This window comes from Muscardinus avellanarius (assembly GCF_963383645.1).
Source record: "Muscardinus avellanarius genome assembly, chromosome: 1".
NCBI lineage: Eukaryota > Metazoa > Chordata > Mammalia > Rodentia > Gliridae > Muscardinus > Muscardinus avellanarius.
Window position 1 is genome coordinate 210201791 of NC_137786.1, and position 144179 is coordinate 210345969.

General features: G+C 40.2%; 3 protein-coding genes across 3 annotated transcripts; 2 read left to right on the plus strand and 1 right to left on the minus strand.

Annotated features, from left to right (window-relative positions):
* Nucleotides 1-11008: 11008 nt before the first annotated feature.
* On the plus strand, nucleotides 11009-20553 carry RAG1 (recombination activating 1; the record flags this gene model as incomplete). Its single annotated transcript, XM_080690633.1, has 3 exons — nucleotides 11009-11155; nucleotides 11846-11903; nucleotides 17408-20553. The coding sequence occupies 3 exons, from the start codon at nucleotides 11009-11011 to the stop codon at nucleotides 20551-20553; spliced, it is 3351 nt and encodes a 1116-aa protein (XP_080546759.1).
* A 12179-nt stretch (nucleotides 20554-32732) lies between these two features.
* RAG2 (recombination activating 2) lies at nucleotides 32733-34316 on the minus strand (the record flags this gene model as incomplete). The annotated part of the gene is made up of 1 exon (XM_080719841.1): nucleotides 32733-34316. The coding sequence occupies one exon, from the start codon at nucleotides 34314-34316 to the stop codon at nucleotides 32733-32735; it is 1584 nt and encodes a 527-aa protein (XP_080575967.1).
* A 15861-nt stretch (nucleotides 34317-50177) lies between these two features.
* IFTAP (intraflagellar transport associated protein) lies at nucleotides 50178-99327 on the plus strand (the record flags this gene model as incomplete). The annotated part of the gene is made up of 6 exons (XM_080690657.1): nucleotides 50178-50310; nucleotides 79615-79772; nucleotides 81329-81400; nucleotides 83022-83088; nucleotides 91593-91732; nucleotides 99181-99327. The coding sequence occupies 6 exons, from the start codon at nucleotides 50178-50180 to the stop codon at nucleotides 99325-99327; spliced, it is 717 nt and encodes a 238-aa protein (XP_080546783.1).
* Between the last annotated feature and the right edge of the window lie 44852 nt (nucleotides 99328-144179).

The window sequence follows — 144179 nt, forward strand, 5'->3', positions numbered from 1 at the left end:
TACAGGTGTGCACCACCACACCCAGTTTGTTGCAATTATAACAAGCCCACTCTGATGATAAGAAACCCACCACCAAGATAATGATAGGGACTCCTTCACAAGGGCAGAGCCCTCCAAGCTAATCACCTGTTAAAGGCCCCACCCAGAAGTGGGGCAGGGGCACAGGGTCCCCTTATGCGGACGCTCAGCAGCATCTCTCTCTTGCTTGGTCTCTCAGTTTCCTTTCCAAGGTCCTTCTCCATCCCTAGTGATATTTATCACTACTAAAAATGGGGTGGCCTAATTTCATCTGAATTTATTATTTATGGCAGACACTATATTCAGAAAGCCCAGGCTAGGACAAATCAAAACCTGTTTTTTTTTTAAACTTATTTTCTGGGTAATGAGTTTCAATAGACTAATTAGAAGCTGCTTTAAACATTTGTGTACTAGTTTTTGTGAGAACACAGTTTTCATTTCCCTGTGATAAACACCCCCTGTGTACGATTCCTGGGTCATATAGTAGTTGCATGTTTTATGTCCTCTAATTTTATAGACTTCTTAAAAGTGTGGTTTCAAATTTACAGAGAAATTGAGAATATTGCACAGAGAATTCCAATACAGACCATACTTACTTTCTTCAATTATAATATCTTACATTTGTATGAAACATTTACCACAATTAGTATACCAGTGAACTCCCTTTAGATATTCTTTTAGGATAGATGTCATAGGCCAAATAATGAAAGCCAGAGATATCAAGCCCTAGTCTCTGGGACCTGTCATTATTTTTTTAAAAAATAGGACAGAGACTTTGTGGATGAAATGAAGTTTAGGTTTTTGTGATGGAGACATTGTCCTGGGTTTACCAGATGGGCCCTAAATGCAATAACAATGTTCTTCTAACAGAGAAGGAGGTATTTTTAGCACAGATAGAAGAAAACTATGTGACCACTGAGGCAGACATGGGAGGGAGATCACTGTGGTGGAACCCCAGGAATGCTGCTCTAGAGGCTGAAAGAAGTCAAGATCTAATGCTGATCTAGAAATGCAAAAGGTACTAGAAAAATCTGATTTTTTCTCCATCTGGCTTTTCTTTCTGAAGGCAGCCAGTGTCACTAGATTGCCACCTAATTAGACTTCATTTTTATATAGATTTTTGTCGTACTGTTACATCTGGAGGTGTTTGGTGTATATACAAACAAAACATGTATTTAGGCATTTTCCCTCCTTTTCACCTAAGTGATATCACACATTGTTCTGTAGCCTTTCTTCCCCCACAACTAATGATAATTCTAAAAGATTGTTCCATATAAATAATTTCTTTTTTCTTTTTTATGGCTGTATTATATTCAACAAAAGAAATAGATTGGAATTTGTTTATCCCCAAACAACACAAATTGTTCTCAATATTTTATTGCAAACCAAGATTCAACAAATATTTTTATACCATATTATTTTATTTGCTTTTTTGTGGCACTGGGGATTGAATCCAGGGACATTCTGCCTCCAAGCTATGCTCCCATCCCTTTTCGTTTTATGTTTTTTATTTTGGAACAGACTCTAGGTTGCTTAGAATCTTGCTAAATTGCTGGGGCTGGTCTCAAACCTGTAATCCCTCCTGTCTCAGCCTCCCAAGTACTGGGATTACCGGCACTGGCTACCAAACCTGACCTGTTTGCATTTTATTTGAATATCCTTAAGATAAACTAGTAGATTTGGAATTTCTAGATCAAATGGCAAAGGCATGGGCTGAATACTGTCTCCTTAAATTATGTACATTGCACTCTTTCAACTGGGTTTGAGGGTTGGGTCTTGAAAGAGGGAATTCATGTTAAACAATGTTAGAAGACATAAACGTTAACCCAATAGGATTAGTGGCCTTATAAATAGAGAAAGAGACCCCAGGAGAGGACGTGCACAAAGAAAAGACCATAGGAGGGAATAGCAAGCTGACGTCTATCTGCAATCCAGGGAGAGAGGTTTCACAAAAAAACTAATCTCCTGACACCTTGGGCTTGCACTTTCAGCCCTAAAACTGTGAGAAAATCAATTGTTGTTTGAGCCATTCAGACCATGTACTTTGTTATGGCAGACCCAGAAGACTAATATGGTGCATAAGTACCTCTGACAATTATTGACAAATGGCTATTCGGACAAGCTAGTCCAATTTGTACTTTCCCCAGCTTCTATCCTTCTGTTGATGGACATTTATTTTCAACTACTAAGAACAAACAGTGCTGCCATAAACTTTTCAAAATTAATATTTTCCCCCAAGTAATAGTTGTATACTTGATCAAAAGGTGACCAAATATTTGCTTTAATCAGAAACCCAAATTTTATCTACCTTAAGAAAATAAAGGAACTTATTTAGAGCATTGAGGGCCACTCTACAGTTCCAAATGTACTGGAGTTCGATGTTCCTTATGATGCTATAACAAATTTCCAGGATGAATAAATGATTTTTGCATGTTAATCAGGATAAAACTTTTTGACTATGTCAATCAGCACTTACTATGGTTTTGAGGGACTAGAAAACCAGATTCTACTAAGCAGTAAGTGAAATTTCTTGGCTTCTGTAACAGAGATGCTTGTGAGGGTGGAGCATATTTTGGGCATGGTAGGATCCAAGAGTTTGATGTTGTCATCAGTTTCTTCCCACTCTTTCTTCCCTTCTCTTGCCTAATTGAACTCCATTCTCCTGTAGATTGTTGTCATATACTGCTACCGGATGGCCTTTGTCAGCTCCAGGCTTCTGAGACCCTTTGGGAACACAATCTTAGGTGGGTTCCTGTCTCTCCATTGTTCCTAAAACTACTCCAGAAGAACTCTGCCTGCTTGGGTCACGTGACTCGTCCTGGGCCAGTCACTGCGTGTACAGGATTAGGAGACTGGTTGCCAGGTCGGACTCAGGGAGAGAGGCAGGGTCAGGGACTGAGAGAGATGTTAGGTCACGAAGAGAGGAGAGGAGAGGAGAGGAGAGGAGACTATTCATAGTTGGCAAAAGCATTGAACAGATGGATAAGTGACTGATATCAACTCTCTTATAGAAAATCAAATTATAATCAGAATGCTGTTTAGTGGGAATGCAACCAAAGCAAAAAGATTTAGTTGGATGATCCAGAAGTGTAAGGAATTCATACAATGAGAGCTTGAGCTTCTCTTTAAGTCATATGTTTCTTGGTGATGGAAAGTGGCCATTTGGAAGTTGGTGACTCTTTCTGAGATGTGTGGATATCCGGAGGTGTTTCTGATTTTAAGATTTTTTTTTTTGTATGGGGATTGAATATAGGAAGATTTTACCTTTGAGCTATACCCAGCCCCTTTTCATATTTATTAATTTGTGTTTTAATACTGGAATTGAACCCAGGGACAGTTTACCTCTGAACTACACTGCCAGGCCTTTTTATTTTTTATTTTGAAACAAGGTCTCATGAAGTTGATGAGGTAGCCACTTATTTGCTGAGGGTGGCCTTGAACCTGCACCCTTCTTGTCTCAGCCACTCAAGTACTGGGATTTACAGGTGTGTGCCATCACGCCCGGCTCGATTTTAGTTTTCTAAGTTTTCATGAATAATTATAGTAGTTTTGTAGAGCTGCCATACCCAAACACCATAGATTAGGTGCATTAAACAACAGAAACTTCTTTTTTTTTTTTTTTTTTTTTACAATTCTGGAGGCTAGTAGTCTGAGGTCAAAGGCAAGTAGGGCTGGTGTCTCCTGAAGCCTCTTTGTCATACAGATCGCTGCCTTTTTTCTTTGTCTTCAGTCTTCCTTCTCTCTGTGTTGTATTCTAACCACCTCTCAAGGATACTAGTTATGTTGGCTTAGGGATTACCTTAACATCATTTTAACCTAGTCACCTGTAAAGGACCATCGCTCCAAATACACTTGCATTCAGATGTACTGAGAATTAGAAATTCAGTGCAAAGATGCTGTAGAGGGAAACACAGCTCAGCCCACAATAATGGTTGCTCATCTCACTTTTAATAAATTCTTATTATAATATCTGTTCTTTATGAGTTCAGGTTAGCCTGACCTTTAATATCTTTGAGCTGATCTGTTATGGACTGACTTTATAGCATAATTCTCAGGAGACAAACTTACTTCTAACTTTCTTGGGGAGGGGGAGGGTATGTCTCCATTATCATTAAGTAATGCCTAGTATTTTTTAAATGCCTGCCAAGCATCAGATTGTTGGCCAGGCATTCCAATTGAATCCTCCTATGGACTTCAGAAAGTAGGCCTCCAAACTGTATGAGCTGATTCCTTAAAATGTCTATTCTGTGTGTGTGTGTGTGTGTGTGTGTGTGTGTGTGTGTGTGTTAGGGATCAAACTCAGGGCTATTCGACTTCTGAGCTAACCCCCCAGCCCTATTTATTTATTTTGTAATATTGGGGATTGAACCCTTGAGTAGTCTACCTCTGAGCTACAGCCCCAGCCCTACTTTTCATTTTTTATTTTGAAACAAGGTCTCACCAAGTTGCAGAGGGCCTCACTAAGTAGCTGAGGCTGGTTGTGAACCTGCGATCTGCCTGTCTTAGTCTCCCAAGTACTGGAATTACAAGCGTGCACACCACACTCAGCTTTATGTTTTATTTTGAAACAGGGTCTTGCTAACTTATGGACTGCTGGCCTCCTCCTGTCTCAGCCTTCCAAATACTATGATTACAGGTGTGCACCACCACACCTGGTTATTTTATTATATTCTAGTGGTTATGTTTCTCTGGAGAATCGTAACCAAGACCGCAATGTCTAATGCAGTATTTCAGGTGAGATACTAGCAAGGATAAGCACATTTGGATTTTTCTTTGTGGTATTGGGGTTCCTGGAAACCCTTCTACCTCCGGGCTACACTCCCAGACCTATTATATATATATATTTAAAATTTGGAAACAGGGTATTTTTAGCCAGGGAGGCTGACTTCAAACCTGCACGATCCTCTTGTCTCCACCTCCCAAGCGCGGGGCTTACAAGTGTGTGCCACCACGCCTGGCCACATTTGGATTTTTTTAGGGCTAGCAAGGATGCAGGCGTGGCTGCAGCTAGCGGAAGAAGAGATAGACGAGATAGTCAATGTAACGCGCCTTGTTGGCTCTTGTGAGGCCTTTGGCTTTTACTCTAACCTAGATGGAGAATCACAGGAGGCTTTTGAACAGAGTTAAAATGATCTGACATAATTTTAGCAAAATTAGAATTTGTAGATTCACTGGATGTGAATATTTAGAGAATAACACAGTAAAGTCGACTAAGTTTGCCTCAAAGTAGGGAGTTGCCATTAAACACAGTGAACAAGTTTGTAAAGAGGCTGGTTTTGGAAGTGGTCCAAGAGTTCATCAGGCAACATTGTGTTTAACAGCGTGCCAAGCGCCTCACCTGTGCAACTTCACTTAATTTGCCCAAGAACATTGCCAGGTGCATACAGTTAGTCCCATTTTCAAACAAAGAAATGAAATCAGAGAGGTTAAGAAATAAACCGAAGGCCACAGAGGATGCAAGGGGTAGGACTGAAATTTAAGCCAAGGTTTATGTCGCTCCAAAGCCTGGGTGTTGAATGAGTATCCTCTATTACAGCCCCAAATCACACAGATAATGACCATGAAAGCCATACTTGCTCATTAAGAGTGGGGCCCAAATAGTATTTTCAAACTTGACTTCTTTCTTCCTTGGGTGGGTGGATAAAGGAGAGACTTGATCCTCACTGTATTAGTTAGCTTAGGTTGCCATAACAAACTGTCACAGACACAGTGACTCAAATGACAGGAATTTATTTTCTTGTAATCTAGAAGCCAGAAGCACAGATGGAGGCGTTGGCAGGTTTGGCTTCTCCTGAGGTTTCTCTTCATGTGCAGAAGGTCGTCTTCTCACTGCAACTTCTGTCTGTACAGGTAAACCCCTGGTCTCTCTGTCCACAGTTTCTTTTCTTATAAGGTTGCCAGTTAGATAGGACTAGAACTCACATGAATGTCCTCCTTTTTATCTTAATCACTTGATGATTAATTTTATGTGTCAGCTTGACTGGGCTAAGGGATACCCAGGTAGCCAGCAAAACATTACTTCTTTTTTTTTTCTTTTTTTCTTTTTTTGGTGGTACTGGGGTTCCTGGAAGCCCTTCTTCCTCCGGGCTACACTCCCAGACCTATTTTATATTTTTTTTATTTAGAAACAGGGTCTCCTAAGCCAGCGCACGTGGCTGGCTTCAAACCTGCACGATCCTCCTGTCTCTGCCTCCCAAGCGCGGGGATTACAACTGTGCGCCACCACGCCTGGCGCAAAACATTACTTCTGAATATGTCTGTGAGGGTGTTTTTGGAAGAGGTTGAGTCAATAAACTCAGTAAAGAAGATAACCCTCAGCAATATAGTTGGGCATCCTCAAATATATTTAGGGCACAAATAGAACAAAAAAGAGGGTGAGGAACTAATTTTCTCTCTGAGCTGCTGTGATGTCTCTCCTCTTCTCTCTTGGTCTTTGGGACTCCTGGTCGTCAGGACCTGGGGCTTGTGCTACTTCACATCTCTCTCTTCCTGCTTCTCCAAATTGTCAATAGCAGATTGTGAGACTTATCAGCCTTCAAAATGATGTGAGCCAATTCCCACAATCTCTCTGTCATTTGACATCTGCAGCTCAATAGATTGAGGAGGCTAAGAAATGTCCTCTGTTGTCGGGCTCATAATAGAACACATGCCTCCAAATGAGAATTTATCTAGTAGAGACTCATATTCTAGGCATTGCTTCCCAGTTTCCCAAACCCCCTCAGGAAGACATGGTCCTTGAATCTTCACTTGCTTGAGAACCAAAGAGTGAGAAGAAGGCATCTGTTACCCACTTTCTAGGAACAGTCAGAAGTAGCAAGACAGAGAGGCTGAAGTTCCCTGGTAGACCCTTGGCTTCAGTGGAAGGCTGGAGTGAGCTAGGTGTGGGTGCTTGGGCTTGTTTACTTTGACCCTTGAAACTTTTGGTGCTGATTCCTAATCTATAGGAATCATGGAGGGTTCCTACAGAAACAGGTGATGGTGGAGAGGGTAGCAGAGAGGACAGAGGTTGAGATAAGGATAGGAAGGAAGAAAAGAAAGCAAATGCGTGATTCCTTTAGCTGGGCATGGTGGCACAGGCTTATAATCCCAGCACTTGGGAGGCTGAGACATGAGGATCGCGGTTCACAGACAGCCTCAGCTACTTAAACCCTTGGCAACTCGTAAGACCCTGTTTCAAAAACTAAAAAGACTAAAAAATAGGGCTGGGGGTGTAGTTTGGAGGTACAATGCCCCTGGGTTCCATCCCCAATAGAGAAAAAAAAAACCGTGCTGGGGGTGTAGCTCGGAGGTAGAATGCCCCTGGGGTCTATCCCTAGTACCACAAATAAAAAAAAAAGAATTTTATTGGTGCAATGTAATTATACACCATGCTGAGATTCACAGTAATACATTCATACCTGCACACATCTCTTGTTGTATTCCTTTTCGCACCTCACCCTGATACCCCATCTTCATTCAAGTGAGATTGATAATGAGTATAACTTTATTTGGTCTTCTTAATCAGCTCATGAGCAGGGTAACTTCTGGAGACTTGTTTTTTCTTCCTTGTGGCTTCTTGGGATCTTACAAGGATGTGGACCTTTCTGCCCACACGGTGGCGCTAGTTGTTTAGAAAACGGCCTTGTCAACTTCGGAGAACCCTCTGCGGCGCTGGCACTCCCCAAGTGCGCTGAGAATGAGCAGCAGCTGACGTTCAGAGTAATTAATAAGGCATTAGAAAATTTACTAACTGGGATAATCCACATTGAGTTAATTAGAAAGCAATTTTAAGGCTGGGAAAGTGGGGGAGAAACGCGTCAGTGAAGATAGTGTCTCTCCACCACCAGCCTGGCGGGACACATTTGCAAGATCACTCAAGGCTCCAATTCGACAGTGACCTGTTAAGGGCCTGCTCTGCTGCCAACGCGCGAGTGCCTTTCCAGGAGAAGCGAGGAAAGATAGCATCGGGTTGGGGAGAAAGGGCTGTCCGCTTTTCAGTGCAGTAGAAAGAATCTTATGCCCAGGACCCCGTTCGAAATTATGTTTCTGCTACTAATTCCCTCCTGAGGCATCGAAGGAGGCTTTTTCATTTAGGCACTGTTTCTTACCTGCAAAATGCATCCATGGCCCCAGATAACCTTCAAGTTCCCCTCCTTCCTCTGACTTTCAATTTGGTGATGCTAGAAGACAAGAGGGTTGCTAGTTGGAGATGTCTAGATACATGTTTATATGTGTAATCACGGTGTTGGCAAGCAGCATCTGCTGGATTATGATAAGGTTGCAAAATGCAGTGTTTGTACGCTCTGACCACGGCTGCAGGGGTAGGTTTTGATTGATATCAGCAGCTGGAGCTCATTGCTGTCTGGAAAGAAATTGAATTTGAAAAGGTCTTTTAAAACAGCCTTGGGGAGTCACAGGGAATAAGTGGAGGCAACTTGCTAAGGAGGGTTTGAAGCTGGTATGGAGGGGCAGGTCAAAGTAGGGACAGCAGGGAACATGTGCCTGGAGGACCCAGACAGCCAAGGGCCCGCCTGCACTTGTAGGATTAGCCAAAGCTAATCACTAGGCTGGAGGGCTTTGCCGAAGGCTGGAGCCTCCCCTCAAATTGTCCAGTCTCAGTTCACCCTTTCATTCTTTACCTCCTGCAAAATGCAGGCTATGGCCAACAGCTGTCAGCATTATTTTGTTTTTAATTTGCTTGGAACAAACCTAGGCATCTCTGATTTTGCTATTTTATGATGATAGCCAAGGATTGCTCCAGGTGTGGCCTGATGCATGGAAAAGATTTGAGAGTGGGTGGCATTGTAGTGCCCAGGCAAGGAGGCCAAGGTCCAGCTTGTTTTTCTAGTTGATCTGAAGGGGCAAGCGATAGTGACGTGCTTTCATCACGGAGAGAGAAAGAGGCCCCTGGGTGAAATGGGGATGAATGTGAAAATCCTGGTGATAACCACCTGTGAAGTATCTGGAGTGCACCAATCCAGATGTTCAGAAGCAAAGCAATTGTAAGGCTCTCTTCATATGTACCCGGTGTTTTCTTTTGTCTTAAGTTCTTCGTGAATAATCTTATTTGTAACCTTGTGTTTTTCCCATTTATGAAAGTAATATGTGACTGATTAAAAAATTAAGCCATACAGAGATCTGTGGTAAATATGGTTAAAAAAGAAAAGAGCTAGCCAGACGTGGTGGCACACAGGCTTGTAATCCCAGCATTCAGGAGGTGGAGACCGGAGGATCGTGGTTCACGGACAGCCTCAGCTACTTAGTGAGGCCCTTCACAACTCAGTGAGACCCTGTTTCAAAAAATAAAAGACTAAAAAAGAAATAGGGATGGGAGTGTGGCTTGGAGGTAGAATGTCTCTGGGTTCCTTCCCTAGTACTGTATAAGAAAGAAAAGAAAAGAACATTTCCAATCTTCTGGTCTGATCTTGGTGTTCCTGATCCCAGTGGCCTGGGGCATATTCTTTGATGAGTCTATTTGACCAGCTAACTCCCCCCCCCCCAAAAAAAAAACAACCTGAAAAGGATTTTATTTATGGATATTTGAATTTGGAGAAGTTTTCCAACTCTGGTTTGAAGCTGAAATGGTGACCAACAAACCCTGTTTGACTTAGGGTTTCAGGGCTAAACCCAGAAAAGTACAGGGCAAACAAGGATGGTTTAGTCTCCTTAGTTTTGCTAATTTCTTTTTCATTCTTTATCTTTTTTTTTTTTTTTTGTGGTGCTGGGAATGGAACCCAGGGGCATTCTACCTCCGAGCTCCATACCCCCAGTCTTATTTTTTATTCTTTATTTTGAAAGAGGGTCTCACTGAGTTGCAAAGGGCCTCACTAAGTAGCTGAGGCTGGTCGCGAACCGTGATCCTCCTATCTCAGCCTCCCAAATGCTGGAATTACAAGTGTGTGCCACCACGCCCAGCTAGTTTTGCTAATTTCTAAGAGAATATGTAGAACTGAAGCCTGATCTTTGAAAACTTGGACTTGCTTTGTTCCAGGTCTGTGAGTTAACATTGCTTTCTTCTTTCCTTCAAGTGGAACATGAACTGCAGGACTTTTCTTGTCTCCTGAGTCCAGTGGTGATGTAGGGTTTGGAGACTGGAAAGATGGGTGGGAAGGGCACCTTCCTCCTTGGAAGTCACATTGTGACTCTTCTTTCCTGACCCCACTAAACGAGGGTGACATCAAGGGTAGAATGCCTGCTTTCCGAGGTTCTTGTCCAGCATGAACATTACCTTCAGGAAATTCTCAGCTCTCTGCCTGATCTCACAGTGCCTCCTCAAATGTAAACTTTAGGTGAAGGCTCCATCCTTTTGGCATAAACTGAGGTTTCTTGAGACCACAGGCTAGTTTCCCCTTTCTCCCAGTATTACTGTACTGTATTGGTTTCTGCCGCATCTTTAACTTACCAAGCAGAAACACCATCCCAAGGACTGTGTGATGTGGTTGGACAGGTCCATTTGCAAAGAGTGAAGATATAAGAATAAGAGGTGGCACGTGCCTGAATCGCAGTACTTGAGAGGCTGAGACAGGAGGATCATGGGTTCAAGGTCAGCCTCAACAACTCTGTGAGATCTTGTTTTGAAATAAAAAAAATAAAATAAAATAGGGCTGAGGTTATGCCTCACAAGTAGAATGCTTAATCCCCAGTACCAAACCAAACAAAAGAGTAGTAGTGTTTAATGAGGGCAGTGCAGAATAAGGAAATTCTTGCACCTGTCTGCTTGACAGTTTGAGCTAAGAATCAAACAATAAAAACAATCTCTCACATACTAGCTGAACACAGAAGTCCTTGGGGGTGGGGGGAGGATACAGCTGGTCTAAGAATTTTAAAAGGAAAACATCTGACCTTTTCCTTTTTGTGCCTGATTAATCTCACTTAGCATAACACTCTCAAGTTCCATCCATTTTCCTGAAGATGACATAATTTTGTTCTTTATCCCTCAAATGTGGAAGCTAGGGAGGAATCAGGACAAAAAAGGGTCTTGTGATGAAGGAGGAGAAGCCCTAGTGGGGCGATGGAGGGGGCCTACAGGAGGGAAGCGGGGGGAGGGATACTCAGTGAAGGGAACACTTCAATGGCCATGATGGAAATACACAAAATTATCAATGCCAATCTCACTGTTGTGCCTGTGGAGGGTGAGGGAGCTGGGTGCCTTGAGCATGTATGTCTTTATCATTCTGAACTTCATCATGATGTATGGTTATAAAGCACCCATAAAAAAGAGAAAAACATAAAAAGTTATAAAAGGGATTTGAAACAGAGATGGTGCTAAGCATCCTCCTATTCATTCATTCATTGTTTTATTTTTTTGGTACTGGGGATGGAACCCAGGGTCATTCTACCTCTGAGAGACACCCCAGCTCTATTTTTTTATTCTTTCTTTCTTTCTTTCTTTCTCTCTTTATTTTTGGTGGCACTGGGGTTCCTGGAAGCCCTTCTACCTCCGGGCTACACTCCCAGACCTATTTTTACATTTTTATTTGGAAACAGGGTCTCCTAAGCCAGCGCGCGTGGCTGGCTTCGAACCCGCGTGATCCTCCTGTCTCTGCCTCCCAAGCGCGGGGATTACAAGCGTGTGCCACCACACCTGGCTATTCTTTATTTTTGAAACAGGGCCTCACTGAGTTGAGAAGGGCCTCGCTAAGTAGCTGTCCATGAACCGTGATCCTCCGGTCTCCACCTACCCAATGCTGGGATTAAAAGCGTGCACCACCACGCTCGGCCTCCGATTCATTCTTGAGCCATCCTCAAGGCTGTTACTGTGAAGTGGCTTTGGTTATTCCCTTTTCACACTATAGTGGAACAATTAAGAGCCCGAGCTCACAATCCCGCCCCACCTTTAACTCTCTAGCAGCTGCGGCTGTGGGAAAATTCCTCTACTACTCAGAACTTCTGGCTGCTCTTTGGCGGTAAGAGTATCAAGTGCATATGATTGCTTTGAGAATTAAGTGCTATATTAAGCACTTGGAAGCCTGGCCTGTTGCTCTCAATAATACAAGATAACGTCAGCAATGTTAGGTTACAGATGACAAAATTGAGCCTCAGAAAGCTTCTGGAATGAATCAAAGGCCCGAGCCAAGATTCAAATCCAGGTCTGTTGTCTTCAAAGCTCCAATTATCTTTAAACTTATTTTAGTTAAAGGCCCATTAGATTTCCTTGACCAAGAATTAACAGAAGGATTCTGGGACTATTTTTCTACCATATAATAATAATAACAACAACTGAATATTCACCAGCATTATTAATAGTTGATGAGCATTTGCTAAAAGCCAGCTACTATTTCAAGTAATTTTCTCTTATAATTCTCACTGTCTAACCTCATTGACCTTTTAAAATATATACTCCAAAACATTTCCAGCCTGGTGTGGTGATACACACTTGTAATCCCAATACTTGGCAGAATGATACAGGAGAATCTTGGATTTGAGACTAACCTCAGCCACTTTGTGAGGGCTTCAGCAACTCAGCAAGACCCTGTTTCAAAATAAAAAAATAAAAAAGGTCTAGGAGCTGTAGCTCAGAGATAAAATGCACCTGGGTTCAATTCCCAGTATCCCTTCCCCCAAAGCATTTCCATCTCATGGATGCAGAAATTGAGGCACACAGCTATAGACCCCAGGCAGAAGGTGGAGTTTCTCTGCAAGATCATTTCCAACCCAAACATTCTTGGGGAGTGAACTGGCAGCTAGCACTTCAGCACATACCACGCACTCTGGTCCCCCAGCTAAGCTTCCTGAAAAGCAGGTGGCAGCTGGAGTGGGGCTCCTGGCCTGTGATTGGCTGCCATCATTTGTGGTTAGCCCTTTGTGGCAGGGGAGGGGGACTGGGAAGGACAGTGGAGCCTGATAAATAACTCAGTGGTGTGCACCAAGGGACAAAAGAGCAAGGAGGGAGTAGAGGAGACTTTTGCCTTCTCCTTGGTATCCAGTAATATCACCCGACTTGCAGACATCCCAGCACTTGGCCAGGCAGCCTGCGGAGCAAGGTAATACTTGTACTTGTCACGCCTTGAGCCAAAATATTTATTACATTTTAATGGTTCTAATCAGAAGCACTTGAGATTTCTTTCTTTCAGGCGATGAGGAGAGAGAATGAGCATCAATTTTGTTTTTGCTAATGTATGAAAATAGAAAAGGCACAGGAGGCCAAGTTAGGAGAAACTAAGGGCTCATAAGAAAGATGCAATATATCTAAATTACTATCACCGAACGCTATTGTCAGAGGAAGGGTTTAAGGAGAACTTGAATGAAAGTGTCAATGAATCAGCAGAGGGAAAGATGTGAGGCTCCTGGGAAGACAGAGTGTTGGTCCAGGCAAGAAAAATAATCAGGAGCAAAGAAATTCTGGGATAGGAGGAAATGTGCCATCCTAAGTATTGCAAGAGAGTTCCTGATCTTGGCTGGACTAAGTAGAAGATGGGTGCTCTCAAGATGTGAAAACCATGTGCCACTCGTAGAAGGATCACTGGTTTAAATGCAATTTCAAAAAAGAAAAAAAGAGGTAAAAATGCTATTTCTTTGTTCCATCCCAGACAATTGATTCTCTGTGATGTGATGACTTGCCTTAAAAAACAATCTCCCTGGTGATTCTGACTCATATGAATTTCGAGTACTGCCGTGGTAGAGACCCTGCTTTGAGGCCATGTTCTTGTGTTGTGATTTTCTGAAGTGATTCAAGGAAGAAGTTGCCTAGAGGAAGGGCAAGAATCTGCAGGTTATTTCGTGGATGCCTGGGACTTTCAAAAGAACTTTGATGCAAGCCGGGCATGGTGGCGCACGCTTGTAATCCCCGCGCTTGGGAGGCAGAGACAGGAGGATCGCGCAGGTTCGAAGCTAGCCCTGCTCGCTGGCTTAGGAGACCCTGTTTCCAAATAAAAATGCAAAAATAGGTCTGGGAGTGTAGCCCGGAGGTAGAAGGGCTTCCAGGAACCCCAGTACCACCACCAAAAAAAAAAAAAAAAAGAACTTTGATGCTATCCATATTTTGGTATATGATGCATATCAAATAGTAATAATAGTATTTATGCAGTGAATGAACACATGAGTGGGACAGGTGTGACAATAAGAAATCACACTCAAGTATAATAGGTACTTGAAAATTGTACAGATGGCATTGAAGAAGTTAAGAGGGAAGATAGGGAGCCAGGTAGTAGATGTGTGTGGTATGGGGTCAGGGACCAGGGTGGAAATGGTTCTGCTGTTGTGGTCCAGCTTCCTAATGTAACTAATGATGGCACTTCTGCAAACTACAGCTTTTGCCTAGTTCAAATCACCTCATATTGGCTTGTCAACATAAGTCCCTGCCCTGTGGAGGGAGGGACTCCTGCAGCGGTGGTAAAAGACGACTGGCAATGTTGAGACAGATGGGGCCTGATGGAAACAGAGCTGGGCACCATAATCTCAGCCTTTTTGATCCTGGGGTTGGTCTCCTGCAGAGACTTTTTTTTTTTTTTTAAACAAGAGAGGAGAGCAACTGTTTGCAAGGTTTCTGAATGTTAAGACATTAGTACAAGATAAATCCTGCACCATTCTAACTTCTTACTGTCTACAGGTTCATATTTGAATCCTTTTTTAGCATGTTTAACAGAAAAGAAAGATAAGTATCATGCTCAGATTTGTAACTTATCCAGGTCTTAAATTTTTATGGGGGAAATTTCAAAAGAAATAACGAAGAAAAGATTATGGGATCTACTGTTGGTGGGATTACAAATTAGTTCAACCCCTATGGAGATCAGTGTGGAGATTCCTCAGAAAACTGGGACTGGATCGATTATATCATCTGGCTATACTGATCCTGGGTAGCTTTCCAAAGGAGTTGAAACCAGAGAATTGCAGTAATAAATATATGCATACCCACGTTCATGGCAGCACAATTCACAATAGCCAAATTATGGAGACAATCTAGGTGCCCATCAACAGATGAATAGATTACAAAATTATGGGATACCCATACAATGGAATTCTACTCAGCAATAAAGAAGAACAAAATTATGACATTTGCAAGAAAATGGGAGGACCTGAGAACATTATGTGAAGTAAGATTAGTCAGTCACAGAAAGTGAAGGCAGGGAATGGCCTAACTTATCTTAGAAGAATAAGGAACTTAATTAACTATAAACAACTTTGAGGTGTTTATGGTTCACTTGAAATACCTTAGAGGTCACTGAGAACTTTGAAATGGTTTGAAATTGTTTAACTCTCGCATATCTCTGCATGACGAGCAACCTAACAGGATTTCTCTTGGCCAAGTCTTAGGAATTTGGCTTTAATTTTTATGAAAATGGTCAACATCCAATGCAAATGCATGTAGGGTGGAAAAGCCTTGGTAGTTTAAAGGGAAAACTTATAAAGGAACTTGGGTGGCAGGATCAGGATTAGTCTTGGCCACTGTCATTTTTTTGTAGTCCCCCAAGTCCCATCGCTGCTCAAAGTGTACTTATCTGAGGATTTGTCTCTGTGACTACACGACTATAAAAAATATCTCCACAAACTGGGCATGGTGGAGCATGCCTGTAATCCCAGTACTTGGAGGAGGATTGCAGGTTTGAGGCCAACCTCAGAAAATTAGCTAAGCTTTCAGCAACCTAGTAAGATCCTGTTTTAAAGTAAAAACTAAAGAGGGCTGGGGGAGTAGCTCTGAGGTTCAATCCCTAGTACCTCCCTCTCAATCTCAACAGTTTGGCTAGTTAATTAAGGGAAACGCATATGTTGCTTGATAAAATTGGTAAAGTGTTAACCCAGGCAAATTTGAGAGATATGAATGGGATGTCAAAAATATAGTTGCTGTATTTCCAATCGTGTACTAAAGAATTTGGGGAAAATGCTAGGCATGTTGACATGCACCTGTAATCCAAGCTACTCAAGAGGCTGACACAGGAGAATCACAAGTTTAAGGGTCATCCTGGGAAACTTAGTGAGACCTTGTCTCAAAATAAAATCAAAAGGGATGGAGATGTAGCATAATGATAGTGCACTTGCCTAGCATGTGCAAAGCCTGAGATTTAATCCCTGGTACAAAAGGAAGGAAGGAAAAAGGAAGAAAGAGGAAGGGAAGAAGGAAGGAAGGAAGGAAGGTTGGTTGGATTTGGAGACTAGTCTACTTTGGCCTAGAGAATACTTCGATGGCATTGTTAGACTTTTTAATATATCCCTTCTGATGCCTATATAACAACCCAGATTGGTAGGATTTCCTGGCATATGTAATTTGTTCATGAGAAGAAAAACATTCCTCCCATTTCTCCTTATTACAAACTGTAGTGCTAATGACCATTGACCAGCAAAAACTTTTGGGATGACCTGTGTGGGTTTTAGCTGAAATTACTTGAATTTTTCATCTTAAAAGTCCTTCAGCATCTTAGTATGTGGACGCTATGGTTTGTTGCAGGTTTAAAGAACTCTGTGGTTTTTGTTTCTAATATACATGCAGCCTTATAATTTACAGAAACACTCACTAATTAAAATTGTAAGCATAATTAATATCCATGATACTTATTATTAGTTTGCATCCATAAAGCTTAAAATTCACTTCATCCTTTCAAGTAGTGAGTAATTAGTTGCTTTGGGTTTGTAGTTTTATCATCCCTTTATGACCCTTTTGGAAGAAATAAACAACCAATCTCCCAGAAGACTGCTTTAAAAAGCTAGAAATATATTGTCCAGCTAGTGCAATGAGGTTAATACAATGTGGAAAATATTGCTTTTCTTGGGTATTAGTAGCCAGTTTATCTTTGCATTCACTGACACATAACTATTGAACACCGAATGTTTACTAGGAACTTTTGGAAGGCAAAGATGAATCACTCAAAGATTTTATTGTCAAAGACCTTCAGGTTTTTGCAAAAAAGAAATTAAAATAGACATATATACAGCATTTAAAACCATACACACACACACACACACACACACACACACACAAAAACACGAACACACTCACATACACACAGTATAAATGTCCTTATGTACTTTGAGAACAGGGAATGATTCTTTGCTCTATGATCAGCATCTAACATAATATATAAAAATAGGACATGTAATAAAAAAAATTTGGGTTAGGCATGGTGGTGCATGCTTGTAATCCCAGTATGTGGGAGGCAAAACAGGAGGATCGCATGTTCGCATGTTCGTGGGCAGTCTCAGCTACTTAGTAAGGCCCTCTGCAACTTCGTGAGACCTTGTTTCAAAAATAAAAGTATAAGAAATAGAGCTGAGGGTGTAGCTCAGAGATAAAATGCCTCTGTGTTCAGTACAAGGACTGCAGAGAGAGAGAGAGAGAGAGAGAGAGAGAGAGAGAGAACACGAGAGCAGAAAGAAAGAATGAATGAATACTTGAATGTATTGATTTTTTTTCACTTCCAAGACACATCAGTGAAACATGGACATTTTTCCTAACCTGAATTGTTTTCACTGTCCCCAGGCACTTCCGCCAGCATGGCTGTCTCCTTGCCACCCACCCTGGGACTCAGTTCTGCTCCTGATGAAATTCAACACCCACACCGTAAGTTTTCGGAGTGGAAATTCAAGCTGTTCAGGGTGAGATCCTTTGAAAAGGCGCCTGAAGAAGCTCAAACGGAAAAGAAGGACTCCTCTGAGGAGAAGCCCTCTCTTGAGCAGTCTCCAGCAGTCCTGGACAAGCCTGGTGGTCAGAAGCCAGTCCCGATTCAACCAGCAGTGAGAGTCCATCCTAAGTTTTCAAAGAAATCCTGTGGTGATGGAAAAGCAAGGGAGAAAGCCATCCACCAAGCCAACCTTCGACGCTTCTGCCGTATCTGTGGGAGTTTTTTAAAAATGGATGAGCACAACAGGAGGTACCCAGTCCATGGGCCTGTGGATGCTAAAACCCAAGGCCTTTTACGGAAGAAGGAAAAGAGAGCCACTTCCTGGCCAGACCTCATTGCCAGGGTTTTCCGGATTGACGTGAGGGCAGATGTTGACTCTATCCACCCCACCGAGTTCTGCAGAAACTGCTGGAGCATCATGTACAGGAAGTTTAGCGGTGTCCCGTGTGAGGCTTACTTCCCAAGGAACGCAGTCATAGAGTGGCATCCACACACGCCATCCTGTGACATCTGCCACGCTGCCCGTCGAGGCCTCAAGAGGAAGAGACATCCATCCGATGTGCAGCTCAGCAGAAAACTCAAAACGGTGCTTGACCGATCAAGACAGGCCCGTCAGCGCAAGAGAAGAGTTCAGGCAAGGATCAGCAGTAAGGAAGTCATGGAGAAGATCACCAACTGCAGCATGATCCATCTCAGTACCAAGCTCCTGGCTGTGGACTTCCCGGCACATTTTGTAAAATCTATCTCCTGCCAGATTTGCAAGCACATTCTGGCTGATCCTGTGGAGACCAGCTGTAAGCATGTATTTTGCAGGATCTGCATTCTCAGATGCCTCAAAGTCATGGGCAGCTACTGCCCCTCTTGCCGATACCCATGCTTTCCAACAGACCTGGAGACTCCAGTCAAGTCCTTTCTGAGCATCTTAAATTCCCTGTTGGTGAAATGTCCGGCAAAAGAATGCAATGAAGAGGTCAGCCTGGAAAAATACAACCACCATGTCTCAAGCCACAAGGAAACAAAAGAGACTTTGGTGCATATTAATAAAGGGGGCCGGCCCCGCCAGCATCTTCTCTCACTCACCAGGAGAGCTCAGAAGCACCGGCTAAGGGAGCTCAAGCTACAGGTCAAGGCTTTTGCTGACAAAGAGGAAGGTGGAGACGTGAAGTCCGTGTGCCTGACTTTGTTCCTGCTGGCACTGAGGGCCAGGAATGAGCACCGGCAAGCCGACGAGCTGGAGGCCCTCATGCAGGGACGGGGCTCCGACCTGCAGCCAGCTGTCTGCTTGGCCATCCGTGTCAATACCTTCCTCAGTTGCAGCCAGTACCACAAGATGTACAGAACCGTGAAAGCCATCACAGGGAGGCAGATCTTTCAGCCTTTGCATGCCCTTCGGAATGCCGAGAAGGTCCTTCTGCCAGGCTACTACCCCTTTGAATGGCAGCCGCCGCTTAAGAATGTGTCCTCCAGCACCGGCGTCGGCATTATCGATGGGCTGTCTGGACTTTCCTCCTCTGTGGACGATTATCCAGTGGACACCATTGCAAAGCGGTTCCGCTATGATGCGGCGTTAGTGTCTGCTTTGATGGACATGGAAGAAGACATCCTGGAAGGCATGAGATCCCAAGACCTTGACGACTACCTGCCTGGTCCCTTCACTGTCGTGGTGAAGGAGTCTTGTGATGGGATGGGAGACGTGAGTGAGAAGCACGGGAGCGGGCCAGCTGTTCCAGAAAAGGCAGTTCGTTTTTCCTTCACAGTCATGAAAATTACCATAGCCTGTGGATCACAGAACATTAAAGTGTTTGAGGAAGCCAAGCCCAACTCTGAACTGTGCTGCAAGCCGCTGTGCCTAATGCTGGCAGATGAGTCTGACCACGAGACCTTGACTGCCATCCTGAGCCCTCTCATTGCTGAGAGAGAGGCCATGAAGAGTAGTGAGTTAATGCTTGAGATGGGAGGCATCCTCAGGATGTTCAAGTTCATCTTCAGGGGAACTGGATATGATGAAAAACTTGTCCGGGAAGTGGAGGGCCTCGAGGCTTCTGGCTCAGTGTACATTTGTACCCTGTGCGATGCCACCCGCCTAGAAGCCTCTCAAAACCTCGTCTTCCACTCCATAACCAGAAGCCATGCAGAGAACCTGGAGCGCTACGAGGTCTGGCGTTCCAACCCCTACCACGAGTCAGTGGAGGAACTGCGGGATCGTGTGAAGGGTGTCTCTGCCAAACCTTTCATCGAGACAGTCCCTTCCATAGATGCACTCCACTGTGACATTGGCAATGCGGCTGAGTTCTACAAGATTTTTCAGCTTGAGATAGGAGAGGTGTATAAACACCCTAATGCCTCCAAAGAGGAAAGAAAAAGATGGCAGGCCACCCTGGACAAGCATCTCCGGAAGAAGATGAACTTGAAGCCCATCATGAGGATGAATGGCAACTTCGCCAGGAAGCTTATGACTAAAGAGACCGTCGAGGCAGTCTGTGAATTAATTCCTTCCGAAGAGAGGCACAAAGCTCTCAGGGAGCTGATGGACCTTTACCTGAAGATGAAACCTGTGTGGCGCTCATCCTGCCCGGCTAAAGAGTGTCCAGAGTCCCTCTGCCAGTACAGTTTCAACTCACAGCGTTTTGCTGAGCTCCTCTCTACCAAGTTTAAGTATAGATATGAGGGCAAAATCACCAACTATTTTCACAAAACTTTGGCACATGTCCCTGAAATTATTGAGAGGGATGGTTCTATTGGGGCCTGGGCAAGCGAGGGGAATGAATCTGGTAACAAATTGTTCAGGCGCTTCCGAAAAATGAATGCCAGGCAGTCCAAGTGCTATGAGATGGAGGATGTCCTGAAACATCACTGGTTGTATACGTCCAAATACCTCCAGAAGTTTATGAATGCTCATAATGCATTAAAAAACTCAGGGTTTACTGTGAGCTCTAAGGCAACCCCAGGTGACCCATTAGGCATAGAAGCCTCTCTGGAAAGCCAAGATTCAATGGAGTTTTAAGGGCAACCACGTATGAGTTGGTGTTTACGATGAGTTTTCCTCTGGGTTGCAATTGGGTCTTCTCCTAGCACCCTTCACTGCGGTGTGCAGGGCTTCACCACGTGAGAGGTGGGAGGTTGGAGTGAGAGGCCACCGAGGCTGTAACCATGTCAGAAATGGGTAACTGATGAGCTGATTGTCTGCGCCATTTCAGGAGTTCAGAAAAGCAACAGGAGAAATCAGTTATTTGAAAGGTCAATAACTCAGAACAGGAGAAATGGCAGGGGACCAGAGATGAATAAAGATATGTGTGTGTGTGTGTGTGTGTGCAACTGAGTGTCATAAAAATCAAAGCCAGGCTTGTCAAAGAACAGCCAGGGAGGCTAGCAAAGGAATTTGTCTTGCGGAGTGCTTTTATCTTGCCCTTGATTTTATTATATTTTGTATTGAGATAGGATAAGCTTTTTTTCTATTTTATATTCTTGGTTTCTTTATTTTATAAATTTCAAATATCTTAAATTATTCTGTAAGATTGAAAAGAGCTTTTCAGATTTCTCTAACAATAACTTCCATTTGTCCATCATGATGACCTTCGTAAAGTTCTTGCAACGCCTTTTCTCTTTTGGTCCATGTATGCAGAAATAACTCACATCAAGAAAAGTTTTGGAAAATAAGGACTTTTTGTAGGTTCAAATCATATCTCTGTTTTCACCTTCAGAGTTTAGGAGGTTATCTACTGTCATGAATTTTTCAATAAGGAGGTTAGAGAATATACCTGTTAGCTGGAGATAACTGTTAAATCTTTGGATAATACATGTATACTTTGTTCATTTTTACTTTTTAATTTCATGTAATTTAGAGTCTCTAAAATGATTTTTCATACAATCTCAAGGTCACAGAGACTTTTAAAAATGCAGATTTTTGTCACTGTCTAAATACAGACTTAACGTTCTTCCTGAAAATATCCTCCATATTTTCTCTATATGAAACTTGGGTCAATTTGATCAAATCCAGGTTTCATAGAGTCCTCCCCTCTGCAGAAATGTTCTTCTTTCTATTATGATCAGTTTACTTTCAGTGTATTCAGATTTTAGTAGCAAGATAATGCTGTACTTGTTAAATTTAGATGGAGGCTACACATAATATAGTGGAAGTGTTAACATTTATATATTGTTTATTTTTAATTTTTCACCACTCAGGATTTTCCACACTCCCTTTGCCTTATTTTGCCTCATGACAGCTTCCTGGGGGTGGGTATTGTGGTTATCCCTACTTGACAGAAGGCCAAATGATTTGCTCAGAGTTACAGGGACAATAAATACTTGATTTGGAGTTGAACCCAGGCCTTTTATCTCCAAATTTCATGTTCTTTATACCTCAAACTTAGTAACTCTGTTTGAAAACAGTATCAGAAGTGATTTAGGATCTATAGCGAATCATAGAGTTTATAACCTTGAGATGATATCTCTTGGGGGCAGGGTTGGGTAAGTTCTTAAATCACTTGTATTTTTTGAGCTTTTTGATAAGAAAGCAAGGCTAAACCTCTAAAGAGGCCACAAAAGCTCTGGTGGCTCCAGTTATTTGTAAACTATTGTCTGCATCCTTAGGAAGTTGGGATTTGCCAGTTGCTAGCAATTTAGAGCAGGCATGGGATTTTATATACTAGTGAGTCATAATGACATGTTAATGTTAATTAGTTTTTTCTTTCTTTGATTTTATTGGCCATAATTGCCACTCTTCATACACAGTATATCAAAGAGCTTTGTAATTTAGTTGTCAAACACGCATCAGTGACATTATCCTAAATGGTATGCATTTGGTGCTTTTGCGGGGACTGAACTCAGTATTTTTCATTAAAAAATACAACAGTTTTTCTTGCTTTTTATAGGCTATCTAAGGTTCATAATTTTGTTGTCAAAACACATACATATTTTACTATTACTTTAAAAAAATAACTCGTTTTCATTTTGGAAACGAATGGGCTTCTAAGCCACCCCTTCCTTTCATTCTGTCTAATCCTTCCAGCATGTCTGCACTTCTAAACAGGCAAATTCACATAATCATCCTGCTCCCCGAAGCATAATGGTACTGGCTTGTATATTTTTCCTTCTTTTCCATTCGGTGACTCAATTGGTGGCACTATAAATACTTTCCAATATTAAACCCCCCTTTTCTAGCATCTACAATTTCAAAAACATGCAGCTACAAGCATGATTTATAGCACAACCTTCTCAACAATCCCTTAATCAGATCACCTTCTGATAAACCCCAGGAACATCTGGCTTCAGAAATTTCAATATGGAGAAATGCTGCCCATGGTGATTTTTTTTTTTTTTTTTTTTTTTTTTTGCCTTCATTGTGGAGGTCACAGTATCCTAGACCTGGTTTTATACTCAAGTTTTATTTTTAACAATACTCACTGCAAATGGAGTCACGTACTCCAGGGGAATCCACCACACTGAATGGAACACTTTCTTTCTTTCTTTGAAGTATAGACCGAGGCTTCTGAAGTGCAATACGTTTTTCTCCCTGGAAACCTGCTTTTACAAGTTGTCCCACCAACCCACTGATCTGTGCTGCAGGGAGCGGAGATCAGGGCTAATGAAAACTGATGAACGGTTGGTGTGAGGTTAAGAAGTGCTTTGGGACTAATAAACATGCACCTGGACTCCAGAGCAGGAAGGAGAGATATCTGTTTCTTCCAGGTGAACTGGAAATTAGTTTTTACTCAATTTGTCTTCACAAAATAGAGATGAAGATAAAGGTAGTTTTGGTCGAGAATGTGCATTTTATATTACATTGACCAGAATTCAAATTCCATACAGCTAAGAGGCAGAGGATTTGTTGTAGGTACTTGTGGTGGTTGGGGGAATAAGTTATAATGTGGATGCAAGCATCTTTTTATTGCAGATGTGTGTGTCTTCAGAATTATATGACAAATCACCTATGTTTTGCTTGTTAAGAATTTTAAGTTAGTGTAGATACTTTGTGCCCATTTTGCTTTTCTCCCATTGAACAGTCTGCATAAATATGCCTCACAATGAATTTTTTGGTGAGATTTTTCTTTTTGTGGAATTGCGTTTTACTTTATTTTTCTTACAAATATTCATATGTTTTATTTAAGAGCTTCCATAAGCTTTCTGATTTCTCCTTTAGTGAAAGTACAGGTGCCAGAATGCAGTTGATTTACTTGATGCAGAGGACCTATGTTCCCATGTTAAATATTTTCAAATTAAAAAAATATGAGTTTTGCTGGTCGTGGTGGCACACGCTTGTAATCCCCATGCCTGGGAGGCTGAGACAGGAGGATCGCACAGGTTCGAAGCCAGCCTCAGCTACTGAATGAGGCTCTCTGTAACTTAGTGAGACCCTGTTTCCAAATAGAGTATAAAATAGGTCTGGGAGTATAGCCCAGAGGTAGAAAGCCCCTGGGTTCCACGCCAGTACCACCAAAAAAAAATGAGTTTCAATGTGTATTTTTATATTTTAATATTTACAGTTATTAATATTATTTTTACTGGTAACAATTTTGTGTTTAAACATTTGAAATAAAAGCTAAAGTTTTGAAAAGAGTGGGTATTGTGATTTACAGTATTATTATATTATTACATTTCAATGCCATCGAGTTTAGCACTTAAAAATCAGCAAATTTATCCTTGAGGGATATAGAAAATAAATTTGATAATTTTTTGAAATAAAATAGCATAGTAATAAAAGGTATAATTTATCCTACTGTAGGATGAGACAATTTGTCTCTGGATCCTTAAGGTAAGTAGTAGACCTTCTGCTTTATTATTTTTAAACTCCTTTGAGAGTTTGATAAAAAAAATATATACTTTTCCAGGAAATTCGTATGTGCTCAAAACTGTAGTCAGGCCTGGAGAGGTAGCACAGGCCTGTAATCCCAGTACTTGGGAGGATTGCAGTTTCAAGGATAGCCACAGCAATGTAGCGAGGCTTTTAGTAACCTAGTCAGACCCTGTTTCAAACAAAAATATGCACATATATGAAACTATATTTACCAATCTCAGTGAGACTGGTAAGGGAAAGGGAGGAAAGAGCGGGATGTGGAGGGAAATGCAGCAGTGTTGTGTGCATTGCATTTCTATAACTGTCTGCCTCGGTATGGCCTATAATTACAACGCACCAATAAAAGCATAAAAATAAAAAAGGGTTGTGGGTCTAGCTTGGAGGTAGAATGTTTCTGGGTTCAATTCCCAGTATCACAGAACAAAACAAAATAAAATGAAATCTAAAACTTTGGTCAAAATTTTTGGTTATTGACTTATCCAGGGCCCCTCAGATGATGGGGCAAAACTGACTAGAACCAGGTTCTTTTGTGTTTAACAACAACAACAACAACAGCAACAACACAGCAGCAACAACAATGCAGCAACAACAGCAGCAATAACAACAACAGTAGCTATCATTTACTAGCTTTTTTTTTTTTCCAGTGTGGTAAGCACTTTTCTAGAGGCTTCCATGCTCCCTTTCAATCTCACTCTTAAAAATATTGACATATGATCAGGGCGTGGTGGTGCACGCTTGTAATCCCAGCATTTGGGAGGCTGAGACAGGAGGATCACGGGTTCGTGGGCAGGCTCGGCTACTACTTCGTGAGGCCCTTTGCAAATCAATGAGACCCTGTTTCAAAATAAAGAATACAAAATCGGGCTGGGGGTGTTGCTTGGAGGTAGAATGCCCCTGGGTTCCATCTCCAGTACCACACACACACACACACACACACACACACACACACACACACACAAATTGAAATATGTCTGTACTCATTGGTAAATAGCCTGTGACTCAAGACCCAGTGCCCCCATACTTCCCCACCCCAAACTCCAAGAAGCCAGGATCACTCCACAATTTAACAAGTAACAAGTCAACTCGTGGTAGAGCTGGGGACCTTTGGGACCCGGCTTTTTGTACATTTGAATATTACACCTGCCTTTAAGAATGTGGCATCTCCTTACCTTTTAAGCTTTAACTAAGGTCTGCATCCCTCCCACCTTTTCTTACTACTTCAGCCTCTATTGCAAGCAGATATTTACAGGAGGCCCTCTCTGAGCAGGCGGTGTGGGCTTCAAAGGGAGGCCATTGGAGGTACAGTGGTGGCCAGCACAGGCAGCTGGGCTCACAAAGAGCCATGGTAAGCCGGACATCAGATCAGCAATAAGGCTAATGAGTCCTTGGCGACCCACTTCAGTCGGTGCCATGAAGAGAAGGCAAGCGATGCAGTCAGAGTAAAAGCGGTACAGTGTGGAGCCGGGCGTGGTGGTGCACACTTGTAATCCCAGCATTTGGGAGGCTGAGACAGGAGGACTGAGGTTCTCAGACAGCCTCAGCTACTACTTAGTGATGCCCTTTGCAACTCAGTGAGACCCTGTTTCAAAATACAGGGCTGGAGGTGTAGCTTGGAGGTAGAATGCCTCTGGGTTCCATCCTCAGTAACACACACACACACACACACACACACACACACACACACAAAGGTGCAATGTGAAGCCCAATAAAATGTAAACAGGGGAGTCCAAGAAAGCACCCGGGAGGAGGGACCATTTAAGTGGAGACAGAGAAGGAGTGGGATGAGGTTAGGTGAGTCACCTGGGGTGATCCACCTGGAGCCAGCAGAGCCCACCAGGAAATCAGAAGTGTTTAGGAATGTAAGGCAGATCTGTGAGCAGGAGTAGACAGAGGGCAGAGATGCATGACTAAAGAACTGGGCAGAGCCTTGTCATGCAGGACCGGATAAGCTTCTTCTAGGTGTAGGGGAAGCCATTGAAGAATTGGGGGTGGGCGCATAGCAGTCTGCACCCCTGGGAGTGGGGCACAAGTGGAGTGCTGTGGGAAGGTCTTAAGTGCAAGGGATTTCTTCCAAGTCTGGGAGGGGTTATGCACACTCATGTAAATGATGTGGTAATGATTTTAAGCATTTCTTTTACTTCAATGATATGTTGCCTAGAAGTTCATAAGCCTCACTGCCTCCAACGGCAGTGTCCAACCCGAGCCAGGAAGAGATGAAGGGAGGTTCTGCAGCCTGCGACAGCCTCGTCTTTCAGGAACTCAGCATTTCTTTCCCAATGTCTTTTCTGTCTTTCTCGTGGAAATTTTCTTTTTCTCCCTTCTGGCCTTTAGAAAATCTTCATTTTTTCTCCTTATAAGTATACTATTTTTCTGCCTTGTAAAAACACATCCCGACTTACTTGGAGGTCAAGACTTGTGTATTATTATTATTATTATTTTTGGTGGTACTGGGGTTCCTGGAAACCCTTCTCTGGGCTACACTCCCAGACCTATTTTGTATTTTTAGTTTGGAAACAGGGTTTCTTAAGCCAGTGAAGCTGGCTTTGAACCGGCGTGATCCTCCTGTCTCTGCCTCCCAAGCTCGGGGATTACAAACATACGCCACCACACCCAGCAAGACTTATGTGTTTCTTTCTTTCTTTCTTTCTTTCTTTCTTTCTTTCTTTCTTTCTTTCTTTCTTTCTTCCTTCCTTCCTTCCTTCCTTCCTTTCTTGGTGATACTGGGGTTCCTGGAAACCCTTCTACCTCCGGGTTACACTCCCAGACCCATTTTTATACTTTTTTATTTGGAAACAGGGTCTCTTAAACCAGAGAGGCTGGCTTCAAACCTGCGGGATCCTCCTGTCTCCGCCTCCCAAGGGCGGGGATTATAAGCATACGCCACCATGCCCAGCACTTGTGTATTTTTATACTGAGATCAGATCAAGGTTTAAATAAATATCCAGTCTCACATTGCTATCTTTTCATCTTTGTCTTTAAGAAGTTTGTACTTGTTTATGGTTCAAAAGCAATGATTTCCATCTTCTGCATACCCGCAAACCAGTCCTATTTTGAGTTAGTATAACTATACACTCTGCATGACACGCCAATTAGTCTAGTCTATACTTTCCATGGTCTGAGTCATAGCATCTCTTCTGTGGAGGCCAATATAATAAAGAAAACTGAGATATATTTTGGCCAATTTTTTCTCCTTCCTTCCTTCCTTCCTTCCTTCCTTTTTCCCTTCCTTCCTCCCTTCTTTCTTTCCTTCTTTCCTTTTTCCCTTCCTTCCTCCCTTCCTTTCTTCCTCCCTTTCTCTTTTTGTTCCTTCCATGCAGGGGATTGAACCCAGGGGAATTCTACTTCCAAGGTGTACCCTCAGCCCTATTTTATTTTGTGTAAAAATGGTCTTGCTAGGTTGCTGAGAGTCTCACTACATTGCTGAGGCTGTTTTTGAACCTATGATCCTTCTGTCTCAGCCTCCCAAGTGCTGGAATTATAGGTGGGTGCCACCATGCTCTGCAAAAACTTCGTAATTTTACATATATATATATATGTATATATATATGTAAATCATATATATGTAAATCATATATATATATATGATTTTATGTAAATATATGTATATATGTATATATGTAAATCATATATATATATATATGATTTTAAAAAAGAGTTGTGATTGCACAGAGAGCCTGCACTATATAAGCTATGCAATTGTTTCAGGTGCACTGATTCATTTTCTATATCTCTGTTGTGCCCATGACTCCTATTTAAGACCCTGAGTTTCCTAAAATGGGACTACTGATTTAGCTTTCTTTTTCAGGTCCTATAATATTTAATGTGAATCTTGGAATTTTCATAAATGCTTACTAATAGATACACTGAAAGGAACTGAGCCATAGATACAGGAGATCTTTATAGCTAAAGTATACACACGCATTATTTTAAAAGAATATAGTGCTATGTGCCTGTATGTTTCTATCACTCTGAAACTCATTATGATGTATAATTACAATGCACTAATAAAGGTGTAAAAAAAGAACCTGAATAGTAAAAGAAAACCAACAACTGCAGAAGTGAGTTCATATAAGTCTCTATATAATGAATCTGACTCAATTCAATGGACATTTATTAAGCAACTATAATGTGTCAGAAACAGTGCTTTCTGTTAAGGGCATAAAGTTAAAGAGGAAATTATTCCTGAAGACCTCACTGCCCAATAGAAAAGGCAGGCATTATAAATAAGTTCTATATAAGTTAATAGGCGTTATAAAAGAGGTGGCTCGGACAGAAAACTGAGTGTTCCACTTTGTTTGGGCTGAAGACTTTACAAAAAACATCGAAATTGATTTATATCCTGAAGGATGATAATTATTCACCAGGAGGAAGGATTTTCCCAGTTGAAAGGTGTTTAGCATTGATAGAGTCAAGAACAAAGGGGATGTGGAGAAGAGGAGGATGGGTGTAGAGAATCATGTCATGCCATATTGGCGCATTTGGGTTTTTCCCCAAAGAAAACAAGAAACCACTTGAGTTTTCATCAATGAAATATGAGACTTATTTCTGAATGGCTGCTGTGTTCCCAGCACAGTCAGAAGATTAGAGGAGGACTGGTGGAGGCAGGAACTACTTTGTTTAAGTGAATGGTAACGAGGGCAGTCGCAATGTGCATACAGAGCATGCAGTTTTGTTTCTAGTTAGAATGCCCCTGGGTTCCATCTCCCCAGTACCACAAAAAGAAAAGAAATTGTCTTCTCAACATGCAGTAAAAGGATGTGTGATATAATGTGAACAGAAAGCTTTATTCCTTGCACTTCTGAGAATACAACTTATAATTTGCAGGCATTATAGCTTTCTAAGGGGCAGTGGGGTTCAGAGGAGACTTCCTGGAGGAGGAAGAGGCATCTAACCTGGGATATAGAGAATGGATCCAAATGGGCCAGGTGGACTAGAGTAATAACAGATTGTTCAAAGGCTCTGGGGTCTGCAATAGCCAGGGATGCTCACTCGCAGTGTTCTCAGTCAGCACGTTTGGGGACTGAGCACAAAATGTGAGGAAAATAGTGAGCTGAGAGAAAATCCAGGAGAGGAGTCAACATGGAGCATTCATATCTTTTCACTAAACCTCATGTACTTTGTTTTGTTACTCTGTGGTCTACCAAAAGGGAAATAATTTCCTATTAATCATCATCCCTGACTGATCTCACAGTGTGACTTTCAATACAGGATGAGATCACATACTTTCAATGATATCTTCTAAATTTATGGAGCATCTTTTCTTTCTTTCTTTCTTTCTTTCTTTCTTTCTTTCTTTCTTTCTTTCTTTCTTTCTTTCTTTCTTTGTGGTACTGGGGTTCCTGGAAGCCCTTCTAATTCCGGTTTACACTCTCAGACCTATTTTTATATTTTTATTTGGAAACAGGGTCTCTAAAGCCAGTGAGACTGGCATCGAACCTGCGTGATCCTCCTGTCTCCACCTCCCAAGCGCGGGGATTACAAGCATGCGCCACCACACCTGGCTATGGAGCAACTTTCTAACAATAGTTTGTGGTCACTAGCCTTCCTTTTTTCAGTTTACCTGAAATATTTTGAGGTAGTCCTTAATGATGTCTGGTCTAGATTTTATATATATCACTTGGAATTTGTTGTTAGTTACCATGTTTAATACTGAAAAACTTTGGGAATAGCATGAAAAATCTTTTCAAAATAAAATTTACCCAGAGTTTCTGAACGTGTTTTATTGTGAGAAAGGAATGAAATGACTTTTTGAATCTAAATAACAATTTTATTTTCAGATATTATTTTGATTCACAAAACCTATTCGATCCTACGACTGCTCTCTGATATAACTGGAGCTGGATAAGATTTTATTTTCCTCTTGGATATTTGGGGGTCCTGGGTCCTGTCTACCCTCCGGGCTGAGACCTCTGCACCCTCTAGTTGTCACGTCAGCTAGACTGACCTTTCAGTTCTGTAAATGTTACAGACCTCAGATTTTTCAGGCATATTGGACTAATATACTGCTTTCATTCTCCTTTCCCTTCCCCTAACACAGTGAACTCTGCTACATCCTTTAAAATGATCATGGTGGGAGTCCATATGCTTATTTCTTGCTACTCCATGAAAATAATTTCCAGACTTCACTTTAGAATTGTGACCCATATACTTAAACATATCGAAGTCAATCACTAAACCAAGCTAGGGAAGGAGGGACGGGGAGGGAATGGGGTGAGAATTGGGTAGGGGTTAAATCAGCGATGTGTACATGTTTGTACACACAAGTTTTTTACCCCAATATGATGTTTGAATATAATGCACCAATACAAAATAAAAAAAAGAAAGAATTGTGACCCATAGACAAAACCCCACCGTGCTAGCTTGCTCTCACTTTGTTCTGACTTCAAGTGGCAATGTTTCCCTTAAAGCCGCTAATACCACCTTAAACACGGTGGACTCCAGGTGAAGAAAGGTGAATGAGAGACCATGGCTGGCTGAAGTACTTAGGATAAGTGAAATGTTTTCTAGAAAAATACTCCAGGAGGGAAGAGACTGGTTTCTAAACCCACCTAATTATCAACTGATGTCTTGAAGCCTCATAGTTAACAGAACTTTTAACGACCTAGATAAAGAATGTCTCATCGAACATTGGCAAGTTCATTGATTTTACAGTAGTCACCGATGGCAAACTTCATGTGTTGAAACACACTCACAAATTTCTATTTCTCTCTGTACAATCTGCTGCCTGCGAACGTCAAGGCATTTTTAAAAAACTTTATTATTTTGGGAAATAATCAGTATTGTTCTTCCCCCATGAGGTTTATTTGGTGATCATTTTTCAGGTATTCTTATTTATCTCCTTTATGCCAGGATGCTAAATAGCAGTGGGTTTCAGTTTATTTGTGAAAATTACCTCAAATAATTGATGCAGGTATTGGCTTTGACACATCACCAGGGTATCATATAATTGCGGCAGTCTTTGAAGAAAGTGGCTGCAAAATGTTCAAGAAAATGAATCAAACATGAGATATATTCTTTATTTCTTTCTTCATGTTAGTGGAGACTATATATGGACATAAGTTGTTCTGTTCATGACTGTAATTCAAAGGTTTTTTTTTTTTTTGTGGTACTAGGAATTGAACCCAGGGATGTTCTACCTTTGAGACACACTCCAAGCACATTTTAGTTTCGTTTTGAAATAAAGGCTCCTTCGGTTGCTGAGACTATTTGCTATTTTGCCTAGGCTGGTTTAGAACTTCTCACCCTTTCTATCAGCCTCTCAAGTACTGGGATTACAGGTGAGCTCCACCACACCAGCACAAGGGGCTTCTTAAAATGAAGACAGTTAAGCCGGGGGGTGCACGCTTGTAATCCCAGCATTTGGGAGGCTGAGACCGGAGAATTCGGCTCGCGGACAGCCTCAGCTACTTAGTGAGGCCCTCTGCAACTTAGTGAGACCCTGTTTCAAAATAGAGAATAAAAATAGGGCAGGGGGTGTGGCTCGGAGATCAAATGCCCCTGGATTCCATCCCCAGACTCCCCCCCCCCAAATGAAGACAGTGTGGTGGTGAATGTCTGTAATTCCTGCGCTTGGGAGGCTGAGACAGTAGGACTGCAGGTTAAAGGACAACCTCAGAAAATAGTGAGACTCATCAACCTAGTGAGACCCTGTTTCCAAATAAAAAATATTGAGCTGGGGCTGTAGCTCAAATGTAGAATGCCTCTGAGTTCAATCCCTAGTAACACACACACACACACACACACACACACACACACACACACACACTGTATGAAGAGCACTACTGTGGGGTAGAATTGATCTTGATTTTAATTTTTGACTAACAAGCTGCTATATTACATAAATAATGATTCCCTTTGGGTATTAGTTTCTTTATTTGCTATATTTGTCTTAACTTCTCTGTAGGTTGTTATAAAAATGACACAGGGATATAAACATAATCTACATTTTTTGGTACTGAGGAATGAACCCAGGGCCTACCTTTGAGCTAGGCCTTCAAGCTCCTTTTATTTTTTTATTTTGAAACAAAATCTAGCTAAGTTAATGCACGCTGGCTTTAAATCTGTGATTCTCCTGCCTCAGCCTCTAAAATACTGAGATCCAGGCATGGGCCAACACACCTGACAACATATCATGATTATTATTACAGCTTTTGTGTTTAAGATTTCTTGAATGAAAAAAATTACAAAAATTCATTTAAGATATATTTTATCAAAATACAATATATATAGGCTGTAGAGTGACTGTATTAGCATTGTGTTAAATATTATCACTCAACCCACATAACTAAAACAGGCATTTTCAATTAAGCTTTAAATATGATTTTTATTATTGTTTTGATTTTAAAAACATGTTTTAAAAATGTAATTGAATCTGAAAGGTTTTTGCAAAACTAATCAAACAGCCTTCTAAGAAAGGATTTCTTGGCAGGAGTCAAGACCTTCCCAGAACCTTTTTTGCGGACAGATTTCATTGGAGGTTTCTTTAAGGGTAGGACTCTTTTGGGCGTTTGGAGTGCTCTTGCTATCTCCACATGCTCATTGCAGTAATACTTGTTGCTTCCTTCTGACAGATGGATGAGTGTGCGTTCTGCCAGATCCATGCACTGGGCATGGACCCAGTGCCCATCTCCATGAGAACAGTAGATCATGGCAGGCTTGTTGAGCTCTGTTGAATAGAATGGTACCCAAGTGTTGATATCCACTTCACAGGTAGCACAGCATGTTATCCAGTAGCCTGTCACAGACTCATCTTCTTCATCATCTTCATTATAGGTGTCAAATTCATCATCACCATCAAAACTATTTGCTTCTGCACTGAAACAAAATTCTTCTGAGTCTTCAAAGGGGGTGGAGTCCCCTGGATCTTCTGTTGATGTCTGACTGTTTGTGAATGTTTTCTGATCTTCGTTCACATCATCTTCAGAGCATCTCAACATGTAAAAATAGAATGCTTCAGAAACAGCCTGTTTATTGTCTCCTGGTATGCCAAGGAAAACAGTTCCATTTCCCATGTTACTTCCAAACCATATCTTGCTGTGCTTAATATCTGGGGTCCAATCTGGGGTTTCCATCTCATGAATCTCTATTTTGTTGTCTCTTAAAGAGACAGTGTTGCACACCATTCTTTTTTGATTTTCAAGCTGATAACCACCAACAATAACAAATTCATCATTGTTAGTTTGCGTCAGGATGGCACTGGAGACAGAGATTCCTCCTGGCAAGACTGTGCACTTCACATCTGGGCTACCCAAGGGGAGATCGACCCTTATTCTGTACAGGTTGGCGGGGCGGATGTTATTGGCAAGTGAATGTCCTCCTAAAATATAAATGGTATCATTTCTGGCAATAGAGACATGAAAAGATAGCCCATCCTGTAGTTCAGGAAGAATGTATGATGTAGCACATCCAAATTCAAAATCTAGTAAGAAAACATGGGGGTGGCAGTCTGTTACACTGTTCCATTTTTCTGTGGTTCTTTGGGTAGAAGGCATGTATGACCGTCCCCCAAAGAGAACACCCATACTTTTTCCTCGACTATATACCACATCAATGGAATGACCATATCTGGCTTCAGGAACATCTCCTACCAAGTCTTTCTCTGTACAGCGGAAAGTAACTTTCTTGTTGTTCTTGCAAACAATGGACATGACATAAATCTTATCTGAAAGTTCATTGTTTGGTGTTTTCCCTCCATGTATGATATATTGATGCTTTTCAGACTCCGAGTTGCCTTCGAATGTGCATGTGGCTGGGTAGCGAAGAGGAGGAAGGTAGCAGGAATCCTTAGAGAAAATGGCAGGTTTCAGCTTTAGATGGTTATGCTTTACATCAAAATGAAAAACTCCAGTGGGACACGATCTCTTGGGCCAGCCTTTTTGGCCAAAGAAGAAAACTTGCCCATCAAAATTCATCAGCGAGAAGCCTGGTTGAATTAAGGCTGTGTTATTACTGACTGTTACCATCTCCAGTGACATATTTGCTGATTGTGGATAGGTTTTCTTTTAAATCTGAAACAGAAAATAAAACGATTCAGAATATCTCTTTATATAAGTAGTTATTTTTCTGATTACTTCAAATGCAAAAAGCGTGTTAAAATAAATCTTTCCAAAAGTTACAAAACTACAAAGTGCAGCCGAATCAACAAAATTTAGGGAGTTAGGTAGCAAAGAGGAACAGAAACTTCCTACCTAATACACTCCAAGCAGCTGGGACGTATTTTAAAGATGGACTATCTGCGCTTAGATTTCTGGGAATTGTAGTCCTTTTCTTTAAAGAGTCATTACACGTTAGCCAAAAGAACTACGCTTCCCAGGAATCTATTCTGCATAGATTGTGTAGTTGTGATAGTTTGACTTTATTGCTCCAGGAGAGGACACTTCTAGGATATCTTTCTGAACAAAGAGGCCCAAAGTTCCAAGTGATTAGATGGGAGCCACGGCGGACAACTAGGGAATGGGAGGTGAGAGTGCCTGGTACATAGGGTACAGGGAGGCTGTATTACCGACGGGAGTCGGGCCAGCCCACGCCCGGGAGTTGTTGAGCCTCCCCTGGGGACACTTAAACAGGTGACCCACTAGGAAGCATCGCTGCTTCAGGACCCGCGTGCGGTTGCCTGGAAACCGCGGTGGGAAGGGACGCCCAGGCGCAGGTATCCAGAGGGAGTCCTGCCTGAAGCCTTGGCTCTCCACTCAGGACCCCACTCCTGAGGGTCCTGGGGTTGCTAGGGAACCGGGTTGAAGAAGGCACCAAGTTACAATAGCTGTGACTGTCTCCCAGTACGTAGAGTGCAGGTGAGAAATGGCCTGCCTGATGTTGTTACTACTCCTGCATTAAGTCATGGAAATAAAGTAATTAGTCGTGTCCAAGTGCCGTTGTAAATACCCTTTGTTTTCTCAGCTGCGTTAATTCCTGTTTTTATGATTCTTTTAGGGAGGAAGAGAAGGTTCCTAAACACATCTCTCTTGCCCCTTCTAAGGAAAATAGAGTTAGTAGCTGTTAGTTCAGATCTTATTTTCCAGCCCATAAACTTTGGAGTAATTAGTAACCTTAGTACAAAGACACTAAAGAAAGAGGTGCAATAATTATTTAGGATTTTATATTTGTATTATCTACCTTGGAGAGACGTGAAAATATACTTTCTGTTCGCAGAGTGACGTTTTAGGCACAACTGTTAAAGGAGACAAGATAACAGGTTCATTGACTTTTAAGAGTAAATTTGTTAACGTACTTAAAAGCAGAATAAAACAGGTGCAGGACTCAGAAATACTGACTGGCTAGATTCAGATCCCAGTTCTGTTTCTCAGTAACCACATGACATTGAGCAAGTTATTTAAATTTTCTGTGCCTCAGTTTCTTCGTTTGTAATAAAATTTGGACAACTCATAGGTTATATCAATTATAATTAATAATTTAATAAAATTGGTGTTACAATAAATGGTATTTATGATTATTCTTAAACTTAGAAAAAGCAAGGCTATTCCTGCACAATTATCTGCCAGTAATGAGAGATTATATTTATGTTGGAGATAGTTAGAAAACTTTAGGATCTTGGAGTGTTGTCAGTGGATATAGACAGGTAACCTTTTAAACTAATAAGAATTGGAGAAACATATATATGTTAATTTAAATGATAGTAGATATTTCATTTTTGTTATGCTTTCTCTAACCCTTTATTAAATATGTAGGATATAAAATGGGATTTTCTGCGTCCAAATCTGGGGCTCTAACAATTAGTTGTTGTGTAACCACCTTGGGCAGGCAGGTTACTTTATCTCTTATTTTTTTAATCTGCAAAGTGGGGAATAATATTAGTTCTTAGTCACTAAATTCTTTTGAGAAACAAGTGAGACAACTCATATAAATCATATTCATATAGCACAGTGCCTAGCACATGATAAATTCTTAATAAATATTACATGACAGTATATTTTTCATACTTCCTATTTATTTTTAAAGTTCTTTTGGACAATTTAGATTTTTTTCTTAAGCCTATCTGCAGATAAGATATCATTAATTGCTAAACATTCTCTTATACTTAAGATTTTCAGTTTTATTTGGAAGATCCCTGAAGGTAAGATTTCTTTCTTTTTATTTTGGTACCGGGGATTGAACACAAAGGCATTCATTCTACCTCTGAGCTACAATTCTAGCCTTTGTTTGTTTTGTTTTGAAACAGGGTCTTAAATAGGTTGCTGAGAGACTTGCGGTGATGTTGAGACTCCTTAACTTGCAATCCTTCTGTATTAGCTTCCCAAGTATAGGCGCGTGGCCCCATGCCCAACTAACGTGTGATGTTTTAATAATCATCTTTTGGGATATTTAACCAAGTGAGGAAATGGGCCAGCAAAAGATTATTACCAAGTAATAAGCAAGTCTCTCTTTTTTCTGGTCCATATTTGTAGATTCAGCAACATTCAGCTCATGAAATAACCAGACCAAGTGTTTTACTTATTTATAGCCTGCCCAAGTATATGTAAGAGAAGGCATCTGAGCAAACTAAGAAAATTCTGTCCATAGGAACTTAACAGAAATGTTGTTGATCCTCAGTTTAGTAAATGGAAGCTGTGTGTGATTACATCTAGCTTGTTAAGTGATTAGTCTCGGAGTCGCCCCATTTTGGGTGGAGGGAGCACCGGGCCAAAACTTACTTATTTAAAACACCCATGCAGACTGATATTGGAGTTTTCCATGAACACTTGCTTTTAAACGGAAGGCTTTAAATGACATTTTTACTGTAGCCTATTAGCGTCATCTCAAGATTGTCATAGGGATTTTGGCTTCTCATCAGTAAAAACATGACTATTGTAGATTAAATCATTTTTTGGACAAGACAGAAGGAAGATTGTCCATTTATATTACTTAGCACAGGGCCCTACAGACAGTGGTTAAGGTTTATTGCTAAGATGAGTTATCTCTTCTTGTGACACGATTTGTGTATATAATTTTTAGGTTACTCATTTTAACCAGCCAACTTCTGAATTTTAAAGAATGAATAGGAACAGTGACCGTGTTTTCATGCTTTTTGCTAAACTTCATTGAGTTTCTGAAATTTTTTCTTACCGACTTATGTTTTCACTAGAGTTGACTATTGTATCTCTTCCATGGTTTAAATAAGACTGTTAGTCACATTGTGGATTTTCAAAGACATTTTTAAAAGATTATACTACATCTAAAATAACCTACCGAAGAGGTTTTCTTTAAATAGACTAGACAAAAACAGGCAGTTTTTAAGAAACAAGACACTGTTCTTCATCTGAGGGAAATTTCAAAGTCAACACATTAAAGGTTTTCTTTCTTTAAAAGACAGAAATGTAGGACCAATCCACTTGCACAATTTTCCTAACCCCCTGCTATCGTTCCTAGCAGGGCGAGTTTCATTTATTCACTTTGAAGCCAGGACATAGTCGAGTCTCTAAAGAGGACTAACAGTGTGAGCCGGGGCTTGTAGTCAGTCTCCTGTGTCCAAACTGACTTATTTTTCTTTCCAAAGAAAGAATACTCTGAAGCGTTAAATCTTACTGATCATGATTCCTGATTGCTCCAAAATAGCAAGTAGGCTCTTGTAACTGTAGGCATTTAGTGCGCGAATTAACACTATTTTGCATGGTTAATCAGGTTTGAGGCATGCATTATTTGAGTTTTGCTGGCAGTAAAACCACGATGAGGCCTTTCTTCCTACACTCGTGCCAGTGAATCATTTAGGTACTAAGATGAGTAATAGTGCTCAGAAGGCAGAGAGATTAAATCCCTGCGGCAGCCTGAGAACTGGAAGCTCCACAGTTTCCAAATTCTGTATCGTCCCTTCCCCATTGATATACTGCTACTGCCCATAACCAACGTGCTGTTGACGTGTGGCACCACCATTCCCTTAAAGTTCCCAAATATAGGCTCCCATCTTTTAGCTTTGGTAGAAATCAAGGCATTGGACCTACCTGGAGGCCAGAGGGGCTGCTCACCCCTCTCTGAATCTTTGCCGCTAAACCGGTATTAAAATCGGCTCTTGGGGGAGATTCACTGCCTGCTTGCTATGACTGAGGCGAACAGAGGATGATAGTAAAGAGGGTGTGTGTGTCGACAGATGCTCTAATGCACACTGTTCTAGGGGAGTAACTGACTGTGAATTTTTCTTTCCTCCCTTTTGATGGTTGAGTGAGATAACCATCAGGGTGTACCCTCAGGATTTAACCATTTCATTACTAATAACAATGGAAACACAATTCAGCATTCACTAGTAAAGAAAATAAAGAGTCTTGTTGAAACACAATTTATTACCATTAAAAAGATTTTATAAAAACAACAAAATGTCAGTAATAATTACTTGAGTTTAAATAAACAGTATTATGAGTCAAATGGGAAATTGCTTGTTCCATTGCAGAGACCATTAGTGCAAGTGCTAGTCATTGGCACTGCTCTTCTGTGGTCTCTTGTTTTCTGTACTGCAGGCTCAGAAGGAAGGAGTTCTATTTATTGGAGGGCATCTACCAACTTTATGTCAGGCAGCTACTAGGCAGCATTGTGCAGGGTAATGTTTATGAGATTGGGTTTGGTGCCAGTGGTTTTCTTTGCCAGCTCTGCTGTTTTCCAAGTGCAGTAATCTCAGTAATCAAGCCTGCTTTTTCATCTCTGAAATGGAGATAATAGAAATGTTTATCTCAAATGATTCTTTGGAAATTATTAAATAATATATCGAAAGCCCTCAGTGAAGTAAGATATTAATATTCCACAGTGATCTTATCAGGAAGACTACCTTTATATTTTTTTGGGTGTATGGTGATACTGGGAACTGAATCTAGGGGCATTCTACCTTGTAGCTGTACCCTCAACCCCTTTTTCTTTTTTATTTTGAAGCAGAATTTCACTAGGCTGGAGAGTCTCACTTCTTTTCTAAGGCTGTCCTTGAACCTGCAGCTCTCTTGTCTCAGCTTCCCAAGTACTGGTATTACAGATGTGCACCACCATGCCTGGCCCTTTATAATTTTTAATAGTTGCATAGAATTTCATTAAGTTAATATGACGTGATTACCTAACCACCCACTGTTGTTGGTCATTTAATTAGTTTTCATGTGGCTTAGATGATATAAGGTAGTGATCAGAGGTAGAAAAATCTGGGTTTGAGTTTCAGTTCTGTCATATGTTAGTTAAGTGGCCTTTATTTTATTTATTTATTTATTTATTTTTGCAGTACTGGGGATGGAACCCAGGGCATTCTATCTCTGAGCTACATGCCCAGCCCTATTTTTTATTCTGTATTTTGAAACAGAGTCTCACATAGTTGCAGAGGGCCTCACTGAGTAGCTGAGGATGTCCTCAAACCACGGTCCTTCTGTCTCAGCCTCTAGAATGCTGGGAGTACAAGCGTGCGCTACCATGCCCGGCACTTAAGTGGCCTTTTTGACCTTCAGATTTCCTATCTCTAAATGAGGTGATACTTATCTCATTGTAAAGATTCATGGTCAAAAGATGTGTCGGTATATAGAGTGTATACAGTAAATCTTGCTTAATGATGATGGTATAGATATATAAAGTATTACTTATTACTTATTTTATGCAAACTTATAAGATATATTTTCAGAGTTTACTTCAAGAACATGGATGTGGGGTGTATTCATTTCGAGTCACCTCTCCATGCCAGTCTGGTATGGAGCTGTATTTCTATTTTCTGTATTTCTACCTTTCTAATAAACTTCTTTAAATCTTCAAAAAAAAAAAAAAAAGAACATGGACGTGCACTTCAATTGCTAAGTTGATTCTCATTACTTGAGATGTTGGTTCATCCTTTAAGAAAGCATCATCATCTCTTCTAGTTACTTCTGTGATGACATTTGTTTGTAAAAGGATAGAGGTTAGGCTATTGCACCAACCTATTAATGGTATTATATAATGATAATTGTACTTTACAGCAATGATGGCAGCCTTCATTCATAAAGTTGATGCATTAGATATCTCTAAAATAGAAATTATGGGTAGACTTACATTTTAGTCTGTGGATTTTATTAATATCAAAAAACAGGCAATCCATAGCACAGCAGCAGTTGCAGAATTGGCTAGTTGTCTCCTGAGGAGACCGGAGATTAGTATAAGTAGTCATCCTTATCCATGGTTTCAATTCCTTATGGTTGGCTGTGGCCCACAAATCTTAAATAAAAATTCTAGAAATAAACAATTTATTAATATGAAATTGCATGCTCTTCTGGGTAGCATGATGAAATCTGCACCGTTCTGTTCTACCCCATTCAGGACATGAGTCATCACTATGTCCAGTGTATCCACACTGTATAAGCTACCCACCCTTTAGTCACTTAGTAACTGCCTCAGCCATCAGATTAACTGTCTTGGTATCACAGTGGTTGTGTTCAAGTAGCCCTTATTTTCCTTAATACTGGCCACAAAGTGAAAACACACAGTACTATTGGGTTTGGTGCTGTCTGCAGTTTCAGGCATCTACTGGAGGTTTTGGAACATGTTGGGCTAGGATAAGGTTGGGGAATGGCTACCATATAAACCACATTTATTGTGCATTACTGTGTGCCCAAGTTATGTGAGAAATTAGAAAAAATGGCAGACACAGGCCTTTCCCTTAAAAAAAGACATGGATCTTGTGACTTTGATTGCTGATGAGCACATCTTATATTCTTACTATGTTCAACCTTTCTTAAAAGTTCTTAGGAGTTCACAAAAATCAGTTATTGGGTACTCAGCCCAGTATTAAACCTTGAGGCAGAATCAAAATCTTATTAGGATATATTGACTTGCCCTTCCTTAAAAATCAGTGAAGAATAAAAGAATAGAAGTTTATCTAATTACAGAATAAAAGAACAGTTTCATGGGAGAAATAAAAGACTTAGTAACCGGTTATACTGACATACTATTTGGACAAAACGGAAAGAATTATTGGAAGGAAAAAGGTGAAAGACAACATCAGGTCTAATCCCCCTGCTTTTTACATTCAAACTACTTAAAGGATAATACTGAAGGACAAAAAGTGAAATAACTTGCCAAGGCTAACACAGGTGCAGGGCTGTGTACACATGGTGGGCTGGTGGAGGCAAAGGAGAAACCACATTTTGTGGACTCATGACAGCGTCTTTGAAGAAGTACAGTGTTCCCTCAAGCATTTCCATCCTGTTTTGTAAGTGGAAGAACAACTTAACTACATTGCTATTTCATGAGTTAACAAGTATTGAAATAAGGTCAGCTGCAAATTTTCATAGTGTTAGGTTAGGCAGAGACAATTACTATTCTTTTAATAAGTGGCTGATTATTTTGTGTGTGATACTGGGGACTGAAATTAGGGCATTCCACCTCTGAGCTGCACCCCAGCCCTGTTTTATTTTTTAGTTTCAAATAGGGTCTTGCAAAGTTGCTGAGGGCCTCACTAAGTTGAGGAGGCTGACTTTACACTGTGATCCTCCTGTTTCAGCCTCCCAGTTCCTGGGATTACAAGAATGTGCCACCACACCTGGCTGTACATGTCTCATTTTTAAGGAGATAATGCAACTAGTATTAGAAAGGGAGATGTTTGGCTTAATGAATGAATTCTATGACAGGAGGCACAACTGAAGCTGGCAGAGGAAAAATAAACAGAGTAAGGAAAAAAGGAAATACAAAGGTGGCAGTCTACAGTTGGTGTGATGGACTGTCGAGAAGACCATGACAAGTAACTGGTCATTTTTAAAAGTCATTAAGTGTGGTCACCAAACTAGGATGGCCAGAACTTTCCTATAAAAGTTCCATGCTCTCTGATTTAAGAGAGAGCTTTAAAACTAAACACAGACAAATTTCAGAGGATGTTTGCAGTGTTGTGCTAGAGAAGGAGGGAGTTTGTGATTCTTACTTTCTCTTATGTATAGAAGCTATGTTGGCTAAAACATAAGTATGTGTAGGTTATGTTGTACTTGCTGAGGCAAAATTGCAATAAAGTGTCGAGATAATTGTGTTAGTTCTGAAATTCCATTCATTATTCTGCAGACAGGACTTTAGAATTAAAAAATAGCTGAGAAGCACATCTCAAAAATCATTTAAGAGAATGCCAAGTGAAAAGGTCGATTCTATTTGCAAGATCTGGCATTTTGAAACACATAGAAATGTATTCCTACAGGCAGAGTTGATTTAGTTCAGTTGGTCTACACCTGCTCCTAGCCAGCTGTGTGGGTTTTGTTTTAAAGTAGGCTTCTTGGTATTGTAAAAGTGCTGTGCCTTGTGCAGGTGGCTGACAGGCTCAGGAAGTTGGAGAAAAGGGGATAACTAATTAGGCATGGATGCCTTTGTATGCTAGTTGTTATTCAGTGCAGATAAAACATGCATTAATGGTACATTGCATACCATGAGGAGGTGGGATTACATTTGAGCTAATAAATCTTTTATGATTGAAACATTATTGTATGATTATAGAGCTATAAAGTTGACTTAGAAACCCTACTGCCTTCTGGATTAACAGCTTTATCAGGGGCCTTGAGAAAATGTTCACTGAAGCCTTCACTGTTATCCTCCGGAAGTCACTGATGTCGTTGATAACACTTCTGAGGTTAGGCGGTCAGTTTTGAACATGGTTGAAATATTTGTATCATAAAGTCACTAGTCTACAGGTCAACTGGTGTGCTTTTAGGAGTTTCGTTAGGTGATGAAGGTGATTAAACACAACTACGTTTCCCCAAAAAGCAAAGAAACAGAAATAGTAAGAAGGCAATCTTCCTGATGAAAACAAAACAAAACAAAAAACAATGAATATTTTGGGTTTGTTGTATGAGTATCTTCTGCAAATTATCTGCACAAAGTTAATGTTTTTTTAATGATAGGGAGAAAAAGTTCAAATATGTAACTGTTTGCCTTTTCTTTGTTTAATGGATTTAATAACTATATAATTGAAAACAGCCTGATACTCTGATGACCTGCCTCACTGAGTCAAGGCAGACATTTCTGGATTTACTTAACTGGCTAGGAGGAACAGTGTATTTGGGGAAGATAAAGCTGATTTTATGCAATCTGCTGATGAACGGTAAGGCTGGATAAATGATAGCCTCAAGAAACCTCATTATAGCTGTTTGGATGGATGAGCAGGAAAGGGAAACAAAATTTTCAAGAGGAAAGTTTCTGCTTAAGCATCTAATTTTATAGATTACTATTATTTCCACCCCCAGAGCATTCTGCAGAGGGAAAGCAATCAGAACACCTGAGTTCTAAGATTCTTGTAAACTTTTAGTGATAGTTGCCTTTTCTTGAATCTCTTTTGCCTAATTGGCTTACTCTTCTCCGTCACTTGCTCCCCCTTTGCAAACTTTTACTTTTGAAGCAATTGTAGAATCGTGGGGCAGCGTCATAGGAGGAGGCAAAGGAATGTACAAAGATGGCTTGTGCATTATTGGCATAGCCTTCTACGTGACTTGTATCTTGTGTAATTTGTAGTGTAATAAGGAAATTTGGAATTGGCATTGGTATAATCTACAAAATGTATTAAGATTTCATCAGTTAAGTATATATTCATGTGTGTGTGTGTGTATGTGTTTTTAGGTTCTTCTGTGTTCTATGTTTAATATTCCTGCTTTCCTCTCTATTCCTTTCTTCTCTTCCTTTGTTTACTTGGATGTATTTATGGGTCACTAAAATGATTGCATATGCATTTGAATAGCCTGAAGGTGTTTTGTATGTTAGCAGATTACAGAATGTAGCTGGGGGGCATGGGCACCCATCCTGACCGAGCTTCTGCTTTGTGTATAATTTCCTCCTGGCTTTATGTGTTAAGTTCACGATAATGAGCATCTCAGTATTGCTTATGATGTGAGAACCATATATTGCTATTCATCAATGCAGTTGTTGACAAAATTACCACCTGAAGTTTCCTTCCCAGGTTCATTCATCTATCTATTCTCTTGGGTTGGACTAGTGACAGGTTTCACTCAACTTGGTGAATTTCCGTCATTGGATTCTTCTCTCTCTCTCTTTCCATCCCTCCATCTCTCTCTCTCTCTCTCTCTCTCTCTCTCTCTCTCTCTCTCTCTCTCTCCTCTCTCTTCTCTGTCTCTCGTGTGGGAGTGAGGATTGAACTCAGGGGCATTCTACCTCTGAGTTACACCCTCAGCTCTCTCTTTTTAAAAAATTCTTTATTTGGGAACAGGGCTTCACTAAGTTGTGGAAAGCTTCACTAAGTAGCTGAGGCTGGCCCTGTGCCTGTGATCCTCCTATCTCAGCCTCCCAAGTACCTGAGAGTGCCATCACATGCGGCTTTTCTCTCTCTTCTTGATGTGATGTAAAAGAAATAAACAACAACAACAACAACAACAACCAGAGGATGCAGAATCATTTTGGTTCAGTCAAGGATGAAGAAATCAGTTCAAGGAAGAAGCTACTCTTTTCATAAATCTGTGCAGTTAGTGTGATTTGGTTTCTTATAGACTTGACCATTTGTAAATACCTCCTGTGCTGTTAAAAGGTAGGCAATAGAGCTGGGAATGGTGGTACACACTTGTAATCCCGGTACTTAGGAGGCCGAGGCAGGAGGATGGCAGGTTCAGGGCCAGCCTCAGCAACTTGTGAGGCACTTCTGCAACTTAACGAGACACTGTTTCAAAATAAATAATAGAAATAGGGCTGGGGATATAGCTGGGATGTAGAGTGTCCCTGGGTTTAATCCCAGTTCTGGAAAAAAAAAAAAAGGCAGGCAACGCACTTTGATAGAAGACTAGTTCATTGTGACTTTCTTCTTAAAGCTTACCAACTCTTACCAACTGTGTCTCTGAAAATTGTATATTCCTGGGGTAATTTCATTAAGTAAGGATCTGAAGATAAAGATCAAAGATATGCTAAGAGTGGTGATACTTTCATATACCACATTTCATAATGGTATCCTTTCAGAGAACACACAGCTTTACCTAGCTTAGGTGATTGTTGGTTTCATTATTTGATAATAGAAAACCAGACTTCTGGGAGATTATGGGATTTCTCTCCCCTCCTCTCAGTGACTATGTAAGAAGGGAACCTGAATTCTAACCAGGGCTTATGGCTCGGGGCTCGGTGGGGAAGTGTAGTCGTCAAGCAGGGCTGTGCCTGCGCCTGTGTTTCCACCTGGAGGCCGTGCCTGTGTCAGTGGTACTTTTGACTTACCAGTAGACGTTTATGAACATTTATTCACCATCACAAAATGTTCAGGGTCTTTCATGTGGCACACAGAACCATGAAACATAAAAACCAAACCAAAACATCGAAGTTTGTTATCTAGACAAGTCTTTCCCTCTCTCTTTTTCTTATAGAAAAACATTTCATGGTAAAAACAAAAAAGTATGTGAGTGGCAACTGAAAAATCACTGCTTCCTTCTAGAAAACCACTAGGATTTGCATAAACCACTTGACTGTCTGGTAAATGATTATCTGCTTTGTCACTCCCAAGGGACTTTTAACATTAGGTTATTTTTGTGTTTATACATCAGGAAAGTTTTGAATTTGAAGATAGGTGCTTGTTAAACTCTTCAAGTAATGATGGTTTGTAAAACTGGGTATTTCAAAAGTCTGAAAAAAGTGAACAAAATGCTAATAAAGCCCCGTATTGTTATACCCACACAAGTAAAATTAAAGGCCTTGGAGGGAATTTGAATTTGTGCTGTGTATAACCTGTTAATTATTTGCCTTTGGTACAACTGAGATACAGTAAGGGAAAATACTAAAGTGTACCAATTTGAGACATGGCAAGTTTAAAAGAATTTCTGTGATCATTCTTAAAATATCTACAAGAAGACATTTCCAGCAACAGAAACCACAACCTGGCTCTTTCTGTTTGGCATTGGTCTACTGAAGTAGATTACCAGGGACAGTTTGAGGAAAAGATTGTAGAATGCATTATCGGACTTTTTTCTAGGCTCCAATTCTGGAAAAGTACACTGATGCTGGAATTCTTATAAATAAGTACATGTCCTACTGAGTGAACTAATAGCCACCTTTGAGGTTACTTGTCGATGTTTATTATCTAGCAACTGCAGCGTAGGTTAGTAAGCTTTTCATTGCTGAAGTCTGGCATTATTACAGATACATTGGAATAAGCCATAATTGATGACTTTCACATATTCTAATTTTCAGGTACAAATAGGTTGGAACAGTTTCTTTCATTTTAAATTGGTACTTTAAATCCTCTTTTTATTTTTCACTCAGTTCTTTACAGTACTATATTTTATCTGAGATTACAATGCATGAGGAATTATATTTTAATGTTGATTTTGCATTTTTGCTACTGTGGTAAATTTTTATTAGTTTTAGAAGTCTTGGTAGAATGTTTTTGATCTTCTAAGTATAGGCTCCTACCATTTGTAAATAGTATTGATTTGACTTCTTTCTTCCCTATTTGTATCCATTTTATTTCTTTCTCAAATTTCTCTCTATAAAATTTCAAGAACTATATTTGATAGGAGTGGTAACGGTGGACATCCTTGTCTACTATTTACATTTTAGAGAACATTGTAGGGAAAATGCTTTTAATTTTTTCTCATTCAAAATGACGCTGCCTTTGGATTTGCCATATATTGTATTTATGAGGTTGAGGTAAGTTCCTCCTTTTCATAGTTTCTTCAGTGTTTTGATCATGAAAGGGTGCTGAATTTTGTTGAAAGCTTTCTTTTTGCACCTACTGAGACAATCATGAGTATTTTTGCCCTTAATTCTATTGAGGTCATGAATTTAATTTATTGATTTGTATATATTGAACCATCCTTGTAACCCTAGAAAGAAACAAACTCGATCATGATTTTCTATCTTAATATATTTTTAAATATGAGTTACTAATATTTTGTTAAAGACTTTCTGCATCTATATTCATCAAGCATATTGATCTTTATAGTTTTCTTTCCTTGATGTGTCCTTATCTTGTTTTGGTATTAGGGTAGATACTGGCTTCATAGAATGGATTTGGGAGTGTTCCCTACTCTTCTAATTCATAGGATAATTTTGTTTTGCAGTACTGGGGATTGAACCTAGGGGTGCTATACCACTCAGCTACATTTCCCAGTCCTCTTTATTTTATTCTAAGACAAGGCACCATCTCACTAAGTTGCCCAGACTGGCCTTGTACTTGTTATCCTCCTACCTCTGCCTCCTGAGTAGCAGGGATTACATGAATTCTCCACCACTCTTGGGTTCATGGAATAATTTTAGAGCATTGGCATTAGTTATTTAAAAGTCTGAGTAGAATTTATCTGAGAATCCATCTGCTGTGTTTCCAGGGCTAAACATGCATATCTCACCCCAATCTAGAGTCCTACTTTATCCCAGGTATCCCTTCTCTAGGTGGTCCTGGAAGCTCCTGGCCATTAGTAATTCTTTAGGGAAATTTGGATAGTTACACTGAGTAAAATAAATAAAAGCCACAAATGCTCTCATGCTAATTCAGATTAGGTCTTGCCACCAAATGAGTTTGAGCATCATTTTAGGAAAACATTTTTAGATTTTTTTCCAGAGCTTTTTTTTTATATTTTGGAATTGAGGTTAAGAAAAAATAAAGCTATGACATTATAATCCCTTTTTGTAGATGAGAGAAAACGGAAGTCCAGAGAGCTCAGATAACTTGCCCAAGGCCATGACTTAAGAGGCAGAGCTGAGCTGTTTGAAAGCATGGGATTGATCCATATATGCTAAGTGGTGTATGCCTATGATAATTTGTAAAATTAAAAAGCTATTCAGTCTCTAGCAAAAAATCTATTTGCAAAGAATAACACAGAATATTGTCTTATTTTTTAAATGTCTATTATTCTGTATAAGTATTATAAAGAAAAATTTAGAAATGCGTACACTAGACACGACAGAGTTTACCCATGATGGCTGGGATTGGCAAGGTCAGGGGATAAGTGTCTTTACATTTATACCCTATAGATATCTGTGTTGTTTGTATTTTTTAAGTGATGAGTACCTGCTTAAAGGAAATATGGGAGAAAAGTTAATAACAGGTAACATATTTTTCCTCATTTCAGAAAAATAGAAGACTTGTTCTCTTTCTTCCTGCCATACAGCATGGAGGACCCCTTCTTTTTATTGTTCCCCCATGTATTTTACTGGCTGCTTAGGCAGTAATTATTCTTTAGTTTTCTGGAGATAGTCAATTTTCTCAAAGCTTTGGAAGACTAATATCTCACACAGAATGAACAGAGTTTAACAAGATGAAATATCACAAGTGAAAACAAAGTTCAAACTGTGCAGGGACTGGGGCCCAGTGTCTCAGCTGACAGGCGGCCGATTAACAGCAGCAGCAGCGAGCCGCGCTGACAGCATGAAGGGGCCACCGTCTGTATGAATGTGAGCGTCGGCTATGGTATTTAGAGGTGAGCTGCCGTATTTGGAATGTGAGAATGAGTCAAATCTCACTCCATCCAGGTCATAACTGGAATCTTGTCTCCAGTTCCGGATGCAGAAAATAGGAAACCTTTTCCAGGTAGATTGATTAGGGGCTTAAAGGACTTGAAACCATGTCATTTAGGCACAAGTGAAGTTATTAGGTAGGTTTAGTTGAGTGTTTTGCTTGCTTTTGCAATATTTTGACTATGTTACCTGCTCACATTGTAGCTCCATATTGATGGACTGCACGCAGTTTTGTGCCATACTCTTAAGTGTTTAGGATGCAAAGATGAAAAGACATGGGTTCCTAATGTAATAAAGGACACAGCAGTGTGGGCAGTACCTTGCAAACAGTGTTATAAGTGTAACAATACTGATTAAGGCAGAGGAAGGAGGGAGAAATCATGGCTGACATCCTGTGGTGGCTGAGGATGGGAGGTTAAGTTGTTCAGAGAGACACAGAACTTTGAACTAGGTTTGGAAAAAAAAAACACAACGTGTTACAGGGAATGAAACAAGATTGAGAAAGGACAGTATGGCTGGTTTGAATATTTGAAAGGATGTTAGGTTAGGTACAAGAAGGAAGAAATGAAATTATTCAGGTCAACCTCAAAGGCTCAGGAACCAGTGGGCTATGGTACAGGGAGAGAGATTATGGCTCATTTTTTTTGGTGTGTGTGGTACTGAGGGTGGAACACAGGGGCATTCTACCTCTGGGCTATACTCTCAGACCTATTTTAAACTTTATTTAGAAACTGGGTCTCGCTGAGTTGCTGAGAGCCTCACGAAGTAGCTGAGGCTGGCCTCGAACCTGTGCAGTCCTCCTGTCTCAGCCTCCCAAGAGCTGGGATTACAAGTGTGCGCCACCATGCCCAGCTTATGGCTCAGTTTTTGAAGGTTTTAATAGAGTTATCCAAGGGCTTTTCTGAAATGTCATCAGCATTTCCAGTCCTTGGATGTGTTAAAGCACAGGTGGGTTACCTGTTTGTCAGCTTTAACACAAAAAAGCAGGTCACACAGATAGACTGAGGCATGGTGAGGTGCTGAAGGGCTTCATTTCTGAGATTAGACACATAGGACTGACACTTCTACATGCTGGCTCTTTGACCTTAGCTAGGGTTGTGATAAACCCTAAGTGCTCAGAAGAACACCTGGTATATAGCAAGTGCGAAATATGTCACTAATAAATATTAGCTATTATGGATGTTCCTGGATGAGTGGTTAGTTTACCTACTCTTCAAAGCTTCTCTCACTTTGAAAGACTTTGAATTTCTAATTGTGTAAATATGGAGCAATATTCTTATGAATTAAGATGATAATGACACTGAAAAATAAGCCAAAATACACCCGCAAAGATGGATAAATCTCCGATTTCTTGAACTAGAATTCATTGTTCTAGTAACTATCTTGAGCGATCCTTCCAGGTTTTGGAATTCTTCCACTGCTTATCCAGAGTATGTTATGAGTGGCCGGGACTACGTGACTCTCTAGCTCATGGTTTTCTTTGTCTCATAGGTAAAGTGAGACAAGGAATGCCTACCCAAGTATTAGGATTGGAGATGATGGATGAAGATCAGCTAATGGAAGAAGTCTTGGATAAGTTTATTAATAGTCATGAGCAAACATATGAAGAATTTCTGAACACGTTCACTTATCTTTCAAAAGGTAAAACCAATGGTTAAACTTTCTATAGCAGTAGATATGAAGAACTTTATTATAAGTCTATGTTTTTGTTGCCCTTTTAGAAGGACTTTTTCATGGACGGTCCTTCAGTTCCTTTATTACATAATTCTTATCAGGACATCTGTGGCTGATATGTGTAAATACCAATGTCTATACATCCAAGAGCTGTGCTATGAAATCAGTACCATAGAATTTGAAAACTAAAAATGCCCAGATAAATTATATAATCTAATCCCTTCATTTTATTTTTAAGAGATACAAATGTAAAGAGTGAATGTTGTTAAGCCGGGTGTGGTGGCGCACGCTTGTAATCCCCGCGCTTGGGAGGCGGAGACAGGAGGATCGCTCAGGTTCAAAGCCAGCCGCGTGTGCTGGCTTAGGAGACCCTGATTCCAAATAAAAAAGTATAAAATAGGTCTAGGAGTGTAGTCCAGAGGTAGAAGGGCTTCCAGAAACCCCAGTACCACCCCCCCCCCACACACAGAGTGAATATTGTTAAAAATCATTTTTAAAACTCAAGATAAACATTTAGAACCTGGCATCACCAATTACTGGTTGTCTGACTTTGGATGTGCGGGTTTCTGAGTAGAGGGGGATAATAATAGTAGCTGCCTCAAAAGTTGATAAAGTCTTATTGAAATAATCCATGTAAAACTCAGGCTAACACATAGTAAGCACTTGCTGCATGGTAGGTCTTCTTCTTCTTATGATATTGATAATGTTGCTTTTGCTGCTGAGGTGGTTTCTACAGACAGGAAACGATGCTTTAGACCTGCTCTGATAACCTGAACCCTAAAGGCCCAGGTCATGCTGTGGGTTAAAGCACGTGTTCTGTTTGCCCCATGTAACTATTTTTAAATTGAGCCAACATTTACGTTTGTCAGTTTTACGGGAAAGTCTTGATTTGTGTCTTTTTTTCAGATCAAGTTAAGAAGATCTGTTTTCTTTTATTTCCCTCGTTTCATTATCAGCTGAGTTATAAGCTCCCAGGCACTCACGCAGTCTGAGGATGCGTGGATGCACGCTCTGCCTCATTCATTAAGTGGTTCTTACGGGCATGGGTTCTGTCTGAGCTTGTCATCAGCTGTTTCTCAACCGCGGTCATTTCTGGGCCATTGATTCACATTTGAGGGTTCTCCACCTAGCTGCCTGCACAAGGAGCTTTTAGAACATGTTGATCCCAAAGCCCACTTCAAACCAAGAAATTTGAGCTGGGCCAGGGAATCAGTATTTTATGCAAGTTCTCCTGCTGGTTCTGATGGGCACCCAAGGTTGAGAACAGGGGTTTCATAATCTCTGAGGTCATGATTCTCTTAGGAAACGTAAGCTCATGATTCTAAGTCATGATTCATGTGTCCTAATCAAATGTAAAAGGAAGATAGTTAGAATGAAGAAGAGGAAAAGTGATTTTAGCCTATTTCATCTAACCAGCATCATCATACAAAATACAGGTCAGTCTGAAAATTCTAAATCTGAAGTGCTTCAAAATCCAAAACATTTTGAGCACCGCCAATGCTGATATAAGTAGAAAATTCTACACTGGATCAAATGTGGCAAGACACAGCTCAAACACCAGTGCAGTAAACTTACTGTATAACATTATCTTCATTATGGTATTAATGAAACAAATGCATTTTAGGTTAGAAATCTCATTAGGTATATTCAGATATTCTCTCTCTCTCTCTCTCTCTCTCTTTTTTTTTTTTTTTTTGGTGGTACTGGGGATGGAACCCTTCTACCTCCGGGCTACACTCCCAGACGTATTTTAGATTTTTATTTGGAAACAGGGTCTCTTAAACCAGGGAGGCTGGCTTCAAACCTGTGCGATCCTCCTGTCTCTGCCTCTCAAGCACGGGGATTACAAGTGTGCACCACCATGCCCGGCTTATATTCAGAGATATTCTAAAATTTAAAAAAATCAGAAATTCAAAACACTTCTGGTTCCAAACATTTTTAGATAAGGGATACTCAACCTCTACAATAACATCCATGTCTGAGTCTGTCTTTCTTACCCCTTGTCTCATTAAGCTTTCTCACTGCTAAAATCTAAAACAACTGACCACACAGTTTAGAGGAAGGAATAATTATTTGCTCGTCAGGCTGGGTCTGTAGAGGTCAGGGCATGGTGGTGGGAAGCAGAGAGAGGGAGAGAGCAAGGACTCTGCTCTCACTATGGAGGCTGGAGGAAGAGAGAGAGAGAGAGAGGGAGGGAGGGGGGAGAGAGAGAGGGAGGGAGAGAGAGAGAGAGAGAGAGAGAGAGAGAAAGGAAGAGAGAGAGAGGGAGGGGGGAGAGAGAGAGAGGGAGGGAGGGAGGGGGGAGAGAGAGAGAGGGAAAGAGAAAGAGAGAGAGAGAGAGAGAGAGAAAGGAAGAGAGAGAGAGGGAGGGGGGAGAGAGAGAGAGGGAGGGAGGGAGGGGAGAGAGAGAGAGAGGGAAAGAGAAAGAGAGAGAGAGAGAGAGAGAGAGAGAGAGAGAGAGAGAGAGAGAGAGATATCAAGGGGAGGAAGAATCATATATAATCCCCAAATCCGTACCCCAGGACCCACCTCCTCAAGCCATACCATACCTGCTTAGGTTACCACTCAGTAAATCTATTAGAATGTTTTTATCCTCTGATGAGATTAAAACCCTCATGGCTTAATTATATCAATTCTGAACCTTAATACAGAAGCTCTTCAGGAAGCATTCTTATATATAACCCTTCAATAAAATAAAATAGATTGTTTTATTTTTTCTTAGTGGGAATGAGGAATTTAGGAATATCAAGCTAACTTTGAGGCTGAATGATGGTTTTTTTTTTTTTTCTTTTGTACTGGGAATTGAACCCAGAGGCATTTTGCCTCTGAGTTACACACCCAGCCCTACTTTATTTTTATTCTGAAATAGGATCTTAATAGGTTGATGAGAATCTCACTATTTACTAGGAGGCTGTCCTCAAACCTGTGATTCTTCCATCTCAGCCTTCCAAGTGCTGGTATTACAAGCATGCACCACCATGCCCAGCTGACTGATGGTTTTGATGTGATATATTGATCAAATCTTGAGAATGGCCAAATTGCCTTTTAGCTAATGAACTTGGGTCTAGGAAGATGCTTGCTTTCTCTGAGTCTGATGATCTAACTCATCTTTCTGGAACTAAACATGGCAATATGAATGGCTAGGGTGGGGCGGTGGAGACCAAGTTAAAACTGGAGTATTCTTGAATTTTAGGACGCCAATCACATTTGAAAAATCCAAATTATTTTGGAAATTATTTGTCTGGCTGATTTTGTTTTCATACCCTTGAATAGTAAAAAAGTTATTTCAAGCACATAATATTTGGAGGGGTTACACCGATTTGATTTTGGGGATAAGGGTCTAGTCTATATTCAGATTCCGGTATGATCATTGCATGCAGAGAAAGAAACTGTTGCAGAGGTGGTGACTTTGTTTTGAGCTCCATTTGGGGCCCCAAATTGAGCTGAAATAAATGATGGTGCAAGTTACATAAATTGTATCTCCAAGCATACCAGTTGTTTTTTTCTTACAAAATATCCCTAGGCACCAGTTCACATTATAAACTAATGACCTGAAAAAATTCCTCTTAAAGCACAAAGAGTTGTGAGAGAAAAGAAATACCTCTTAAATCAGTAAGTACCCCCTTTCCTCCTGAAACACTGAAGTACCTCCTGAAAAAAACACACAGGACTTAGGGACAGGCGTAAGAGTTGAGTGAGAGCCAGGAGAATTGATCTAGGTTACTGTGATCAGTTCTGTTTGAGAAAGACCTTAAGGCTAGTCCTTCAAAGCACCTCCTTCTTTCCAGGGCCCTTTGTCTCATGTGTTTGGTTGTTTTACTGATTAAAGTGGTTATCACCCCATATACTTATGTACATTTCATTAGTAACCTCAGTTTCTCAAGTCCATTACCATTTCTACTGATTGACTGTTCTATTTATTTTTATAATAGTTATATGCCAGATTGCTTATGGGATTCATTTTCTTTCCAAGAGTCTTAAAAGGGTCAGTAATCCTATTAAAAATATTTCCCTGGAAAAAATTAAATTATAGCCTTATTGAAAGAAATTCACATTACTGCTTCAGACTCTTGCAAAACAGTTGGAAACTGTTAATATTGCAGCATAATTCTCACTACAGTGCACTTATGTTGATCATATTTTGGAGTTCTTTTCTTTTTTAAAGCAACTGTAGATTTTCAAGCCATGGTATGTATTTAATAATAAATTTAAGGTATCAAAATATTTAAAGAGACATGATAATTATTAATTTAAAACAGTGTTAATTGAGTTCTCAATTCAAGAGGATAAATGAAGTTGTAAGATATGTGCTAGAAAATCATGTAAAATTTTTTGTCATGGTAAAGACACTATTCTTTTGTTAACATGGTGGATAAAGATAAGCACTAAGTTGAGTTCTCTGTCTCTAAGTTGCCTTTTGAACACAATTTATAGAATTTCTAGAATATCATTCTGGAGAGAAAAGACTTCCTTGTCACATTTCTATCATTTGCTTAGGTTTTGAAAATGCAGGTGTGAATACTTATATTTGAATATTTGTTAATGTTTTCATTAATTCGTTCAGTAATTCTTTGAGTGGGATAACCACTGAACCAAAACTTGCCTTGGGTCTATAAGCTGAAGGAGTTTGAGAGGTAAGAGGAGAAACTGAAGTGCTCCCGTTAGGTCATGGTTCTATTGGTTTTTGTACCTAGGTGTGTGATTGTGTGTGTGTGTGTGTGTGTGTGTGTGTGTGTGTGTGTGTACACTTGTGTGTGTATCTATGCACATGTGTATGCATGTGCTTATATACAACCCACTTTTAAGTAAGTATTCTAGATGAAGATGTAACCTTGCTTTAGTAAGGTTTAGAATTACTTCCAAAATGCTGGAACAAACTGGCAATTCCTTTTCATATCCTTCCATACCAGGATTAGCACATGATCTGATTTGAGAAGAGTTTGCCCACCTTTCAGAGCAGTAGTTACTTCTCATATTGTTGTTATACAGTTGTGAAATTAAGAAGTCACTTAGAAATTGATGCTAAATCATGTTAAGTCCTTTTTGTTGCATATGGCACCTCTGGAGCAGTGCTGTAGAGCTGTGATTTGAATGCAGCATGGCCCCCAAGCGCTCATGAGCTGAAGGGTGGTCCCCAGTGTGATGGTAGGGAGGAGGTGGATTTCTTAAGAGGTGAGGCCTAGCGTGAGCTACATAGGTCACTAGGGATGCTGCTGCAGGAAGGGATCAATGCCAGACTTGTGGAATTAGTTGTTCTGACCAGGGGTGTCCTATTAAGAAAAGGGCAACCCTGGCCTCTCTTGGTCTTCAGCTTTTTGTTATGTCATGTAATCTCTCCTGCTTGTATGTGCTCCCCCCATGATACTGTCACCTATGAGGCACCATGCTCCTGAATTTTCAAAATTGTATGCTAAATAAACCTCTTTTTTTTTTTTAACTCCTTTTTGGTACTGGGGATTGAACCCATGGGCAGTCAACCTCTGAGTTATACTTACAGTATATTTTAGTCTTCATTTTCAAACAGGTTCTCTCTGAGTTGAGGAGGGTCTTGCTAAGTTGCCGAGGCTGGCTGTAAACCTGTGATTCTACCGTCTCAGTCTCCCAAATACTGGGATTACAGGTGTGTGCCACCACACCCAGCTAATAGACCTGTTTTTTACACTATTGGTAGGATTGCCAATCAGTGCAGCCACTCTAGAGTTCAGTGATTTCTCAGAAAATTGGGAATGGATCTACCATATGATTCAGCTATACCACTACTGAATATCTTTCCAAAGGGACTGAAATCAGAATATTATAGTAATGCATGTATATTCATATTTATAGCAGCAAATTCACAATAGTCAAATTATAGAACCAACCTAAGTGCTCATCAACAGATGACTAGTTTACAAAATTATGGGATAGTCACACAATAGAATTCTACTCAGCAGTAAAAAAAGAACAAAATTATGTCATTTGCAGGAAAATGGATGGACCTGGAGATCATTATGTTAAGTAATTAGCCAGCACAGAAAGTGAAGGGTCATATGTTTTCTCTAATATGCAAAAGCTAGGAAGTAATCGGGTTACAAGAAGGACTTTGGAAAATGTAGAAAACCTAGTGGAGAAATGGAGGGGTTCTGTGGGAAGGGGACAGTGGGAGGAGGGAGAATTAATGAAGGAAACACTTCCATGTACATCATGTCTATATGTAAGAATACCAGTGGAAATCTCAATGTCTTATATGAGGAAGGGAGGGAATAGGGAGAGAGCCAGAAGGAAAGCTCACCAGCTGCTGTGTGCATGTATGTCCCTATCACTATTTCCTTTATGGTGTGAGATTATAAGACTCTAATGCACCAATAAGAGTATAAAAAAAGCCCTGTTTTTATATAGTACTGAGCCTCAGGTATTTTGTTATAGCAGCAGAAACTGGACTAATTAAAGAAGGTTACAGTAATTTTCAATTCTCAATCTGCCGGTCTGACACACACAGATACCCACACACCCACACCCAGTACCATTATCATTCTGATTTTGTGTTTCAGGCTGAATGATTTATTTCCATGAAGTTCCCTATTTTATCAGTTACTCAACTTAAAATAGTTTTGAAATTGAAATGAATCTACTGTGACTTTTATGATTAACTCTTAAATAAGTCTTTGTTTTTCTTTCTCTCATTTCTTTTTTTAAAAATGCCCAGGATTTAGTTTCCCAAGTGATTCTGAGTTTTATATTAGCATATAACAGTGGCTTTCTAGTCACTGTCGTATTTGTCAACTTTAACCTATTTTATTATGTGTAGATCAAAGATTATTTTGTTTCTGATTTTGATGTGTACTTTTTAGTTTTCTTTGTGCTATTCTCATTTCACTTGCAGTACTTTATGCTTTTAGCATCTCACTGCTCTTTTAACATAGGTTTGAAAAAATTCCTGTCAACTCAACCTCCCTTTATTCTTTTATACATGTTATTATATAAATTAAATTCCCTATTAAGTAGAACATTTATGGCTGAATGTCCAGGACAAATGGCCATGCCTGTGGCTTTATAAACTGGTGTTGTTACAGTCTTTGATAGGTTCAGAATTTTAGAGTTTCAAAACCACTAAGTAGGTTTTAATTTTCCTTAAATTTCCCCTTTACATATTTATTTATTGTTGCTAGTTGTATAGCTTCCACAACTTTGGAGAGCTTTTAATAGTATTTTTAAAATATATTTTTATTGGTGAATTGTAATTATACATAACCATGAGGTTTATAGTGATAGGAACATACATGCATACATTTAATAATGTGTAATCATAGAAAGCTTAATCTGTATTTACTTTGTTTACATTTAATTAATTATGCCGTCCTTACAGATTTCAGGAACACAGTTAACATATGATTGTGACCTCATAAGCCTACATTGTCCAATATAGTAGCTACTAACAACATATGATGATTGGGTTCTGGAAATATGGCTAGTGCTACCTGGAATCTGGGTTCTAAATTTTTTTAACTTTCAGTTAATGCTTAGATGTAAATTTAATAAGGTATACTCAATTTACTTTTTGGAAAAATTTTAAAGGTGTTTGGGACAACTTGGGTATGTGAGTCAATTTTTAGAATGTAAATTTTATAAATCTAAATATAAATTGAGTATTTCTGATGAAAATTTGGAAGCTGAATTGCAATATGCTGTAAGTGTAAAATAAGCACTGGCTTTTGAAGATTCAGTATAAGTAGAATGCAAAAATATCTCAATGGTATTTTTATATTGACTATATTTGAAATGATAATATTTTGGAAAATTGATTTAAATAAAGTATATCATTAAAATTAACTCCACATTTTATTTTTTACCTTAAAAATAGAAACCTGGCTACTTGAAACTTTAAAATGACATTCATTTACATTATATTTCTATTGAATATTACTGCTATGGGCCAATGGTTTTCAAGCCTGGCTGGGTGGTAAAGCCTCTTACGATGGTAAACTTTTATTAAAAAAAAAAAAAAGACGTGTCTATTCCAGGCCAATGAAATGAGTGTCCATAACAAGGTGTCTGGGAATTTTGGTATTTCTTTTTTTTTTTTTTGTAGTGGTACTGGGGTTCCTGGAAGCCCTTCTACCTCCGGGATACACTCCCACGGGCTACACTCCCAGACCTATTTTTTAACTTTTTTATTTGGAAACAGGGTCTCTTAAGCCAGCGTGGCTGGCTCAGAACCAGCGCGATCCTCCTGTCTCCGCCTCCCAAGTGCGGGGATTACAAGCGTGCACCACCACGCTTGGCTGAATTTTGGTATTTCTAAGACTTCAGGGAATTCTGATGTACCACTATTTGAGAACTACAGGTACAGACTATAAATTCCTATAATATAGCATTTTAAAAGTCAGACAGATAGTTGTTAAAGCTTATTTCTGTTTAAATTGTAGAGTTGGGACAGTGTATTGCTCCTCATTGTAAATTCATTTACTGTTGTACTTAACTCAGCCTTTGTCCCAGGTAACTTACTTAATTACCACAATGCTGTAAAGAAATAGCCATCATTGTTCCTTTCTTATAGCTCAGGGAAAGGAAAATCATGCCAGATTAGAAACTGCCCTGATGTGGGATCATGGATTCAACCTCCAGACAGCTGACCCTCTGTACCCCCAGTGTCTCTCACGGAGACATCTGGCAGTGTGAGACTGTGAGAAAACCAGTCTAATGTCATTACTGATAGCAGCTAACATTTATCAAGTACTATGTACTATGACAATAGGACTGAGACGATGTGAAGGTTTTTTTTTTAATGTTTAAATTTTCATGATTTCCCAATTTACAAATGGGGAAAGCAAGGTTTGGGTTACATAACTTGCTATTATGGACTGAACTGTATATCCCTCAAATTTATTGACAGAAGCCTTAATCCTATTTGGACTATATTTGAAGATAGGGCCTTTAAAGAAAAGAGATACAAATGGCCAAAAAATATATGAAAAAAGGTACAACATCGTTAGCAATCAGAGAGATGCAAATCAAAACTACACTGAGATTCCATCTAACCGCAATTAGAATGGCAATCATCAAGAAGTCAAAAACCAATAAATAAGTCAGGCATGGTGGTGCAGGTTTGTAATCCCAGCATTCAGGACGCTGAGATTGGAGGATCGCGGTTTGCGGACAGCCTCAGCTACTTAGTGAGGCCCTCTGCAACTTAGTTAGACCCTGTTTCAAAATAAAGAATAAAAATAGGGCAGGGAGTGTGGCTCAGAGGTCAAATGCCCCTGGGTTTCATCCCCAGACCCACAAAAACAAAAACAAAACCAATAAATATTGGCAAGAATTTGGAGAAATTGAAACTCTTCTACACTATTGGTGGGATTGCAAATTAGTTCATTTGCTATAGAGGTCAGTGTGGAGATTGCTCAGAAAACTGAGAGTGGATCCACCATATGATCCAGCTCTACCACTCCTGAATTTACTTTTGCAAATGTATCTTTCCAAAGGGGTTGAAGTCAGAGAACTGTAGTAATATATGCATACCCATGTTCAAAGCAGCACAATTTACCATAGTTAAATTATGGAACCAACCTAGATGTCCATCAACAGATGAATGGATTAAAAATTATGGGATATACACACCATGGAGTTCTACTCAGCAGTAAAGAAGAACAAAATTATGTCATTTGCAAGAAAATGGAAGGATCTGGAGAACATTATGTTATGTGAGATTAGCCAGTCAGAGAAAGTAAAAGGTTATATGTTTTCCCTAATTTGTGATACCAGAAGGACTCCAGATAATGGAGGAGTGGAGGAGAACCCTCAGTGGAGTCCGGGAGGTGGTCTAAGGGAAGGGGAGGGGGAAGAGTGAGGAATCATTGAAGGAATTACTACCATTGCTTTGTATACATATGTGAAAAGACCAGTGTCAACCTCAGTACTCTGTATGGGAAAGGGGGATGGGGAGGGAGTGGGGTAGGACACCAAGTGCTGTGTGCATGTATGTCACTGTCAACATGATTTATATTATAATGTGAGACTATAATGCACCAATGAAATCATATTAAAAAAAGAAGTAATTAGGGTTAAATAAGGCCAGAGGGTTGGACTCTAATTCAGTATGTCTTGGGGCATGGGGTTAGAGTTTGCATGTGCCTAGATAAAAGCCCCAAAAGCCACATGAAGACACCATGAGGGGCAGCCTTCTGGAGGAGAGAGGCCTCTGGAGACCTGGAACCTGCCAACCCTTTGATCTTGGACTTTCAGCCTCCCCAACTGAGAAAATACACTTCCTGCTGTTTAACCCACGCGGTGTGTAGGACTTGGTAGTGGCAGCCCGGCTGACTTGCCCAAGGTTGTGAAGCTGGTTGGTGGTGGAGTTGGACCGTGAGCAGAGTCAGTGTGGTTCCAGAGCCTGCCTTCAGCCACTTTGCTGTCTCCCTTCCCTACAGTACTCAGCAGTTCTTCTCACGCTCGGGGATGACGTGGGCTGAGGGAGTGGACAGGACATCTCAGAACATGTTCATCCTGTCTTCTCTGGAGTAGATGCTCCCTGGGACCTGCTCTCTGAGGGTTTTGTTCACTACTCTCACTCTGGTCCCTAAAACCTTGTCTGGTAATGTGGGATGAATAGTTGCCTATTGAATATTTGTTGAATAATCTAAAGAAAAAGCAACTAAGAGAAGACAGAATGACAGTTGTGTGAGAGCCTCAGACCCCACCTGAAGAAGATGCATGTTTAGTGACAGGTCCAGGATGTCTTAAGACTGCATAAGAGACTGTGATGCTCAGGGTTTGAATTTGATCTACTACTCGACTGAAAGTAATAGCAAAACTTGCAAACAAATGAAAAGCGACAAGACACATTGCAAGTGATTTTGAAGCAAAGAAAGAAAAATGTGCAGAGTCAGGGAGGCTGGTGAGGAGGCTGAGCAGAAGCACGTAGGGGAGGTCCAGACTAGGGTAGTGAAGGAGGGAATAGAGAGCAAAAGGGCCCCTGAGATGCTGCGAGTGAAGGAATGACAGACCCTTCTTAGTAATAGGACTGACTGAGGATGAGGGAGAGAGCCAAAGCCGATTCCCATCTTTCGCCCGGGAGATGCTGAGGCCCACAGAGGCTAAGCGACTTGTTCAAAGCCACACAGTTCTCATTTGAGGAGTCTTTTAATTTTTTCCCCCCTGATTGAGCGTATGTTCTTTCAAGAGCGGAGAATCTTGGGTTGGGATTTGGTTTACACTTCTGCACTGATAAATTCTGACTTGTCATTTCAGCCAGAGGAATATCACTACTCATACTTGACAACTTCTAAAAAATGTAATTAAAAATGAAACTGGTGACAGCACATAAAACAACACGTTTCTAAAGTCGACATATTTTGGTCCCCAAAGCTATTTTGAATTTGAACCAGCACTGCATCTTTAAACTTCCATAGGGGGAAACCAAAAAAAAAAAAAAAAAAAAAAGGCTTTTTCCAATCTGAAGAATGAATTTTAAATCGCTGCAGAAAAGACCATAGAGAAAAATAGAGAAAGCAGCTGGCTCTCTTACCAATTTTAGAGCAGGAGAGGAATTTCAGTAGAGCATAAAAACAGCTTTCCCTCATAAAAGAAAACACAACAAGAAAAATAATCCTAGCTGTGTAGCCTTTTGCAGTTATTTTCTGTTGAGTATTAGAGAGACCAGAGGGCTTAGCACTGTTGTGATACCCTTGCAACCAGCAGATTGCCTGCCAGAGGAAGCTGGAAACAGCTGACCAGCTCTGTGCTTCCAGGTGGCACTTAAAGCCACGGTTTCTGCTCTGTTATCAGCCACCTAATTCCCTACTGAATATTGAGTGGTGTTTTGAGTTCACAGCCCATTTGCAGTGTCTTTCTGTTTCCTCTCATTTGTTAGCCACATTAAGAAAAAAAAAAGGCAACTTGGGAAGCACTTTGGCAAATGTGAATATACCAGTACAGAACACATTGGAAATAAAATAATACAGCAAATAGCAATAAACTGACTTAAGACATAGACCATTGAGATAATGTTAACCTTAAGGAAAATCTGAGAAGGCATCATATGCGGACTTACTAAGAAAAGTAACTAGGTAATTAAAAATCCACATAATTAATCTGGCATCCCAAAGGAGAGCAGTATTATTTTAAAGCTTTTTATTGATATAGTTTTGGTATTTCAGAAAGAATAAAAGGGTAAGGAAAGAAAATCTGGTACTTTTTTTTTGTCTTTTATTTTTTGGTGGTACTGGGGTTCCTGGAAGCCCTTCTACCTCTGGGCTATACTCCCAGACCTATTTTTACATTTTTATTTGGAAACAGGGTCTCCTAAGCCAGCGCGCGCGGCTGGCTTAGAACCTGCGCGATCCTCCTGTCTCTGCCTCCCAAGCGCGGGGATTACAAGCTGGTACTTTTATAGCGATCGTAAATTCAATCTGTACATGGCCTCTTTACCTTAACATAATATCAACCATCACGTAGAACACCAAAGGATAAAGGTGTATCGGACAAAGTGAACTCATTTATAGCAGAGTCCTGTGGAAGCATTAGCAGAATTCACCTGTTTTATTTTTCCTCTTTGGGGGGAACATCTGCAAACTATAATTAAGCAATTGTCATTTGTTTCTCTGTTTCTTTTGTCATCACTAAATCACTGCACTTAGGGAACAAATTGACAAATTATGAAACACAGAAAACTGCTGGTTCAGTTGCAGAAGGAAATTTTTCTGCTCAAATTATGACAGATTTTGAGCTGACCGAGCCATTTTGTTTTAGATATATTAGCATAAATCTTCAGCTGAGGTTGTTACAACTGATATTCATTCAGAGCATGAATATTTGGTCCAGAGATAATCAGAGAGTGTGTGTGTGTGTGTGTGTGTGTGTGTGTGTGTGTGTGTGTCTGCTATAGCTTAGGTGTAATTGGATAAGGGAAGAAAATATGCTCAATTATGTACAACATTTTAAATTATAATAATTTAATTTGTTTTTGGCAATGTTCTGAATCCATATTTTTTTCTTTTTGGTACTGAGGATTGAACCCAGGGGCATTCTACCTCTGAGCTACATCCTCAGCCCTATTTTATTTTTTATTTTGAGATAGGATTTTACTATATTGCCGAGGGTCTTACTAAATTGCCAAGAGTTTTGCTAAATTGCTGAGGCTGGCCTTGAACCTGCAATCCTACTGTCTCAGCCTCCCAAGTACTGTAATTATAGGTGTGAACCACCATGCCTGGCTAATGTATAGTATTTTGTTAAAATAAATGTATTTTCTAATATGCTTTCTCAGCAGAGTTAGATATGAGGGTTCTAAAATTGCTTTGTTTAAAAATAATCATTTTCTTTGGTTCTTTGTTTATATTTTTTCAATTTAAGTATATTATATATGGTATATTCCACATATACATGTAAATTAGAGAGTTGAACTTTCAGAGGCAATGGAATTTTAAAGTGTACAAAACACAGCGAGCTATTAGTAGTTAAACTTTTTGATGATCACTCTTAAACTTTAGCCAACTTAAACAATATTAGGTGGATGCACATTTTCTGTGCATGTATTTCTCTTTGACTGGCAGCATTATTTTTATTCATTGTTGTTTCATGTATTGTTACTCAAAGCAAAAGGGTAAATTGCTCCACTTGAAACCGAGGTGGTCAAAGACTGTGTCCTTTGATGCAGTTGAATGGGCATGTATTTAAATTTGAGTGGTTTTTAGCAAAATGTTCTTTCAGCCATGGAACAATAATATTTTCTTTGAAATGGTTGGCTAAACCCAAAGGGATACAAACAGGAAACTTTATGTTAACCGAGCCCATATCTTTCTAATATGAAAATCAAACCACAGATTGTCTACTGTGTGATTTTGAGTCTTTTTAAAATCTGGATTGGTTCCAGTGATATAGATTTAGGTGACACCAGTCAGCTTTTCTTCTTGCAATTCATGGTCCCTTCAGCATAGGGAAGAATCATTATAACACTTTTGTGTGTTTTCTGGAGTTAGTCTGCCTTTTGCATTAGATTTTGTGGTGTATTAACCACTGACTAGAAAAAAGAAGGGGTTGTAACTAGTCATCTAATTCTGGTATTTGGCTGAGCCTCTAATTCTAGTGCCAATCCAGTTCTTGCTAATTTTGAGGTCATTTAAGTAGTATTGATTATTCTGGTTATGGTTTAAGCACTGAATTATTGTCTGGGAACAGAGAGATGAATGATATGGAGTCTTTAATCTATGGAGCCCTTACTCTATGGATTCCTTACTCTATGGAGCCCTTACTCTGTGGAGCCCTTACTCTGTGGAGCCCTTACTTTATGGAGTCCTTACTCTGAGGGGCCCTTACTCTGTGGAGCCCTTACTCTGTGGGGCCCTTACTCTATGGGGCCCTTACTTTGTGGGACCCTTACTCTGTGGGGCCCTTACTCTGTGGAGCCCTCACTTTTTAGAGCCCTCACTCTGTGAAGCCCTTACTCTTAGGAGCCCTTACTCTGTGGGGCCCTCACTTGTGGAGCCCTTACTCTCTGGAGCCCTCACTCTTTGGAGCCCTCATTATGTGGAGCCCTTACTCTGTGGGGCCCTTACTCTATGATGCCCTTACTCTGTGGAGCTCTTACTCTATGCAGCCCTTACTCTGTGGGGCTCTTACTCTCTGGAGCCCTTACTCTTGATGCCCTTACTCTGTGGAGCCCTTACTCTATGGAGCCCTCACTCTGTGGGGCTCTTACTATCTAGAGCCCTTACTCTATGGAGCACTTACTCTGTGGAGCCCTTTCTCTGTGGAATCCTTACTCTGTGGGGCCCTTACTCTGTGGAGCCCTTACTCTCTGGAGCCCTTACTCTCTGGAGCCCTCATTCTCTGGAGCCCTCACTCTTTGGAGCCCTTACTCTGTGGGGCCCTTACTCTGTGCAGTCCTTACTCTTTGGAACCCTTACTCTATTGAGCCCTTACTCTCTGGAGCCCTCACTCTTTGGAGCCCTTACTCTGTGGAGCTCTTACTCTCTGGAGCCCTCACTCTTTGGAGCCCTTACTCTCTGGAGCCCTTACTCTGTGGAGCCTTTACTCTGTGGAGTCCTTACTCTATGGAGCTCTTACTCTGTGGAGCCCTTACTCTATGGAGCCCTTACTCTGTGGAACCCTCACTCTGTGGAGCCCTTAGTCTGTATAGCCCTTACTCTATGGAGCCCTTACTCTAGAAAAGAAGTCATTGACTGTTATGCCATCATTTATTACTATCTGCCTATAAAGAACAGAGTTAATTCCCAAATGCTCTCGATGTAGGAAAGCAGAATAAAAATGCATGTTTATAGATTATATATAGTCAAATTGTAAGGCAGTATTAACTACTTTTTTGCACAGTGCTGACAAAACAATATCCAGAATATTGCCTTTGTTTCTGGGGTCTTAGTTTTAGATTTAGTAAATACTCTTTGAGTTAGGAAAAAATAACATTAATTAGAAAAATGGATTTTCAGACTGTTTTTTTTTAAATGAGGGAGGTCCTGGAGTTCCATGTACAATTGATGGATGTGTCGGGCTTCTATAATTTAAGTCTGCTTTTGAATGGCCTTCTTGCTATATGCTAGTGCTTGAGAGCTAGATAATTACAAATTTATGTAGAAGATATTATTCTTTCCGTGAAAGTTTGATAACTCCTAGGAAGGATTTATTTGTAAAGAGGAAGGAAAAATTAGGCTGGGCATGGTGGTGCGTGCTTGTAATCCCAGTACTTGGGAGGCTGAGAGGAATATTGCAGGTTCCTGGCCAGCCTTAGCTACTTAAGACCTCTTTAATTTTAGTGAGACTCTGTTTCAAAATAATAATAGGGCTGGGGATGAATTCTGATTTCAATCACTAGTACCACATTAAAAGAAATCCATCTATCTCTAACCTATATCAGTTGAGTTTCTCTGAAGTAGATGCTTTTTAAAAAATTTTATTTATATGTGGAACATATTGAAAATGGTATACATTTAGATTGTGTTTGGTACCTTCCCTGCCCGTTTCCCCTTCTCCCTCTCCCAACAATGAGTGTGCAGGTTAACCATGCTATATTCATACTTTTACACATATTCAGATGTAGCTCCCTCCATTAATCGACCTGAGCCTTCTTCCTCTCCTATCCTTCCATTCTAGCTTTGCTGAGATTTCCCCACTAGTTCAGTTGCTATGGAGATCAGTGTGGAGTTTCCTTAGAAAACTGGGAATTGATCCACCATATGATCTGGCTGTACCACTCCTGTGTCTTTGTCCAAAGGGTTTGAAATCAGAGAACTATAGTAACATATGCATACCCATGTTCATAGCAGCACAATTTGTAATAGCCAAAATATGGAACCAAACTAGGTCTCCATCAACAGATGAATGGATTGCAAAATTATGGGAAATACACACAATGGAATTCTACTCATCAGTAAAGAAGAACAAAATCATGTCATTTACAAGAAGATGGAAAGATCTGGAAAACATTATGTTAAGTGAGACCAGCTAAACACAGAAAGAGAAGGGACTTAAGTTTTCTCTAATATGGCCAAAGTAGGTAATATTGGGGATACCAGAAGTAGAGCTTTTTTAATGCAGGTAGACAGAAGGGCATGATCTCAGAGTGAAGGAGAATTTGTTTAGGTTGAAGATAACTTAGCTTTATGCAGAAGGTAGTGTTCTGTCCTCATGTTTCACATTTTGTCCTAGGAAGGGCCAGTGTGGTGGAAGGGGTACTGTTTTGTTTTCGGGCAGAAGGCCTAGGGCCTGGTCTAGGATATGATTCCTTGAGACCCCTTACTCTCTGAATCTATAAACCAGGAATCATTCTGCCTTCTCAGTATGTCTTATGTGGTTGTAGTGAGAACAGATGAAATATACATGAAGGTACTTAGTATATTTTAAGGACTCAACCAAGTGTAACATTTTATGATTAGTGAGACTATGATATAAAAGAGAAACCTTGGAATTCTACTCAGCTATAAAGAAGAACAAAATTATGTCATTCGCAAGAAGATGGAAAGACCTGGAGAACATTACATTAAGTGAGATCAGCCAAGCACAGAAAGAGAAAGGACATATGTTTTCTCTAATATGCCCAAACTAGGGACTATTAGGAATACCAGAGGGACTCCAGATAATGGAGGGAAAACCTCAGCAAAGCTAGAATGGAAGGGTAGGAGGTGAAGAAGGCTGAGGTTGATTAATGGAGGAGCTACATCCGAATATGTGTAAAAGTATGAATGTAGCATGGTTAACCTGGACACTCATTGTTGGGATGGGGGGGAGAGGAATGGGGAGGAGAGGGCACCAAGTGCAGTCTGAATGTATGCCATTTTCAATATGAACCCCATGAAAATAAAAAAAAAAAACATAAAGAGAAATCTCAAGGCTAAATGTTAAGAAGCCGGGTGTGGTGGCCCAATCTTGTATTCCCAGCATTTGGGAGGCTGAGACAGGAGAATCGTGATTCGTGGACAGCCTCAACTACTTAGTGAGGCCCTTTGAAACTCAGTGAGACCCTGTTTCAAAAGAAAGAATAAAAAATAGGGCAGGAGGTGTCGGTTGGGGGTAGAATGCCCCTGGATTTCATTCCCAGTACTGAAAAAAAAATTAAAGAAGTCTTGAATGTATAATATAAAATTATAAAATATTGGCTCTAGTGTTAATTGTTCACATTCTTTTCCTTGAAGTAGTTGAAGCCAACTATGTATATTACTTATTATATAATGCATGTGTATATGGTATAGTACAAGACTTAAAACTCAGGAAATAATCTTACACTGTCCTCTGGTGGATGGACTAAAATACCATGTCTATACACAACCATCAGGCAAAGTTATTTACATGCTTTAAAAAAATAAGGTTTTAGATTCTTTTTAATTATTAATTTTTAGATTCTACCTTATGAAGTACTTTGAGAAAATATTTTATGTATATATGAGTCACACGGAGTCTTTTAATTTTTAAGTACTGGGGGTTACTACTGGGGGTAGAACCCAGGGGCATTCTAACTCCAAGCTAGACCACTAGCCTTGTTTTATTTTATTTTATTTTATTTTATTTATTTATTTATTTATTGGTGGTACTAGGGATGAAATCCTTCTACCTCTGGGCTACACTCCCAGACCTATTTTATATTTTTTTATTTGGAAACAGGGTCTCTTAAGCCAGCGAGGCTGGCTTCAAACCTGCGTGATCCTCCTGTCTCCGCCTCCCAAGCACAGGGATTACAAGTGTGTGCCACTACGCCCGGCCCTTATTTTATTTTTAAATTTTGAAACAGGGTCTCACTAAGTTGGTGAGGTTATCCTCAAATCTTTAAACTTCCTTTCTCTGCCTCTCAAGTCCTGGGATTATAGGTATGTGCAACAGGCCCAGCGGGAAATTCTTATTAAATTGCATATTCTTAGAGATTTATTCCAACATTTGGATTGAGTAGTTCTGATGTGTAGCCCAGGAACCTGGACTTTCATACCAGTATTGGAAAATATGCCCTCCATGAGACTGAGGAGGGAGGGATAAAGGAAGATACATGAATTCCTTAATATTTTTGTGCTCACTTTGGTATATACTGCATTTTTCTCAGAATAAATTTATAACTTTTATGAAATTTTGACACCTTTCACAAAGGGTAAGAACAATTATTTTACTCAAAATGCGACTTTTTGTTTAATGTTGCCACTTTATATTATTTAAAAGATTTGTAGGAATGAAAAAATTTGACAGGTTTTGGGAACAGTCTTAACTGTGATTTATTGATCCCTTATACAGAGCATAGGGTGTAATAGCTACAGCTTTTAGGGTGGGCTTTGGTTCAGCATACACTTTGTCCCAAATCTGAAGGATAATAGTGTCAGTGTCTATGGGCCAGAGGTGCTCCACCACAGGGAAATGCCCTTGCCACTTGAGTCTGTTTTAGCTAGAAGAGCTGTGTTCTTTGTGAGCATTTTGCCTATAGCAAGTGCACAGGCAAGAGTCTGAGCAGGCCACGCGGCTATGGAGGCAGATTATTGCTTGTGCTTCCAGGAAATGCCCTTTCAATGATTCTGATGCTTCAGGTACTTTTTATGCTGTATATTTTATTCATGAAAGTAGTTCATTTTGCAGATTTACTCAAGAGTAAACTTAAAAAAGGTACATCAAAGTTAAATATGAAAGGAATTTTGAGACCTACAATATGAAAATATAATACTTTTATTCATTATTTCCAGGAAAGGCTTTTTTTTTTTTTAAATATCTTCACTATTTCCAGGAAAGGCTTCCTCATTTTTTTGTGGTGCTGGAGGTTGAACCCAGAGGCATTCTTCCTCTGAGCAGCATCCCCAGCCCTACTGTAATTTTTATTTGGAAACTAGATCTCCGTAAGTTGCTGAGACTCATCTGAGGCTCATCTGAGGCTTGGGACTTCCTGCCTCAGCCTCCCAAGCACTGAGATTCCAAGTGTGCCATCACACCTGGCTTCCAGGAAAGGCTTTAAAGAAGGAAGATGAGAGCTGGATATGGTGGTGCATGCTAGTAATCCCAGTACTTAGGAGACTGAGACAGGAGGATTGCAGGTTTCAGAACAGCATCAGCAAGTAGTGAAACTCTCATCAACCTAGTAAGACCCTATTTCAAAATAAAAATAAAATATGATTGGAGGTGTAACTCGGAGGTAGAGTGCCCCTGGGTTCAATCTCCAGTACCTCCCCCCCCAACACACACACACACACACACACACACACACACACACACACACACACGCGTAGAAAATGCATATGGGCATTCTCCCTTGACTGAAGGTTAGAAGAAGCAACGTTGCAGAAAATGCTTTTCCCTTCTATAAATAAAAGCTTATTTTTCATTGTTTTGGTCATGTTAGAAAATACTGAGAGGCACCAGCTCCCACCTCAGAGCACCCCTCCAGTTAGGATCCTGGATCATCCCTTGGAGCAGAGCCTACCCACCTGTCCTGAGCAGTTATGTTCAGACAAGTAAAGCTCCTGTAAGACCTGCTCTGCTCTGTCCTTCCTTGACACAGTAGTTTAAGCCGTGCTTTCACTAACAGCAGGAGAGGTGGTGAATGTGCCTTTGCCTCCCTTTTATCCTTGTGCTTGGAATAGGAAGTGGTGGTGTGCCATCCTGGGTTGCGTGGAGAAGGGTGGTTTCCTAGTGGCAGCAGAGTGGAAAGGTTGGAGTCTGCCTTTCAGGATGGCATTGTAGAGCAGGACAAGTAGATGAGCCCTAGATTTTAAATACTTGTACTGGCATATGAGAAATAAACTTCCATCTTGTTTAAGCTGATGTTACTTTAAGTATTTCTGTCATGTAGACAGACCTATACACAGTTAATAAATTAAGCTATAATCTTATATCTTAGAGCTAAACCATGGGCATATTCAACTTTTCTTCATAGACTTGTTTTCAGGATTAAATAAGTATATATATATGTATATATATATACATATATATATATATATGTAAAACTCATAGTTATGTTTATATTTATAGCATCTTAATTATGGTTAAAGGGCCGGGCGTGGTAGCACACGCTTGAAATCCCCACGCTTGGGAGGCGGAGACAGGAGGATGGTGCAGTTTCAAAGCCAGCCGCGCTGACTTTAGAGACCCTGTTTCCAAATAAAAATATAAAAATAGGTCTGGGAGTGTAGCCCAGAGGTAGAAGGGCTTCCAGAAACCCTAGTACCACTAAAAAAAAAAAAAAATATATATATATATATATATATATATATATGTATATTTATATATACATATATATGGTTAAGAGCTAAATTTAGTATTTTCTTTTACTTGTATATCAACAAATTTATTATTTTTATAAAAGTAGGATAACACTATATATTCCTTTCTTGAAACTTTTTGCCATAACACTGATTTGTGACTATCTTCCAATGACAATATCTATTCTTCTTCTTCTTCTTCTTCTTCTTCTTCTTCTTCTTATTATTATTATTATTATTATTATTATTATTATTATATTTTATTTTATTTTTTGCGGGTCTGGGGATGGAACCCAGGGGCATTTGACCTCCAAGCTATACCCCCTGTTCTATTTTTTACTCTTTATTTTGAACAGGGTCTCACTAAGTTGTAGAAGGCCTCACTAAGTATCTGAGGCTGTCCACAAACCGTGATCCTCCGGTCTCAGCTTCCCGAATGCTGGGAATACAAATGTGCGCCACCACGCCTGGCTCTATTATTATTTAATAGTATTTCTGATGACTGCATAACTACTCAGTTGTATGGATGTGCTACAATTTGTTTAACCCTCCTGTTTTTGTTGGCTATTCAGATTATTTCCATTTTGGGGCTATCACATATGATATCACGCATGTCCTCATGCATTAAGAAATGGTTATTGAACACCTACTGTATATTAGGTGAACAGAAGTGATGAAGATCATTGCCTTCAGAGAGTTTGCATTCTTCTAGCAGGAGCAGACAATAGACGATAGGCATACAGAAGAAGAATGTCCTTGTTAGAACATGGTGAGTACTTTGGAAGAAAGAACATGGATGCTGGCAGGAGGAGCAGGAAGTAACCCTCTGTAGGGTGATGTGGTTGGGCCTCCTTGGGAAGGTAAGACTTGACAAAGATTAGAAGGTGAGGGAGTTAATGAAGCCTGCAGATATCTGAAGCGCAGGGGCTAGCCCCAGCAGAGGCACCTGCTGGTAGCAGCCGCCTCTGGCTCTCTGAGGAGCAGAGAGGAGGAGCCTGGTGTGTCTGGTGATGTGAGCAGAGGGGAGAGGAAGCTGAGCTCCGAGGGCGCGGAGGTGGCCTGGCCCAGGCACGGATGGCATCCAGGGCCTTGTAAGGACGTTATCCTTTAATTAAAAAAATTTTTTTTTTGTAGTTACATCTTTGTACCCTTCTTATTTATGTCCTTTGATATATTTCTACACATGGAAATGCTAGTTCAAAGAAATGCAAAAACTTATGGCCTTGGTTAAGTAAAACTTTTCAAGGGAATAGATTAGTCACTTTTGGCTTTGTAGTGAAATCTTTGCCCACATACTTAATTACTTCTTTTGGATAAATTCTTAGACATGGAAATGCTGGCTGGGAGAAATGTAACACGTTATGTCTTTGAGTGGATAGAAGCTTTTTGGGAATAAATTATGTTTCATATAGGCAGAGGCTATGTCATACAACTCTCCTAACTCTCCTGGTCCTCCAGCCTGGGGGAGGGTTAAGTACCTAGTGAACACTCATGGCAGGACTTGGGGGAGGGGTTGAAGGGTTGAGAATCAGTCTGCACCCCAGTATTAACTGCTTCACATCCTTTGAAATGGAGTTCAAGTCTTTTATCTCACAGGGACTCTATGAGTAAGTTTCTGGTGTGGGCTCCCTGCCCTCCTTAGGCTCCTTTCTTATTGGGGAAAGATAGGCAATGACCATTAGAAGGGTAATCTCAGATTATTTTTTATATACGAAACAGAGCCCTGTGAGAGAGTGGCCCAGTTCTATAGCAAGAGTTATGGCCTCGGGGAGCACACACATTTCCCCCACCCTCTGAGTTGGAGAGAAGAAGCTGAAATGCTGGGTGTCTGTTGGCTTGGTCTTGTCATGTTTGGGCATTGCATGGAATTGACTTTTGGTGATGGTCCTTGGACCAAGCTCAGAGTCACCATCAAGAGGATACAAAATGTGGAAACAATGTCAATGTCTGTCAGCTGGTAAATGGAGAGATAAAATGTGGTCCTATCCATATTAGTTGGCAATAAAAGGAGGGAAGTTCTAGTGCATTACCACAGCGTGGAGGAATCTCAGTAATGTTATTCTAAGTGAAGGCAGTCAGGCACACAAGACTCTACAGGCCGTAGATTCCACTTACATGGACTGTCTAACAGAGACAAATATACAGCAACATAAAGCAGATGAGGGGTTGCCTGTGGTTGGGGATAGGAATGGAGTCTGCAAAATGGTGCACCAGGAACCTATTTGGGGTAGTGAAAATGATTTAAAAGTTATAAATTGTGGTGATTGATATGCAGCTTTATATATTTACTAATATCACTAAGTAGCATGCTTAAAATGAATGAATTTGCTGAGTGTGGTGGTGCATGCTTGTAATCCCAGTACTTGGGGGGGCTGAGACAGGAGGATCACAGGTTTCAGTCTCAGCTACTTAGTGAGGCCTCCACAACTTAGTGAGACCTTGTTTCAAAATAAAGAATAAAAAATAGGGTGGGGGTGTAGCCTGGAGGTAGATTGCCCCTAGGTTCAATCCCCAGTACTACAAAAATAAAAAAAATCTGGTAAATAAAGCATACCAATAAAGCTGTAGAATGGTAGAAGTGTTGCTAACAGATACCTAGATCTTTCCTTGGGTTCTTTAGCAGATGAGTGTGTGGCTTTGTGGCTCTGGGTTTGGCTCAAGATTCAGGAGTGTCCTGCTTGTGTGTAATATTTTCTATCAATAAATACATTGGTCGTGCATAGACTTAAAAGTTTTGAATAGAAAAGGAGTGGGTACAAAAATAAATGGACTTTCTGGCTGTAACAGATTCTGCCTTGTGTTGACATCGTCACCAGCAGTGGTCACCCTACTGGTTCCCTCTCTGGGCTACCTCATTTTTAAATTATTTTTATTTTGGTGGTACTATGGCTGGAACCCAGGGGTCTTTTACCTCTGTGCTACACCCACAGCCCTATATTTTATTTGGAATCAAGGTCTCACTGAGTTGATGAGAGCCTTACTAAGTTGCTGAGGCTGGCTTCGAACCTGTGCTCCTCCTGTCTGAACCTCCCAAGTACTGTGATTACAGGCCTGTGCCACCATGCCCAGCTCTGAGCCACTGCATTCTGAGGCCTTGACTAACTTGACTAAATTAGTTGGGGAGGTAAGCTCATCCCGCCGGGTGAGCTTGTTTGTGTGGTGGCCTCTTTGCACCAAACAGTAGTTCCTTTGACAGGTTAGTTACAGGCTTGCTGTGTTACCTAGTTCCACCACCACAGAGATTGCTAAAGAGTAGGGACCTAGGGCATGCCAATTTAAATGTAAAAAGAGCAGCAGCTGATTGCAGTGGAAGGATAAGGTGAAAATTCTGTGATATCTAGGAGGAGGAAGCATAACCTGGTGAAGATAGTGTCTGTTTTAGAAATACTGTGAGCTTTAATTTTTCTATCTTAAATCTCTCCTGTTCTCACCACCACCACCACCACCACCACCACTGTAGCTTTTTTTATTTTTAACTATTTACCTGATTGCTGCAACAGCTCCACACTTTCTGCCTCTAGTACTGAGCCACTCTGCCCCGATCTACCCATTTTACCTCCTTGGAGCCCAGCTCTTCTGTGACTCCCCAGGTCAAGCACATAGTTTGCTTCAGGCCTTCAAAATGTACCCTGTCCACATGTCACCTGCGGTGACATGCTCTAATCTTTCCGGAACACTTGGTGCTGATTTAGCCTCAGGTCCTGTGCTTTCCCTTCTTGGAATAACCTGTCCCAGTGCTCAGCTGTTGAAATGATAGCTGTCTGTCAAAGCTCAGCTTAGATATCTCTTCCCTAAGTGATTCTCCCAAACCCACGTGGTTTTCCTGTTCTCTGGCTTTGTACCTCCCTTCCGTCCTCTGCACAGATGCCCCCTATTTTGGTGGTTTGTATATGTGACTTTAGCTTACCGCCTCTGTAAGGGCAGGGATTGGATCTTAACCTTCTGTGTTACTGTGCACATAGTGGATACCCAGAATATAAATTTTGGATTAAATTAGCTGCATAACTCAACTATCACGCTGATTTTTCTTCCTGAAAATGAACTTTTAGCAACTTTATACTTTCATCACATTTACTCTCTACAAGTGCCCAAGACTGGACATTTCAAAAATTTCACCTTACTGCGACTGTGTCCCTCATCTACGACCTTTGACACACATTTTTTTGCAGGCCAGGCTCCTGCATTTGTGCCTTGGCAGGTTGATGGCTACAACTGTGAATAATGAGTCAATTATCATCCAGCCTCGGGGAAAGCACAATTATTCCTGACTGGCCAGGCTGAGGTAATCCTCTCCTCCCTGTGCCCTTTCAAATGGAGAACATAAAACAGTTGGAATTCAGAGCACCGCAAAGGGAATTTAGACAAAACATTTGTGTGCTGAATTTAGCTTCTTTGGATTTATTCTGATTTATGATTGATTGGTTTTTAAATTGCTTATTTAATTCTAACGACTATGGCTCCAGGGGAGGCCAGATACCAAGAAGCATGTGATCAAGAAGCACTGGAGTGAAGTAGTTTGGCTGGACAAATCGAGAGCAAATATTATTGTCCAGAGAAACACCGCCCGAGGCTACAAGTATAATGTGAAAATCACCCCCTGACTTTCAGAGTGCCCAACCTTGTTATAGGCATGATTGCTTATCCCCTGTTCCCTTTGCAGAAGGCTTTTTGCAACTGCCCAGTGTTACACAGCTATTCCCCCCATGAATTTTCTTTCCTTCTAGCAATATAGTCAGTATCTCCTTGTGACTGGGAACATGCTCTTGATTTATAATGCTGTTGACCGCAGAGGAGAAGAGCAGACACGTGGAGGGTGCTGGCAGGGTTTGATCACAAATTCTGATGTTGTTTGTGCTGATCTATGAAAACTCTACCTATTTAAGGGTGGTAATGGTTCTCAGCACATGGACGCTAGTTTGGTTTGGGATGGATGAATTAGAATTTTTTTAAAAGTTTATTTCGAAATAGAGTTCTCCGGAAGATATAAAATCAATATGTGGCTAGCATCTGATTTACTGAGGCACCAAGTTTCTACCTTTTTCAAGTAGTGTAACCTTTTTCTTTAGTCTGAAATTAGACTCTGAAGGTATAGGGGTGGCTTGGGAAAGCAGATCTGTTGGAAGCTTGCCTGTCTGCTATCAAAAGGAAGTTGAAATTCCATCGATTGAAAATAATGAAACCTCTGAATACCTTTAGAAAAAACTTTTTTCCTCATCCATATTGAAGCTTTGACTCAGAAGTGCCCCCCAAAATGCCCTTTTAGGTCTCAATAACGAACTTGTTCTCTGAAATATTGCTGTTAGGTTTCTAAACAGCATTATACCTGAAACATATTTCAAAGCAGGAAAAATTAGGGATATGATGAAAGGGTAGAAAGGGACTCTGCTGAAAACCAGGAGGAGGAGGAGCAGGACAGCGGGGTGGCACGTGAGCCTTGCCCCGGATCAACGGGAGAGGTTGCGGGCGGCCGCACTCTCTCATCAGCCTGCTGGCCACGTTGGGTTCTGGGCTGTACCAATATCTGCCATTTTGACATTATCATATTGAAAACGAACTGTTTTCTTATCTCATTCTGCCAAGAGCTTTACTATTTACTAGGTTTACAAAACCGATAAAAGCCTTTTTAGGGAAAACTTTTGTATCTTCAGAGGGATATAGTTTATGTTCTCGTGAAACTAATTTCAAGGAGCCTTAAACTGTAGGTTTGATCAGAGAGCAGATCCTTTATTGTATCTTCTAGTAGTTTAAAAATGAAATCTCTTATGTTTTCAAAAGTGGGGGCTTTTCACAGTGTGGACAAGAATTTTGTTAGATCTGAGATGTCAATAATAGTCCACTATCCGCATCTAAAGCTGGGACCTCATTATATTTTGCTCCTTATTTCAGACAAATTTTATCTGGTTACCTGCTAGATAACAGGAATGTTTTATTGAAAGTGGTCGAGGAGGACATTGCATGACCATGAGAAAAAATAGAACTTGTCCTTACAGACCGCCAATTGCTTTCAAATATCACTGTGCTGTGCTTTTCAAGTGTTTAAGTCAATAGACCATTACAACAGTGTTGTGCTGGGTACATGGCATTTTCCTAGTAAATAGCAGATTTAGGGTTGTGTTTAACTTAAGGGATAAACGGAAATGGCAGCAGTATTCTGAGGAAAGGGGGCAGTCATGGGACGTCTTCTTCCCGTCTAGCCTGGATGGAGTTTGAAGAACTCTCATTTCTTTCATTCCTTGGTTGACTCCTCTTGTTTCTGAGCATTTCCTTACCTGTCTTGCTTTGCCAGGCTTCCACTGCTAATTGTTGCCTTAGGGTTGACTCAGGACATTTTTGGGAGCTGCTAAAGGGGAAAATGTGTCAGAGACTAAGTCCTAAGACCATTTCTTCTTCCTTTATATGATCCTTCATACGGCAGTAGTCTGAGCAAGCCGGCCAGCACCTTACTGTATCTCTGGCATCTAAAGCTGGCACTTTATGCCAGAGTTCTTAGGAATTTCGGGGGGCAAAAGGCAGGGGTCACCTCTCCCAGTAGTAGCTAGTTAGGAGTTACTGGTGCTGCTGCAGTTGGCAGTAGTGGAGAGCTTGTCTGAGCACGTGTCATTTAGGGATATGACTTTTGTAAAGAGAAAATGATGCATTCAGTATTTGTGTCTTTCCATCTCTTATTAATGATGTATTATAGGCTGGGTTACCCTATCTCTGTCCCTAATAGTAATTTGGTGCTAATGTTTTAAAGACATCTTCACAAGGCTTAATTCCACCAAGGATAGGGTATTCAGAAACAAATCAGGGAATCCCAGCGCTGGACTTGAATCAGGCTGTGAACATCACAACAGTCTCAATGATTTTGATGCCACACAGTTGACAGCTCAAGAGAAACAAACCTGGACACTGCTGGTAGAGGCTGTCTCATAACCTTTTAGTTAGAAACCAAAGGAACGCACCATGTCTCTGGAATATTACCATGGCAGAATCTAGCAAGGGGATGGAAGAGGGTTTCCTAACTTGACGATGGCTTGGTTGCTGCCATTTGACTGTGTTGAATTCCTTTATCACTCTTCTCAGGATCATGTATCTGGATTCTTGTATTTGCTGTTGCCACAATAAGTATGTTCTAGCTTTGGAATGTACTCTGCAGCCTTGGTTCTTCTTTGACTACTGTAAGCTTTTTTTCTTTGTTTCCTTTCTTGGATTCTCCCTCTAACCATTTTTCCTGTTTCTTCTCTTCTTTAAGGACATTTTCTCTTCCTTTACTGTATTATTCTAGTGTGTAGCCTTGAACAAGGTACTTAATCTCTCCCTTGGCCTTGGTTTTTTCTTTATCTTGGTGATAGTAACCAAGGAGCAAGGTAGAAATGAATAATAATTCATGAGATGCTCTTAAGAAAACACTTGATAGTCAGGACTGTTAACTTTCATTATTAATTTTAATATTTTGCTAATATCACAAGACTTTTATGGCTTAAACAATTATTACCTCAGTGTAATTGATGGTCAGATATTTACCTGGAAGTACAAGATCTCTCCCACATTTTAGTCTAGATCTGCAGTAGCATTTAGGTTGTTACCACCACAGTTTCCACTGGTAGCTCAACTGCAATATGGCCAACACTAGATTTAATTTCTCTCACCCAACTTACTTTACCTTCCCCACATTTCTGTTAATGGCACCATGATATCAGGGTTTTCTGTCTCTTAATTTCAGGAAATGATCTTAGGGAGAAAACCATAAATGTGCATGGATTTAATACAAATACTACTTATACAGTAAACAGTCAAGTATAAGACATTGGTTAATCTGGGCATGGTGGCACATACCTCTAGTCTCATTACTTGGGAAGAAAAGACAGGAGGATCACAGGCTTGAGGCTCAGCAACTTAGCAAGCTCATTAGCAACTTAGATCCTCTTTCAAAAAAAAAAAAAAATACAAGGTGTTGGGGATGTAGCTTGGCGATAGAATGTCCCTGGGTTTAATCCCCAGTACCACAAAAGTATCAGGCATTGGTTAAATAAACTATTTTGACTTATATAGTGCAATTCTCTCTAACAATTAAAACACAGAAGATAATTCAATAACATGAAAAGAAATATTGCTGGCAAATTGAGTTATAATATGTGCAGTATGGTTTCATTTTGATTTTTAGGAATACATGGATGCATAATAGAAGATTACAAAGATATAAAGGATTAGAAAGGTGGCCACTTTTGTTGTGATTATTCTGGCTCATCGGATTATGAGTACTTTTCATAGTTTACTCTTTCTCCTTAAAATTTTCTGAGGTCATTTGTACATTGCTTCCATATAAGGAAAAACATCTCTTAAATTAAAAAGAATGGGATAAGGAATGTCCAAAATTTTATAATATTGTGCTTTTTTGACTTTTTAACAGTAGCTACTTGATAATAAGCATTTGTTGAATGTTGGATGAAGTAGTGTTACATTTCCATGTATTTTTAGAAATAACTTTTTATAGTTTAGTGTTTAATGCCAGAGCATTATTTGTTTAGTTTTTGAAAAGTATTTTTTTTGAGAAGGGAAGAAAATTTCTTAATGCATACAAAATCAATCAAATGGGGTGTGGTGGATTTTTCTAATGCTATATAACTTATCATTTCAGAGGATAATGTGACCAAAAGGGGAGCAGTTGGAACTCATTTCTCAGAAAACCTATTTACCTCAATAAAAGTTCCTCCTGAAAACAAACCAAATGACTACCATCTTAGAAAGACAGCCAGCCTTCTTCATACTTCATCACAGTGTTCAGAAGAAGAACAGGTAATCCCACAACAATCTGAGGAAAAAACCACTCTTTATGAAATAAAAAAAAAAAAATGGGTGGTGTAAACCTGACATGGTGGCATGTGCCTATAATCCTACTACTTGGGAGATTGAGACAGGATTGCAGGTTCAAGGACAATCACAACAATTTAGCAAGACCCTCAGTAACTTAATAAGACCTTGTTTCAAAATAATAATAATGATGATAATAATAATGATAATAAAGGGCTAAGGTGTAGCTTGGAGGTAAATTGCCCCTGGATTCAGTCCCCAGTATCAAAAAGGGGTGTGTGTGCTAGAGGGGGGTTAAGAAACATTGGGCAGTTATTGTACAAGTAACTCCTAATTCTATCTAACCCCAATCAGAATGATAATCATCAAGAAGTTTAGCAATAAATGTTGTTGAGGATGTGGGGAAACAGGAACGCTTTTACATTGCTGGTGGGAGTGCAGACTAGTTCAGCCACTATGGAGATTAGTGTGGAGATTCCTTAGAAAGCTGGGAATGGATCCACCATATGATTTGGCTATACCACTCCTGGGTATCTTTCCAAAGGGGCCAAAATTGAAAATCATCACATCGGTATTTCAACACCCATCACTTATGGTAGTAACTCAGTTATCCCTAGTGTTCATTAAAAACCTAAGGATCTAATATCTATAAATTATTCTTGAAATTATTTACATTTTTGTTTGAGACAAAAAAGTTTCTTTCTGTACTTTGTATAAAATGGGGCTTTCTTTACCAGTCCTAGATTCATCTCTTGCTAACTTAAAGTAGAAACTGTTGGTTTTTCTGTTTTTATTCTTTTTTTAAGCAAATGTTAGACATTTTCTTCCTATTTTCAAGACTTTACAGCCTCTTCACATTCTCCTTGGCTATGGTTTTAAATTGTGAAGGAATAATAGAAGATATTGTCCTACCTTGTAAGGCATTTGCGTTTCTACTCCTGCCTTATCATGTCTTCTCTATCTTATTATAGACAAAATTTTGTAAGATTATGATTTTATACAAAGGAACAAATATATTTATATTAGAAATGTGCTTATAATATAGCAGAAGCTTCAGCTTTTGATTCTGATGATGATTATGAGACATGAACTTTTTCCCCTAGAGGATTCATGATTTATTAGCAGTTATTGGTCTTTGGGGGATTATAGTATATATTGACTAACATGTGAGGGGCAAAGACTTTTTGGCTGAAATTGTTTTCTTAACAGTTATATTTACTTGAAAATATATTAGCATTCTCTGATGTGTCCATGAGAGAACCCTTGGATGGGACAGAGGTAGGACAGTTCTTGTTTTATACAAGAGAATGCTGGAGTTAGGTAATCTGTGGGTTATAGTGTAGATGAGTCTAGAGGACAGAAGTTAAAAAGTCAGACCTCTGGAAACTTCCTCCCAGACCACTGGTATGGCTTAGAGAATCTGTTTTTGTTTTTGTTTTTTCATGTACAGCTAATTAAAACACAGAAGGGCTATATGGGACCAGCTCCTTTATTGTCAGTTTCTTCCTTTTCCCATCAGTATGCCTACTCTGTATTTTTAGATAGTGATGGATGAAGGCCAGAAAGTGAGCAGCTCCTTTCAAGGTGACCTCACCCGGGCAGGGAAGGTCAAGGTAAGGCATGATTCAATTTTCTTTCATTACAAAACAACAACAAAGAAATAAACAAGAATCACAAGGCTCATTTGCTTTCTTTTATACAAAGTTGGAGAATTCAGCAGATTCTATCATTGTAAATTTCTTTCTTTCTTTGTTTTTAATTGACATTTAAGAGTCTTAAACTATCCTTGCTTGGCTGGGTTCTCTGGATCTTTTTTACCTTAAAGCTTAACAAGTGGAAGGGGAGGGAGGTGTTTTGATAGAGAAATATGACCTCCGTCCCTCTAAGCATATACCATTAACAACAACAAAAAAAATGATAATATGCCGGGCGTGGTGACACACACTTGTAATCCCAGCATACGGGAGGCTGAGACCGGAGGATTGCGGTTCGCTGACAGCCTCAGCTACTTAGTGAGGCCCTCTGCAACTTAGTGAGACTCGGTTTCAAAATAAAGAATAAAAAATAGGGCAGGAGGTGTAGCTCGGAAGTTGAATGCCTCTGGGTTCCACCCTCAGATCCGAAAAAAAAAAAAAAAAGATAACATAAGAGAATCTCAGATTTTACTACTGAAACTCTCATATGGAAGATAAGTCCCTGGTCACTTGGATACCATGCCATAAAACTGCAGATTGTACTTATAAGCAGCAGAAGCTGTCATATTAAATTTCTGTGAAATAGCCATGATCTGGCTGTTACAAGCAGAGCTAGGAAAAGAGAGACAGCCCGTCTCTTGACTTGCAATTATGAAGTCTAGATTTGTAATTTTAAGGTATTTTGTTATGCACATGTGTAGGTCAGTAGCGTGGTAAGCATTTCGACCTTACCCCCTGACATGTAGCCTGTGCCAGTGGTGAAATCATTTTGTTATTTACACTCTTCAATATTCCCCAGAGATGAATTAGTTCATGTCTGAAATGTTACCGTTTTGTTAATCTAAAATGTCTCATTGTCAGCCTGCAGTAGAAAGCAGTATTCCATGTGGACTTGTTTTTCATTGAAATGCTGCTATTGTGTCTGTAAAGGTCATTTGCTCTGCTTTTTACCTTTGAAGTAATGTTCTGTTTTAATTGTTTGAAGGAGAGAGCACTTCGGGTTTTTCTTTTTTTTTCTTTTGCCCCGCTCACCTCTCTTGTGATTTACCTGGGTCAGGATGGTTTTGTTTTCAATTGAATCTTTCTCTCCCGCTTCTTTCGTTTCTTCTCTCTGGCTTTTCAGATTGCTAAAGAAAGAACACTGGTATGTTAATAGTGAGACTCACCAACACCATTTGCTTGAGAAACAATAAAACCAAAACAAAAGCTGGAAACCCTGTTTTGGACTCTTATGGTAATAGCATATATTCTGGGATAGAATTTGAAACAGGGTCCATTTTTAAAAAACTCCAGCCTTCCTTTTCCCTCTCAGCATAGAACACTGACTGTGGTGCCTAAAAAATCCAGGCCAACTTCCAACGTATTGTTTCTTTCAGATGGGAAAGCACGTGAACACCAGGGCACTAAGCTGGGAGGACTCAGAGTTAACGAGGAAAGCAGATGGCGCTGCTTGCTTGAGGTCTGTGGAGTGGACTTGTCCACTCTTCATGGCATTTTTTCTTGTCGAATATGCATTTAAATGATGTTAATCCTTTTCTAGGTAGACAATTTCCTAGATTTGGAAGATTTGGACATGGATGAAGAGACTAAGCCCCAAAAGAGCAAGGGTATGCTTTCTAAGTCTATTCTATACTGCTTGATTTTTTTTTTTCTTCTAGAAACGATAGATATTTAGATAGTCCTTACCTCCATCTCCGATGAAATAGGAAAAACTGAGTTGGGAAATTTCTGTTTCAAAAACAAAGATTTCACCAGATCAGTCAAATCCTCTTGAGAATTGTAAAAGCTTTGGTTTTAAGTGGAATAAAGCTGACCTTCCCCCTTCCGATTTACCACATGACCAGTTCTGGAATAATGGTCTCAAGTACAGCCATTATAAAGACAACCTGTTATTTCCCAGAAGGGTAATGTTGTAAATTGAGATTATTTTTGAAAACAAAACATATCAATCATAAAAGTCATAAACCAGTCAGAGTTGATCATAAAAATAAACAAAAAGAAAATCCAAAATTTGCTTTAAAATCTTTATTAAATATGTAAATCACTTACGACTAAAGATCTATTCTAAATATTTCTTCTGGGGTACTTTACCACATGGGCTGGGCTGGAAGGGGCTTAATGCTGGTCCTTTGATGTTTATAATAGATGATGACTTTTTCCTTTCCTGGTTAATGTTTCTAAGCATAGATATTCCTTGTTGATCAAAAGACCTTTGAATCATGTTCAAAATTATGTGTTTTGGAAATGCTTATTTCTCATTTAATATGCAAGAATATCTCAAAAGTTGGTTAAATTTTAGGGACAAGTGCTTTGACTTTTAACTGTTGTTTTGTTTGTCAGTAGTAAAAAAAAAACAAAAACATGAATTTTGGTCGTTCTTGTTGAGTGGGGGGTGATTTATAATCATCAGGAGTTAAAATAGCGTGGTGGCACATGCTTATAATCCAAGTACTTAGGAGGCTGAGATAGGAGGATCACAGGTGTGTGGCTAGCCTCCGCTACGTAGTGAGGCCCTCTACAACTTAGTGAGACCCTGTTTCAAAATAAAATGTGAGGCTGGGGGAATCTAGTTCAGAGGTAGAATGCCCCTGGCTTCAAACCCCAGTTGGTCTCTGTCTGTCTTGCCCGCCTCTCTCTCTCTCTCTCTCTCTCTCTCTCTCTCTCTCTCTCTCTCTCTCTCTCTCACACACACACACACACACAGTGGAATAGTGACTATCTGTAAATTTGGTTGTCTAAGATTCTACTTTGGCTTCTTTGCTTCTTTGAATTGGCAAAGCTTTGGTAATTGGACATTGGAAGCATTTGACATTTTTATTCTTTTCCCACAAACATCACACTGTTCCATGGGATGAATTGCTCTATTAGCCATTAGACTCTGAGGACTTTTAAGTTACTCATTTGATTTAAGGGAGATCAGAGTTCCAAAGGAATCACGTCTTCCAGGGACGGTTCTCTTTCCTAGGGAGCTCTGAATTGCCACAAGAGTCTAGCAGGGAGATCTGAAGGCTGTTAGAAGTTGTGTCTTTAGAGCAAGCACACAATTTGGGGTTCGGGTGATTTGAAAATGAAAGCTTGGGAAGAAATGCAGGTTCCTAGGTATTGTCCTCTAATTCAGAGTCAAATTCAGAAGATCTTAGTGATACCTCATGATCTGAATTTATAACCAACATCTCCACAATTTTGATAGAGTTCGAGGATGACTCTTGAAGACAAATAGTTCTAGTCATCATGTAACACATTTGCTATTAAAAATCAATTTTATAGGAGGGCACAATGTACGTGTCTTGGGCATTTTTGCAGTAGTTAAATTTTTTCACTCCTGCCCAGCAATGAGGTCTGTGTATGCACATAAACCAATATATATAGCACATCCAATTTTTGTTATATTAACCTTTTAAATTCGCCTTTGAACCTTTCCCATCTTTTCTTCACAGTTTTTCAAGTTTTATCTTTTCATTATCAGATCCTTTTCTTTATTTTAAAGAATTGAATAAAAATATCTCACCTGTATGAGTTTCCCAGAAATCACGTAACAGTCAGTCAGTCTTGCATTTGTGTGTGAAGGTTATTGACGCTGAACCAAGTCTCAGTGGACTTGAATGAACTAGTCGAGATCTTCTCACATGTAAGATAACGTGCAAAACCCAGGCTGAAAATCCGTGGAGGCTTCAGTTATCTATTTCAATGATAAAATAGACCACTAGGGCATCAGTTTTCATAATGCACAATCTGGGTCATGTGAAAGGAAAGAAAAGAAATTAGATAGTTTGTGCCAAGGTGAATTTCAGTGTGGGCCTAATTTGTATTACACTTCAGGAATGTGAGCAGAAGGTAAATATTTATATCAGATGGGAAATGTGACATTTTAAGTAGGCAAGTTGCTTGTATAATTTTGGCAGCTGGGAGGTTTACTGATTAGATTCTGTTGTTATTGTTTAAGCAACAGATTTGCCTGGGGCAACAAGGAAGTAGGTTGCATACTGTTTTCCTACTATTGATTTTATTTGTTCGTCTTATTTATGCTCATAAATATTCTCCAAGATTCAGGAACACGATTCTTTCTCGATACTTGGTTTATCATTTTGGCAGCCCAGCTGGAGAGAGTGGAGGCAATTTTTCAGAGGAGCCACCTTTGTGTAAGTGGTACTGAGACTTATCTGAGACTGATATTTACCTTGAGGTTTGGGGCCCTGAGTTTGACACCAAGTTATCCATGGTTTTCTGCTTTGCATTTGTGATAAGGTAGTTAACCTGGTGACTCTGATGCACTGGACAAGATAGTTCAAATTGTTCACCAGTAAGGTATAATTTAGAATAGCTATTAGTTATTAGGCTGAAGCTATTAGAGGATAGAGAATCTTCTGTTCATTATTTATTTATTTATTTGTTGGCCTACCTCTTCTCTGGCTGATTTTTTTTTTTTTTGAGTTCTCAGAATCACGCTGTCTTCTCCAGGTCTCCTGGCCAGTGATGTACCTGGACTGTGGTTAACTGTGTTGAGTGAGAATGAGCACTGGTTTTGCTCAATAATTGGTAACCATGTTTTATTTATTTATTTTTTTCAAGTTCTCTAACACTTCTGATCATTTTTAGTCAAGAGTGGGTAGGCATATACAAATGAGTGTCAGTCACCTCTGTAAAGAATTTTTTTTTTGTTATCTGTAATGTTAAGCCACTTTAGGCAGCCTGTGAATGGCCACAGATTCTTATTCAGCACATATTTGACAACTGTGGCTGGTGCCTGGAATATAATAAGGAATAAGAAAGAATAGGTTCCTGTTCTGTATCCTCACAATTCAAAATTTATTGAAGAACCAAGTATTAACCAGATAATGACAAATATATGATTAAAAATTGTTCTAGAGCTCATGAAAGCATGGGCCTTAACTTTGTCTGTGGGATCAGAGAAAGCTCTGAGACCGGATATCTAAAGGATGAGCAGCTGCTACCTAGATGAAGGGGATGGGGTGGGCCTAGGGGCATATAGGGGCACATTGAAAAGCATGTGTAGAAGTCCTGAGCTAGGAGAAAAGGCACATTTCAGCCAACTTATAATTTAGACATTTTATTTATTATACACTGAGAATTGTCACAAATCATTCTTTAATTCATGGCTTCGGTGATTAATCACTTCAGTGATTCAGTGATGTGGGGGGAAGTCCTAGTCTATAAGGATCCTCTGTTCTCACTTCTCCATTTTTATATTTGTAAACTTAACTATTTGTGAAGGAAGGTCTAGCTGGAAACCACAGGGGCAAACCTTATGATGTCCTAGTCCTTGTGAGTGCATGAAGAAGCTTCCGTCCCATTCTTGAGAAGAGAGAGTTGGGAGGACCACTCTACCCTTTCACAACCCCTCTCTCTGTTTCTTCCCAAGGGGAAAGGAAGGCTTTATCTAGTCAGTGAGATTGCGGAAAGAAACAGTTTTTGCTGATCCACCTGTGTTTCTTCTTTGGGGTTCATACTGCTTGTAAGCTGCATGTCTTCTCTTCTGTGCCCAAGGCCTCCCTTATGTAGTGGTTTTCACCTTAGGGGCATATTGCAATAACTTGCAATTAAAAAAAACAACAACAACCCTGATGCCTGGTCTTGCTTTGCAGAGTCTGCTTTGGTAGTCTGATGTGTGTCCCAGGCATTAGCCATTTGAAAGCTTCCCAAGTGATTCTAACATGCAGTTCCAGCTGAGAAGCTTCTCTAGATGGACATCTGGAAGTATTTCTCAGGCAGTCCCTACTCTAAGGGCTCTGGGGATGCGAAGCAGTTCTCCTTACACCTGGCTGCCTGTGTCAGCAGTATCGACTTTCAGGTAGAACAGTCCAATGTCTAGCATTGGAAGGAGAGCCTGCTAAACAAGGTGCCCAGTTGTGCCCATGGGAAAGCCCTGTTTTCAAATGCAAATCCACCAGATAGTTATAAAGCTCATATTTTGATTTCCATCATTCTGCCTTCTGTAATCATTTCTCATTTATGTTGGTCCTTGGGCAGTGGAGGGATATTATTTATTATTACTGTCAAATGCCCCATCCAAAAAGCAAGTTTTTCCTGTCATTCCTTACATTCTCCTTGGAAGGACAGTTCTTTTTTTCCCTGCATTTCCACTTCCATTGATTATGCATTTTTTTTTTTTTTAGTACTGGGCTTGGAACCCAGGGGCATTCTATCTCCGAGCTACAACCCCAGTCCTATTTTTTATTCTTTATTTTGAAATAGGGTCTCACTGAGTTACAAAGGGCCTCACTAAGTAGTAGTTGGGGCTATCCTTGAATTACAAACCTCCTATATTGGCCTCCAAAAATGATTACAAGCATGAGCCACTACACCTGGTGAACTCTATTTTTTTCAAAGTCTTTTTTTTTTTTTAAAGTCACAGAGAACTTGTAAGAATTTTTAGGAGTAAAAACCACTGAGCTAGACTGTCATAGCCTGCATCTACACATAGAAGATGGATGACTAAACCATATTTTTGAATACATACCTCTTTGGGATGTAGAAGCCCAAACTATTTGGAAACTTCGGCCATTTTACAAGGTAACTCTTATGAAATAGTTTGGATATGAAGTGTTCCCCAAAGACTTATGTGTTGTAGGCATTGTAAGAAGTGTTCCCTGAAGACTTCTATGTTGCAGTGATGCTCAGTACTGGGGCTTTGGGAAGTGGCTGGTTTGTGAGGGCTCTGACCTCATCTCTGGGTCAATCCATTGATTCCTGAATGGCTGACTGTCAGGTGGTGGAAACTGTAGGTGGCGGGGTGTGGTTGGAGGAAAGAGGTCACTCGGGAACTTTATCTTGTCCCCGGTCCTTTCCTCTCGGTTTCCTGGCTCCAAGGGCTGAGCAGCTACCACAGGATGTTCTGCCTCACCTCAGGCCCAAGGCACCAGAGCCGGGCCACCATGGACAGAAACCTCTGAATGTACGAGCCAAAATAGTTCTTCCTGCTCTACTTTGGTTTACTGGAGGATTTGTTCCAGCAGTGGAAAGCTGACTAACACAGTAACAAATGAACAGATTTGTTAATTTTATAAATATTCCAGGCAGATTAGATGCTATTGTAGTCAGAATTAGCAGATGTCAGGTAGGATGCTCATTTTTTAATGTACTAGATTAGATCGCTTTAGCCTTTGACTTGCTGATCATTGACTAAATACAGAAAGGCAAATGGCATGAATAGTTTAAAAATATTAGGCATTCTTCACACGTCGTTGAGAAAGACGAGATTAAAATGTTTCAACTAGTCTTGTCATTCATTTTTAGAACTTTCCCTGTTGCAAAGCACATCAGCCAACACAGTGACATTTGGTTAAGATTAAAAACAAGGCTTTTGGTTATTTTAGAAACAATAATTAAGATTAGATTATGTCTCCTTAAGCATTTCAGTTTTCTTTTTTGTGGTACTGGGGATGGAATGGGGGGAGTGGCGGATTCTATCGCTGAGCTACACCCTCAGGCCTATTTTTTATTCTTTATTTTGAAACAGGGTCTCACTGAGTTGCAAAGGGCCTCACTAAGTAGCTGAGGCTGTCCTTGAACCATGATCCTCCTGTCTCAGCCTCCCAAATGCTGGGATTACAGGGGTGCACCACCATGCCTGGTTTCAGTTTTAGAAAGTTTTAAAGGGCATTTTAAAAATTATATTTCCCACCACTGGTGAATACAATAATTTTTCCGCCCGAGGGAATATGTAAAAGCAGACCCGTGGTTGTAAAATGGCTGAAAGACAGCAGTAGTTTTCTTTGTAACATTTGCCCTACCAGGCTCTTTTCATCCATATCATTTTACCAGCCTCTAAATATGTCATCTTTAAAGAGAGAGCCATTCAGTTTCATTCTTGTCTTCTGAGTGATTTTATATGTGAAAGAATTATTCCTCTAACAACTTTTAGTTTTTGCGGATAAGGACTATATTTATTTTATTTCATCCACGATGTCCTTTCGGAAGGTGAACTCTTGTCATTCATTCTAGAAGCCGACATGCAGGAAACTCACCTCCTCCCTCCAAGTCGTGGTTGAGAATTCACTAGACATCAGGTGGATGTATATGCATTGGTGCATTTTGCCTTTATACTCAAGAAGCAAATGACAGGAATTTGAGATGTGGAGGATACCGAGTCTTGTTTTCAAAGAATTGCGCCCTTGGCAGTAGAAATGTTGTGAAAGAAACCATTTTTTTGTTGTTGAAAATTGTGCCGCCTTTGTAAATGGATTTGGGAAGTGAAGAGTTTCAGTAAAGGGATGTCCTCCTTGCAGCACAATTTGTCATTCAGAATGATGATCTTAAACAGCCCTGAAACCAGAATTGATTTTGATTTCACGTTTGAACTGATGTTTACATTGGCAGCTAATGGATCTGGCAGATGTTGGTTTTCACATTGAGAGGCCTGAAACTTACCCTTCTTGCTCTGTTGTTGGCAGGCCCTAGCCAGGCTTGGACCATTTCTAGGCCATTACAGGAGGGAAACCAGCGAGGGAATTTGACTTTGAACTCATAAATATGTGCATTACAATGCCAGTCTCTGCATCAACCTTCCTGAGCTTCATGCTGCTTCTTACATGCCACTTCTCTGGGTTTAAAATGTTTGGGAAGCGCACTTAATGCTGCCTAGCCATGCTGATATCCCACGGTAGTGACATTTCTTGGCTTTGAGCTTGCATGTGTAATCTGATCAAGTTAAATAAAACATGTAATGAAAATGCATATTTAAAAAAAGTTCATGACGTGACATCGTGGGCTGCGATGCAGGCTCCGTGGACACTTTGCAGCTCTGCCCTTTCTATCTGTGAGGTCTCGAGGGAGGTGACTCTCATGTTCAGAGCTCATTGCAGACGACGCAGGAAATAATAGAGCTGTTGGGAAGACTCGCTGCACTAATGTATATAAAATGCTGAGCACGTAAGCGCTGGCTGTTATTGTTTGTACTTCTGCTAATTAACGAGACCATATTCTAAGCTTTCAATAACTGATCATAGCAGAACTACCTTCTTCACCTCTCCCACCACAATCCTCATTTCCATGCTGTCTGACTATACTCTCTCTGGCCAGAGCCCTAAGAATTTTGTGATTTTGCTTATAGTGAGGATGATATCTATAGCAGCGAGAGAGGCATTTCAAATAAGTTTCAGTTTTTGAATATCAATACCTGTTCAGTTATCTCCCTAGATGGGCTGCCATTGGCAACGGCCAAGGCATGCCTGTTGCTAATTAATCACTTCCACTGAGAACCTAATTAGAGGCTTCAGTAGGATCATCCTTGAGTAGCAGGTGGCACTGTCCTGAGCCAGCTGCAAGTTCCTGGTAGCTCTAGCCAGCCCTCTGGTGCCCTGGAAACTTACACTGAGGACGGAGGAAGCTTGCTGTGCCTCCATTTGTCTGTCCTCCTTAGAGAAGTCTGTGGGCGATCACCGGTTGTCTGTGATGTGTTCATGAACTTTCACACATTTGAGAGTAAGGGAACTCATCCTCGTATAATGAATTGGATTGGCGAGAGAACCAGGTTTGGTTATTGAATTCTCGCGATCGTGCCAAACAAGCAGGAAGCATGTGTTTGCAAGTGCTAGAAATGAGGCCATGCATTCTGAATATGACTGTACTTCATTTTTTCTGTTGAAAGTTAAAGTACTTTCCTTCCGGCATCATTGTGTGTATGTATGTATGTATATATATGTGTATATATATATATATATATATATATATAATTTGAATTATTGCTATATTGCTGCAGGATGAAACCAGCACTCCATTTTCTTCCTCTTCATCCCCTCAGGAAACTATAGGAAAATGAGGCAAAAGTAGCATCTTCCTTTTTTATTTTCCTGCAGAAAAGCAGAAATTAGGTTAAGAGTGCAAGGTGCAATCAAGTTAGGCCCCAAACGGCATTTCCCTAAGACCTTCCGGGTGGACTGTAACAGGAAAGTTAAAGTAAGTGGAGCAGTATGCTCTTTTATAGAAAGAGGAATCCCTTGAGTCAAGTTCTCAGACGAGGACAGGCACCGCGAAATGGGCCTATTTTTCGCGAGCCTACTTGCCTCGTTGTTTTGATTATCCTGGGCTTTGAGATGACTGGTGAATTCTGAATTTGGCAAAAGGATCAACTGAAATATTTTGTATCTAACAGATGTGCTGCTGCTTCCAGGAGAAGTGGAAGAAGATCTAAGCACCGGTCTTTGTTCTTTCACTCCTTCTGTGGACCGACCTCTCACTACTGAAGTGAAGCCAAAGTCTGCTGTAAAAGGAACAGAAGAGAAAACTGAGGAGGTACTCCACAGGGATGCCAGCCTCGACACGGCTTAGAATTTGTAATTTGTTCTTTCAGAGAAGTGCCGCTATATCCGAGTGCTTTTGTATTTTTCTCAGATTTGTGAAACTTTAGCATTCAAGTTGTTTAATTGGTGCCTTTCACTTTCATCTCTCTCTAATGGATATATTTTTAAACACATAGGGCAATTATGTTTTTATGTGGAAACTATTTTTGCTTTTTGATGTACGCCATGCTATAGAACAGTGCAACCTAGGGACTGTGCAATAGAAGGAAGACTTTTCTTATCTCTTTTAGTCTGAACTGGATATTTCTTGTTGCCATTATTTCTAAGGTCCTGTGAACCTTCTGTATTTGTTAAGGTAAGGCCTGGTTGCCTAATAATAGAGAATAGCAATAATAAGTCAATGGCTGGAAAGTAGAAGTTTATTTTTTATTTAACCGTTCATAGAAAGCTCTGAAACTATCCAGGTGGCTCAGTTCCCTGTGGTCACCAGGGACCTAGGTTTTCCTCCTCTCTGAATGTTCACTGTCCCTTGGGACTTTGTGTGTTCTAAGTCAGATCACTGTCATGCCTGGAAGGACAGGAGTTGGGAGCAGCAGAGCACTGCAAAGCCCAAGACTCGGGGCCCTTGATTTCTGCTTGCATTCCTTTGTTGACAGCCTAGTCACGTGTTCATGTCCAGCCACAAAGGAGGCTGAGCAGGTCCCCTGGCCATGTGCTTTGAAAGCAGGAAGAGTGCAATCTCTGCTGTACCTTGATTCTCCCAAATGTCATCTCCTGCTATCATTTTGCAACTATGTTATCTGTACTTAGCAAATATGCACCAGTGTTGAAATGCTGTTAAGTGACCTTTCTCACCCTTCTTACTTTAACATAAAGAGGGATTGGGCACAGAAGTTGTTAAGGCCTCCTTCTTATTGCTTTCTAATAAGAACACTTTATTAGAGGTCTCTTATGATTATTTAAATCATTTAGATACTAATCGTGTCCCAGGAAGGTAATCTGTTATAGAATCAGCCTTTCATTCAGAAATAATCAACATTTAAAAATTTTAAATTGCCTTTTTTCTTCCTCATAGTATTTCTATTCATTGACATCACAAAAATATACCCCGGGAACTTGCAGGCTTATATTAAACTCCCAAATTGGTTCCAGACAAATCGATTGGGACAGCCACTTTTCAATGTGCTTTTTGAATTATAGATTGCTTTCTTTGAGCTGTAAGGAGCTAAAATTGCAAGGTTATTTCTAGCAGGAATCACTTTCTTTTTAAGACTTGTTTATATTCTTGACTTCAGTTATGATTATACAAGCTATTGGACCAGCCAATGGACATGGCACCTAGTACTGTTATAGAAATACAATTATATTTCAGTGCAGTTATAAAATATTTGTTTCAGGAAAATTATAAAATTGTTATAAAGTAGTTTCAGTTAATGGGTTGAAGACGAAGCTGAATGTTTTGTGGAATCTATCCAATACCCAGTGAAATATAAGTTAAAATTTATGTATGATTATATTTTTATAATGAACATATAAATCTCTTAATTTTACAGAAAATGTAAGCATTTTTAATGTTGGAATCAAAATGATATAAACATTTTTTATATTGTCAAACTCACTAGTCATCGGCATATAACCTTTGAATAGCTAGACTAATAGTTTAGTTGAAATTTTTCTTTTTGTGTGGTTTGGGGATTGAACCCAGAGGCATTCTACCCTTGAGCTACACTCTCAGGCCTATTTTTATTCTTTATTTTGAAACAAGGCCTCACTAAGTTGCTGAGCCTGGCCTTGAACCTACAGTCAACTTGTCCTAGCCTCCCAATACTGGGATTACAAGTATGCACCACCAAACCAGGCTGGACTTTTATTTCTAACCATTATTTGTTAAAGACACTTTCCAGAACTGTCTAGAATCACAGTACTGTACCATTTGTTCCTTGGTTTGATAACGTTACTTTTATTTTAAAGTACATAATGTCAGTAGAAGAACAATCATTAGTTTCCCATAAATATGTTCTGTAAGGGCCCACCAAAAGGCCATTTTGTGACTAGAGATAGTATTTCTCTGACCTGAGTCTGATAAGATAGAAACATGTTCTGGAGGTCCTGAGTTCCTCCTGTCTATTAAGAACCCATCGACTTTCTGATATGGGTTGGAGCTATTTGAGTTTTCCCCCGTTGTCACTGGTTTTATACACAATTCATTTTCTTCTTAGAGCCAAACATTTTCCAGGCACGTTTCATTTCTTATTTGTAAATAACGTCTTGCCTTGGTTACTCTATTTTGATGAGTTTTAGAAGTTTTGAACAGTTTTGTAGGGCAAAAAGAACTCACATTAGGAAGATGAAAAATTGTCATCTCCTGACCACAAGACTATAGAAGAGATCATGGAAAAAAACCTGAGTGGTATTTTAATAGATCTCCATTTTTTTTCAGTTCATAATGGGAGTATAAAAATTCTCAACTATACAGACAGTTTATTTACTATATTTCTTTGTACACTAGCCTACAGCTAGTTGCTGCCATTATTGATTTGAGCATTAGTTCTTTTTTCTTTAATTTGCCTATGTGGTGCTGTGAATGAAAGTGATTCCTCCTTTAAGAGTTTCTCTGTTAGAACAAGTCACATGAACAATTTCAAGGAAACTCAAAGTTTTCTAATAGAGTACACATTCTATTCTCTGAGAGACTACAAAAAGATTTCAATTAGATTTGAAATTAGACACCTGAAATCCACATATTTCTCTTAGCTCCTTAGGCAAAAATAACAAGTTAATAACTTAATTCATGGTTCTTTTTTTGTTTAGCAGTAGGGTATTTGGTGTTCTATTGTACAAATTCTTCTCTGAAATAAATCAGAATTTCAGTTTGTAATCTAAAGCTTTGGCTCTTAAAGTATAGAACTCTAAAATGAACCCAACTTAAGAGAATTCCTAAAGGGTGCCACGGTAGCCAGCAGTGGAAATACAAACATAGAAATGCAACTTTGCTCTGTTTTAAAACCTATCATACCAGTTGTGGTGGTGCACGCTTGTAATCCCAGTACTTGAGAGGCTGAAACAGGAAGATCCAGGTTCTTGGCTAGCCTCAGCCACTTAGTGAGGCCCTCTTCAACTAAGTGAGACCCTGTTTCAAAATAAAGAATAAAACAAATGGGACTGGGGATGTAGCTTGGTGGTAGAATTCCCTTGGGTTCAATTCCCAGTACCCCCCACCCCAAAGCTGTCATATGAAGGGTCACATTGCTGTTTTCTGAATTGCAGTATACATGCAGTCTCATTTTGAATGACATATTCTTCTCATGTCTTTGAAGAGTATATATCACTCATGCTTTTCTTCACAAGGTTATTGAATTCAAATGCAAAAATGTCAGGATGATTGCTGAGCTCAGTTCCGTACATGTAGCAGACATAAAATTAATATTTATTGAATGAACAAATGCATAAACTAAAAACCTCACCACTTACTGGGAGTGACTTTCTGATATCGTAACATGGTAGAGGTCATTCTTTCTTTTTCTCATTTCATTGCCCTTAACATGTAAACATGTTTAAGTCTCTTCCATCTTTAACCAAATGGAACAAAACATAGAAAAGCAGCCTTCTCTTTACCGTGGGTTTCTCCGGTTGCTGTCTATTCTTTTCCTTTCTTTCTTTTTTCCTTTCTTTCTTTCTTTCTTTTTTTTTTTTTTTGATGGTACTGGGGGTGGAACCCATAGGCTTTCTACCTCTGGGCTATACTCCCAGACCTATTTTATATTTTATTTGGAAACAGGGTCTCACTAAGTTGCTGAGAGCCTCGCTGAGTAGCTGAGGCTGGCTTCGAACCTGCACAATCCTCCTGGCTCAGCCTCCCAAGCGCTGGGATTATAAGCGTGCGCCACCACGTCCAGCTCTTTTCCTTCTTTTGTAAACCACATATTTGAAGCTTCAGACTCTACTGGTTTACTTTATTTTCTTTCCACTCATTTCTTTTTCGAGATACTACAGGAAGTCCTTGACCCCCAGCACCTGCCTGAATATGTTGGGATAGAAGGCGCCAATTACTTTACTGATCCAGTGTGTGCCTTTTAGTCTTTATTTTAATGGATCTTGTACTGTGTCGACATCATTGATCTTCCCCTGGAGCTCGTGCTGCACTGCTTCTTGTCTCACTGTTCTGTCGTTCTTCCTGAGTTTCTCTAATTGTTCTTCTCTGCCTGCTTTGGGGGGTTTCTTCCCATCCCTCTCTGATGAGCTGGTGTTCCGCAGGCTTCCACACTTAACCTTTGGCTCCTCTTACCCAACATACTTGGGTTTATTTTCCTCTTAAATTACTACCTATTATGCTTATGTCTTCAAATCTGTAGGTCTAGCTAATCAGACCTTCTTTTCTGAGCTTCAAGTTGTTTGCCTACTGACTTCTCTATATGATTTTTTTCACATATCTTCAAATTCAACAAAGGTACCAAACTTATCTTGACCGCTTCTCTTCCTCTATTCTCCCTCTTCTGCCATTTCTATATCTAGTCTGTTATCAAGTGCTACTAATTTTACTTTCCAAATATTTTTCAAATCTTTGCTACCAGCGTCCTGTTCTCATGATCTTTTTGCCTGGCCTGTGTTAGCAGGACCCTGAATAACCTTCTGGTGCATCCCCCTTTAAATCTATTCCTTATTTAACTTTGAAAGGAGTTATTTAAATATGATCATCCAAATTTAAATTTCCCTGTCTGCAAAGCTGTCCTTCCCTCATCCTGCCACCTAATAAACCTTTTAAGATCTTGTTAAGCCATCACCCCTCCAGTCATCTGTGACTCCTTCCCAATCCCCTCCATTTTTTTTTTTTTTTTGTATTCTAAGTCCTTATTTCATTGTAGGTACTTAGTAAAATCCAAGTGTCTGCCCTGCTTTCACAAAATACTACAGGGACTTTTCATCACATCTGGGATGACTTGGAATGATATCATCTTTATCTTTTGCCATTCTTTACTTTATAGTTTATATTGTGATGATGCTGAACTACTATAAGACTCACAAATGTGAAACTATCTTATTTTCATGTTCTGTTCATTCAGATTTCACTGTCTGCAAAGCTGTCCTTCCCTCATCCTGCCACCTAATATACCTTTCAAGATCTTGTTATCACCTTCCAGTCATCTGTGACTCCTTCCCAGTCCCCCCATCCAGGTCTGGGCAGGTCCCCTTCTCTGTTCCCATCACCTCATGACCATACCATTTGTGCTTACCACATTGTACTACAATGATGAGTTCATGTGTTCATATCATTCATCTCAGACTTAATACAGGTCTTCATCTTTGTATTCCCAGCACGTTACACATTGAATAGAATCTAATGGGAATATAGAGCTTATGAAAAAAACAGAAAATATATGAATGGTTTTGCAAGAGACTATTCCTCAGATATTTCAACTCAGGGAGGTACTGTCCAAATTGTATTACATCTTGAAAATGGTTTTAAATATCCCAAGTATCATAATTTTGGCATTATATATATGAAAATATTACTATTTTGATTTCTTACTTTGTTATTTCAGCATTTAACTGATTGCACAACTAAGTAATCTAACAATAGTTGTTGTTAATAGCTTACTTTCTAAGTGAAGAAATTTGTATCTCTACATTTTTATATCTTAAGTTTAGTGTAATGAATAGTTCCCATGCTGGCATTCTAAGAACAAATTTCTATATCTGTAGTACCACAAAATTGGATTTATAGTTGTAGAGTCTATTGGGACCTCAGAGAAAGGAGAGGAGCCAGGGGAGGAGTAAGAAGGGTGGCCCCTTTCTTTTTTTTTTTTTTTTTTTGGTGGTACTGGGGTTCCTGGAAGCCCTCCTTCCTCCGGGCTACACTCCCAGACCTATTTTATATTTTTGAAACAGGGTCTCTTACGCCAGCACGGCTGGCTTCGAACCTGCGCGATCCTCCTGTCTCCGCCTCCCAAGCGCGGGGATTACAAGCGTGCGCCACCACGCCCGGCAAGGGTGGCCCCTTTCTAGAAAGAAGTTGACCATGGGAGTCAGCCCCTAGCAGAGAGTTTAGAAAGAGAAAACATAAGCCTTGCTGTGTCTGGGCTGCATGGCAAGGTAGGAAATAAGTGGCGGGATGTGTGAGGGGTTGTGGAATTTTCTGGAGAGGGGCAGTGCTCACGGAGAGTCAGTGAAGCCTGCCTGCCTTCCCCTGCCCTGGTCTCCCTTTTTTTCTGGCCCGTGGTGGGAACCCAGGCAATGGTGCCTCTTATCATTTACTTCTGTCAGAAAAGTACACAGGCACTTTCTAATAAAGAGGAAATGACCGAGTCTCTGGAATTTGTTCTCTTGCTGGTTTTACTAAGAAAAGATGATAAATGTCTGGGTGTTTTTGCTGTTAGCCCCGCACACCTAACTACAAAGACATGACTTGCCGAGAAGTTAAGAAAAACCTACTTCTCGTGATTTTTCACCTTTAGTAGCAGCACAGCACATAGTTTCTGGCAATGTGCTCCGTTCTTACAAACACTGCAGATGCTACTCAGTGAGCTCATCTTTCAAGCAAGAATATTCAAAGCTGATTATAGCTCCATGTCTTTTTTCATCCTTGCATAAACCATAATTTTCAATTATTTCAGCATCATCTTACATATTACTGAGCTAGATAGAAGTGCTGGATGATTTCATTGTATCGCACACCATTTCCTCTTGGAGGGGCTTTTTAGGGGGTGATATGATGAGATCTAAGGTATTCTCTTTGCTCATTGGAAAAATATGATTTTTAACCTATCATTTCTTCAGAAGTCTTTAAAACTCACCAATTTTGAATAAATAGATAAAAAATTACTATATTTCTTTGTGGCTACTCTGACTTCAGATAAACTGTAACATTTAACATTTCTCTGTATGATAAAAGGGACCCTGAACTTTTAAGCTAAAGATGCTGATACTGTTAATTTCATGCCTACTGCTTTTGGCCAGGAGTTTTATGCGTATTATCTGAAGAAGTATTGTTAGTATAGTTTATTTTTGTCTTTGAAAATTGTGTTTTGCTAATACAGGTCCTTTTTAGTAAATGGTAAAAATGTATTTAAGGTGGACCAAACCTTAAGGTATATTTTCTGACATTTTAATGTAAGTCCTAGTTTTTCCACATGCCTTTAGCCCTGATACTACAAGTGGTAAGAAGTTTAATATATGTGTACAAGGGAGACTTTCTTGGGCAGAATTAGTTAATGATATTCATTCTGATATGGCATGGTGCAAATGGGGCATATTAAGAGGCTTAAATTAGGTCAAATTGAATAATCAAATTTATTTCTTTACTTAAAAACAGCTTAATCAGCTGAGAGTGCTGAAGTCTAAAAAAAGTTTAATTAAATATTAATAGGGAGTTTATGTTTCCAGCTTCATCTTCATTTATAGTAATTGCATATGTTTTTTTCCTTTCTTTGTTACCTTTTATAGATACTTGGAGATGAGGTTCAGCCCTTCTCACTTGATGACACATTTGATTACGACAATGTGACTCTAACCCCCAAATTCACTCCTGCGGAGATAGAGGCCATCCAAGCGCGACTGAAGCGAGAGAGAAAGAACATGGACTTGCCCTAACTCCAGGACGACTCCCAAGCATCATCGGATTTCTTTTGATTTTTTGTTCTTATTCAAGCAACATTAGAATAAAAGTAAAGCAACAGTAAGGAAATGATCACATGTGCATTCATTTATCCAAGTTACTATCACCAGGGAGAGAGAGTGACTGCCAAGGTGGGATGGATGGCTGTCCCACAGAAGTCTGTCCTGTCATGCAGCTGTTGCATCCTTTGGTGGGGAGATGGGGGGAGAAGAAGGGGCCAGGAAGTAACACTTAACACTTGCCTCAAGGTCTGCTCCATGAGAGTGCTGTGCAAGGTCCTATCAGGACCTGTAATGAGGATTGGAAACAGGATCTCGCCTTCTCGAGGGTGAAGGGTGGTTACACATGTGAAACATATTGTGACATGGAGAGAAAAGAGCGCTTGTATAGGATTAGTGGGAGAGTCCAGGCTTCTGGGATTGGTTGGGAAGGGCTGCTGAGCATTGATTCTGTGTCATATATTTCTTGCCTTTTGGTATTGCCATTAAACCATATGTGATGGTAATTACAAAGTACAAGAAATGATCTGTCTCCCGAAGCTTAAAATACAATTTGAAAAAGCAAAACAACTACAGAATGTAAAAACATATTATGAAATGCTAATTATATAGGCCACCTATAAATGAATTAAGGAAATGAGACAAGAGCAGTGAAGTCACAGAACAAGGGGGAATAAGCTATATGAGATAATTTTTAATATTGAAGGAATCAGTAACAAATCAAGTGTACTTAGTCTTTTTTTTTTTTTAATTTTATTTTATTGGTGCACTGTATTCATACATCATAGTGGGATACAAACTTTTGTAGACATACATGCACACATCGCCCAGTCAGCCCCCACCCGATCCCCACCCCATTCTCTCCCTATCCCTCCTTCCCATGCTTGGCTTAGTGGTTGACATCTAGTATTATAGCAATTTATCCAAAATTAAAAATGTTAATCTCACATAACAGTTTCATTTGTCTGATACCAAGCTTTTGATAACTTAAAGATAACATTTCAATATTTCTTTTTGCTTTCTTTCTTACCAGAGAATATTTTTTTTCTATTTTTTAGGTGAAACTATCATATATTCATATATTTATTTTTCAGAAAAAAAAAATCTATCCTAATATGGAATATGAATTCTAGATACCCAAAACGATCTTGAAAAAGAACAAAGCTAGCAGATATATATTTTCTGATTTCAAACCATATAAAGCTACAATAATTGAAACAGTGTAATACTGTTCTAAAGGCAGATATATAAACCATTGAAGTTAAATACAAGCCTAGAGCTAAATTCTTCCCTATATAGTCAAGTTATTTTTGACAAGGTTTCCACGAACATTTGGTGGTGGAAATAATAATCTTTTAACTAAATATAGTTGAAAAATAATAATTACATGGAAAAGAATACAATTGGACCCTTACCTAATCCCACATACAAGTATTAACTCAAAATAGATAAAAGACCTAAATATAAATCTTAAGACTATAAACTTTTAGAAGAAAATCTGGGTCATAAAACCTCACAACATTGAAATTGGCAGTGATTTCTTGGTTATGATTTCAATGGCACAGGCAACAGAAGAATATACAAACTCCCTAAAAAATAAGAAAAAAATATTGTATATCCAAAGACAATGTAAACAGAGTTAAAAGTTACTAATAGAATTGGATAAAATATTTCCAAATGCTATATCTGAAGGTATATTAATATTCCAACTAGAAATCCTAAAAATTAACAACAATAAAGGCAAACAATACAATTTAGAGATAGGTAAAGACTAACAAAAATAATGAATCTCCACAGATAACCAATCTTAGTTGTCTGTTGGATGGAAAATCTTGTTTCTCTGCTTCTGGTGAGTGTTACCTATTTCTTCTTTGTAGTTAATCTCTTTGAGTATTTTCTCTAGCGCTGGTTTTGAAGACATAAATTCCTTCAGTTTCTGTTTGTCATGGAAGCTTCTTATTTCTCCATCTAATTTGATAGAAAGTTTTGCTGGATAGGAAATTTTTGGCTGGAAGTTGTTTTCTTTCAGAGTTTGGAATATGTTACTCCAAGCCCTTCTGGCTCTCATGACTTGGTTTGGGAAGTCTGGAGTGATTCTAATTGGTTTGCCTCTGAATGTCACTTGGCCCTTTGTTTTTGTTGCCTTTAAGATTCTCTGCTTGGCTTCCACATTGGTCATTTTGACAATTATGTGGCGTGGGGATCCTCTTCTCGGATCCTGTCTAAAGGGAGTTCTATAAGTTTCCTGGATCTGTGTGTCAACCTCTTGCTCTATATTTGGAAAATTTTCTGCTATTACTTCCTTGAAGAGATTGTTGATCCCTTTGGTTTCATTTTCTTTTCCCTCCTCTATTCCAATTATTCTTAGGTTAGCTCTCTTAAGATGGGCCCATATTTCTTCCATGTCAGATTCCTGCTGTTGGATATTTTTTTCTAGATTAGAAACTATGCGTTCATTTTTGGATTGCTCATCTTCTAAGAGTGAGATTCTGTTCTCCATGTGTTCTAATCGGTTGTTTGTGCTTTGAATTGAGGCCTTTACTTCATTAATTGCATCCTTTATCTCTTTTTGGCTCTCTCTGAGTTCTTTTCGAAGCACCTCTATTATTTCTACAGTTATTTTCCTGATTTGATCTTCTAGAAATCTCTGATTTTCTGTTTTATCGGGTTCTGATGTTGTGGGGTTGTGCGCATTCATTACTCCAGTGTTATTCCTCTTTCCCATGATTTCGGAGGTTTGTGCCTTCTCTGGGTTCTTCCCTTAGGTCACTATGGCTTCACGTAAGGTGCTCTGGATCTCGAGTCTGTATTATCTCAGACCCCACTACTCCTTTACTGGGTTGTATCACAGAGTCTCCGACCCAGGGAGTCGATAGAGGCTGCTTTAAACTATGGGGGGTGCCGGGTTGCACGTTCTCCTATGGTGTGATATCTCTGCCACCACCACTCCCTCACTGGGTCAAGTCCCAGGAGGTACAGTACTGGGATTTCTCCTCTGTGGCCCGCAATTTGACTCACTGTTCTTGAGTACGCAGATGTAGCTGTACTGGACTCGGTGAATTCACTGCTGCTGCCGCCGCCGGTAGCAATATGGCGCCTCTGCTACACCCTCGGCCGTGAGGCTGGCATATTTTTTCTTCTCTGGTTTTGATTTCCACTCTGAATCCCTGCAGCGTGTGCTGAGCTCGGCCACTGGGAGCTTTAGACGCTCTCTGCGTGGAGAAATCCCGCCTGGCTGTTCTGCAGTGGCTCACCTCGGCTTGCTGTAGCCGTCCGTTGAGTTCGCCGCTGCCGCCGGCAGTATGGCGCTGCTGCCGCGTCCTCGGGCGCGTGTGTCTCCTCTGTGGCCCTGAGCTCTGTTCTCAGTCCGCTTTCTCTCTGGAGCCTGGTGGGTTTTTTTGTTTTTCTGGTGATGGTGTTTTCTGGCTATGAAAGAAGCTGGTTTTGTGGTAATGGAGATTGGTTGTTAGCGGGGCTCTTAAGCCCCGCTTTTCTCGGTCGCCATCTTCCCGGAAGTCCAAGTGTACTTAGTCTTAATTGGTTTTCTTTCCTCTTTTAAGCAGACTTTATCTTTTAGAGCGGTTTTAGATTCACAGCAAAATTGAGGAAGAAAGTAGAGAGTTCCAGTATACTCACTGCTCTCTCTCCACACTCCCTTCCTGTCCGCATACACATCACAGAGTACTTTTCGTTTTGTTCTGTGTGGATTATTTGCTACTACTTTTCTTCTTCTTCTTCTTCTCTTTTTGTCTTCCCTGATGGTAAGAGCACCTAACGTGAGATCTGCTCTCTTAAAACTTTTAGCATACACTGCAGTACTGCAAGCTGTATGTACAACATTGTACAGCATATCTCTAGAACTTACTCATGTGTACCTGAAGCTTCATATCCATTGAACAGCAACTCCCCATCTCCCCTCTTTCAGGCATCACCATTTACTTTCTGCATTTGACCACTAGAATGACCCTGTCTAAGTGGACATGTACTATGTGTCCTTCTGTGACTGGCTTTTTTTTTACTTAGTGTAAAGTCCTTTAGGTCCATCTATGTTGTTGCATATGGCAGGATTTCATTCTATTTTTTTTTAAGGCTGAACACTATCCCATTATATGTAGTAGCACACTTTATTTAGAATTTTTAGTGGACATTCGGGTTGTTTCCACACCTTGACCATTGTGACTAATGCTACAGTTATGTGCCTGTGCTTGTGTATGTATGAAGAACTGTGTGAATGTTTATATGTAATCACAAAAAGTGTCATTTATATTCTTTATAAAAGAATGCGGGCAATGGCATGTTGTAGTGGAGTTAAATGAATTGTACATTTATTTTTATTCAACAAACTTCCACCAAACTCCATTTATGTTTCACGCCTCATTCATACCAGGCAATGGGGAAAATCCAAGTAAATTAGATATAGTCTAACTTAGTGGAAAAGAGAGATGACTATGCAGGCAAGCACAGTAGAGCCGTATTGTTTAATGTGGTAGCCACTGGCTGCAATGTAGTGTGCTAGAGCATTTTTTTTTATTGGTGCATTGTAATCATATATCACATTGGAATACAAGACTTGAGAGGATATACAAGCACACATCATCCAATTAGCCCTCATCCAGCCCCCATCCCATTCCCTCCCCCTCCCTCTATCCCATGCTTGTTTGGTGATTAACTTTGATACATTTGTTTATGTACTTCCTGCGTTTTAAAGAGGCTACATCCTCCCCTATTCCATACCCTCTGATTGGTCACCTTAGTTGCTTCACTATAGGGCCCTTTCTATAGCTCGACTTCTTCCTGTTGCCCCTTTCCTCCTAGTTTTTGCTGATTAGGGGAAGCATCTGATTTTTATTTTCTGCGATATTTCTCTGTGCATGCCACATTGCAAGTACCGATCCCACTCTTGATGGCCCCAGTAGTGGCCTGGCTACCCGGTGGACTGATCCAGACCTCGCTGGCTCAAGCAGTGGCCTTGCCTCATGGGAGGCCCCGATTCTGGTTTCGCTGGCCCCGACACCAGCCTAACCCCTCTGCTGGCTCCGATCCCGGCCTCGGAGGCCCCAGTAGCGGCCTTGCCTCACAGCAGGCTCCGATGCTGGCCATTGGCCCCGGCACCGGCCTAACCCCTTGTGCTGGAGCATTTGAAATGTAGCCAGTATGGCTATAGAACTGAGTTTTAAAGGTTACTTTGTTTTTATTAAAACAATATTTAACTCATATTTGATTCAGTTATTAAAAACAGAAGTAGAATAGGGAAGAGGATTTGGAAAGGAACAGGAAGAAAGGAAAAGAGAGACTTGATGAAGGAAATACTTCAAATAATACTATGTATAATATATGAAGTTATCAATAACAAATACTATATGGACAGGGGGAGGGGGAGGAAGTGGGGTGGGATCTGGAGAGAAACACACCGAGTGCTGTGTGCATGCATGTCTTTTATAATCACACTGAACCTCATGATGTATAATTAAAATGCACCAATAAAAGTATACTAAACAAACAACTTCAAGTATATCTAGAACAATGGGTATGTGACTCTATTTTTTTTTTTTCAATACTGGGGATGGAGCCCAGAGGCATTCTACCTCTGAGGTACACCCCCAGCCCTGACTTTTATTCTTTATTTTGAAACAGGGTCTCACTGAGTTGCAAAGGGCCTCACTAAGTAGCTGAGGCTGGCCACAAACCTAGATCCTCCTGTCTCAGACTCCCAAATGCTGGGATTACAAGCATGTACCACCATGCCTGGCGTGAATCTACTTTTTCAATAGCATATTTTATGAAATTTCAATATAGATCAGGATTTTCAATGGCAGCTTAGTAGCTCGATTTAAAGTATGCTAGAAGTATAAAATACACATTGGGTTTTGAAGAATTAACATAAAAAATTATGGTTTTGGTATTGACTATATGTCAAAATGACACTTGACCTGGTTAACTGAAATATGTTATTAGGATTCATTGACTTCTTTTTACATTTTCAACGAGGCTACTAAGAAATCTTAAATGACACATGGCATGCTCAGTTTTATTTGACAGCGCTGCAGTAGAGGGTGGGTAATCTGTTTTGTTGTGAGAGTTGTGTACCTTGAGCTACTGGGCATGGGCAGAAAAAGTTGGAGTTATTCCATTGGTGCCTTGGGGAGCTAGAAAATCTTCACAGAGGAGGTGATATATTGAGTTTGGTTGTGACGAATAGGTAGTTTTCAAGGTAGAGGAGGGTGGAAGACATGGGAATATTTTAGAATACCCAATGATGTGTGACAAACCATGGCCTGTTGGAAGGAAAATCATAGTTTCTATGGGTAGTGCACACAATACAGGAGGTAGCTTCAGGGGAGGAGGTTGGAAATGTAGGTCGGGTCCATATTGAAGGTCTTGCAGGCTGTAGACTCTTCGCTAGTTCATAGGTCATGGCTTAAGCAGAGGAATATTAAGATCCAAAATGTGTTTCAGAAAGATGACTCTAGTGTGAGTGTGGATGGTAAAATGAGCAGAGGTCACAGTAAGTCAGGGAGATGGTTTGGAGGCTGTTAGAAGCCTTTGTATGGGCAAGGAGAGCCTGAATTAAGGCAGTGTGGGTCTACCTTTCTTTTTTCTATTGTTTTGGTCTATTTTCATGAAATAGCCCCCTGCCAGCCATATACATTGTTCTCTTTTTTCTCTTTCTCTAGCTTCTACATATGGGGGGAAAAAACACCATGACTCTTGACTTTCTTACTTTGGCTTATTTTGCTTAACATAATGCTCTTAAGTTCTATTTTTCTGTAAAGGACATAATTTCATTCTTCTTTTTGGACCCAAAGTAGAGTAGATGCTCAATAAATTTTTACTGAATGATCAAACACCAAAGTATAAAGATTTGTGGTTTCAGCATTAAGAACTTGGGAGGTCCATTCCATTCACTCAATTTGTTTTCCTTCATAAATATCTTCACTGCTTTGTTTTTCTTGTCCAGGAGCTGCCTTCTTGGCAGTTGATTTTTGTTTATTACAGTTATCAAGATGTTGAGCTTTTAGACTGTTTCTCTAATGTTTTTGTGTTCTCTGTTTTTATCACTCTTGACTTCATTTTCTGAGATATTTTCTCAACTTTATCTCCCATATTTCTTAATGCAAATGTGTGTGTGTGTGTGTGTGTGTGTGTGTGTGTGTGTGTGTGTGTTGCTGGGGATCAAACCTAGAGCTTTGTCCCATGTTAGGCAAGCATTGCATCACTGAGCTACAACCCCAACCCTTTTAATTCCTTTTATTTTGAGATAGTAAGTTGGCAGGCTGGCTTCTTGTATCAGCCTCCAGAGTAGCTGGGTTTACAGGTGTGTACCACCAAACTTGTTTGTTGACTTTTATATGTTTTCAACTCAAAATCTTTTAGGAAAGGGCAAATACCAAGAAAACAACCTTCTCTGTCAGAGTTGCCTCTGGACTAGACTAATAGTCTAGAGGTGAACATAGCACCTTGCCCTTTATAAAATCGAGCATCACACGTCTAGATAGTAAGTTCTTGTGCTTACTGTACTGAGCACGTGAGCAGTAGGAAATGGAGTGGGATGAGAAGAGGGCCTTGGGTGTTTTTAGCATGTTGGAGATAGCCTCAAGTGGGATCTACCTGGAGTTAAGTAAGTTCTAGAATGCTCAGCACCAAGAGAGGGGGCAGGTGCATCCGGATGGTAATGGCCTGGCTGCCTTTGGTGTGTGCATTCATGAGTGAGGAATATGGTTCTCTGACACAGTTCCTCTGTATCTTCTTGACATTCTTCCTGTTTCTGCACCACATGGCTGCCAGAGTCTGTTTTTTTTCCCCCTCTGTATTTTCTTTCAATTCCAATCTCTATGTTTTCCTTGCCACTATTCAGGCCATCATTTTTACTTATCTCCTTCTGGAAGCCTTCTTACTTTCCAATTAGACTCTAAATGACTCTATTCTCTTAATTTGAACTTGTTTTGCGCATTGCTTTCACATTAATCTTTATGTTGCTATGCTGTTTCAAAAGTACCAATAGCGGCTCATTGTCTACTGAATTTCTAAAAAGCTCTCAATTTAGCATTTGAGGATTTAGGCACAGACAGAATGGACCGCACGTGGAGTCCGAGCATTTCCTCCCACCGCGCGCTCTTGTTCTTCCACTGCTCTGTCTGTCTGGATGGTCAGCCCCCATTTCTGTCCAGTGAGCTTCTTCTCGTAGTTAAGGTGCAGCCCACAGATCACTTCCTTCATGACATTTTTCTGATTCTCTCTTCTAGGCATAATTTCATCTTCCCTGAAATCTTGAAAGATTTCGTAGTACTTGCTACTTGTCTTCTTTTGCCTAATGTTAAAGTTCCCTGTGCACATATTTTCTCCCAGCCTCCAGAGCAAAGATCCAATCTCTTCCATTGTTTCTTTAGTGAGCATTATCTCTTGCACATTATAATGCAATGGTGAGAACCATTGATTTTGTTAACTTATAAAACCCAGGTGGACGCCGGGCGTGGTGGTGCACCCTTGTAATCCCCGTGCTTGGGAGGTGGAGGCAGGGGTATCGTGCAGGTTCGAAGGCAGACTCACTGGCTTAAGAGACCCTGTTTCCAAATTAAAAAAAAAAAAGTATAAAATAGGTCTGGGAGTGTAGCCCGGAGGTAGAAGGGTTTCCAGGAACCGTAGTACCACCAAAAAAATAAATAATAATAATAAAACCCAGGTGGAGTGCCGCAGAAATAGATAAAATGAAGATTTATTAATTCAACTAATATTTATCTGGCATCTGTTTTTTTGTTACATTTTGTTATAGAGATAATGCCATAATTTATTAATCCTTGGAATTTATGACAAAGAAAAACTAATGAAAAATGTGGTCACAAGCTGCACCAACATATTGATTTATTGAGATAACAATCAGAAAAAGGTTTTCTTTGTAGTACACAAAGGGGGAGAAAAAAGACTCACAATATAATTCAAATGTAAGTAATTTTTTTTTCTTGGTGTTAATGATTGAACCCAATGGCATTCTGCTTCTGAGCTACACCCCTAGCCTGTTTTTTTTTCTTATTTTGAAACTGGGCCTCCCTAAGTTGCTGAGGGGCTTCATAATTTTAGGAGGCTGTCTTGAACTTGCAATCCTCATGTCTCAGCCTCCCAGGTACTGGCATTGCAGGCATGTGCCACTACGCTTAGTGAATGTAAGTAAAATTTGTAAGAAGGAATATAGGAAGACATTTTATTACCAAAACAATAACAGGTCAGAGATAAAAGTTATAGTCCATGATATATAATACTTTTATATCTACAAAAATGTAGTGTTTCTGAAGAGGTTTTTGGTTTGTTCCACTTTATATTTTGTAGGTTGCTACCTCCATTGTGTGTACTTAGAATATTGACATCCCTGTTAAGATTTAAAAAGTAAATCCAATAACTCCAAATCATGTTAATACTGGCCATATTCTTGGAAAGAAATTAGCATCAATTTTCATTTAGACTGAAAAGTTATTTTCAAAGGATGGCTTATGTGCAAGTGGTAGTAATGGTGCTTGAAGTAATTAGAGTGTTTAACAACCAGGCAGAAAAAAACCCACCAATTATTCTCATCTTTTGTTTTTTTCTCTCCACAAGGATTAGAAGCCCTGGAAGAGATTTGAATCACTTGCAGACTGGGGCCCTTTAGTATTACTTCTTCAAATTACAGCCTGAGATGTCTTTGCAAAGATGGCTTCCTAAGTCCTTTAAGAGAGTCAGTGTTTTGTAGAGAATTTACCTTTGGGAAACGAAGGTGAACTAGTTCCCTGAGAGACTTTTATTTCTTGAAGAATATTTTATGCATGCATTTCTTTATTTTGATTATAGTGTCATCTGTTATTGGTGCATTAATGATTTCTGTTAATTCAGTGGTTTTTTGTATATGTATATACAAAAACATATAAATACCATATATATATATTATATATCCATCCTATATATATTATATATCCATCCTATATATATGCATGTATGTATGTGTGTATATATATATGTATATATATATATATATGGGATGGATATATTTACATTTTTTACAGGCAGTCCAGCTGACTTTCAAATGTCAGTCAGCTGTATAGATGAGCCCTTGCGTTTTTGTTTTTCTGAAATTGAATTTGTGGCTGTTTCTTGGGGAGAGAACATGAGTTTCTGTCTTCACTCATCCCTCTGTCACTTTCTGTTGTTTTGGCCTGTGGGCTTTGCCAACAGCATCTGCTTCTGCTTGGCCCCATCCACTGAGTGTAAGTGTAACATAGCGAGAGGCACAAAGGGTATTGTTTTGTGTTTAAAAAGCCAAACACCTGGCTGTTCATGTGCAGGTGCAAAGAACTTTGGTGATGAGGTTTAGTTTAAGATAAACAGAAGTAGAATACATGCAAGTTGCCAATGAGGGTTTGGATGTTGAACTTAAGATGCTTCTGTGTTCAACAAACAAGGAACATGAAATTTTTTTTTTAATATGTCAGGGACAGTATAACACGCTGGGCATAACATTTGTTTAAAAAAATGTCTTCACTAACATAATGGCTTCTGCATTTATCAACCTAAATGAGCCTACTATATCTTATTTAGTTATTATCCTCAATTTTCAAGTATCACAAAGAGTTTGACACAGATGTGGTACCCAAAGTGATCACTTTACATTGTTCTGTGATTAAGCTCTAATATGCTATATATCAAATAAATAGTCCATTCAGTGTCCTCACAAAAGTTTAGGAGAGGCGAAACAAAATTGCAAAAATTGTACCCACAAGCTCTTTTTCATCAGATAGGACTGTTATTCATTACATTTTTAAAATAATTGCTCATAATTGAAATAATTAAGAAAATAGTATTAAGTATCTACCAAATGTGTTTATACTCATCTTAGGTGTTATATAGAAGGAAACAAATGAATAAATGCTTTCTTACATCACAGAGAGGCAGATTTGGACACAGAGAGGTCAGCGCAATACTTAGCCATAAATTCTCTTTCCCCAGATGAAGAGAAGTAAATCGACTTTGTGTGTATGTTTTAGAAGTTGAGCTCAATGTTCTTTTGGAGGGAGATGGCACATTTTGATGATACAGCCTCAATGGCAAATACCTGTGTATGTCTGCATTTCCTTGACTTGGGTTAGACACTGCTATAGTACAGATGTGTTCATCTTGTGGTGGTGAAATGTTGACATCAAAGGCAAAGAAACCCTTGAAGTCCATCCCCACCAGCCCACAAGAGCATCTTCCCTCTGCCACAGCGATGGAAGCTGGAGATAACAGGGGCATTCCCACCACCGTGGCCTCTCTTGTGGCTAGCCGACGGTTAGCACAGGTGGGCGTCAGGTGCTACCCACCTTTTGAAGGTCGTCTGTTGAAGGGGAATGCCACCTCTCTGGGATTAGTCCCCTGCGCTGGGCCATGAAGCTGCTTCTGAGAAGTAACCAGGTGGTGAAACCTACCTACCTAGCATTTCAGAAAATCAGAGACGGCTGTCAAAATGCCACTATTGTTCAAATGCTGCCAGGCAAAGTGATGAGTTTTTGCAATGTACAGCAGTTTGAAGGGCCACTTTAATACTTGCATTTTGCAGAGGACAAATTAAATCACTGAGCTGCTGCCTCATCTACCTCCCCCAGGAACTAGGTAGGAGGGAGGCTGGGTCTGTCCAACTGGAGAGTGCGCAGCTAAAGTGCAGAAGAAGGGAAGCAAGTGTTAAATGAGTCTGCCATTCACCAAGCAAACATCATTTTGTTTAAATTACACTGTGCTATTTTATCTTGACCTGCAACCAAATGGAACTCATTGTAATACATTATCACATACAAGATAGTTGACTCATTAATAAAACCCTAGGAAGGAGACAAGGGTAAACAATAAAAACTCCCACACATTAGCACCATAATGCGCTACAATATTTTTCCTTCTTTTCATCAAAATTCTCCATGTAATTAAATCCCAAGTAAGTCAGCAAACAAATGTTCGGCATCTTTTATTGTATTCTTTTTTTTTTAAAGTGAATTAGTTATTTTTCATATTGCTAAGTCACAACTAGGAACAAACTCCTGAACTGCTCAAAAGTTTTCCTTATAGACAGTAGATATTTATTGAATGCTGATGATATGCCAGGCATTGGCCCTTAGGAGTTAGAGCAGTAAAGAAAACAGAACACAGAAATGATGGGTGCTGTGAAAAACAATGATGGGAGTGAAATAGAAGGAAACATTTGGATGATAAGGGAAAGCCTCGTGATGAAGGTTACAGGTAGATGGAAGCTAGACTGTCAGCACAGAGCCAGAGCTACAGCGTTCTAGGGAAAGTGTTCCCGGGTGAGCCAACAGTTAAAACCTGAAAGTGGGGCCAGGCATGGTTTTGGCACACGCTTATAATCCCAGCATTTGGGAGTCTGAGACAGGAAGATTGCGGTTTGCAGACAGCCTCAGCTACTTAGTGAGGCCCTCTGCAACTCAGTGAGACCCTGTTTTAAAATAAGGAATAAAAAGTAGAGCTGGGAGTGTAGCTTGAAGATGGAATGCAGTACTACAACTACATAAATACATATGTACATAAATACATACATACTTACTTGCAGTAAAACCCTAAAGCAGGAACAAATTTGGTGGACAGAGGGGCATGAGGATGATCTGTGTGGCTGGAACGGCACAGATTGCTGGAAACAAAGCCATCTAGGTAGAGGGGAGTGTGTTCAGGGGCTGTATGACATTGTAGGCCATGGTGAGGAGTTGTAGTCTAACCTCATTGCTATGGGAAGCAGTGGCAATCTAAGATAATCTCATTGCTATGGGAAGCAGTATCTGTAAGGTCATTTGTTAAACATGTGATATGATTATGTATGTATGTATGTATGTATGTATGGTTGGTGCTGGGGATCTAACAAAGGGTCTCCCACATGCCAGGCAGGTGCACTGTTATAAGCTACATCATAAGTCCTTTTTATTTTATTTTGGGATGGGGTCTTGTTAAATTGCCGAAGTTGGCCCCCAACTTACAATTCTCCTGCCTCAGCCTTCCAAATAGTTGGGATTTGATGTGTTTTTTATTTTAAGAGATCAGCTCTGCTTGATGGGGTTGAGATGGAGTCCAGAGAAGCAGCAGGGAGACCCACTCAGAGGCTGGCACCACAGTCATCTAACAGTGAGCGGCCGGTGTTGTGGCGTGGGTATTAATGGCAGAGGTGGGAGAGGTAGATGGATTCAGGATTTGCCCTGGAGGACTTGATGAAAATGTGATTACACATGAGGAGGGGAAGTGGGTGAGAGGACTTGAGGCTGAATTTTAGGGTCCCACCCCCTTTGGCACATAGGTGTCTTTCCCAATGGTTAAAACTAAGGTAGAGAAACATGTTGATGGAGATTTGTCTGGAACTTCCAAAAATACCACTGTGTGATCTCACATGAGGTTTTATTTTCTCTTAAATGTATGCTCTCTAACTTGGATATACTTTTCGAGCCAGGTGCTATTTTCCCTCTTTTTAAGTTAAAACCTTATGGATTATTTAATAATACTATCACTTTGTAATCATCTAGCCTCATTTTTATTCATCTCTGGATCTGGAAAAGGTTTTAAGCCAGTCATCTAAATATCACGGGTGCCTATAAGCACCTAGCTTAGACATAGAAATTGCCTAATAAAAGTCTGAAATTGAATCGAATAGAGATTTAGTGTTCAGTGGTGTCTACTATTTTGCGCAGTTCTATGAACTGTCATGAACCATTTGTTTCTGGTCTATGGTGTAATAAGTTTGGAAACGATGAGTAAACATTTAGAAATTTTGATAACAATTTAAAATTGCTGAAATGTCCAAGCAATATTTTATTTTTCTAGTAATTTACTCTCATTTTATTCAGATGTCAATCTGAGCTACGTGGCACATACCTGTTATCTCAGTGTGTGGGAAGATGAGACAGGAGGATCTCAGTTTTGAGGGTGTTAGTTTAGTGAGACCCTCAGCAACTTATAATAAGACTCTGTTTTCAATAAAAAATTAAATAGGGCTAGGGATATAGCTCAGAGGTAGAATGTCCCTGATTTCAATCCTTTAGTACCACAAAACAAAACAAAACAAAAAAAAACAATAAAAAACAAATATCATGCTGAGATAGGCTGGAAATTAAAAATAAAACAAAACAGAACTGATTTTTTACTCCAGATAATTTTAAGAAGAACTGGTAAAAAATAATAGACATTATCACTGCCTTTATCAGTGACAGAGGTTATCTGCGGTGGCTCCCCATGACAGATTAAAGGCACTGGGGAAACAGAACTGATTTCTGCTCTTTCTTTCTTTGGTTTGTCCCATCACAAGGGAGTCATGGACAGTCTAGGATTCTCCTGACGTGGCAACTTTGGTGGGTCGGTCTCTGAAAAGTGAAGATGAGGAAGTGGAGGAATTTTAGACGTCCACGTGATGGGAGTGAACACAGCTGAGCTTGAATAGGCAGCAGAAAACTTACGTGTGGGGAATAATTTTATCTCTGTCTCCTTCCGAGGAAGTTCTGTAGGCTGCTCCCAGTGGGTAATTTGAAATTGTTTTGCCATTTCAGAAATCCATGAAATTTGAAGTTAGAAGAGGCTGAGAGACTATTTAGTTCCATTCTCTCATTTTACAGATGAAGTAACCGACATGCTAAGGATATATTCTGAGACAAAAAGCCCTGTAGGATCTAGAGACCGAGGATAAAGAGCACTTGCCGGCCTGCGCTCCATGTTAGTAGACCTGTGGGTTGGCCTTTCCCAGTGCTCACTCTCCAGTGTTGTCATTTTGATCAACGTTCTTCACAAATCACCCTCTCTGGGAAACTGAAGCGTGTGAACCCATTTTTAGCATTTTGTTTTGACATAAACCAAAGTCCTGTTCAGTTGTAAATTTGGGCTGGAAAAATGCATCCACACACTGGAGCAGCTTTCCTCAGTTTGAACATCTGGTATGGGAGGTATTTGCCAGGAAAGCTTCATGTGGTGCCTTTCATGAGGAAACCCAGCAGCAGGTGTGAATGGTCTGCCTCTCCCTCTTTATCCACTTCCAACATGATTTTATGAGGAAATAATTGCTTTATTGAGGGGTTTTGAGGCTCTATAAGTAACTAGATATATTTTGGGGTCAAGAAAAGAAGGTTTGCCAGGCATGATGGTACACACCAGTGATCTCAGTATGTGGGAGGCTGAGACAAATGCAGGTTCAAGGCTTTGAACTCTCACTCAATTAAAAAAAAAATAAGATAGGGCTGTGTGTATAGCACAAAAGTGGAATGCCTCCGGGCTCAATCCCCAGTACCAAAAAAAAAAAAAAAAAAAAAAAAAACAAATGGGGAAGATTTTGTTTGCCATATAGTAGTTGAGCGATTGTACATATAATGTAATGTAACCTCCATGGAATTAATTTATGCATTGTTAAAGTGAAGGTATTATTGCTTACTTGATTGTGTTGTGGGTTGCAAAAGATGAGAGGTAGAAGCACTTAGCATATTGCCTGGCATAAAATAAGTACCAAACAGTGGGTTGTTGAAGGCAGATGTCTATAATGAAAGGGAGCAGGTAATAAATGCAAGGGATCAAGTGACAAGAGAAGCTACCCAGTCAAGTCTAGTGTGAGGATCCTGTTGTCAGGGAAACAGAGTTTAATAGAGGCAGAATGAGGCCAAGGGTATCTGCCAGGTGGGAGCTGCTGGTCTACCAACTCCCTGATCAGCGGAATGGGCTTCCATCTACACAGGAGATTGGAAGTGGTGACATCCAGGCAATCTGAGAAGGAAGCCCAAGCCAAAGGCTATTGGTTTCCATCCCAGGGGTTCATCTTTGTGAAAGTCAGCTGCAGGAGAGGCCAAAAAGCACAACAGAGCTATTAAAGGCAAGAAAATGAGGATAGAAATGTGAGGTAGAAATCCAGATAAGGCCAGGACATTGACTAGCAAAGAAGAAGTCATGTCTCAAGGAGAGTCAATGCTGATGGCTGAGATTTGGATCTGGTCTCAGTCTTGGTTTCTTACCCCTATGGCATAGTGGGCAGCATTCTATCCAATGGCACTGGCTGAGCACATCAAGCTTTACCTGAGATGTGTGGTTTTGAGCAAATTTCTCAGCCTCTCCGTGTCTCATTTTTCTCAGGTAAAAGTTGAGTTAATTTCTACCTTGCAGGACTGTTAAAAGAATCTGAGGAAAATCCATATCAGTGCATATTAACACAGTGTCCTTTATGTACTAGATGGTAATAATGTTAGTCACTATTTTTACTCATTAGTGCCCCTTCTGGGTCCTATGGATCATGAAGCCCCTAGGGGATGAGATGATTCAGAAAGATGTATGTATAATCATCATCTCAAAACCCCAGCAAACAAAACAGTTTACTCAGACCGGCATTTCTGAAAGTGAGCTCCTCAGGATGTCAAGACTTTGAAATGTTCTAGAGGAAAAAGCCTCTATGGGCAAATATTTGAAGTATCTCTTTTTGGAATTTCAAAATGCACTAATATAAGCTCCCCAAACAGGAAGTCCTCTAGCAAAGAAAGGTAATTTTGCTTAATATAGTATCGAACATTTTGCAAGGTTCACTCTATTTTTTCTCTTTCCTCCAGTCCTTCCTTCTTTCCTTATCTCTTACCTTCTTTCTTTATTTTTTCTTTCCAAGAAAAACCTAAGATTTTTCTGGATTTAAATGAGCAACCCAAAGGCCTACTTTGAATGTTTGAATAATCTAACCTAGAGATTAATCTAATAAAACTATCACAATTTTTCGACATATTCAAATAAAAAAAAATTCCTGGAGAAGACTGTTCACTCTTCACTCTGTCAATAATTGTGAAAAGTAGGTTTCTTTTCTGCATAAAAACTCAAACCCGATTGACTTTCCGAAAGTAGCATTCCTCAAACTTTAATGCACCCACAAATCCTCAAGAGAACTTATTACAAAACAAATTCCCATCCAGTGTGTTTGGGGTGGGGCCTGAGATTATTCTAACAGGTTCCCTCGTGATGCTTGTTAGAAAAGCAGACTCTCATGCCTTACTCTAGCCTACTGAGTCAAAATACACACTTTCACAAACTACCCAGGGGAGTCCTATGTATATAGACTTTGAGGAACACTGGTTAGATCAGAGTTCCTCAGTCTCACTCAGCTATATTGACATTTTGGATCAGTAATTCTTTCTTATGGGAGATGCCCTGTGCAATGCAGACTGTTTTGCAGTCTCTCCGTTTTCTACTCACTAGATGCCAGTAGCATCCCCTCTAATTATGAAAACCAAAGAAAAAAATTTAGAAATTGAAAAGCGTGCATTCGGGGACAGAAATGACCTCTGTTGTGAACCACTTCTTTAAATTCATCCAAATTTCTCTTCCTTCTGTTCCTGCTTTATTCAGAGATATTTTCAATGAGATAATCAAGTGACTGGTGACCATTTATGGTTCTTTCTAAGCTGCTATAAGCAGAATCATCCAAGGAGATTTATAGTTGTTTTTTTTTTTTTTTTAGTGGTGGTACTGGGGTTCCTGGAAACCCTTCTACCTCCGGGCTACACTCCCAGACCCATTTTTAAATTTTTATTTGGAAATAGGGTCTCTTAAGCCAGAGTGGCTGACTTCAATCCTGTGCCATCCTCCTGTCTCTGCCTCCCAAGTGCAGGGATTACAAGCGTGCACCACCACGCCAGGCGAGATTTATAGATTCTAATTCACTACTTTTGAGGAGAAGCTGAGGAACTTCTGTACTGTATATATTTGAAATGAAAAATAGTAATGGTGGCTCTTAATTATATCAGGCACTATCTTAGGAGCTGGGTTCATTTAATTTTTATGGAATCTTATAAAGTAGGTACAGGTATTATTTCTATTTTACAGATGAGACTATTGAGTTACAGAGTGCCTTTCTAAGATTATAGAGCCAGTGTTGGGTCCTGACTTGGGGAGAGATGCCATCTGTCTTCAGAGTGAGCCTTTGGACACAGTGTCACTCTACTGATAGTCCTGCTGGTGGCTGGTATGAGGACCATGTGTTAATCAGCTTTTTGTCATTGTGACAAATAACAGAAAACCAACTTAGATGAAGAACCATTTGTTTTGGCTCATGGTTTCAAAGATTCAGTCCTTGGTTGGCTGTCTCCATTGTTATGAGCCAGAGGTGAGGCAGAAGATCGTGGTACAAGGATATGGTTGAGGACGGGTGTTGGGCTTATGGCCAAGCCTCCAACTCATGAGCCTTTGGAGGACACATCAGATCTAAACCAAGTAGCCTAACTCTCACCTTCTGATACCTCTCCATTTCAATACTAGGAAAGGTGGACTACTCTTGTTTTCAGAGTTGTGTCCTTTTGTTAAAATTACTACATTCTTCACTTCCTTTGGGTGTAGTAATGTAGAATTTGCCATTTAGGGCACTTTGGCTCTTCTCTCCAGGAAACCAATAGTATCAGTTGATCTCTCTTGTCCCTCCATTATGCCCCTTACCCAAAGTGCTTGACTTCTATCAAATTAAATCTTAATCTCAAATTTCCAAATACAATGGGGGATATGTAAATAAGTATATATTAGAAAGAAACACTTTGTGTGTGAAAAAATTCATTTAAAAAGATCTAGGATAAGCCAAGTGTGGTGGTGCACACTTGTAATCCCAGTACTTGAGAGGTTGAGGTAGGAGGTTTGAAGGTTTGCAGCCAGCCTCATCTACTTAGTGAGGCCTTCTGCAACTTAGTGAGACCCTGTTTCAAAATAAAAAATAAAAAATAGGGCTGGTGTCACAGTAGTGGCATTTTAGACCCTGTGCTGATGAGAGCCTGATTGGACATTTTCTGTTTTAAAATGAGGAATGAAGAAAAGTTGCTATACATCATTTGTTTTATTGATAAAATCTCATATCGTGGACTCCATGAAAGTGGGTGGCAGCATATGGTAGTAGGGATCCTTAATCATGATGATACTGAGCAGCTGGGCATGACTGCACATGCTTGTCATTCCAGTACTTGGGAGGCAGGGACAGGAGGATTGCAGGTTTGAGGTTAGCCTCAGCAATTTAGGGAGAGTGCTTAGTGAGTGTGTTTGTTTAAATGGCTAGGAATGTATATCAGGGATAGACTGCCCCTAGATTCAATCCCTAGTATTCAATCCCTATATTGAACACACACACACACACACACACACACACACACACACACACAAATTGGGCAAATGTGATGTGTAGTATAATGTCCACACCAGATGCTAACTAGCTTCCAGCAGGGGGCAGCAGTCGTCTTTATGGAGGTGAATGTTCCACACAAGCACTAGTATTTTTTATTTTTATTTTTTTGAGGGAAGTGGAGGTGAACAAATATTCCTAGCCTTTTTCCTCTCCACTATTCCCACATGCTGAGAACTGCTGATCTTGTTCTCCCCTGGACTCTTTAAATACATAGCTTCAAGCCTTGGGGACAGAAGGAACATGCCTCATCATTCTCTCTGCCCTCTGTGAGCACTCGCAAGGAGGTCTGATCCAGGGTTTCTGGGAACTCTGCAGCTGCTGGCAGCTGCCTAATCAATACACCCCCTGGCATCCCGGGGTACCCCAGAGCCTGGAGCTGTTTCTGTGGAAAGTGTGATCTCTGTTTAGGACATATTTCAAAACTCTGCTGAGTTGAGATATCTTGGAAAACCCAGCCTTTTAGAATTCTCATTTAAACCTGGAAAAACGATGTGAAAATCAATTAACTTCACACATGAACAAATTCCTCATATGGTTAATCTTCTTTTACATAATTTCTTGATTATGTTTGGAAGTAAATTGCCTTGATTATACCTTGGATGGAAAGGAATGTCTTTTAATTAATTTGAAACACGCTGTAGTGATGCTGATTTGTCCTACAGAATGATAAACTGGGCTGAAGGTAGTTAGTCTCTCTGATAGAAACGAGCTGCCGTTGGGTTTTTATGCTATTTTTTACTGAGTAGTGAACTTGGTGATTGACTTTTTTAAAGGGACAAACTAGAGAATTTGTGCCTTATTTGAAAGTCAGACTGAGTTTTATTGGCTTTTGGTTGCACAATGATTTGTGAGATTATTTCATCCACCTCTCCTGTTTCCCTCCTTCCCTCCCTCTCAGTTATTAAAGTCATAAATTGAGACACATGGATATGTAAAGCTAAAAAACGGACTTATTTGAGTGACAGAGCTGGATAGAACTATTCTATATTTAGTAACTACCCTTTATCAAGGAAATGTTTAATTTTTAACTTACTTATCAATAATGGAAACTGTATAGAGACCAAATAGATTGGACAATAACAAATTATTAGTTAGTGGTTGGACCTGGTTTCAAAAAAGATCTGTTTGATTCCAAGTCTATGTTTCTAATTGTTCAGGTATCTTGCTTCCTGTCTAGCTCTGAAGCAATTGGGGGGTTTCAACGTGATTACTGGTACATGCCAAATTAGTAATGATGTTTCATCTAATAGGTAGCTGACCACAAGTTTTGATGTAGGGCTTTAGATATGAGGAAGCCTCTTGGTTCTTTTGTTCCTTCGTTATCTTAGCCTGATCAGGTTTGAATTTAGGACGGATGAAAGACTTAATGCAATGAAAAGTATTTGTTATTTGTTGATCTTTGTTTTTGTGCAAAAGGCTTGCTCTAGCCAGGCGTGGTGACACACGTTTGTAATCCCAGTACTTGAGATGCTGAGACAGTAGGATCACGGTTTCGCAGCCAGCCTCGGCAACTTAGCAAGGCTCTCACAACTTAGTGATACCCTGTTTTGTAAAGAATAAATAAATACATAAAATAAAAAAGGAGGTTTGCTCTGTCTACTGCAGAATAGAAGCCAATTTGTAGAGAAACATACCATCCCAGAGAAAGAACTTTACTATGAAGAGTTAGCTGATTGGAGATGGAAGACCATCTCTTTCTAATGGGCCATCTCCCCTAGAGGCTGATTTGGGGACAGTTTATATAGGAGATGAAGGTTCCAGATTGGTGTGTGCCTTCTCAGAAGTGGTGGTATCTGGACGAGTCATGCACAGAGATCCTAATTGCCTAGCTGGGAGGTGTTTCTCAGTTCTGCCAATCTCAGAAACAAAGATCACCATTTCCCTGCTCTCTTGTCCCCCAGGAGTTTGTCCACATGCAGTTCCTGACGTATTACTTGATAGATAGTCTAGAGGGGGTGGCTGTCCCCATGTCTCTTGCTGATCACTGAACTTACAGTCATGAGAGAAAACATCCTTTACCTGAGGGTTGTGAAAAGCAAGGTCACGGGACATTAAGCAGGGAGCTGGGCGTGAGTGAGATCAGGCTTCAGTACTCGGCTTCATTCTTTAAATGTATGTGAAAGCATAGGAGGCACTTTTTAGGATTTAAAACAGTGTATTTCTAGGATTAAAATACATCGTGCAATTAATGGATTACAAAACTGTGGGATATATACACAATGGAATTTTACGCAGCCATAAAGAAAAACAAAATTACCTCATTTGCAGGGAAATGGATGGAACTGGGGGAGATTATGCTGTGAGATTAGTCAGTCACAAAAAGTAAGAAATCGGATGTTCTCCCTAATGTGTGGAAGCCAGGGGACAAAAGGGTCATCAGAGGAACTCTAGATGCAGGAGGAGAAACCAGAGATGAGCAAATAAGGAGGCCTCACTGGGGGTGATGGGAGGGGGAAGAGGGAAATTTCCTAATGTACATGATGCACATTCACAAACATATCAAAGTCAATCACTAGGTCAAACATGAGAAGGAGGGAGGGGGAGAAGGGGGTACAATTGGGGAAGGGCTAAGTGGGCGATGTGTGCATGTGTGACTCTACCATCTTGTACCCCATTAAGATGTGTGACTGCAATGAACCAATAAAAAAATTTAAACAACTTTCTACGAGCAGGTCTCTGAATATTTTGCTGATAGAAATACAGCAGGTAATGAGGATGAGGAAGGGTGGTGTTTTTAAACCAAAGTCATCAAGAAACCTGTTTCTTTGCTTTGTGTATAATGACATCTTAAAAATCTCCTGAACTTGTTTTTCTGCTTCACTTTGCTTTAAGGATGAGCCATAGTTTCAAATGAAACTATGGAAAAATGAAAAAAGCTTTTCTCTATTTGAGAAAAGCTTATAGGCTACAGAAGGGTCTGGAAACAGAGGCAAGTGATTAAGCTGGTTGTTTCCTGTACTTTGGGGAATGTTGAGATGTTTAAGCATCTTCCATTACCTGTCATTGATTAGAACGCAAGTTACATAATCATCACTTCTCTGCTCGAGAAACCAAGGTTTTCCATTGTTAATTATGTTAAAGATTATCCAGAATTTCCAAGAACTATACCTCCTTCCTGATGCTTAATTCAAATTTGGTTTTATTTTACTCAGACAACTAAATAGCATTCAGATGGATTTATTTTAATATTAATTCCACAGTATAATATCAAAATATTCTAAGATTACACATATACTAAGTATTCAATATAAATAATTTGAAACACAAAAAAGAACAAGGAACAGACCTCCTGCCAATGCTAGAAAACCTCTCTAATAAAGATAGAAATAAAATAAAACAGTTTTAATATTAAATAAGCATTAATCTAGAATATGCAATCACAGGCAATTTAGTAAGCAATGACCAAGGCAGAAAAATCTCTCCCATTTTCTTTAGCTGAGCCGATGCAGCCAACTCATGACATGCATGTTCTCAGAATAAGCAATACCTAGGCTTCAAGTTAAAGGACGCCAGGACATCAGGTGTTACATATACTCTATCCAAAATTTACCTGGAAATTAGGGGTGGCCATCTACATTTGAATAATTACCTTTATCCAAAGGAAAAATAAAACTCTTATATCTCTTTGACAGGTGGTAGGGTTGCAATTCGGCTCCAGGAGTGGACTGAACTTAGCCTCTTCCCCTACCAGCAAGCCGGGAGATTGGGCCCCCATCTTCCTTGATCATTGCATTTCAAGGAGTTGAATTCCAGGTCCTTCAGGAAATATTTCTTGGTGGTAAAATTGGAAGAGTACTTAGCTTTTAAAAAGACTTGAAATAACTTTCAAAGAGACAGAGAAAGAGCTTACAATCCCACTTTTCTAATGTATATGCTCAAAGAAAAGGGATAGGGGTGAGGTCTCTTTCTCTCTTTTTTTATGGCACCAGGAGAATTACATTTTTTCTTAGTTCTGGTTTGCACTAATATCCACCAAAGGTATCAGCATTACCTAGGAACTTTAGAGATGCAACTTCTCATATCCCAGGCCAGACCTACTGAGCCCGATACTGAGACACTGAGGAAGGACCAGCAATCTGTTTTCATAAGCGCCTCAGGTGATGCAGATGTTCCTTAAAGCTTGAGTACCCTTACACAACCCTGTGGACAGCAGGCCTCATGAAAAGATCTGGGGAAGGTAAAGAATTTTAATTTGCTTGAATTAATACTGACCTGAAGTTTGTATTAGGTAGGTAGTCACAGGCTCTACTAGCATGAGCTGGCAAGAAATTAAGATAAGTGAAATAAAGATATTATTAGATAACCTTAGGTTAGCCAAGAGAGTCTAATCATAATGGCTTATATAATAGAGAAGAACAAAAGCAAAAGCATTATAGCTGCATAAACATAACGTTTGTATTCATTTGTCTCCAGAGTGCAATCCCTACTTCAATATATAAAGAGTTGCTTGATTTTGGGGGAAAATAATGAAATACCCAAATTAAGTAAATCTATAAAAGCCATGGTGCGGAGAAGTGAGACACTCATGAAATTTTCTCTTGTGGATGGCTACTTACTACACTCACTGGGCCCTCGGCTGAGGACCAGCTGTGTCCTTCCTTAGGGACGCTCAGTTTTGGATGCACACGGGAGCCTCCGAGGACCTATATTAAGGCATAATCAGAGACCAAAGGTAGCAGGTGAGGAGGAAAGAGGATGTTCCTCAGGTGTGTGAGCTTGGCCCGGGAGCCTCTTCTCCTTAGGACTTGAGCTTTCTAATGGACCACAGGGAGTAGAGCTACAAAGGCCTCGTGGATGTTCTAGGCCTGTGAAGCTGGTGGGTTGGTTTCTTAGGAGCACTCATTTTTCCTGCTGTGAGCCTGCTCCCATGTGTCCTGGGAACACAGGCCCTCTCTGCTCCTCACCCGCCTCTTGAGGACAGACATGCTGAGCTACAGCGGGAAGGCCTGGAAGCAGCTGTCAGAGCCATGCCCCGGAGAGTGGTTAGGAAAGCAGGTGTGAGGAGCCGCGGGCGCACTGCCTGTGGATGGAGAAATAATCCAGGACAGGTTTGAAGGGTTGTAGTCCAGAGATGGAGGAGGCTCAGCCACAGAAGGCACTTGACAGAATTGACAGCAGCATCACCCAGGGCTGTATCTGAAAGAGAAAATCAACTTCTAGAGACCTGAACTCCACAGCCAAACCTGCCTATATTTTTGTTTTCAAGGTATTTGAGACACAGAAGGTGGCTTAGGGCCACGGAGAGCATGACGGATGGCTGAGGCGTGTGTTGAGGGGGTACAGCTTGAGAATTGCAAAGGCTACTGATGCCAAGGAGGGCCTCACAGAAGAGAAACAACTCAAATTAGCACAGGAGAGAATTGTGTAGGTCCCGAGGAAGGTCCACACAGAGACAATGGCTTTCAGCCGGCTGCTAAGGCGGTATATGTGGGTCTGTTTGCTGGAGAAGTTCACCAAACAGAAGCTGATGTAACACCACAGGAATCTATCATAACCTGATTGCAGAGGTGGGTAACATAATTTGAATTCTCTGACTTGTGGCCCTCCTTCCCTGCCTCTGTCTCTATCTGATGCTTGCATTTTTATTTTTTTCCTTTTTTGGTGGAAATCTAAGCAACCCCCCCCCCCCCCAAAAAAAAAAATCTATAGACAACTAAGTATAAGAGGTTTTGATTTCTGAATGTTACACTTCTTTTGTGTTGTTGTTTATGGAACTAGGGATTGAACCCAGGGACATTCTACCTCTGAGGTATACTCTCCAGCCCTTTCATTTTATTTTATTTTTTTTTTGTTTTGAAAGAGTCATATTAGGTTGCTGAAGTTAACCTTGAACCTGCCATCCTCCTGTCTCAGCCTCCCAAATACTAGGATTACAGGTGCGTGCCATGATGCTTAGATATGTTACATTTTTTGCTCTATTTGGCTTATTAGATGTTGATGCTAATCTAAAAAAAAAAAAAAGCAAACAGGATAAAATAAGCACAATCAGCAATGACACTGGGAACCTTTAGTTCTATGTCCTTTAAGTCTCAGTAAGTTGCCCTTTTCCCTTAAATCAACATCTACTGTGTTCTTAAGGGGGTCTGACATTAAAGCGGACGAGCAAATCACCTAAAGATTTATCTTTCAGGTGAATCTCCTAGACATATGGAAGCCAGCACAGGAACAAGGCATTTTGCATAATATTTAATTAGTGGATGTTTGCTTGGTAAAGTGTTATGTGACCCGTGAGGTAATGGAAATAATTATGGGCACAAATTGCATATGCAAAATTGAGACCCCGGAGGTGTCCTCAGCCACTCTGCTTCTACCCCAGGGAACTGCTGGGTCCCGACAGCGGGGTTGTCGGCAGCCAGGAGAGTGTGCAGTGGTGGCTTGCTTCCTCTTTGCTTCAGTGCTTCCTGTTCAAGCAGCAGATAGATTAAAAAATTAAAGACATTCACAATAGCAGAGGGAGAAAGGAGGACAGGAGTTGGCAGAGTGCCTTTTGAACTACTAGTTGGTAGAGCATTTCTTGCCTTCATTAGTCATTTGTGCAGGTCAGATCTTGGCCTTTATCATTTGAGAGCAAGGTCTTCTTCCCATGAGGCTGAAGGTTCCTGGAGGCCAAGAGCCGCATCTCATCTCCTCTGTGCTGCTGGTAGCGTTTACTCTTATATTCACGATGTAGTGGATACTTGTAGGGTCTGGAGAATTTGGCTGAAGAGCTGTGATTGTACAAGAGCGTGATATTCTTGAAATATATTTTTGTTTTGCATTTCCGGACACAGAGTCTTCTAATTGACTGGTGGCGCCCTGCTGCCATTTAGGATGGTTGCAGGAGAGATGCAGAGAGAAAGTTAACAATCCAATTTGGATATTTAAAGTGGGTTTTTTTTGTTTATTTTTTTCCGTTCTGCAGTAAATCATAAGGATCTTTGTTGAGAGAGAAGAATGATAGTGTGAACTGCTTTTGCTCCTGCTTTAACATATAGTAGGAAGAGGTGGGCCTCAGTGAATCGGAGGGTGAGGGATTTGTAAGGGCAGAGGCTTCTCCCCCTGCCTGGGAAGGTGAGACTTGATGCCCAGGGGTAGGATCTTTGTAGAGGAAGCAGAGAGTCTGGTTCTTCTCCTTCTGGTGGGGTGAAGTGAAGAGAGAAAGGGTTGACACTCAGGGTTTGATCTCCTTTATTTTCTGGGCATGAACCCCATAGGTGGGAGGCATTTGTGCACATGTGTATATACTGTCAGCCGTATGTTTGGGACTCTGGGTGTGGATTTGTTTCATGGGATTCCCTTGCACCATCCTATAGGCACTTCATCTAAAGATGCGGGTCAGCACAGCCTGGTGAGACCTAGGACGGCCTGGGTTTGGCTTTCCCACATTTTCCTTAATTCTCAAATGGCTGAAACAGACCAAAGGGTGCCTCCTGTCTCCGGGGTCAGCAGTTGAATTTTGCGGAGTCTGACTGGGGAGGTTGGCAGAAAGGAGTTGCCTCAGTGGGCAAAGGGACTATGTTCCGAGGACAGCAGAACAGATCCCTGGCTAGGCCTCAGTGATGTGCACTCTGCCAGCAAGAGCTGAGCTTGGGCTAGGCTGACAGACCCAGAGTTGCATCAGCCACAGACTTTATAGGGGTATCAGCAGGATGCGCAGGGCGCAGTCATACCCTGGTGTCACCAAGAACCAGCCAGCCCAATTATTGAAATCCCTGACTTTCAATAACCCCAGAAACTATGTCCCCTGCTCCTACATGGTCACCAGAGCCACATCCTTCCTCCCATATTCTAAGGTCCCATCTTAAAAGGATCAGGAGAAGGGGAAGCTCAGTCTCTGAAACCGTGTGTTTATGTAGGCTGTCTCAGCGGACTCACGATGCCCATGAAGGCTCCATCACGAGGTTAGACAAACATTGCCTTTATATTTCCTCCTGCCATTACCCGGGTGGAAACCTGTGGGGAAGACCAGATCAATTACAGAAGAATAAAAAAGGCTATTTGTTTTTGTACATCTGAGCACAGTGTAAGTGAATATCGATCCTGCTACTGGCATGTGTGTATTTTTCACATTTCTTAAATTTAGGAATGGACATTTCCTAGCCTTCCCTGTAAGCTCCTCAGTTAGAACCCAGTTCATAGAGGCATCAACAGGAGACAGTGTCTCCCTAGGCGCAAGAGGAGGAAGGGACATGGGAGAAGGTTTTGTTTCTGATAGATTCGGGGAAGCTGAGAGTGAACATGAGAGAATTAGCCGATGGTCTGTCCAAAGCTGCCAGCCAGTGGATTTGCACAAACAAATATACTTATCTCTTAGAAAATCTCCTATGCTTTTCAAATGGTTATTCTAAGTGTTTCATTTCACAGTGAGTGCCAAAGTTATCTCCAGGGATGAGGATAAAAGCCATTTTGAATGTGGCTTTTCAACTAGGAAACACCAAAGCTGTCATCCACACTCCAGGAGCCCAAGAGAATCTTCACCTCCCACTGCAAATAATGAGCTTTCCCAGAGACTAATTGCACGCGCGCACACACACACACACACACACACACACACACACACACACACGTGCATATTTAGCTTTGACATGCTGCATTAAGGACAAATAAATGCTTTGTGAATTAGAGCTAGCATAGACTTAGAGGGCCCAGCCAGTCTCTGTCATCCTGTAGGGTCATTCATCTATGGAGATAACCATAAAAAGTGGAGCAAACATATTTTTCTTGGGTGGATATTGAATCCAGACTTTGCTCTTTGACTGTGTACCAGATGGTTGTATGAGGGGAGAGAGCTGTGGGTGACTCTTGTCATTGGAAACATGCTGGTCAGGAGAGGTTGGGTGCTACTATTTTAATACTGACAGGAGCTTGTACACTTTTTGCATGCAAATTATACTTTATTCTTTTAGACTATATACTTATAAAGTATGTTATATTTATTCTATTTATAAGAAAATGGAGGCCTCAAGAGTTTAATGAGTTGCCCAGGCCCCCAGCTGATGGGTGGGAAGGTTGGAATTCAAACGTAGATCTGAGTCGGGCATGGTGGTGCATGTTTGTAATCCCAGCACTTTAGAGGCTGAAACAGAAGGATTGCAGGTTAGAGGACAATAGCCTCAGCCACTTAGTGAGGCTCTCTGCAACTTACTGAGGCCGTGTTTCAAAATAAAATATAGGGCTGGGGCTGTAGCTCAGAGGTAGAGTACTCCTGGTTTTGATCTCCAGTACCACAGGACAAAACAAAATGAAAAACTTAGATCTGATTTAAGACTCACACTCTTTCTTCTGTTACACTGGGAGAGCTTGGGAATCTTCTAGAGGGGTTTTCCTATGTAGATTTAATTCACATATTTAAAAAATTAAATACCCATCTTCTTGCCTGGAAGGCAAACAACATAAAAGCTGGGGTCATGCTACCTTATGCAAAACACCTGCCATAACGCTTGGCACATAGCACACGCTCACATTTTCTCCTGCTGGGTGTAAGTAACCATATGCAGTTGAGACCAAGAAGGTACATTCTTTGCACTTACCTAAGTTTACTGATATGCTTTTGATTCATTTAGAAAAATGATTCTCATTTTCTAAAGTTACAAATGGCTCCCTAGATTCCTTGGTAGTCGCACTAATAACTCCTACATGCTTACTGAAGATGTAAGAAATGTCAAAGGATTGGCATGCCAGCTCGAGTGACCATAGCTAGAATTTTCTACTTTTTTTTTTGCCTTTTAAAGACCAGAATAAGATTTAGTTCTTTGTAGTGAGGTGTGGATTTTGTCACTTAAAAAAATTAGCGTGGGAGTAGATTCCTGGGCAACCTGAGTAGTCAGTAGCTGAGTCTCAGGAATGTCCTGGAGTGTTGATAAAGCTGGAATCCTATGCCTGGTACAAGAAAGGAAGGAGATGGTGGTGCAGGCATGTAATGGATTGACTGGGAGAGAGTAATCCGATTGCCCGGTTACTATTTTGCTGTCTGACTCATTCCTTATTTGGACACAGACCTTCCCTCTTTTACAGCTGACTTTTAAACTGCAAATGCAAAGCGCATCTGTTTTAGTGGGGGCAGGATATTATTTCTGCCTCTGCCACTTGCAGCTGAGAACCACATGGTGGCAGTGTTGTACCATTCCTTGTAAGACCTTCACTGACTCCAGGTGAATTCAATTACTAAGCAGTAACTTGGGAGATGCAGGGTCCTGTTGGTTTCACCCGGGAATATCATACTTGTATTCCGTGCCACTGACTGTGTTTTCCATGATAAAATATGGCATACTTCTGGAAAAGAAATACATTTTTACATTTTCACCCCTTGTTAGGACACTCACGTAATTCAAGCAAATAGAAAACATGGACACAGTCTGGAGTTCAGTCCTATAGGTCTGTTTTACTCAACACTAGACTAATTAGTTTTATTCCATCCAGCCAACACCTGCCTGAGAAGAACATTTAGTGTCATAAAACAAACCACCCACCAAGAACTAAGGAAACTGTGAAAAGCCGGCAACCAACATCGTGCTGCCAAGCTTGGCTCTCAACCGAAGCCTTACAATTGGTGAATTCTCTTGGAGAAAACTCTATTTTATAACACAAGCTTCTCTGTAAAAAAAAAATTTTTTTTTGGAGTCATGCAATGTTCCTATGCAAATGACATTGTTGGGAATCCTTTTCCTTTTTATCAGGAGCTAATCTCTGAAGATACACTCAAACTTGAGTCCTCTGGATTCTATCTGTGTTTGGGGAAAAGAGACTAAAATGAAATTTTGTGGTGTCGTTGAATGCCACAGGATTTGATGTCTTCCCAAGTAGGATGAATTCAGTTCAAATGCTGAATACCTTTTAGTGGTTTTTAAGATGAAGTCTCAGGTGTAAGAGTTGGCCTCTCTAGGTGTGAATGAGTTGACTTCCTTTAAGGGATGAAGGGGAAGCAGCCACTTTTAAGCAGGTAACCGAATCACCTGGAGGTTTTGTCAAAAACAGTTGCTGGGCTCTCAGTTTCTGATTCTGTAGGTGTGGGTTGGAATCCTAAGATTGTGCCTTTCTAGAAAGTTCTCAGGTGATGAGAATACTCATGATCCAGGGGCCATACTTACTCTAGATTATTTTTTCTCAAAAGTACAGACAACTGGCTGATTCTTGTTTAAGTGCTCTGCGTAGAATGTTGAGAAATACTGACTCAATGGAATGAAAGCTTGATTTAGAATATAAAGATGAGAAATCAAATATAGGCCCTATAAATTAGAAGCTGGATATATGAGGCCCATGACTTAACCTACTGCAACCTCAATTTGTCATTCAAAAGATAGGCTTGTACTCAGATATAAGGATTTGAATCCTGGCTCTGCTGGTTATTATGTGACCCTATTCAGTCTGAGTCTTCATGGGTTAAAAAAAGGAGGGAAGATCATCATTCTGGAGTTGTTCTGGAAGTGAACTACTGGATATAAAGGGCTCTCTAATAGGATTTGTTGCTTCCATTCTCCCCGTTTTCTTTTTTCTCAAATTACACATGCACCTAAAATCACTTTATAAAATATGAAACATCAAAGATGTGTGAGCTAATATTTTACAGAGATACTGCATTAGTATCAAGCCTTCCTAGATCCTTTAGATGGTCTGTATTTATTGACTAGCACTCTCAGATTGTCACATTGCCTGTTTTCTTTCCACAATATCACAATTGTTTAAATGCAATCACTGGACAAGTCTAAAATTTTGGGGCTTCAGGAGGAAGCACTGATGACCTTTGGAGTCCTTTCCAGATGGGGATGGTCAGCTCTACTATCATGCTTAGTTTCCTCCTTTTTTTGTGGTCCTGGGGATAAGCCCCATGGCCCCCAGTATACTAGGCAAGTGCTTTACCACTGAGCTTCAACCTCAGCTCCTAGAGCTCCCATTATTAAAGAGACAAAGAGCTAAGAGTTAGATGACTAAACGCATTTAGCTTAGAGAATGGGTGTTGGCTGGTCATGAGATCCCATTTCAAGTTCCAGAAGGGGCTGGTGTCCAAACAGATTTGACTGGCTGCTTTCCATGTCATGGAAAGTGCTTACTTGATGTCAATATAACTTGTTATACATTTTAAAAAATGATTATATAACTGTTGGTTTGAAGTCATTTTTTCTATTTTTGCGGATAGGTAGTTATACATTTTTCTTCACTGAACCTCAGTTTACCCATTTACAAAGCGAAGGGTTTGCACGAGATCAGATTTATTACATAGCAGTCTGTAGATGGGATCCACAGATCACCCCAAACTCTAAATCCTGTGATTGTGCATTTCTTTTTTTTTTTAGTTTTTATTGGTACATTGTAATCAAACATCACAATGGAATATAAGGCTTGTGTGGATATGCAAGTACGCATCATCCAATTGTGATTGTGAATTTCTATAGGAAAAGGATTCATGACGATTACTGGATTTTGACAGGTGTCTGTGGTGCTAAAAACGTCAGCCTTGTGTGTTACTGAAGGTCATACTCAAACAGCCTTGCATCTCTGCCAGTGATGCTAAAGAACAATTTCAGCTGGGGTTTTCCTGAACATGTGAAATAGATCCCTAGCTCATTTGGTATTGTATAAATATGAGTTATACCAGGAAGGAAAATGAATCATTTAAGCAAAAGTAAAAATTTAGAAAGCGATCAATGGTCAAAGAAAGGATAAAGCCATAGAAGAACTCACCAGTGATAGGCAGCAGCAGCAGCTTTGTGAACATTGCCATTGTCAGAAGGTGGGATTTATTAGTACACCTTGAATCAATCAGATTTAAGGTGATGGATAATCACTAACTTGATTCCTAGGAGATGGATGGATAAACTGGAATGCCAATGTGATGATTTACAATGAAATTCCCCTGCCAGTGCCTGGATGGCCCCATTCCCAGGCCACGCACTGCATGATTAATCGGTAAATTGTGGAGTTGGAATCAGAGCAAAAGGATGAGGACAGTTTTGAGGGGCATTTCCTCTGGGTCAGGGTGAGGTCCCCGTTTGCCAACAGCATTGATTATGTTTGAGTAGAGAACTTGGTAGTCTTCCTCTTTCCTCCTGTTCAGTGTTCTTTATTTGGTTTGTCTGCCAATGGGCATTACCCATGTTTATTTAGGGGGCACATTTCACTCTGCCAACAAATACTGCCTTATAAAGTCAATTATTTTTGTTAGTGAAAATATTCTCAGTGGTTATTGTATAAAAACCCAGGTAAGTTGACGAGACCATGTCTTTTCTTTTCATATGCCCTTTGGATATTGTTAGTCCATATTGGAAGCAACTTCTATGTCTAACCTCATACAAGGATATACATCATTATTCTTGAATTTCTTTTAACTATTTCAATGAAACTGAGGCTTTTGTTCAAACATACTTTTTATCAGCTGCTCACACTGTAAGAGACCGTAGATCTGAGTCTCTGATAGCTAGATATAGAAGAAGTTCCTGGGGTCTCTTCCACTTCTCATGAGAGGAGACTGACTACTTGTTCCTCTAGTAATTTGTAAGATGAGAAAGTCTCTTACCAGTTTGGGGATATTTTACCCTGTGTGTTCTATACAGACGTACTAAAATGATCAGAACATTCCTGCAGGACCTTGTCCACCTGAGCAGGCATTTTATAAATGGAGCCTTAGTTGTCATAGAATTTTAGTTTTTTCGCTTTTGTGGTAGTGGTGGTGGGGGCGGGGAGAGAGGAGAAGAGAGCAAGAGAAAACATAACCCATACTTTAAGTCTGCCTTTTAGCAAGCCTGTTGTATGACATTATGCACTTATACAAAACAGTTAACAGATTTTCACTGTTCAAGATGTCCTCAACACTTCTCATCTGATATACCCATATTATGATTTGATATTTAAAAAATTATTTATGCAGAGGTTGTCAGAAACATACATACTGTATAAAGCAAAACTGATTTGGAATTTAGGCTGCTTCATTCTTGGGACATCAGAGATGCAACCTCGGAAGCAGAAAATTAACTCAGTAACTCAATTCTGTAAAACAGGATGCTAAAGATGGCGAGACTCCTTGGCCTCCTATTTCCACTCAACTATCCACAGTTTCATCAAAGTCAAGCAGTATATACAGACATGAGCCCGGCACAGGTTGTTTTGTCAACTCTTTTGTTGCTGGTTTTCCAACCTTGATTGTGGACCTATTCCAACTACTCATGTCATTATCTCCAGGGACTCTTTAAACTTCATAGGAAATTTAAACATGAATGTCCTGGAAAAATGGCTACATTTGTTAAGTATAAGGCATACATAATTCACTGTGGTTTCATATATGATCTATCCTATTTGTTATTTACCTTTTAACAGAAAAAATTAAAAGGAATATATTTCTGGTTTTAGAGTCTCAGGCCATAGCAGAATGGTAGTTCTGGTTTAGATGGAGGGGTGGTGGGGACAGGGAGGCCAAGTGTCCTCTCTCCAATTAAATCAGACTTTGCTTCACATTTCTAGGCCCGGATTTTCTGTATTTGTTCCTAACTGTGCAATTGATATAAATAACATAATGGTTACTGCCACTCCTTGGAGATCAAGCATGCATTAACCTGCAGGGTTGTTTTATAGTAATTAACTGATAAACTTCTCTGAGGTTGGTATGTGTATGGGAGACTTTTGTCCTTGATTTGCAGGGGAGGAAAGCAGAGGAATTTAATCAGCCACTGATGTTCTTATGTTAGGGTTTACATTAGCACCACGATTTCTATTCTGTGTTGAATAAAGGAGTGGAGACTTTTATCTACCAATATGTACCACATACACTGCTTTAGTTTTATTGAACGGTGGAAGAGATTAGTCCTCACATTTCTCCATCCTGATGCCATGCTCTGTTGAAGATGAACTTCTGCAAGGCCCTGGGCTCAGCTGTGGAGTGAGGAATGCTGATGAGGGAGCCAGGTCAGAAGTGCCTTTGGGGCTACAGCTGCTTGGCTTGGACTCTAGTCAAAGACTGTAGAATGCCCTCATACAGCCGTATGAGTCTGAGGGTCAGAGGATATGATTGTATGAGTAAAGTCCAGCTCAGCATTGGGAAACATACACAAAACTATGGTTTGTTGTAGAATATTGGTGGCATCACCTTTGTATATAAAGAAGAGCACCTGTTCCTTCCTCCTGTATCCACTCATTCATCAAATACTTAATATAGGACATATTCTATACAGGGGTGCCGGGCTTCATGTCAAGGGGAATAATAAGATTGATAAGATTGATGAGAAACAATTTCTACCTTCAAAGACATCACCATAAAATGAGAGGGCAGACTAGCAAACACATGAGTACTTTGTTATATATTTTATATCACATAAATAGAAGAGGGTGAGTTGATCCCCACCCCCCCGAGGGAACCAGAGAAGGGAAGTCCTTTTAGAAAGGTGTTCTGTTGTACCTTGAAAAATGGAGCTAAACAGATGGAGAAATACTGGGATGATCCAGGCAGGAAACAACCCAATACGTAGAAACTCCTGCAGAGGAATGGCGATGACCCCTGGTTTTTGGTGGCTAACAGGCAAGGTGTGGGGCCACATGGGATGCTGAGACTGGAACAAGAGACAGGGGCCAAAAGGGGGCTTCTGGGCCATGCAAGGAACTCTGAAATGTACCTTTTTTGGTAATAGGAATCCTTTGAATAATCTTTAACTGTAAAGAGGTGTGGTTTGTGATAAAAAACAATTGTAGAGCTTATGTCAGCACCAGAGACAGCGGTTTAGAAAAAAAAGTTGGTAGTGTGACGGAATACAGAGTCCCATTTCATGGTCTACATGAGAGAAGATGGGGTCTAAACTCAGACAGTTGAGTGGGTGTGTAGGGACAGCTTTAAGAGATAATTAATACAGTTGGCATGGTCAATCATAAAGCTGGCTACAGATGGGTGCTGGTTTAAGGCAAGAAAATGGGGGAAAAATCTCTTAGGATGACACAAAAGATAGTGTCATCAAAGAGAGAGGAATTTTTTTAGAGGATTTGTGTCAAGGGTTGTAAGCTGTTTCCTCATCTTTAAACTCCTATAACATTTTTATTTGGAACCATGCAACTTTGCACTGAACTATAACATCTTGTTCTCTTGGACAGTAGAGATATAGCAGCAAAGATAACAGTTCCCAATTCATTAGGGGAGACCAGAGTGTGGCATATTATCATCCAGGGGTGAGTAGAGAAAGATATGACACAGTGTGGCAGGATGTGTTCTGGATGTTAAGTGTGGAGTAGGGAAGTGACATGATTCCACCTGGGTTTTAGAAAGATCTCTGCAGTCTTGGGAGTGAATCAGAGTGAGGCCAATCTAGAGCTGGAGGACTTCAAGGAGGCAAATGCTTAATGGAGGGAGCAGCCAGGTTTGAGCTGCAAGTCTGGCTTTGTGGCTTTGAAGGAAGGAACTGTGCTTTCTGAGCCCTGGGAATCTTGCTCAGTCCTAGCACTGCCTTGGGGACCAGTCTCATCATTTAACCTCGGCTTTCTCATTGGTCATTCAGAGATCCTAAGAAATTCTGTTTTCCTTTCTCACTCCTGTTAGTAATGAGAACATGTGGTAAGAGCTAGACATTGGCCCTACTGTGAAAAGACAGATTAGGGATAGGGATAAGGGAAGGGTGAAAAATGAGATCTGAGATTGCTTCTCCCCTGGGAGTAAGTTCTGAATGTGCACTGATGGGGAAGCTTGCATGAGGCTTCCAAATCCTTCGGTGGTAGAAGAAGAACATGAATGGAGGACCAGCTCTATGTTTTGCCATGGTCTTAACCTAGGTGGCCATTTAGGTCAGATATTATATTATAGTAGTAGTAATTATAGTTATAAATCATATCCTTTTAGGCATTTGAGTGCATTAGTTCATTTAAACATCATAAAAACTATGCAGACAGTTAAGCTTAGAGAGGTTAATAACATGCCTAAGGTAGAACTAGGAAATGGCAAAGCTGGGTTTCAACCCAGGCAGCTGGGCTTCGGGATCTATGTGCTTAATAAGAGAGTTGTCTCCCAAACTGTTGGAAGAGATGAGCCCACAAATTCCTGGATTATGTCTGTTTCCTTACACAAGAAACTCTAAAGTAAGTCACTCAAATGCTATATTTGGTTTAAAATAGAGAAGGAGATGGGAGGATACTGTCTTTATAATCCAGGTGAGAGGGAATGAGTGAAGATAGAGACCATCAGGAAGCAGAGAATCCCAGGGTGCCTGACATGCTGGTTGGATTTGGGGGGACAAACTGATTGCATTTGAGGGGGTACTACTATCTCATTGGACCTAAAAGTGATGTTATTGGACACGTGTCTTTCCTCATCAGCTTCCTCCTGGAAGTGGTGGGCAGCTGAAGCCAAGATGACAGAGGAGATTAGAGGCAACTGAGACCTAACCAAGTCATGAACCTGGAAGATGAAAAGGTGAGTCTTGTTTGAAATTGCATCTCCTGGGCCCAATTCAATGCCAGAGCCTTCAGACAGAATTGTGGAGCCCATAGTTTTATTTATTTTAAAAGGTAAAACATTGATTGTTCTGGAGACAAGAAACTCACCTTAGATGTGAACTAATGCCTCAGTCTAGTGTAGGGATCACTGTCTCCATGGCCTTTCTAACCCCTGGGCAATGTTTCATAGCAATTACCTGTAGAACCAGTTGCTATAGTTACCTATTGTCTCCGCTTCAAGAGGGGAAATATCTAGCAAGGCTAGTTAGCAGGAGAAATAAGTACTGAGGTCTGACATGAAAGAGTGAGACATGCAGAAAAAAGTTTAGCCATGTAATGACACACTTTAGAGCATTTGGCCTAGACATAGGCCAGCGATCATGAATATTCACTATACTTTTCTAAGGAAACTATCCTAGTCCACAGAGGTGAACTCTGTTTAAGATGGGTGACTACACTGTCATAGTTGTAACTGATTGGACCAGGCTTGAAAACTGACCCAGCCTGGGACAATCAAATTCTGTCCGTTGAAAAATGTGACTCATTTCCCTAGACAGTTTGTCTCGATAAATGGAAGGACCTGTCCTTTTTAGGAAGAACAGCAATTTGGGATCATTTTCTATACTTTAGAATGTGATGAAACAACAGGCTGTGGAGAGAAGGTGGCCTTATTTGCATAGAGATCAGAGGAAAAAGAAATATGTCTGTTAAAAATTTCGCAGTCAAGTTGGGCGTGGTGTCACATGATTGTCATTCCAGTACTTGGAGGCTGAGACAGGAGAATCACAGGTTGAGGACAGCGTTACCAAGTAGGAAAAACCTGTTAAAAAAAAGTTCTTAATCCCTGGTTCCTGTAGCTTCCCATGGCAGGATTGTATTCCTGCTGTAAAGCTTTCTCTTTCTTTGATCATTATAATTACTAATTTTTGTTCTCACTGGAATGAATTATTTTCTGTCACTTCTCACTACAGTTTATATTTTGCTTCAGCATAGTTTATTCTCAAGGTACTATGATGGTATGAATTTTTTCTCTCTCTCCTATATTGAAGTCCTAACTCCTAGTACTTCAGAACATTAATGAATTTGGAGATCAGGTCTTCTGAGAGATAATTAAGTTAAATAAGGTCATGGTTGGGGGAGCTAGTTCAGTATGAATGGTATCCTTATAAGAAGAGAAGAATAAGGCTGGATGTGGTGGTGTATGCTTGTAATCCCAGTACTTGAGAGGCTAAGACAGGAGAATTACAGGTTCAAGGACAGCTTCAACAACTTATTAGGACTCTCAGTAACTACATGAGACCCTGTTCATAATAAAAAAATAAAAATAGGGCTGGAGTATAGCTCAGAGGTAGAATGCCCCTGAGTTCACTCTCTAAATAACACACACACACACACACACACACACACACACACACGCACACACACACACTTACACTCAACAACAAGAAGCATTGGGCACAGACACACACAGAGGGAGGACCTTGTGAAGACACAAGGAGGCTGTTCCTCTACAAGCCAAGGAAAAAAGACATTGAAGAAAGCACCCTTGCTGACACCTTGATTTCATGACCTCAGACTTTCAGCCTCCAAAGTGTAAGAAAACAAACTTCTATCAGCCAAGCTTCTCAGGCTCTGGTGCTTTGTTACGGCAGCCATGGTAAACTGTACTTCCATCCAAGGTCTGAAGCTGTGAGCCTCCTCCCTAATCCCTCACAGAAGAAAACTCCATAATGCAGTAACTTCTGGTTCTTAATAGCTATGCATAAAGACAACGGCGAAAAGATCTTTTACTTTGGCTAAAGTGTAAGCCAATAATTGGCATTCGAGGACCCTGAAGGAGTACAGTTCTGGAGGAATACATCTTCTTAATGCTCTCGTTCGGTTTAAATTAAAAGTGTTCAGCTTCATGTCTTCCTGAGAAGAGGTGCCTGCTAAGCTTTAATTTTATGTGCAGAAATGATTGGTTTTTTTTTTTTTTTTTTTTTTTACTAATTGGAATGAATCGGTGCTCTCTCTTCAATTCATTTAAACCCAGGTGAAAACAAAGTGAGTCACTTTCCAGGAAGTACTGGGACTTGCAGATTCTCCCACTTGCCCTTGAGCTCTAAGGTCAGCGTGTGGAAAGATGTTCTCATCCATCCTCAACGCCTTTGAAAATTATGTAAAGAAAAGTGTCCACTTTTCACTTTTAATCAGGACAAAGTATTGAGGGGAAATGCTGTTGAGATTTTCAAGACATTGAGAGGAGAAGTGAAGGCCAAAAGTGAATGGAAAAAGAAAAAAGATGTTGATTCAGCTGAACAACAGTGGTGTTTAAAAGGCCACTTAGCAGAGTCAAGGTGCAGAGGAAATGGGAACAGTTTGTAGACCCAGATAATACAACTTGTGCCCAGAGAAGCAGCTGCTGAGAAGGTTCTGGCATCTGTGGGCTGCCTGCCCCATGGCTACCTTCTACCTTGTTTCTCCAAAGGGAGAAAGGAGGGCTTTGTCTGGGGGCATTTCTTGTTCTTGTGGTTCAGTGAAGGGAGAGCCTCGGTCACCCTGAGAACCTACAGGACAAACAAATTTCAACTCATGAGCAGCTCTGAATATTTGAGACAGTATTCTCCTGGAGATTGTGTTGAGATGGATTCCCGAAGGCACAGTCAGGTTTGGTGGGAAGGTGACTCCATTAAGGATGGTGAATGAATGAATAGGTCATTGTTATACAAGTGCCAGAAACCATAAATGGATGGCCTTTGGTACATGTGTGAATTTTTTTTTGGCCCAGGTGGTCTTCTTAAAAAAGAAACATACTTAAGCCAGGTGTGGTGGCGCACCTGTGTAATCCCAGCATTTGGTAGGCTGAGACCAGAGGATCTTGGTTGGCAGACAGCCTCAGCTACTTAGTGAGGCCCTCTGCAACTTAGTGAGACCCTGTTTCCAAATAAAGAATAAAAAGAAATAGGGCAGGTGGTGTAGCTCAGAGGTCAAATGTCCCTAGGTTCCATCCCCACACCTGGAGAAAGAAATAAATAATAAATTAACAAATAAATAAAATTAAATTAAAAAAAGGAACATACCTAGCTAGGTGTGGTGGCGCCTGCCTGTAGCAGTCCTAGTATTTGGGAGGCTGAGACAGGAAGATCACAGATTCACAGCCAGCTTTAGCAATTTAGGGAACCCCTCCACAAACTTAATGAGATCCTGTTTCAAAAATCAAAAATAGGGCTGGGGGTGTAGCTTAGAGGTAAAATGTCCCTGAGTTCAATCCCCTGTAACACACACACACACACACACCTGAGTTTAAAAGTAGAAATTTCAGAAATATATATATTTTAAACCTCACATTTGTAGCTTCTTTTGTAAACACCAACGGTGGGCATTTCTGCCTGACAACAGAGTAGAAGTGAGTGGTGCTCAAGCCTGGGCACTGGGGTAGCCCAGGCTACTCAAGCTCAGGGATCTTGCAGCTGTGAATTGAGGAAGTGGCCAGTAGGTGGCATCAGCAGTCAGCAGGCACTGATATGTTAAGCTGCTCTTTCCCTAAGAGGCAGGAAAAAGGACTGGAAGCATGGCAGAAGCAGGTGTCTCTTAGCGTCTGCTAGCGGGCTGTGTGAGAGCTCCACTTACACAGTCTTCTCCACACACGTGGCTGCTGCAGTGTGTTCTACAGGGGTCCCGTAGCCTGAAGTCCTGCAAGGATACAACTCAGGCTGAATTAGAAGGTGTCCTCCTTGCTCTTCTTATATTACTTCTGGGCATTACCTTTTCTGGGTTGGAAAGTGAGACATTTCCTCAAACATTCAATTTACCTTAAAAAATAAGATAGACAATGTAGTGTGAACCCCTCCTCTGATATCCAGAGCCGTAAGTCCAACCATCCACTTGCTGTCCTCACTGTCTGATCTTTCAAGCATAAATGTTTGAAGTGAAGCTCCTCCCTCAGCCCCCACCGATCTGGTCCTTTCTGATGTTTTATCACAGGAAATAGCACCAACCTTGACTCAGCTCTAAAACCAGGAACTTCTGCTCTCTTACCTGCTTCCTCCTCATGTTTTATTCAATTGTGAAGTCCTGTCACTTTTGACCTTGCGCATCTGTTGAATCTGTATCCTCCTCCCTGCCTCTACGGATCTCCCTCCTCCCTGCCTCTACTGATCTCCTTCTGCTGGTCTCCCTCCTCCCTCCCTCTAGTGATCTACCTACTCCTGCTTCTACTGATCTTCCTCTACTGATCTCCCTCCTCCTTGTCTCTATTGATCTTCCTCCTCCCTGCCTCTACTGATCTCCCTCCTCCCTGCCACTACTTTTTTTTTTTTTTTTTTTGCAGGTCTGGGGATGAAACCCAGGGGCATTCGACCTCCAAGCTATACCCCCTGCCCTACTTTTTATTCTTTTTTTTGAAACAGGGTCTCACTAAGTTGCAGAGGGCCTCACTAAGTAGCTGAGTCTGTCCATTAACCGCAATCCTCCAGTCTCAGCCTCCAGAATGCTGGGATTGCAAGTGTGCGCCACCACGCCCAACCTCCCTGCCATTAGTGATCTCCTCTCTGCTTCTACTGATATCTACTACCAATTGTCCTTACTACCACTGTTTTTTTTTTTTCCCAGAACAATGGCAGAGGTCTCTTAACTGGCTCCTGCTCCAACTTTCCTTCATGTGACAGTTATAGCACTTTCATGAAACCTGAACTGGTCATATCTCCTCTCTGCTTCCCATGGTGCTACAGCTTCCCTTTGCTCTTAAGATCCAAGCCTCACATTCTTTTACTCATAGTGACGTGTCACAGCGATTAGCACAGGCTCTTCATGAGCTTTGCGAGCTTGCTGCCTTCCCTTCTTCCTTAGCAAACCCATCCTCGTAGGAAAGTAAGTCATTCTAGCTTCTAAACTAACACAGGACTAGGGAGATATCTCTGTAAGGAATCGACACATTATTCTGCTTTCCCTTGAATGATACTTGATTTTTAATTTTTTCTTTTAGTATGTGCTGTGATTATAGCAGCCAATTCCAACTTTTCCTCTTGCTTAAATGTCAGCAGCCCAGTTTTAGTTACAACTAATAAAAGGCATTGTTTCATATGCTTGAATGGAATAATGATTTAGTGTCCCAGGGCCAATGTCAAGGTCAGCCTTCTAGTTTTTCGAAAAGAAAGTTTTAGGAGTATTTACTTTGGGGCTACAATTACACAGGTTATCTTACCATTAGAATAAAAAAATTTTTTTGGTTGTCTTGTGACCCCTGGGTAACTGTTTTACACTGATTAGTAGAAGTGGTGTTGATAGAGGCACAATGGCAGTTATGAACTATATGTGGCTATCTAAATTTGGTAAATTTAACTGAAGTTGCAGTAGATATATTCCAAAAGTTCAATATGCCCCTTTGATAGTATCTACCACATTGGACAGTGAATAATCTATTGGACAAAACTGCTATAGAGCTTCCTGAGGTGGGGATCTTTGTTTTATGTATATGATTCACCCCCAGTAACATGTGTTATTTCAAGTAAAAATAAGCTCCTATCTCAAATGAGAGTTGCTGTTAGTTACTTTTAGTAAAACCAAAAGGAAGCAAAGTGAATAATCCATGTGGTCTAGAGGGAAGAAAATAGTTCAAATGCTAAATTGTGGAAGGCACTTGGACTTAAAGATGGTTCCTCTTCTGTGGGTTCTCCAGGATATTGAGTGAGGGAGGCGGGGCTCAAAAGATTTTTCTCCTATGTGGTGTTGACTCCCATGTAGACACAGATAGGATTAACCTGTGATCAATGCCCACAGAAAGTCCAGCCTAGGACCTTTTTCGTTTTTCATTCCATCAGAATAGGCTGACTTTAAGGATAAAAATGAAGTCTTCACCTTGGGGATGGGACAAGTAGATACAGTGATATGGCACCTTTCCAAAAAACCTTTGTGATAGCATGGATGCCTACTTCTGAAGCATCTTTAACTTGTAAGGTGGCTTTATGGCCACACTCGTGCTTATGCACTATATCTAACTATGTCAATATGGTACAAAATATGATAATATATATATATATAAGGGTTTTAGAATTTTTATTTTTAATCAAGGTGAGATTATCATCATCAGGATGATTGATAAGAAGGATTGTATGCTGAATTCACTCATCTCAATACCATTTTAAAATAAGAATTAAATTTACTTTTATTAGTTCCTTGGGGATGTTTTCATATCTGAGATTCCAAGCAGAGGTTCTGGAGCATTTCCAAATTATATGAAAATAGCACATTTTTTGGAATTAGTCCTGAAAAGCAGCAATCTAGCTTTTATAGATGCAAAGATACTAATTAGTATTTCAAAATATCAAACAATTGTAGGAGCTAGTTGGCAATTACTCTCAAAAAATATTTATTGGTGCTGATGGCATCAGAAACAAAATTAGGTACAAAAATAATTTCGATATGGTTTCTATCCTTTGGGGCCACAGAATTTAGTGGAGGAGGAGAATCCATAAGTAATAGTTTATAAGTTATCTGGGGAATTTGGGTGCATAGAAAAAATGACAATATAGGACTTGATGAATGAGTAGACATTTTCTGAGGAAAGAAGAAAATATTTTCTAAATGGAGGAAGGAAAAAAAACCCCAAATTACAGAGCCCAAGAGTATTTCTTTTTTTTTTTATAAGAAATAAGTTTTATTAAACAACTGTTATAGAATCACCAAAAATATTAGATGAAAACATATTAGACAATCACCTTTATACTTATAATCCAAAATGTTTGTATCCCTTGGAAAGTCATTACAGAAGATAAAAAGTCATGCAGCAATGTATGATAGTAATCTCTTGTTGTGCAACAAATAGTTATCTATTAAGCATGTAACCATATTTGTGTTAGCAAAATTGATCAGATGATCGGTTGTTTGGGGTGCTAGACTAGCTTAATACACATAGAGACAAGTTTCTGGAGATCAGGTAGGTAGGTTTTGTTGGAAATCATGCCAAAAAATTCAGACCCTTTTCTAGACACTGGGAAGCTGTTGAAGGTATTATGAGAAGGAAGTATCTGTTGAGAAGGGTAACTTGGCACCTGTAAGGGGGGTAGATATGAAGGCGGGATGAGCCTGGAGTCAAAACAGTTAATAGCTTATATACAGTCCAGGCAAAGGTGATAGGAGTTGAACGTTGAAGGAGAGAATGGAGTCAAAAGACATTTTAGAGAAAATTTGGCAGGACTTGGTGGCCAAAAACAATAAAAAAGAGAAAGGGTTCAAATCCATTGACTTAGTGCTTACTATATTCCAGCACTGTGTTATGCACCAGAGAGTCAAAAACAAACAAAAAAAATGTCTGCTGTGTTAAAGTAGCTTGAAGGAGAGAGAAGTATAGTAATAAAGTACATACCATGAAGTGTTATGCAGTGATAGACATGAATGTAGAAATAGTACACAAAAGGCTGCCAAGAATGATTCTAAGATTTCTAACTCCTAGGATTTGGTGGATGTTATTTTTGAAGAAAAGGAAAAATGGAAGAGGTACAAGTTTTTGAAGGGGTTTAAATGCTTTGGTTTTCATGTTCAAGAGACAGAATTAAAGATATTCTGACTATAGTCATTTGCAATCCTGGATTTGCAAGTTACAGAGAAAGAAAAAACATTAATTGTACTAGGAAAAAAACCCTTCTGGCATGATGTTTCTCCTTTTAAATATTTTTGTTATAAGTATAAAGAGAGAGGGGAGGTAGAGTACATAAAGACCTCTTTACCTCCCACAGTCTTGACTTGGGTTTTACAAGTTCTTTCTACACTAATTATAAGGGTTCTCCCTATTCACCCTGAAAACTTCTGGTTTAATTATTTTTGTAGAAATAGCACTGGATGCTAAACTTGTTTTTATTTTGCAGGCAAGGGGAAGATATCCTCAGAGGGTCTTGTAGTCAGTATTGACTTCTAAAGTTCAGATGGCCTATACCTTAACAGTGACCTCTACCTAATATGAATTGCACAGTAATTTATGGTAAATGGAGGTTTTCTTTTTACAAAATGTTTCATAATTGCAAAGATTAATGAAAGGGGCCAACTGCAAATATGTGAATGGAACCAATTATCTGGAAAGCAAGTTTAACAAAAGCTGAAAATGAGTATAAGTCAAAACTAACTTAGAAAGTATTCTAGATTCTTTATTAGTATGTATTTCTTTAAATAGACAATTTCTTCTAGGGAGCTCAAAGAACTTGGCCAATGCTGTCCCAGTTTCAGTACTCATTTGGAGTCTTAAATGTGCTAGTTCACTAGAGAACAATTTGAATCTTGATGTTAGGAATCAAGAATGACATTTGAGTATGCAGTTTCCATT